The following is a 114,814-nucleotide window of genomic DNA, read 5'->3' on the forward strand; positions in this document are numbered from 1 at the left end:
AAGTATTGTTTTCTACTTGTGATAAATGAATGTTAATTGCAAATAAATGTATTGTTTATTGGTTAACACATTTTATATTTGAAAGCAGACTGAAAGTGTGTAATGCCTTATTTGTTGCAAATGTGTTATGGGTATATGTTTTCTGAAGTTAGAAAATTTTAAGTTTATTAAATGTTCAAACCAGATTAAAAATAGTTTTCTATATTCTTAAAGTGATTTTCTATTAGCTACCGAGGCATTTACATGGCTCCCACCATCAACATAGTATTCGAGCATCTCCTAATAGTTGTCACAGTTCCAGAGTAAACTACCTTTTGCCCCCTCTGTGGTTGCCCCTTTAGTTCTCTGGTCTTCATCCCTCATCTTTTTATGGATATATACCTCTCTCTTTAGACCAGGAATTTAGGCTTGAAGTCTCCCTGCAGTTCGCTGTGTTTATCTCATCCAGTGTTTGCTGCTCTGTCTCCCATGGGCTCTGACAGCATTACCAGTGACCAGCCAGCTTTTACAAAACACAGTACATTTATTTAGGACAAAAGCATTACACAGGCGTGCTAAACTTATTGGGTGCCATCCATCTTCCACACAGAGACCCTGGCAGATTTCCAGTCCTTCGAACTTTTCCAGCAAGGTTTCCCCTCTTGGTTACAGTCTCATGTCAATTCGAGGGTCCAGGAGACAGTTCAGCCTCCCCATTTTATAAAAAAGTCAATTCTTTATCTGCTGTGTCTCTTGACCCCAGTCTGAAACATTATACACAATTTCCCCAGGGGATAATACTTTTCCAGAGCTGTTTACTAATCCTGGGATTTGCAGTAATTACCCCCTACTTATTTTAGTTCCTGCAGGAAGGCCTGTAACTCATCCATGGAGGCGGAGTACAATCCGTGACTCATGAAGATACATATAACATACGTACCTAGAACGTCTCAGTATAATAGTCTTTTGGAGTTTCCATACTTCCAAGGACTCGCATCTGTCATAACAACAATCCCCCTCTCTGTCATCTTTAGCAGAAGTACCTTGACTCATGGTGCAGGCAGGGTGTTGTATGTCTGCGCATAGGAGAGAGGGAGTGTGTGTGTGTGAGAGAGAGAAAAGAATTTATTGGGGGAGAGCTAAATTGCAAATGAGTTTTGCATTTATTTCTGAATTTGATGAGTCCTCTGGTTATTCTCATCTCTTGTAGGAGTCCTTTCCATAGTCTGGGTTCAGTTCCTGTGAAAGGTCTTGTCTCCTGGACTCATGAGCTTCTCTAAATTGGTTGACCATTCGCTTTCTCTAGTGGAATGAACGTGACATGGGATATATAGTCAAGGAGGGAGAGGTGAACTTGGTTAGCTTGCGCCAATTGTGTGAAGGGCTTTGAACACTAAGATGTTGAACTGTACTCTGAGGACTGGGTGATGTGCTGACCGCAACCTTCGTTGCTAAGCAGACAGGCTGCTCCTTTTTATACCAGTCAGAGATTTTTCAGGGGGTGTGACTTCATTCCCACATACAAGTTGTAGAAATCAAGCCTAGAGCCCACGAATGAACAGATCACCATGGATTGTGTGTGATAGGATGGGGCACAATCTTCTGGCCAGTAGCATATGGAGAGGGCATCTGTGATATTCCTGTGTTACACTCGAGATCATAGATAAGCACCTAAAAGACTCAGGCTCTGAATGCCATTTTCAAAGGTGACTTAGGTGCGTACAGCCTAAATATCATTGGCAATCAGTGGCATTTCAGGCATTTCTACACTGCAGTGAAAATCCCGTGGCTCCTAGTCTGAGCCTGGGTCAATTGACTCAGGCTTGCGGGACTTGGACTGTGGAGCTAAAAATTGCAGAGTAGACCTTCCAGCCAGTTCTGGAGCCTGAGTTCTGAGCCCAGACCAGAACATCTACATCACAATTTTTAGCCTTGCAGCTCAAGCCCTACAAGCCTGAGTCAGCTGGCCCCGACTCTGAGACTCCGTGCCTGCAGTGTAGACTTATCCTAAGGCTCCTAAGTCAAATGCTTTTGACGATTTTACCCTGTATTGTCACTGACATGTAGAGTTCTATATTCTGTGTTCTGTAATCTAGTGTAAAACCAGTGCTATAAAACCTACATGTCCTGAAGATTGGTGCTTTTTTTCAAACATTATAGTCACAAATAAATACAGTACATGTTTCAGGATTGATTACCTTCAGAAAGGAGTGATGTGTCAATGCAGCCATGTTAGCCATTAGTTTATGTAATAAGGGTTATGTTAATTCTATCCCGACCATGCAACAGTGTCTGCACCATCAAAAATAAGTGTTCCCCAGCATCTATATTAGATTTTTGTGTCTATTTGTACTCACAATCTTCTTTAACCCATTAGTTATTCCCTAGTTACTTCCCATCACTCCCTAGTTAATGAAGTGAAGTTATAGTGCTGAGTTTATGACATAATATATAATTACATGGAATACACACAGAGTGAATTCAGAAAACAAATGGCCAGGACGTTTCTTTGTTGTAGAAATATTCTTTACATCATGAATATTTAATTGTGTCAAATTTTATTAAATATATCAGGTTATTAGAAAAATGTTCTCATTTAACTTTACTCTATCATGAAAGTTCCCATTCTAGATCAAAAACATGTTTAGAAGTCCAAATAAAACACAGGAAATATATATATCAGTTGAATCCACTGTGCATTTGATTAACTACCATCAAACGTGGCCTGTGTTCTGCAGTTGGTTATAATAATCCCTTACAGACTTTTTTTAAGTCTACATCTGCCGTAAGAGATGTTGAAATGGCACTTTAGGGTTATATTGGTACAGCTTTGAGTTAGAGGCAGGATGGTCCAGGGGGAACTAACCTAGGACTTGGGAGACCTGGCTTCAATTCGCTGCTCTGCCATAGACTTCCTGGGTGACCTTTGGCAAGTCCCTTAGCCTCACTGTGCCTCATTCCTCATCTGTAAAAACAGGAGTAACAGCTCTTCTCCTACCTCACATTGATCCACACAAAATCCCTGTATTTAATATTTTGAGGCACACTCAGGTATTGAAGTAATAGGGGTCACATAAGTACTTGGGTAGATAAATCAGTATATTTTTGCATTTCCACTATCAACTTACCCTAAAGACTGATACTGCAATAGTAGTGGTGGGGAAATGCCTTTTGGACATAATGCAGGGGCATGGGTGTCCCAGTTGCTTAGGCAGTATTCTAAGTGAAATTGAAGACTTAGAATGTGTGATAGTCTCCAGGTCAGATTAGAGGCATACTGTTAGGGACTCTTAAACTAGTGTTCTCATCTCTGCTGTATCTGTTTTGGAATATAGAGGGCTTTAGTCTCCAGGGCTCTCAATCCAATAATATTCACAAGCGTGTGTGCATGCTCGCTCTCTCTCTCTCTCTCTCTCCCCATATATTACAAAGTAAGACTAGGGTATTTCTTGTTTGTGAAATGTGTTTTAAGAGACCTCAGTTTGAAATCTAATCAGGTTTTTTTTAAGAGCTAAAATCTTAATTTAAAAATAGTACTTTCATTTTTAATGAGCGTTTTCTTCATCTGCAACAATTGGTGGAAATCACCACCTTCTACCCACAAAACAATTAACTCAGCTTCATGATTTGCACAGGGCTCTTTTTGGAGATAAGAGCTTTCCAACAAAGGAACTTTGAACTTCTCTCTCCAACTCCTGCAGTACTTCAGATGTTTGACCTTGTTGTATCTCACAAAAGAAACTGTGCCTAGCTGGCTGCAGATAAAAGATAGCTATTCCCCTGCCCTAGAGCAGTCAACTAGTTCTACCAAGAACTTCAATAATTAACCAGTTGAACTAGGCATTTGAATAATAGGTTTTGATTTCTGCCCATTAGTAACCTATATTTCAGGCGTTAGAACACTGTTCTTAAATCTACCATTAAACATGGTATTTTTGTGTCAAGACTGAGGAAACTATACCAGCTATCAGAAAATCGTAGGTCAACCATAAATTAAGCTGATGAAAAATGTCCAGACTGAAAACAGCCAAAATATGCATGAATATTAGGAATGCTATCGATCTGTGAACACAGGGGGCCCGATTCTGCCGCCCTTATTCACTACAGGCTTGATCTTGCACCATTAAAGACCATGAGTGTTATGCCAATGAGTATGGAATCAAGCCTTTAATTAGTTCCTTAGCCCACAAGTAGTCCAGCTGAACTCATTAAGACCGCTCTTGGAGTGAAGTAACAGCAGAAGTATAAGTGGCAGAACTGGGCCTGCAGTGTAGGTCTGAACCAGTGTGTGTGTGTCTCATCCTTTTCAAGTTGACAACGTACCTCTCAAAGTTAATGTTTTTACAATTTACTGTGTGTTTCAAGAAGTTGACAGAGAATACTTGACCTGAAAAAGTAAAGATATGTGGGGAGCAAGGAAGCAAGTTTTTCTTTTCTTTTGATTATAATAATTTTATCAAGACCTTGCCATCCCTCTGATTACCTCTTGTGACACACCCCCATCTCCAGAAGTCATGAGCAACAGTTTGAAAACAGAAAAGGAGGACTTGTGGCACTTTAGAGACTAACAAATTTATTTGAGCATAAGCTTTCATGAGCTACAGCTCACTTCATTGGATGCATGCAGTGGGAAAAAAAACAAAACAAAAAAAAACCTCCCTCATCTAGTGCTTAGGACAGCAGGAGACCTGCCTTTAATTCCTGGTATGATCTTGGGCAAGTCACCTAATCTACCATATGTTATCTGTAAAATGGGAATAATACTTTCCTACTTCCAAGGGATGTTGTGAGGATAAAATCCATTAGTGATTTGAGGTGCTCAGAGCACCTCAATAAATAGCTATTTTATAGCCGATAAATGGAAGGAATGAAAAGCATAACATATAAATGTTAAATTGAACAGTTTGTGACTGACAAAATACAATAATTTTAAGTTTTAGACTGCCTTATTCCTTCTTTCCTTCTGTACATGCCACATGTGAATAAATACATAGTTTGGCTTACCATAGGGCTATTTCAACGTTGGATGCTAACTGATTGCCTTACTCAAAAGGTACGCTTATCTGATGGAGGGTTCACATTGATTGCATTTCCATAAGGAGTATTGTCTCTAGTTATAAAGATTGTTGAGTGAATCTGAACGATTCTTGTATTGAAAATATTTTAGTCTATTGACACCAAAACAGAAGATCACTTTTTGTGCCATAATGTTCATTGAAACATTATGAAGGAATGGTATAATAAATGGAGTCTATGCCTATGAGTTGGCATGGTGATGGCTGGCGCTATTAATCTATACATGTTTTTAATCAATTTCATTCAAAAGTTAAATTTTTATTACGAATACGTTTAAAAATGCTCATGAATAAATTGGTCTTCAGTTAGCTGTAGAATGCAACTCTCTCTGTAAATCTGTCTCATGAATGCAAACTGTAAAAAGCAAGGAAATAAGCAGGTAAGTCATTGAACATCCCAATTACCTCCCTTAAAACTAAGTCTTATCTTAACTGTCAGTTAACAAAGCTTTTTGGGATGAATTTTCCAATTTTTGGGGTGGAGAGGAGACAGTAAATGGTGGCTGTGTGGATGGAGAGGTGAGAGATGTCAGGAGCATCCATGACCGAATGCACCCCAGCCATTCGCACCCTACACGCTACTGTAATAATCATTGTATAACGTGCCTTGTGAGGTATCATTTGAAAACTAATAACTCACTGGTCAATAATACCATGATGATATGCGTATAGCAACATTATATGTAAAGTTATAAGATGAAATTAGGTCTGAAATATGTTTACCAGACCAGTCTGGGTAAGCCAGTTTCTCAAAGAGAAAGGACAAGCTGACACCTCTACCCAGGTGTCATCAGAGTTGATGGGCAATCTCCTGTCAAGAGGTCATTCATGGGCAAGGAAGGGGGGCAGAAACGAACAGTTCTGCATCTTAGCAAACAACAGCATGGAACTTCTTTCACCACCAGACTCCTTGTCTCTCTCCTCACAGTGAGGAGGAACTTTATCTAGGGGTAACCTTCCAGAAAATGCATTTCAAGGGTTGGCTGAACTGTGAAAGTGAGGGGCAAAGGCACCCCAACTTATCTTTTCCTGTCCATCTCTCTCTCACTCAAGACAGTAGAAACAGCCTTTGGACTTTGGAAGAAAATCTTGGTTTGAGAATTTGGTCAGCAATGTTAATGGGAACATGTGGTAGGGGATTTCACCTTGAACCAAGTCTAGTTTAAGTTTTAGTACTAGGAAGCGTTTTATCTTTATTTCTCTTGTAATCATTTCTGCCTATAATGCCTTATACTTGTTCTCACTAAAAATATCTCCCGAAAGTTAAATAAGCTTGTTTTATTCTTTAATCAAAACTAATCCAGTGTTCTGTTTAAACTGAATTATGTGGGTAACTCCAATTAAAGTAGCAAACTCTTGGACATTGAGCCCCTTAAAGGACAAGAAACCTGAAATATCTGAATGTCCAGGAGAGGGCTGGACAGTGCAGAACACAAGTTTTGGGGGGAAATTTGGGACTGGGAGTGTGTTGGGTCACCTTGCAAGTGGTAACCAGACTGGTGGAAACAAATGTGAGACTAGAGTGTGCTGGCAGGCTGCAGCTATACACAGAAACTCAGGGTGTGGCCTGCATGCTGTTTGTGAGGGGCCCAGGTTGGGAGCTACATCAGCAAAGCATTGTTGCAGAGCAGGGGTGACTCAGTACCTCACTGGTCAGGACTGTACCCCAGAAGGTCATAGCATCAAAGACGGAGGTCTTGAGTTGGAGGAGATGGTAAATGAAGGTCCTGTGGAGGAAGAGGGGAAAGATGAACTGCAATGTGTGGAGCTCAGAGAAGTGGGAGGGAAGAGGGATGACAAGGGCTAGATGCTGCAGAAGGGAGATAAATAAGAATCATGCTGCTAGTAAACATATACTAAGGGAGTTATAACTGACCACTACTTTCCTCTCATTTTTGCGTCTTTGTTTTTTTCTCAGTTCTATGAGGTAAACATAGCATTTTTGTATTTATACCAACATTGTACAATCTGCTTTTAATGTGCCATGCTACTTCTGCAACCTCAAACGTAGGCTACTGGAAAGGACCAGTTTTATAGCAATCTTTCACCGTTCCCTCCACAAAATTCCACCTCTGTTTGGATGGAACATAGGTGTTCCAGTTCATTTCTCTCATGACTGAAATGCTGAGTGATACCATCTTTGTATATCCTGCAGGAGCAGGCCAGGGCACAAACCAAATAGGTATGTTTTTAGATTCTTCTTGTCACATTTTAAAAGTCAGTTTAAGCCTACAATGTTAGTTTTGTGAAACAGAGGTTTTGCATAATTAAATATCAATGGGAATTTCCCCATGATGTTTATAAAGTGTCCATGGCAACAGATTTTGGTTTGTAGTTAAACATTTCCAGCAGTGATTGCAAACAAACACTCCACCCTTGTGTTCCTGCATGAGAGTCAAAAGGAAAGGGATGATGGGCCTGATCCAAAGCCCAGTGAAGTTGATGGAAGTCTTTCTTTCATTGATTTAACTGTGCTTTCGATCAGGTCATATTAGAGCTGGTAAAATAATATAGAAAGTGATTTGTGAATAAATGTGGAGATTTCACTTTACGGTTACTTTTGAGAGGCTCGTGAGCATTCTGATGACAGGAGACATTTCTGAGGATATTTATGACTCTTGTACATGTCATGAAATTTTAGCCTGATGATTTTTCTGGAAATTTATTTGCTAATCGCCATTCATATGTTTAAACAGATTGGCAATCAGAGAACAGACGAAAATACCATATGACTCAGGTGACCCAGTACATACAAATACCAACAAGCAGAAGTGAAGGTCAAAGATGATAGTTTTCAAATAACCTACAAATTAACATTTATTGCCACAAACTATTCAGTGGATACTTTGGAAACCAGAATATGCTGATTATTAAAGTATCAGAAATCTGATTCAGTTCATGAATGATTCATAAACTAAAAAGGGCTGAAATTACAACTAATATTAGTTGCAACAGATAATCTGATTAGTTTTACTGCCTACAAGCAATTAAATGAAACCGGCTAATCTGTTTTCACTGTCAATAAATAACTGTACATTTTATAAGTTGTTTGTTTAACAATCTATATAAGAACAAATAGAAAGATTTTTTTAAGTATGATTTTAACCTAACTTTTTTCCTTGAGTTACAAAAACACACCACCATAAACAAACCACACGCTCACTGGCAAATTCCCTTAGCTTCAGAATTGCTGCCAGTCTTCTGGATGCTTAATCACTCTATTGTTAAGAAAAATTGAGAATGAGGGGGGAGAAGTCTGTCCGGAAAAATTATATTCATATGGTCTCACTGCATGAAGTAAAGACCTAAGTGTAGGAATCCTGTCAAAATGACATTTTTAGAGATGCAGAATTACAAGAGAGTAATGTTGTCTTCTAACGTTCCCTTTACTGCTCTCTTGGCTCACACCTTCTGAGGGTGGTTTTATGCCGCTTGTTGCTATGAAATTACAAATTGTTCCTGTAAATAATGTTTGTATACATCTGATACATACTGGCCTGGCATGAAAGCTCTGCGCAAGATTGTAGGCAGGGAGGCAAAGTTTTAAGATATTTGCTAGTCCAGTCCCTTGTGCAAGTTAGGCTTCTCCTGGCTGTCCACCACTCAAGGGCAGTTTGGGCCTTTTCCCGTGGGAATGCTCTGCGCTAGGCATTAGGAATATCGATGGCAAAGGTGCTACAGTGGCTTTGTGCCACCCAAAGTTTCCACAGAGAAGGGAGACTCCTCAGGGGTCTGAATCCACTGGCTATTTTGTTCCACTGGAAAGAAGCAACCATAGCAGTGTTGAGATGCTAGACACTCGTATTTTTGCATCATTTAGACGCTGTTAGAAGCAGGAGCCACAACTAATTAATTTGTTGGCTTTTAATATGACTCCCACTTTAACATTTATTTTTATTTTTGAGTGCTGTGAAAGTTTTGTTTGAGGCATCAGGAAGAATCTAGTCTGGACCTAGAAGTCTGTGAAATTTTTTGCTGCAACTTGATGCTTCTGCCTGTCACTCAAGTAGACCCAAGCAGAAACACTGGGTTAGATCCTCAGCTGGTGTAAATCAGCATAGCTCCCCTGGCTATGCTACAGCCACACTGCTTTATATCAGCTGAAAGTCTGGCCCCCCAGTAAAAATTCTGCATTTCTGCAACAAACATCGTTGGGGTTTATGTTGTTGGCTTGTTTGAAGGGGCAGGAGGTGAGGGATGCATCTGGAAACATTTGCCTTCCCCCATCCTTCCACAAGGGCTGCATGCAATTTCCTTTGGCCCCAGTCAGTGCCATTCCTGTAGTTGGCTAGAGTGGGACACTTGAAAGCAATAGGAAGCACTTCCTCAGTACACAAACACTGTTGAAAGCTTTGCTTTTGCAATCCTCCCTTCCCTTATCAGCGTTGGGAGCTCGTGGCCTGAATTTGTTTTCTCCACATGTTAACACTTTATGATTCCTCGTCCCCACCAGCACCAGCATGGTTGATCTACAGTACTTTCGTTATGTCCTGTGTTCAGATTAACCAGACAGAAGGCTACATGTACAGGATTCCTAGCCCCAGAGGCTTAACGTTCTTTCTTAGGGCCAGAATCCCTTATTTACAGGAGTAGTCTTTATGCTCCCATTGACAAAATTATCTCCTTTAAAATATGTAAATAGATAATAATTCTAAATTTTGGAGAAAAGTGATTTATTTGCCCTTTAAAGAAGCTAAGAATAAACAAAACAAAAATATGGTGAAATCAGTAGGGCTATGTGAATAGATTACTTGTGAAAGGTGACTGTTAAAGACAGCCTATGCACACTGCTTATTATGGATGCCATTGAACATATGATTACAACTGTGCTCAGACTTTCACAGATGATGCTCAAAGTGCTTTAAAATACTGCGTAAAACCCAGTTACCACTTTTTGTATTTCACTTATGTAATAGAGAGAGCTTGGAGCCTGGGGCCTGAACCACAGTCACCGAAGTCAGGGCCTGTCATAAATCAGACACTTGCTTACAAGGTCACTGTCCGGTACACGAACTTCGCAAAAAAACACAGCTAGTGTTGCAAAAACACAGGCACTCCTAAGAAGTACTAGGTATTCACATAAACACATTCCAGAAAGTTAGTGCAGGTACAGCCCAACACAGAGTTATGGCATAAACACAATTGTGGGAGATGGCACAGGAACACACTGGCCCCGAGCAAGACCAGGACAGGACAGGAGGGAGGACAGGACAGGTCAATTGATAGAGATGTTTTGTTTGAACCAACAGGTACAAGGGCTAGGGTTGGTAAATATGTCAGGAGTGTTATATTTAACTTGTTTGTAACAATGTATAAAAGAGAAATCAGAGGAGGGGCACCTTTGTCTGGCCGACGGGCCAGCAACTGGTACCATTGTCGTGGCCATACATATGTTCGTGTACCTGAAGACAAGGAGCCAGGGAGCTAGTACCATATTTTGACAACAATAAACCTGGCCGAGTGCCACCACCACTGAACCAAGTCTGTGGTCTTTCTGGGTAGTGCTATGGAGGTCTGCTGAGCCAGCTATCTGTGTAGAGCTGGGACAGCACACAGAACAAACACACCCATGCCAACTGACAACAACTTGATATCTTCATCATTCAAAAATTAAACTTTTACATATTCAGGAAAATTGTAGAGGTTGGACACACAGAATTAGTGTTGCTAACAGTTAAACACCTGTCGTGTGAATAGCATTGTGCTTATGTGTAAACCGCTTATTTCATGGATATTTTCCTTCCAATGAGAAAATAAGTTCATGGGTTTCCCCCATTACCAAAATAAAACCAAAAGTTACAGATATCCGTACATGGAAAATCCTCTTGGGAGTTAATTGTGTAAACAAATCTTAACTTTTTTATTATATTTCATATGGCAGTTTTTTGTAATCTAAAGTAAATGGTAGATATTAGAAAGAAATTACCTTTAGCTGTCTGTAATCTTTTTTCACCATACTTTGCTGGGATACTAAGCAGTTTTAGAACTCTAAGAAGCACTGGCAAAGCATGCTATCAGATGAAACATATGTAGTAGAAGTCAAGATGAGGTTAGTCAGTTAGTGTATGGCCTAAGCACTGCTGTAGTGGTTTGTTCTTTGCTTCTTGATAAACAGTGTGTGGGGATCAGAAGCACAGTTTGTGACTCGTTGGGGAGTTTAACCTCAGTGTTACCCACCAGCCTTGGGAGTATCTGCTCTCTCTTTTGCAGCCCACCCTGATCTTGGCATTTCCAGTGAGGGCTGTTCTAGGCACACAGGTTCACTGCATGTTCCTCAGTATTTTGAGCCTACTTGTTTAATGTCTAATTGTCTTGCTTCCCAAACGTCCACTGAACTGCTGTTAATGCACTATTCTTGCAATTTCTGTAAGGAATCCTATGTGCTACTTGAAAAATCTTGCTTGCTTCTCACTTCTTTTGAGGAAACCTTCCAGATCCTGGGTGCTATCAGAAAGTAAAGCATGGTGCACATTGGGTTTTGTATATCTTAAACATTTCTCTTTGGTGTGGCTCTTGATATTATCCTAGAATCCATGAAACATAACAATAATCTCTGATAGAATTTTTTTCTGAATGTTTTGGCACCTCCTATTCAGTAGACATCCCATAAATTTTGCATCTATAGCCTTGAAGAAACCTTGTCTTTGTCAGTGGGTAAAGACAGCTTCTGAACCACTGCTTAATCATTAAGGATAGCTATGTACACTTTGCATTCAGCAGCAGTACCTCCAGTTTGCACTTGGCTGTCGGAGTTCGGAGGAAAGACTAAAACTGTGAGGTATTTGTCTATTGGCTAAGTGACAATTCGGAGGGTATAATAGTTTACAAGTATTTGAAAGATGGAGGAGGAGGAGGAAGAATTATTTGGATATACAAGGGATGGAATTCAAAATGAAGAGATGGCATGAAAGAAAATTCAGGCTGAATATATGGAAAATCACCTACTAGAGAGATCCACTGAACTGTTGAATTCCCTTCGGAAGAAAGTGGAAGACTTGCTATTGTAATTATTTATACTACAGTAGTGCCTAAAGGCCCCAACAAGCTTTGAGACCCATTGTACTAGGCACTGTAAGTACACAAGGTGGGCCCTGTCTTGACAAACTTATAATCAGAGTAGACAAGACAGCAGTGAGAGAAAAGATTACCATCGTTTTACAGATGGGACACTGAGGCACAGACTGTGGTTTGCCCAAGGAGAGACAGATAATCTGTGGCAGAGCCAGGAATTAAACACTGACTCCTAACATTAAACTCCTAACTCCCAGGCAAGCGCTTTAACCACATGAGCACCCGTCCTCCTTAAGGGACACTGACCCATGTTAAAGACTGAACAAAGCACTAGTGCATTGGCTGGGGAATGGACTGGACGACCAAACAGGTGGTGTTGCTCTGGCTCCTTTGATGTTATCACCGATGCATCTTCTGAATTTTGAAATAACTGGGTTATTTCAGACTGAAATTTTACATTGTTGGCTGTTAAAGGGTCACACCAAAATTATTTCACCTTTGATAAAAACCATCATTAGAAGAAAGCCACTGCTTTCTCAATAGATTCATAGAAGGTTAGGGTTGGAAGGGACCTCAGGAGGTCATCTAGTCCAACCCCCTGCTTGAAGCAGGACCAATCCCCAATTTTTGCTCCAGATCCCTAAACTGCCCCCTCAAGGATTGAACTCTCAACCCTGGGTTTAGCAGGCCAATGCTCAAACCACTGAGCTATCCCTCCCCCCGCCCCCGAATATATCAGTGAGTGAAGATTCCTAGAATATCAGGGTTGGAAGGGACCTCAGGAGGTCACCTAGTCCAACCCCCTGCTCAAAGCAGGATCAATCCCCAGTTTTTGCCCCAGATCCCTAAATGGCCCCCTCAAGGATTGAACTCACAACCCTGGGTTTAGCAGGCCAATGCTCAAACCACTGAGCTGTTCCTCCCCCCGATGACTGGCCAATGACTGGCACAGTTTTGATGCCTGACTATGAAATCCTTTTCGCTCATTTATTGCCCCTCAGATTGCAAAAGACTTTCTTATAAAAGCTCAGTAGCCATTTCTTTGCTCCTATCTATTTCTGAAAATTTGCTCTAGTTACTGTTGCACTAACAGTGAAGTTGAGGAATTGAGAAGGTGAGTCACTCAGGTTGAATGTATTTATGTATAGCCACACCTGTTGTCTTCCGTCCAAACTAAATTCTCAGCTTGTATCTCTGACATCTCCTTGTGAATGTCTAGCTATCAGTTCAAACTCAACATGGCTAAAACAGAACTTTTAATCCCCACCCCCACCCTGAAAAAAAACCCAACCTATCCCTACTACCTCCTTTCTCGAGCACTCTGGACTAGGGCTGTTGATTAATTGCAGTTAACTCATGCAATTAACTCAAAAAATTAATCGTGATTAATCAGTTTTAATCGCACGGTTAAACAATAGAATACCAACCGAAATTTATTAAATATGTGGATGTTTTTCTACATTTTCATATGTATTGTATTCTGTGTTGTAACTGAAACCAAAGTGTATATTATTTTTTATTACAAATATTTTCACTCTAAAAATGATAAACAAAAGAAATAGTATTTTTCAATTCACCTCATACAAGTACTGTAGTGCAATCTCTTTGTTGTGAAAGTGCAAATTACAAATGTAGATTTTTTTGTTACAAAACAAAACAATGTAAAATCTTAGAGCCTACAAGTCTACTTAGTCCTATTTCTTATTCAGCCAATTGCTAAGACAAACAAGTTTGTCTACATTTACAGGAGATAATGCTGCCTTCTTATTTACAGTGTCACCAGAAAGTGAGAACAGGCATTTGCATGACACTTTTGTAGCTGGTATTGCAAGGTATTTACGTGCCAGATATGCTAAACATGCATATGCCCCTTCATGCTTTGGCCACCATTCCAGAGGACATGCTTCCATGCTGATGAGGCTTGTTTAAAAAAAAAAAAAAAGATGTATTAGTTAAACTTGTGACTGAACTCCTTGGGGGAGAATTGTATGTCCCCTGCTTTGTTTTACTTGAATTCTGCCGTATATTTCATGTTCATAGCAGTCTTGGATGATGACTCAGCACATTTTTCATTTTAAGAACACTTTCACTGCAGATTTGACAAAATGCAAAGAAGGTACCAATGTGAGATTTCTAAAGATAGCTACAGCACTCGACCCAAAGTTTAAGAATCTGAAGTGCCTTCCAAAATCTGAGAGGGATGAGGTGTGGAGCATGCTTTCAGAAGTTTTAAAAGAGGAATGCTCAAGTTGCAGTGGGGGAGGTTTAGATTGGATATTAGGAAAAACTTTTTCACTAAGAGGGTGGTGAAACACTGGAATGCGTTACCTAGGGAGGTGGTAGAATCTCCTTCCTTAGAGGTTTTTAAGGTCAGGCTTGACAAAGCCCTGGCTGGGATGATTTAACTGGGAATTGGTCCTGCTTCGAGCAGGGGGTTGGACTAGATGACCTTCTGGGGTCCCTTCCAACCCTGATATTCTATGATTCTATGAAAAAAGAAAATCAACCTTCTGCTGGTGGCATCTGACTCAGATAATGAAAATGAACATGCATCGGTCCCCACTGCTTTGGGTGGTTATCGAGCAGAACCTGTCATCAGCATGGATGCATGTCCCCTAGAATAGTGGTTGAAGCATGAAGGGACATGTGAATCTTTAGCGCATCTGGCACGTAAATATCTTGTGATGCCGGCTACAACAGTGCCATGAGAATGCCTGTTCTCACTTTCAGGTGACCTTATAAACAAGAAGCAGGCAGCACTATCTCCTGCAAATGTAAACAAACTTGTTTGTCTGAGTGATTGGCTGAACAAGAAGTAGGACTGAGTAGACTTGCAGACTCTAAAATCTTACATTGTTTTATTTTTGAATGCAGTTTTTTTGTACATAATTCTACATTTATAAGTTCAACTTTTATGATAAAGAGGTTGCACTACAGTACTTGTATTAGGTGAATTGAAAAAATACTGTTTCTTTTGGTTTATAACTACAAATACTTGAAATCAAAAATATAAAGTGAGCACTGTACACTTTGTATTCTGTGTTGTAATTGAAATTGTACTGTGCTTTCAGTAGAAAGATAGGTCACTAGTGTTGTTTACTCACTAGATTAGATCTCAGTAAGTAAAACATACCCATGGTTATAGCTGTATGTTGTGTACTGTGTAATATATGGGAAGCAAAGGGGGAAGAGTTGCTGCCAGGGTAGAGGGGAGTGCTGGAGCAGCTGCCTGCTGAATTTGAGAAGCCAGATTGCAGGATTGTTAGAAGATCCCTGCGTAGAGCTGTGTTTGAGGGAGGTTTTTTCACAGTCAGCCACCATAGTGTACTCTTGTGCTGTCTTGAGATACTGTCTGTCTTGTGTACTTTAAATTACGTATATTTTGCTTTGTGCCTGCTGCAGATTATAAATATTGCTGGGCCGGGGGCTTTGTCTGCTGCTATGAATGGTGTGGTGCTAGCTGTATAAATATAGCTGGGTGTTTTCCTGATGCTACAGATTCTGTGGTACCTTTTAAACCTACTCCATATAAGAGGGAGTAGAAAAATAAAACAATTAAGAAGACAAGAGCCAGTTTACTGAGCAACAGTATTGCATAATTAATAATTTAGCAGTACTTGTTTCTGAACTGTGTTTTTTCCCTATCTTCTCTCTTACATTCCTTTCTCTCTGTGGACTCTGTATAGTCTCTCTGCCTCCCTTGCTGTCTGAATGATTTTTATTTTTCTCTCCTTTCTATTTCCCACCAGCCCCTCCCCCCACGGTGCCTCCTTCTGCATGAACATTTTGATCAGTAGTACTATTATTTCCTTCACATAATTCTAAGCAAGATTCACTGATTAAGTAGATATTCTTTTTTCTGGTTTACAATATTTTTAAAGGCTGAGCCAGCATGCAACCCAGCTAGAACTAGAGGACAACCAAGAAAATAAATGGGGCAAGACCCATGGCTTGGGAACCACTTTTTAAATAACATCATAGGCTTCATTCCACTTTCAGACCACTAAAATCCCAGTATGAACCTTAACTGAGTCACTCCTGCTTTAAACCAGTGCACCATGTGTACAGAATTAGGATACCAGAGAGCTGGTTGTTGTAATTTACAGTATTATTTATTTAAGCAATTTACTTTTTTCTGTTTGCCAAAATTTTCCTGAATTGTCATGTTGTTTAAGAACCCTTAGACTCCAAGATATAATTTGACTTTCTAGGGCTGTTGTTATAGAAGTGAAATTAGTAAATCCAGGTCAAACTTTATTGTACTTTCCTAGAATCATAAGTATGTATTTAATTATAAAACCCAAGACCCAGATTTTTAAAGGTATTTAGGTGTTGCTCATTGACTTTCAATGAGACATAGAGTCCTCAGTGCCTAAATCACTTTTGAAAATGGGACTTGGATGATTAAGTCACTTGGGCCCAGATCCTCACTTCCTTTGAAATCACTGGGGTTAGATGCCTAAATACCTTTAAGGATCTGGATCTTAGGCTTTTCTGTTTGAGTGGACCAAAGCCTAAATACTGTTCAAAATCTGTGTCTAAGTCCCTAAATGATGGGTGGGCAAGGGAGAGATCTTGTGTTTGCTCTATCAAATTGGAACATACTCAGATATACCAGGGGGATTGTATCAGAACCTAGATAGATAATTAATAAATTAAAGGCCCAGCTTTTTCAGAGTAGTGAATTCCATTCTTCTTAGACAAGTTTAATCTAAACAAATGACACATTTAGAAAATACATTCTACTTAAATTCTCTCTCACATTACAAGACAAAATATTTGTAAATGCTTATAAATTCTTATGTCCCCAACCTCTGTAAGTTTTACCTTCAATTCCCCCCAAAATACCTTCTGAGATCCTGCCTTTTCCACATCCTTCTCTTCCAAAACAGGCCCTGAAAAATTTATCAGATTTCTATGAACCAGAAGCAAATACTAAAGACTTGGAAAGCCAAAGGCATATCATTAGTGAAAAGCCAAGCCCATGGCTATAGCTGAAGGGAAGTGTAAAGGGGATGGGATTTCTATCAGGGCACTGCACCACAATTTTGTCATATATGTTTCCAACCCCAGGTATGCCCACTTTTCTATTACTAACCAGTACTTATTTTAGTGTGGTCTTAAAGGTTGGCACACTTTACAGTGTATATTTTACAGTACCATTGAAAGGCCTCTTATGAGAGAATGTTGAGTGCTCCTGTTCATCAGTGCTCAAAAGCATGCAGGATCAAGCATATGTGTGTGTATACAGGAAATACACATTGTATGGTTTAAAGGTTTTAATTAGCATGAGTTTGGGATAGCCACATTACTCATGAGTGACAAAGCCACATGATGGATTTTTTTTAAAGTTTACTTTTTAAAAAGCAATGGAATCACATACATAAAAATTGTAAGAACATTCAGGTTACAAAAACAAGCACTCTAAACATAGGAAATGACATATTAAGGTTGCCTGTGCAATCTTAATTTGGCTCCCTTGCATGTATTATCATATAGTTTTTAATTACATGATCACAGACTATTTTTCCACAGCCCCCAGACTCATTCAGTGCAAAGAATAAATGGTGCTCACTCAGTGAGCAGCTATTCAATATTTTGTTTTCTCCCCATTGTTCAGTGAGTGGCTCTTTGCCATATTTACTGCATGGTATTCAAACCCTGCTCCGAAGACAGAATTATTAATTTCCTCACAGGCTTCTCTAGGGTGCTTATCACTATAGTATCTGAGTACTTCATAAATATTAATGAATTTATTTTCCACACCCTGATGAGATGAGGAGGTAGTATTATCCCCATTTTACAGATAGGGAACTAAGGCACAGAGAGATTAATCAAAAATATCCACTAATTTTGGATGCCCAAGAGTTGGTTTTCACATTATATAGCACTTTATATGTTCAAACCACAGCTCCCATTGACTTCAGTTACAGCTGTGAATGCTCAGCACTTCTACGAAGCTGATCCCATGGTCTAAAGTCAGGCACCAGAAAATGAGGAATACACAACGTGAAAATTTGGTGACTTGACTAGCATCACATCAGAATTCTGTAGCATAGGCAGGAATAGAATCCAATTCTCTAGGGCAGCACTGAACTACTTTAACCATAGACCATCCCTTCTCTTTCTGCAGTCCCCTACTTCATTCACTACACACTTAATTTCTGCAACAAATGGAGCAGTGGTCCCATAGACACTAGTCTCCTTAACTTACACACCCCTGATTCATCCCCAAAGCAGGTCCAGTCTGTGCACTGAAAGAGACAGGCAACCTTAATTTTGGCATTTCCTAGCTTTCAAGTGCTTGACTTTACAACCTTAATAATGTCTTTTAATGTATGTAGTATTGTGTCAAAAGAAAAGGAGTACTTGTGGCACCTTAGAGACTAACCAGTTTATTTGAGCATAAGCTTTCGTGAGCTAGAGCTCACTTCATCGGATGCATACTGTGGAAAATACAGAAGATGTTTGTTTTTATACACACAAATCATGAAAAAAATGGGTGTTTTGTGGGGTATTTTGTGTGTATAAAAACAAACATCTTCTGTATTTTCCACAGTATGCATCTGATGAAGTGAGCTCTAGCTCACGAAAGCTTATGCTCAAATAAACTGGTTAGTATCTAAGGTGCCACAAGTACTCCTTTTCTTTTTGCGAATACAGACTAACACGGCTGTTACTCTGAAATCCGTAGTATTGTGTGTGTGTGTGTGACATAATGAGAGAAATTGAGAAGCTTGCAGCATTCTGAATGCATACACAACCTTCAAACTTCAGCGTGGAATATAGTTTATATGTATTGCATAACCTTCCGTCCCCCTCTAAAAATACAAACCCAAAACACTGTTATGGAAAATTTTAGTCCACACAGTTAAAGTCTGGCTAAATTACAAGGAACAAAAGGATTTATAATGGGAAGTATCAAATAGCCTTCATGGTACATGGTGCTACCAGCCCCACCTGTAATTAAATTCAAAATGTTTTTAATTGTATCATATAAAAATCCTCCTAGGAAGGCAATGATTGTATACTTCATGCATATATATAAATGCCAAATGGGAAAGAGTTGTTCTGGGAAGTCCTATATATTTCAAGCCACAACTAGGAAAGCACTTCTCACAGTTTAGATGCCATCTTCAGGTCTTATTCTGGGGCAAACTTTAGCCAGAGTGAACTTTATATTTTGGCTTCCAGTGCTGGGATGAAGGCTTCCTTACCTTGTGCCCAATTGCCTTCTGGAATCTGGAAAGTTACGGTGTTCCACCCACACCCTCATTCTCCAGCCAGCCACTCCTACTCTTAGGGCTCTTTGGGATGGCGGTGACGAGGTGTTACGCCAGCTCCGTGTCACAGCAGTTCCATGGGGGCTGGATCAGCCACCTTTATGGCCCCTTTACTCTGGTGGAGCTGGTGTGAGGGGGCAGCAGCAAAACAATAAATAACTCAGTCTTTATGCCTAGAGGCTACTACACTTCATTCTGTAAGACAGTACTTGACATTGGATCCTTGATAAAGATCAGTAAGTGTAGTTATTGTTAAATGTTGTGTTCATCTCTCTAAACTAAAAGCCAAATCCTGTGAATCTGACCCTTGCAAGTAGTGCCACTGAATTTCAGAATTAACTGGAAACAAATTCTCCTATAACGTGCCTAACTGGCCTGTTGGGTACAGGCATCAACATCACCCCTATGCTCGCTTGGGAATCCTGAAAGGAAAAGATAGCTTTAGTCTCTGCTGAGGGCTTTAATTTCTACTTTCTCTGACCACCCTTGTTCACCTGGGGCAGAGTTGGCTTTCTGTGGGCTCTCAGAGCGGAGGTGATTGTGGTCACATTGCAGCACTGCAATCCCCTCAACACTGCTGGGCACCTCTTCTGGAGCAGATCCTGGGTGAACTGGCCTCCTACCTGTGATTTGCTCCGATAGTGAGTGTTGAGATAATTATAAAGTTGTGAGCTGAATGCCTCAGAGCAAGAAGCAAAAATGTAGTTAAATGACTTATTGTAAACTTACCCTCTGAACACTGTGTTTTTACCTCAAATCCTATGCATCACCTCTGTGACCCACCACCAGGTTATAAAATTTAGGCCTTGTTCCTGCAAGGAGCTCCACCTGGACAGAATGGTCCACAGTGATGGAGCTCCTTGCAGGATCAAGGGTTTAGTATCTGCTATTGTGAAATCCTGCTGGAACATGGAGCCAGTCTTCATCAATGACTTTTTAAAAGGTAAGTTTTGGGGAAAAAAATCTGTTTATACCCTAAATAAAGACCATTATCACTTCCACTGGAAAGAGTGATTTTTTTAAAAAGTCCCTTTTGAAAATCATGTGTGACAGGGTCGGGCCAGATGGCTACAGGAGAGTAATTTTTTTTTTTGAAGCAAAAAGGATGTTTTTATTTACATAACACACTTACAACGTAAAAACAGCATACGCAATGTATAACACAGCAGCCAATCACAATTGTTTTCTCATTAGCTTCAGGGGAGGGAACTGTTCAAGCTTGCCCAGGCCCAGAGCGGGGGGCTTCCTTGACTCTCATGGTCTTCCACCCTTCCAAGTTACCTGGTGGCCCAGAGCGAGGGGGCTTCATCGACTCTCAAGGTCTGCCACCCCCTCGAGTTACCTGGTGCCACACTCACTGTCACCAACAATTCCCTCCTCTGAAAGCACCCAACAAGAATGGCAGGCTGTGGGGTGGACAAGCCGGGGGGGGGGCGAGGGGGCACGTGCACCCACGTGTTAAAGGACCCCTCTAAGATGGTGGTGTCCATAGCAGCAAAGGCTGGGGCTGGGGTCCCTTACTCTCTCCCCCAATCAAAGGGTCAAACAAAGGGAAGCGGACGGGGACACCGAGCAGAGAACCTCGGACAGCACCCACCGCTCCTCAAAGGCATCAAGGGAGTCGGTGGACGCCGCCCAGAGCACCTCCGCCCGGATACGTGAACGGACCGAGAATCGGAAAACGGCCCCACAGTCACAGGAAACTCCATCGGCCAACCTCTTCTCTCTGGTTTTATAGATGGCCATTTTAGCCAGAGCCACGAGGAGGTTAACTGGGAGATCTCGCGACTTTGTGAGGCCACGGATGGGGAGTGCATAAAGAAAAAGGTGAGGGGAAAAATGCAACCAAAAATGTAATAGAAGATTTGTGAGGAGCTGAAACAGGGGCTGCAGCCTGGCGCACTCCAAATATACGTGCGCCAGGGTTTCCCTCACACCCCAAAAGGGACAAGTATTTGGGATGGGGGTGAACTGCGCCAAGTATGTGCCCATGCTCACAGCTCCGTGAAGGAGCCGCCAACTGATGTCCCCGACGGGCCTCGGAACCAAGGTGGAATATAGGCTGGCCCACCGGGGCTGCTCACCCTCCAAAAGGTGGCAGAAGGTCTCACCACTTTGTGTTGGGGTGGGACACTAGGGTGAGGGTGTGGAGGGAGCAGAGCACGAGCGTGTATAGATGTTTCCTTGGTGCGGTTTGGAGGCATACCAGCTGCAGTTCATGCAGCCGGCTCGCAGTAAAGGGGTGAAGGGGTCGATTGGGTCTACGGGGCAGGAGTCCGATTAAAAGGTCCGGCGAGCCTGGGGTAGAGGGTGGGCAGGGCGTGCCCTCGAGCAGGACCCGGTCAAGGTAAGCTCGAGCAGTGGGCAGCAAAGCGGCCTTCACCTCCTGAAGTATGCACCGGGGGTATGAGGTCTGGAGAGCCCCATGCGCCGAGCGAGCGTCAGGGGATCCAGCCAGTCTCCCCGCTTGTAGTCCAGGAGGTCTCCGATTCTCGTGACTTCTGCCAGGATCAAGCTCTGGCACACCGAGTGGGACTCTGCCACCTGCACACGGAGCTGGGGGTTGTGTAGCAGGGGCTCTGTGAGGAGATCTGCCCCCTCGGTGGCTGCCATGGACCTGGTCGTTAAAAACAGTTTCCAAGTCCAGAGGAGATCCTGATAGAAGACCGGCAGCCCAGAGAGGTCTTGTGGAAGATCTCCCGGACGGAGATAAAAGAGCTGCCGGTCATATCAGAGCCCTCGGACACAACGCAGGATGGTGTGCGCCAGTATGCTCCATGCCGAACTGCCTGCACCATAGAGGAGCTTCTGTAGGGCCTGGAGGCGGAAGACGGGGACCTGAGTGTGCAGACATTTCAGGCCCTGTCCTCCTTCCTTCAGGGGTAGATGAAGAACCCCTACGGGGGCCCAGTGCATTCCTGACCAAAAGAACCCCAGAATCGATGTCCAGAGGTTGGTCAGGAAACCCGGGGCCAGGACCAGGGTGTTGAGCCGGTACCGGAGCGTGGACAGGACTAGTTGATTAAGCACCAACGCTCTCCCTCCGAGGGAGAGACATCGGAGTAGTCCCGTCCATTTCCGGAGGCACTCTATCACTCCGCCCTCTAAATTTTCCCAGTTCTCCGGCGGAGAGGGATGCGTGGCAGAAAGGCAAACGCCGAGGTACAGCAGCGGACCCGCGCTCCACCGGATGGTCTGAAGCGTGGGTGGGAGGGAGCTCACCTGCCGCCAGTCTCCTACCGCCAAGCCAGAGCTCTTGACCCAGTTGACCCGGGCGGAGGAGGCTGCTGAATAGATGGCCTGGCAAGCCTCTACCAGCGCCAAGTCGTCCAGGACCTGGATCACGAGGAGCACATCATCGGCGTACGCCGACAGGACCACCTGCAGCTCCGGCTCCCGCAGCACCAACCCAGTCAACCTCCTGCGGAGGAGACAGAGGAAGGGCTCAATTGCCAGAGCGTACAGCTGGCCCAAGAGGGGGCACCCCTGCCGTACTCCTCACCCAAAGCTGACCTGTTCGGTCAGGGTCCAGTTGAGCTCGACCAGACACTCTGCGGAAGCGTACAGCACCCGGAGAAAACCCACAAACTGGGGTCCGAAGCCAAATGCCTGCAGAGTGCTCAGGAGGTACCCATGGTCCACCCTATTGAATGCCTTCTCCTGATCTAGGGACAGGAGGGCAAATGACAGACCGTCTCTATGCCCGAGTTCCAAAAGGTCCCGAACCAGAATTAGGTTATTAAAGATACTGCGGTCCGGGATGGTGTAGGTCTGGTCTGGGTGGATCACGTCTGCCAGCACAGACCCTAGCCTCAGCGAGATTGCTTTCGCTACGATTTTGTAGTCCGTGCTGAGGAGCGAGACGGGACGGCAATTTCGTAAATCGCGGAGGTCCTCCTTCTTCTGCAATAAGGCAAGCACAGCTCGCCTACATGAAAGAGGGAGGACCCCTCTCTGCAGAGACTCGGCCCAGATTGTGACTAGGTCTGGGCCCAAGGACGTCCCAAAACAAGCGGTAGAACTCCATGGTTAGCCTGTCCATGCCTGGAGACTTATTAGTGGGCATATGACGGAAGGCTTCCGAGAACTCGGCCAGGGTGAGAGGCAACTCTAGCCGGTCTCGGTCACTCGCGCTGACTGTAGGGAGCTCCTCCCAGAGCACTCCGCAAGCGCCAGGGTCGGTCGGATCCGGGCAGAAAAGACTTGCGTAGAAGGCTCGGGCCCTCCTGCACATCTCCACTGGTTCCGTGATGGGGGTGCCGTCCTCTGCCAGGAGGCAGGTAACATGTTTCTTGGCCCCCCTCGTTTTCTCCAGGGCATAGAAGAAGCGGGAGCTGCGATCCATCTCCTGAAGGAGGCGGATGTGGGATTGAACAAAGGCACCCTGGGCCCAATGGTCCTCGAGGGCCCGGAGCTCCTCTCGTTTCTCCCTGCACGCTCCACAGAGGAGCAGGTCCTCGAGGCTGGCGGCCAGATGGTTCTCCAGCTCTAAGACCTCCTGTTCCAGCTGCTCTATCGCCGCATTTCTCCGTCGGCTGGTGCCCCGGGTGTAGTCGCGGCAAAAAAGCCGGGCGCGCACCTTCCCCAGGTCCCACCTGGCTGCCCTCGCCAGGCCAGCCAGAAATCCCGGAAGGACGTCACGAAGCCCTCGTCCTCCAACAGGCTGTTGTTAAAATGCCAATAGGCCGGCCCCAGCCTCTTTGCACAGAGGGAGGCTGTCACAGTGGCTAGGAGATGGTCAGAAAATGGGGCCAGCCGAATGCTGGAGGAGTGGGCTGGTGAGAGATGGAAGCGTGATAAATAAATGCGGTCCAACCGGGAGTGGCTCGACCGATGGGCTTCCACCCGGACAAAGGTGAACGTGGAAGTGTCATCCGGGTGGTGGTCATGCCAGATGTCCACTAGGGAGTGATGTTTGACTATCTCCCGGAGGGTGTCCGTGGCGGCTGGGCTCTGCTCGGCCCCGAGTGGTCCCGCTCCTCGAGGGTGGTATTAAATCCCCTCCCAGGACCAGGCACTCGTGAGAATCTAAGGTGCCGAGGAAGGTGGACGCCTGCTGATAGAATTGCAGCTGCTCCGGGCCCAATGTCAGGGTATAGACATTAACAAGGTTAACCATGAGCCCCTCCATACGGACCTGGAGATGCAGCAGGTGACCCGGCACGGCCTCAGCGACCCCTAGCACCTCAGGCTGTAGGTCGGGGGAGAACAGGTTGCTACTCCAGCCTGTCGAACTTTGGAATGGCTAAAGTAGACCCTGTCCCCCCACTCCAGCCACCAACTGTCTTCGGCGGTCAGATCCATATGGGTCTCCTGCAGGAAAACCACAGAGTACCCGCCCTCCCGAACGAAGGAGAGCACCTGGGACCTGTGGAGAGCCATCCTACAACCCCGGGTGTTCAACGTTGCGATGGTGAGAGGTGTCATGGGGAGGACCTGGGGGTCCTCACTGGCAGGAACGCTCGCATCCCCTAGTGGACCGCGCAACAGTCCTTGACCCGTCCCGTAGGTGAGTAATTGGTCATGGAAGACGCGGACCCGCCAGTAGGCCATGGCTTCCTGCTTCCCTGTCCCTCTACCTTCCCCCATCAGGGCCCTTGTGGCCCAGAGGATTTGAAAAAAGTCCCCCCATTGCTGGAGAGCAAGCTGTACCTTGTTGCGGGAGCCACGGACATCCTCTAAAAACTTCCGCAGTTCTCCTTGCAGCTCATGGGGGGTGGGGTTATGGTTTCCGGGTTGTTCCCTGGCGGGGCCCTTGGTGTAGCCCTCTGGTCCACTAAAATGGACAAGCAGGCTGCAGACCCCCGACGGGGTGCCTGATGGGCTGGAGCTTCTAGGCCCGCCTCAAGTTCTGGGGCAATAGGGGGCGGTGGAGGGAAAATAGCAGCTCCTAATGGGTCGGGACAGGAGAACACAAAGGCTGGTCCCGGGGGTCACCAGTTGGGAAAGGGAAGGAGACAGCCCTGGGGGCGGCAATGACATTGCAGGAGGTAAATTGGATAGGGGTAGGGGCAGGGGCAGAGGCGAGGTTCTGGGATTCGGGAGGCAAGCAGCTGGATGGTGGCACCTCCGGATCAGGCTCAAGGGTTAAGGGGGTGGGGGGGGGAGCTCTCAGTGACACTGGGCACGTGCTCTGTAGTGGATTTAGCAGCCACACCATCAGGAGGTGGATTATCTTCTGTAGGGCCCCCGCCCGGGAAGGAAGTCGATTGCTCCGCACCAACGGGGGTTGCCCCTGGCGACTCGTGTCCCGGCCGCGTGGCGCTGGCTGTCACCTGAGCAGGCTCGGTGGTAGTCAGCGGGGTGCCATCAGCGGCCGCGTCGGTGGAGGAGTCCTTGGGCTCCTCGGAGGTGGGAGCGGAAGCAGCAATTAAGGGGAGGGAGCATGGGGAAAAGAGGGGTGGAGTGAGGTCGCCCAGATTGAGATTTGCTGGCAAAAGGTCATCCTCCCCCTGGGCGACCGGGGTCAGATCTAAGGCCTCGATCTCCTCGAACATGGAGGAGGGACACTTTCCGCCGCCCCGGGGTTCTCCCCTCCGGCACCCACCACGACGGTTGCCTCTGGGTTCACGGGGGCTTCAGGTAGCGTTAGGACAGAAGGGGCTTCCTCGAGGGTCTCGAAGGGGAGGGTCTCCCGTGGAGGGGAGACACTACCCTCCAGTGCTGCCACGTCTTTCCCGGCTGACACCGGTGGATGGGACGCACACGTGGGCAAAGTGGAAGGTTCGGCATTGGTGCCCCTCTTCCTGGTCTTCCGGGGGGCCTCCGCCTTGGGTAGATGAGGTCTGGAGCTCGAGCCTTCCGCTTGCCTCGCTTCCCCTGGACTAGGGCCCAGCCCTTCGTGGCATCATCTGGGGGCTGGTTAGCAGGGGTCATGTCAGGGGGTAAAGGGGCCTGGGGGTGGGGGGGAATGGTGGGGCAGCATAAGCGAGGGAGGATTCTCCCTGGGGCAGGCTCTCTCCCATGTCTGGTGGTATCTCTGCTACACCCTCCTCCATAGGCCCCACTAGATTGTCAGCAGTGAGGGCGGGGCTCTCTCGCTCATCTGGGCATTGTAGGGGAGGTGCCCCATGGGCCTGAGCGGGAGTAGCGGTGGTCCGAAGAGGAGGTGGGGCGAGTTCGGGTACCGGGCGGCCAGGGGCGTTGGCAATGACGGGGCCGATGTCCTGCCGGGTCTCGGGAATCCCAGGTGCCCCTCCTTGCCGGGCTAAGGGGCAGTCCTTCCGGACATGCCCCAACGCCCGGCAGAGGTAGCACCGGGCTTCTCCCATGGAAAAGTACACGTGGTAACGGGCCCCCTGGTGGGGGACTAGGAAGGACCCTTCGAGCACCACTCCATCACGCGCCGCCGATGGCAGTAAAAGTTGCACTTGTCGGCGGAAAGAAAAAATGTGACGGAGGGTGGGGTCCTTGCAGCACAACGGGAGAGGACTGATAACAGAAACAGGTTTTCCCAGGGTGAAAAGGGCGGGTAGCAGGGCAGCACTGGGGAGAAAAGGAGGGACAGAGGTCAGGACCAGGCGGATGCCCAGGTCCTCTAGCAGCTCTAGGGGGACAACAACCCCCCCACCGCCAGGCCCCTATCCACCACTTCCTGGGCTGCAGCCTCCGATGCTAAGAAGAAGAAGACCTTTCCATACATTTTGGAGGCTGCCACAATGGCCGAGGGCCCCACTACCCTCGCCAACGTCCGCACGTAGGTCTCCACGTGGGGCGAGGCGGGCACCAGGAGGCATCAGACACCGTGCTTCCTTGTCATGGTGGGAAAGGTGCCTCGGCCGCTATTGATGGTGGTGGAGGCGGTGGGCGGGAGAGATGACGAGGTGGCAGGCAGGGGGGTTGCCGCCGCCCGGGCATACATCCTGGGGGCTGAGGGAGGGATATCTGTAGAGCTGGTGGAGGGGGCAGCGGGGGAGGATGCTGTGGTCGGTGGCGGGTGGCCCCTGCCATGGAGGGCCCGGTGGCTTTAGCGGGGCCCTTCCTCTTCTTCTTGCCCTGGCCTTTCCCGCTGGCTGGGGGGGCTTCCCTAGAGTCTGGGGAGGCGATGGGCATGGCAGCGGCGGAGGTCACCCCGGTGCCCTCCATTGCCGATGCCCCAGCGGGGGCGGTGGGAGGTGGTTAACAGGAGTTGGGGTCAGGTAGAAAGGGACAAGCTTTGAGGTGGACAATTCGGGGGTGGGGGCACATGAACCACCGTATGCTTGTCCAGAGAGTCCTGTTTGATTGGCTGGTGCTTCTTGCCCACGCGGTGGAATCAGGGCGAGCAGCTGAGTCCAGAGACAGATGTTAGACAGCCAGCAAAGATGGTGGAGTGGGGTGGGTGAAGATCGTAGTGTGGGGGTTGGGAGGACACATATGGATCGGAGGGCAGCTCCATGCCACACCCCCTGTGTCCCTACAAACACAGTTAAGACACAGTCAAGGCCTCCCCCCACACGAGAGTACAGTTAGAAAGTTACTCAGTCTTAGGCCCCCTCCATGGCGATTTGTAGATTCCCCGGGCGGTGTTCCTCCAGTGGACGGCTTTTTCTCTGTCTGTTCCGGGCTTTCTTTTTTGCAGTAGCAGGGTTCCAGAAATGCCGGAGCAAGTGATAAGAGTCCTCTCGACCGGAGACGGGTCCGCAAACAAAGAGCAAGCGGCTGGCTCTGGGGGCTGGGTCCTTCCACTCCCCCCCTCTGGGGAACGGGTCAGCAGGCCCCCCTCTCTCGGGGGGGGGGGTGTTCAGCTGAAGCGGCAGCAGCGTCCAAGGGCAGGCGGGGTGGGGGCTAACAGCCGGCCGGCAGCCGGCCAGCACTCTAGCAACAGCAGAGAAAAGAAAAAAAAACAACAAAAAGAAGAGAAAGGGGGAGGAAGCCGAAAGCAGGGGCAAAAAGCAAGGCAAGCCTAGGCCAGAGGGCAGTAGCAGGAGAGCAGGCTAAGTAAGTCCCTTTTCCCTGGGTAAGGTAACAGGGAAAGTTTCAAAACGATCAGGAACCTTCTGGAGACCATTCAGACAGACAGGCTGATTAGAACACCTGCAGCCAATCAAGAAGCTGCTAGAATCAATTAAGGCAGGCTAATCAGGGCACCTGGGTTTAAAAAGGAGCTCATTTCAGTTTGTGGTGTGTGTAAGGAGCTGGGAACAAGAGGCACTAGGAGCTGAGAGTGAGAACGTGTACTGTTGGAGGACTGAGAAGTACAAGCATTATCAGACACCAGGAGCAAGGCTCTATGGTGAGGATAAAGAAGGTGTTGGGAGGAGGCCCTGGGGAAGTAGCCCAGGGAGTTGTAGCTGTTGCACAGCTGTTCCAGGAGGCACTCTAGACAGCTGCATTCCACAGGGCTCTGGGCTGGAACCTGGAGTAGAGGGTGGGCCTGGGTTCTTTCCGCCCCCCCCCCCCCCAAACCTCCCAATTCCTGGCCAGACACAGGAGGAGTTGACCTAGACTGTGGGCTCATGAAAATGGCTAAACTGAGGGCTGCTGTGAAGCTCCAAGCTGAGCAAATCCGCCAATAAGTGCAAGACCTGCCAAGGTAGAGGAGGAACTTTGTCACACATGCCATATCTTATTATAAAAACCCAATGCATGCTGTATGGATGTGTCCTTATTTCTAGGGTGCCCTTTTGTACCTGGATGCAGCATTTCAGGGAACTTTGCCTCTCACACTCCTCTGATGCCCACTGTCCTGGCCCCACAATGACCAGTCCCAGCTAGCATCTTCTTCTGACTTCTTTTCTGGGTCTTAAGAACATAAGAGTGGCCATATTGGGTGAGACCAATGGTCCATGTAGCCCAGTATCCTTCCGAGAGTGGCCAGTACCCAATGCTTCAGAGGAAATTAATAGCCCAGGGCAATTATTGGGTGATCCATTCCCTGTTGTCCAGTCCCAGTTTCTGGCAATCAGATTTTAGGGATGCCCAGAGCATGGGGTTGTGTCCCTGACCATCTTGGCTAACGGCCATTGATGGACCTATCCTCCATGAACTTATCTCATTCTTGTTTGAACCCAGTTCTAGTTCTGCCCTTCACAACATCCCCTGGCAACAAGTTCTAGAGTTTGACTGTGCATTGTGTGAAGAAGTATGTCCTTTTGTTTGTTTAAAATCTGCTGCCTATTAACTTCATTGGGTGGGCCCTGCTTCTTGTGTTATAAGAAGGAGTAAATAACCCTTCTTTATTCATTTTCTTCACACCATTTATGATTTTATACACCTCTATTATATCCACCCTTAATTGTCTCTTTTTCTACGATTAATGGTCCATCTTTTTAATCTCTCCTTGTGTGAAAGCTATTCTATACCCCAGTTGTTTTTGTTGCCCTTCTCTGTATTTTTTCCAATTCTATTTTCTTTTTTGAGGTGGGGCAACCAGAACTGCAAGCAGTATTCAATGTGTGGGTCTAACGTGGATTTATATGGTGGTATTATGATATGTTCTGTTTTCTTATCTCTCCCTTTCCTAACGATTCATAAGATTGTTAGCTTTTTTTGACGACTGTTGCACATTGAGCAGATGTTTTCAGAGAACTATCCACAATGACTCCAAGATCATAGAATATTAGTGTTGGAAGGGACCTCAGGAGTTTTGCCCCAGATCCCTAAATGGCCCCCTCAAGGATTGAACTCACAACCCTGGGTTTAGCAGGCCAGTGCTCAAACCACTGAGATATCCTTCCCCCTTTATTGAGCGTTAACAGCTAATTTAGACCTCATCATTTTGTATGTATAGTTGGGATTATGTTTTCCAGTGTGCTTAATTTTGAATTTATCAACAATGTTGCCCAGTCACCCAGTTTTGTGACATCCCTTTGTAATTCTTTGTAGTCGCTTTGGCCTTCACTGTCTTGAGTAATTTTGTATCGCTTACAAACTTTATCAACCTCACTGTTTACCTAATTTTCCACATTATTTATGAACATTGATCCCACTACAGATTCTATTTACCACTTTCCATTGTGGAAAACTGACCATTTATTCCTACCCTTTGTTTCCTGTCTTTTAACCAGTTACTGATCTGAGAGGACCTTCCCTCTTATTCCATAACTGCTTAATTTGCTTAAAAGCCCTTGGTGTGGGACCTTGTCAAAGGATTTCTGAAAGTCCAAATACACCCTTGTCCACATGCTTGCTGACCCCCTCAAATAAATAATTGTAATGGATTTTTGAGGTATGATTTCCTTTTACAAAAGCTCTGTTGACACTTTCCTGACACATTGTGCTCATCTATGTGTCTTTACTATAGTTTCAACCAATTTGCTTAGTACTTGAAATTTGGCATAGCAGTGTACAATTGCCAGGATTGCCTTTTGGGTTTTTTTTTTTTTTTTTAAATTGGCATCACATTGGCTAATCTATCGGTCATCTGATACAGAGTCTGATTTAAGTGATAGGTTATATACCACACTTAGTAGTTCTGCAATTTCATATTTGAGTTCCTTCAGAACTTGGGTGAATACCATCTAGTCCTGGTGACATATTACTGTTTAATTTACCAATTTGTTCCAAAACTTCCTCTACTGACACCTCAAACTGGAACAATTCCTCAAATTTGTCACCCAGAAAGAATGGTTCAGGTGTGGGGAATCTCCCTCACATCCTCTGCAATGAAGATTTATACAAAGATTTCATTTAGCTTTTCTGGAATGACCTTATCTTCCTTGTGGCACCTTAGAGACTAACCAATTTATTTGAGCATAAGCTTTCGTGAGCTACAGCTCACTTCATCAGATGCATACTTTGGAAACATTTGCACAGTATGCATCCGATGAAGTGAGCTGTAGCTCACGAAAGCTTATGCTCAAATAAATTGGTTAGTCTCTAAGGTGCCACAAGTACTCCTTTTCTTTTTGCAAATACAGACTAACACGGCTGTTATTCTGAAACTTATCTTCCTTGAGTGCTCCTTTAGCACCTTGATTGTCCAGTGGCCACACTCACTGTTTGGCAGGCTTCCTGCTTCTGATTTATTTATTTTGCTGTTTAGTTGTGTCTTCTGCTAGTTGCTCTTCAAATTCTTTTTTAGCCTGCCTAATTATACTTTTACACTTACCTTGCCAGAGTTTATTCTCCTTTCTGTTTTCTCAGTAAGATTTGACTTCCAGTTTTAAAAGGATGCCTTTTTGCTGACAACCACCTCTTTTACACTATTGTTAAGCCATGGTGGCTTTTAAAAAACCATAAGAGGTTCAAACTAAATGTATACCCCAAATAAATAATCTTTTTTTTTAAATAGTTTCCAAGCAACTTAAAGGCACTTCCCCTTTGTGCTGTTCTTCTTAATTTCTGTTTAACTAGCTTCCTCGTTTTTGTGTAGTTCCCCTTTTGGAAGTTAAATTCTACTGTGGTGGGTTTCTTTGGTATTTTCCCCCCTAGAAGAATGTTAAATTTAGTTTCTTTATGGTCACTAGTATCAAGCAGGTCAGCTATATTTACTTCTTGGGCCAGGTCCTGTGTTCCACTTAAGGCTAAATCAGGAATTGCCTCTCCCCTTGTGGGTTGCAGGACAAACTGCTCCAAGCAGTCGTTAATGGTGTCTAGAACTTTTCTCTGCATCCCATTCTGAGGTGATGTGAACCCAATCAATATGGAGATCAACTTTCTGTTTTTGTAGCCTCTCCAATCTCCCTGAGCATTTCACAATCACCATCACCATCCTGAGCAGGTGGTCAGTAGTATATTCCTACTGCTATATTTTTATTGTTCAAGCATGGAATTTCTATACAGAGATTCCACGGTACTTTTTGATTCATTTCAGATTTTTACTATATTTGATTCTGTGCTTTCTGTCACTCCTGCACCAGCACAACCTACTTTGTCATTCCTATATATTTTATACTCTAATATTACTGTGTCCCATTGATTATCATAATTCCACCAAGTTTCTGTGATGCCTATTATGTCAATATCCTCATTTAATACTAGGCATTCAAGTTCATAAATCTTAGCATTTAGACTTCTATTATTTGTATATATGCACTTACAAAATTTGTCAACATTTAGTTGTCTGCTTTCATGAAATATAATTGAATGGGACTCTTTTTATTTGTTTCCTTCCAGTTCCTATCTGAATGTATCCACTCCTATCTTCTCCTTTTTTACTAGGTTAGAGTATCCCTTCTAATAAATCCTCACCTAAAGCAGTGGTCTCCAAAGCGGGGTGCGCCAGATGACCGATTGGGGGGCACAGCAGGAGGAGCGCCGCCGGAGGCGTGGAGGGGGCGGCCCTGAGTCCTCCGGCCCGTGGAGGAGCAGGGGCAGCCGCGGAGCCAGCTGCCGGAGAGAAGCGGCGCTTTCCCCTTCAAAGCGGGCCGGAGAGAAGCGGCGCTTTGAACGGGAAAGCGCCGCTTCTCTCCAGCCGCTGGCTGCCCCTGCTCCTCCTGAGTCCCCCGGCCCGTGCTCGCAGGGCCGCGTGCCGAGCGGGGCTTTAGAGCTGCAGGCCGGGCCCCCTTAGCCCAGGGCCCTAAAGGCCCTGCGGTCCGGGTGCCCTGCCTGCCGGGGGGGCAGCTCCCAGAATCGTGGCCATGGGGGTGGGGCTGCGCTATGCAGAGCCACCCGCAAACCCCTGCAGCAAACAGGAGCTGCCCCAGGTAAGTGCTCTGCACCTCCTGCCTGCCCCAGCCCTGAGCCTCCTTCCGCACCCCCACCCTGAGCGCACTCCCAGACCCCGCATCCCACCCTGAGCGCCCTCCCACACCCTGCCTCCCTCCCAGACCCCGCACCCCACCCTGAGCGCCCTCCCACACCCTGCCTCCCTCCCAGACCCCGCACCCCACCCTGAGCGCCCGCTGCATCGCAAAGTGTTAAACCCAGATTTTCAAAAATAATAAAGCCTATTCAATCGCATTGCTCTCACTAAAATGATTGGTTTCAGAGTAGTGGCCATGTTAGTCTGTATTTGCAAAAAGAAAAGGAGTACTTGTGGCACCTTAGAGAATAACAAATTTATTTGAGCATAAGCTTTCGTGAGCTCACTAAGGTGCCACAAGTACTCCTTTTCTTTTTACTAAAATTATTTTTTTAAGTGAGAGCAAAAGTTTTTTGTACCATTAATAAAATTATTTTAAAAATATTCATCTTTAGCTCATCGTTTTTTCTATTTTTTGTGTATGTTTTATAACTTACATAATAGTACATGTATATAACTTATACATATATTGGGGGTGCGTGCTCAAATTTTTTACTGATGGGGGTGCACGATCAAAAATTTGGAGACCACTGACCTAAAGGATGTCTGTGTCTGAACTGTGTGCTCCTCTGCACCTATCAGCTTTCCCCAGCCACTAGTTTAAGCACTCCTCTACAACCTTTTTAATTTTACATGCCAGCAATCTGGTTCCATTTTGGTTTAGGTGGAGCCCATCTCCTCTACATAGGCTCCTTCTTTCCCAAAAGGTCCCCTAGTTCCTAGTAAGCCTTAATCTCTCCTTCTAACATCATTATCCCATCCAGTGAGACCCTGCAGAGCCAGTTAGACAGGCAGAACCGCATATGGAATTGAAAGCATTTGAGAATGCTATCATGGAGGTCCTGGACTTTAATCTCTTACCTAGTAACCTACATTTGACCTCCAGGACCTCTCTTCTACCTTTCCCTACATCACTGGTACCTACATGAACTACAACCACCACTCTTCTGTGGCTCAGCCCTCCGGCCCAGTCACGCAATAATTCACTCTCCTTCTAGGGTAACTAAAGGTCCAATTTAAGTTCAAAATGTCCAAACTTCTGCTCATCTCAAACTCTCATGAAATCTTTTGCTTCTTGGCCCCTCTAGAGACATTCTTGAACAGGGTTACCCCCGTTTCCCTTTGCTAGGGACTCTTACCAGTTTACCTCTGAGGAGCTTCCTGGTACTTTTAGGCCCTAGCTCATTGTTCTTCCCCCTCTCCCCTGAGCCAAGCCTATTCTATCCCCTATGGGTGATTCAGCTTGACTGCCTCAGACTCTTTCTGGAGGGGAACTCCCCTTGTTTCTCTCTCTAGGGTCCTCCTTTCTTCTGAGTTCCCAGCTCTATTTGAGTAGTACTCACCCTGCTTCACCATCACTGCTGGGGTCAGGCTTTCTAATTAAGCCCCATTATACCCAGTGGGGTCACTAATGAACTAATGCCAGCTCATCGGTAAAGCTAGGGATAGCTGCTAAACGATGGGCAGAGATTGCCTCAAGGGGCTAGCTAGTCCATCATGCATGTCTTCGTGGCCTCTATGGTCTGGTTGCATGTTCCAGTGAAGTTTTTGGTAACCCTGATGCCACAAAATGATACATTTCTGGATGTCACACCAGCCACAGCTGCTTAAACTAAAATTTGTACTACCACCCATTGTTTACATGTTGCCTCTTTCATTTGCTGTTTGTGGCATGCAGCATCTCATCTTGCAATTTTCATTTTATTCAGAGATTTTAAGTTTCCTTACAGCAGCCTTTCTTAAGTGTTCTGAAGGAGAGTGACAGCAGCCTCCCTGCTAGGCAATGAAGTTAATGTTGGAAGATCACAGGGCACTCTGAGGTACTTCTGTGAAACAAGTCCATGGGAGAACTCTGGGGGTGTATTTTTGTTTTGGCAGCAGGGGCGGCATCTGTCTGCTCCAAACACAACTGAAGGTTTGGGAAGGGCCCAACTCTAGAATCCATCAAGTTCCAAAGCGAGGCTCAGGGCGGCAAAGGAGACGCACAAAACTATTAGAAGCATTTGTTTTGCAGTGCAGTTGTAGGTAGGCGCCCCAGTCATGGGCTGAGCCCTGAACAAGCGCAACAAAAAGATGGTTATAGGTTCTTACGGTGTCCCTGAACCTCTGACTGCCTGGTGCTGGGCTTGGGCGACAGGGGATGGATCATGTGAGGGTTGCCTGTTCTGTTCATTCCCCCGGGGCACTGGCCAAAGACTGGATAGGGGGCTAGATGGACCTTTGCTCGGACCCAGTATGGCCGTTCTTCCTTCCCTGCTGGGCTTACAACCCAAGGAACCAACGTATTGCGCTCACTCTTCCCCTCTCCCGCTGCTGGCACAGTGTGGGCTCTCCAGGGGCCTGGAAGAGGGAGAAGGGATACTGGCTGGGCGGGCAGGCCCCAGGGTTGGTTTGCTGTGTAATTACTGCCCCCGTGCCTCCCTGACCCGCGGGCGGCAGGGAAGGGGGAAGGCGGGACCCCCCCCCCCCACAGGTTCGGCCTCTGCAGCCCGCCTGCCGCACAGCCTAGCCCCCGCAGGCCGCCGCGGTTGCGGTCCCCGCAGCCTGGGCTGGGCGGCGCTGGCGGGTCCCGCCCCCTGCGCTCCCACAGCCCGGCGCACAGGCGGCAGCGCCGCAGCCCCGCGCAGGCAGGCAGACAGACAGACAGACAGGCAGACACGCGCGCACACACCCCCAGAGGCAGGCTCTGGCAGTGGCACTCGCAGCGCAGCAGCGGCCGCCGCCACCAGGCATGGCACAGGGCTCTGCCTCGCCATGGCAGCAGCAGCAGCGCGACACAGCACCCTGGACTTCCTGCTCAGCGCCCCAGGTCAGCGCCCCCCGTCCCCCCGCGTCCCCCTTGCACCGCCCCGCCTCTGCCCAGTCAGACAGCGGGCGAGGGGGAGCCGGCCCCGGCCCGCTCCTTGCCGCAGGCCCTCCTGCGGCTCCAGCCGGCGCCACGCTCTGCCCAGCCGCCAGCGGCCGCATGCGAGCGCTTCCCTCCCCAAATCCTCGCGCTCCTTCCTCCCAGAGCTCCCCCACCCTGCACCCCCTTCTCCTTCCAGGCACGCAGCTGATTTCCCCCCCGCTCCCCGCAGGCATCCGGCTGCTCTCCCGGCGTGTAGGTTGCTCCCTGACCCCCCCCCTCCGCCTGCAAGTCTCCTGTGGGCCCCCTCCCCCATGTTTTAGGGCCCCAGGCATGCAGCTCTCCTCGTCCTTTATGTGTGCAACTGCCCTCTCCCTTCAGGCACGCAGGTTCCCCCTGCCTCCCCGTACGTGCGGAGCTTCCCCGCCTCTCCCCGGGCATGCAGAGGCGTCCGCCACTCCGGGCGCGCAGTCCCCTCGTGAGGCGCCATGCAACCCCTTTCCTGTCGCGCTCTGCACAATTCATCTCCGCGATCCCGAGGGAAAAAAATACAAAGTCCGCTCGGCATCGGCGGCCAGCCTAGCAACGCACCTCGTGCAGCTCTTCTTCGGCAGCCTAGAGTGTTAATGCAAATTAGTGGATTGTCACTGGGAAGTGTGTGTGTGTCTGGGGGAAGGATGTCGCTGCTATTAAGCATTTCTTTGCCGCGTGCGTGACCTTTTTCTGTCCCTTGGTTGGGTGACTTTCTCTTGGCGAGGTTATTTTTATTTTTCTGCCATTATCCTGGTGGGAAATGGGATCCGGCCAAGGTAATGCTTGGCCTAGTGTGGAAATAAAGCGAGGCAAAATGAGGTATTTTTGTTTGGGAGGGCTGGAGGGAAGTACAACAATATGATATGGAGAAACGAAACAAGGAAGTGCCCAGATTCGGAGGCCTGGTTTGGAAATGTGCATTGTGGGCCTCTTGCAAATGACAGGGGTAGCAAAGCTAGAAAAGACTCAGGTTTTGTTTTTAGTTGTTTATCCCTTTGTTATGGTGCTATGGGAAGGGAGTTGGTGGGGGTGTGCATTCGTGGCTTACATGCTGTGCTTTAGCATGATGACTTCAGTCTTTGGGGTTGATTTATGCATGTACTTGTCCGTTGAACCATATGAACTAGAACCATAAACTCACTGAACATTAAATCTCACCAAATGAGGGTCAATCCATTCTCATCATCGTATCGACTCATTATACTCCACACCTGAACATAGCCATTATGTGAACAACATACTCTCATAGCGCAGTGCCTGTACTTTGACCCGTTAATCTTTTACCCCTAATTGGGATATTGCAGATTATGTATTCCTTACGCCATCCGATCTTAAACCGAATTTTGCACCCCTTGATAATCTGTACTTTATTCCCTGATAACCAGAAACTTCTACACTTAAACTCTGTACCGTTCACGTTTTTAAAACATCATCTTAATTTTTTAAATCTGTTCTTACTAAAAACTAGATTTTTTCTTAAAAAACTTCCTAGCCATATTAGGCTTTCTGAGGTTGCTTTGGGGAGGAGACATTACTGTAAAATGGGAGGTCCTGAAAATCTGACCTGTGGCATTTCATTATGTAGTCTATTATGACTTGTCAGTGAAATGCTAAAAGTAGCATTTTTCTCTTATTTAAAATGGGGTAACAGGCAATAACCTGCTGATTTTTTTTCTGGGTCAACACAAAGTAGAGGGACACATATCCAACATGATTATTATGATTTTATAAGCTATTCCTGAATTTCTTGTCAGATGGTGGTGTGCAGAATTCCTTGCAGTAATTAGTGATAAAAGTGGGCTGGGGATCAGATTTTAACTACTGACTTCAGTCATGGACTGGTCAGTTGAGGGATGGGGAGGCGGGTTTGAGCCAAAATTCAATAAAAGTATTCACTTTATTTGGTAAGTTAGGTGGGTGATACGTTTCACTTTTGGAGAGTGCTGTAGTGAACTTTGAGTGCCAGTCAAAGTCTGTAGATAGCTTTGTAAAGAGGCAAGTAAACACTGGATTATCTTGCTATTTATTAATTACTCTGACAATATTTATTTAAAATAAATTTTTTTTTAGTTGTTTTTGAATGCGTCCTTTTTTACTCCTGGGGGAATTCTGCGCCACTGTGCAGGCGCATAATTTATATCCCCTGCAGTTTTCTTTGCTTCCGTGCAGAAAAATGACTTTCTGACAGGGAAGCAAAGGGAAGCCACAAGAGCGGTCATGCGACCCTCCCCAGAAGTATGTTTTGGGCAGCTGTCAGAGAAGTAGGGGTGGGGTGGGGGACTGGGGAATACCTGGCTGGTTGCTCCTATGTTGCGCTGGGTTCAGTTGATAATCCCGGCTGGGCTGGGGAGGACTGGACTTCGTCTTCCCCTGCACGGCATCCAGGGCTGGGTAAGACCCACCCCCAGATTTCTCCCCCAGCTGCAGGAAGCTCTGCACACTTACCCCTGCTCCCCGCTTTCTGCATCCATCGCACCTCCTGGCTCAGGGATTTGTGTACAGGGAGCTGCTCCCTCATCCACCCAACCCCCGTGCATCCAGATCCCCTCATACCCAGATCCTCCTGCTGAGCCTCACCCCTGACTTGGAAGCCACTCACACCCAGATTCCCACTTCACCAAGCCCCAGCTAGTTGCACCTGGATCCCCACTGCAATGAGCCCCACTCCCCCCACATCCCGATCCCCCTGCTGAGCTCTATACCCCCCCCACACAGACCCCCAACAACATTCAGCTGGACCCCCCTGCAGAGTCCCCTTATGGTTGCCCCCAGAACCCTCCCCCTCCCCCCCAACAAGCCCCTGTGCATTCAGGTCCCCCCCACACCCGGATCCCTGAGCCATCAGCACCCAGATTGCCCTCAACGCACACCTGGATCCCCCCACACTTAGCCTCTCCACGCTTAGATCCTGCCTTCCCACACCTGGAGCACCTGGCATGGAGGGGCAGGGCCCTGGGGTGTTTCTGGGGCAGGCCTGGTCCTTGAGCTGTGTGTGGATTGGGTGCAAGCCTCACTGCAGAGTCTGTGCTCTATGGGGGGGGGGGGAAAGAAGCTGCACAGTGATCTCCCACCTCTGTGCAGCCAGTGTCCTGTGCTCCCCAATGCCATGCTGGAGCCTCTACATTTATATGACAAATACGATTTGCAGAATTTTAAAATATTGTGCATGGAGTTCTTATTTTTTTGGCTGCAGAATGTCCCCAGCAGTACTTTTTCCAGGCTGTTTTGGTTGGGGACAGGCATTCCCCCCCACTGTTAAACAAATCCTTTTTGGGAATTCTGTTTCAGTGAAGATACCATAGATTCTAGAAGCTTTATTGCAATCCATAGCATTTTTGACAGTGCAGAATGATACATTTTTTGTAGTGAACCAGCAAAAACCAAAAAGATATCACAGAAGGGAAAATAATTGTAAAAGTTTTTGTACTTTCCTATTTCTCCCTCCCTCCTTTAGTTAATGGAGGCAGTGTTTTCAGGTGTTACATCTGCCTTACTGTGTCTTTAAAATCATACTTTCCTATTGTTTTTACAACACTTTCCTCTTTCCAGTTAGTGTGTGTGAAGTACTCACGTTAACAGCAAAAGGGGAAGTTGGCTAAACAGGGAAGTGTTGTCCAATAAATAAGTGAATGATGAAATGTACTTTTACTTATGGGCAATACAATTTTTGAACAGAAAAATAACAGCTGCACCTAGCAGTGTTACAGTGTGATGGTAAAGTGCTCTGGGATGTCCTGAAACTACTAACAAACTGTTGATGTATCTTTGAACTGTTTTTGTTTTAGAGTAATGTACGTTATCTTTATGCCTTAGATTTCTCTGCCATCGGACAGCAACTAGAGAGTCTTGTTTTTAGTATATAACTTTTCAAGTGTCTCCTACTCCCAAATATATAATTTTAGGCTATTGAATGACGTGGTTTAGGAAATGTTAATGTGTGGTAATATAGTCAGTCTTTAAAATCATGCCTCTCTGTGAATGGACAGTTTATATAAAGTAAGAAGACTTCAGTAACCCTGTGATACCTAATTATATCTAGTACTTGCAATAGCTGAAATCTACTAGACAATATAAAGCAGATGATTAAAAAGTATACTTAGGCTCCTTTCCTCTAGATAAAGCTAGACTGGGCTTTTTTATAGCAGCCTAAGGGGGATTTAGGCATTGCAGCACCTACTGGAATTCTTAATCCTGAGTTAGGCACCCAGGCTCACTATGCAATGTATGGGGAGAGAGGATCTAAGAAAGGGATTAACAAAAGCCAACATGCTCAGTGGGGAGCACCTAAACTCAACATTTCCTATTGGCTGGGAGACGGGTATTATTGTGTAAGCTCCTCCCCTCAAAGTGAGTTAGGCAATTAACTCCAGGCCAGAGGGAGATGTCTCCCTGCCTTCAGGGTTCACAGTTGTGAATCCTCTTGTAGAGTTAGGTGCTTGAACAGGGTCAGCCCTCTCTGCTTGGTGATCTCAGGACTTGGGCGGCTGTGCATGTGCCTAGCTGCTGAAACGCAAGTGCTTCTGGGACTCTTAACTGGAAATTTGGTGCCTAAAGTGCCTGGGTGCCTACAGAATTAAGCAATAGCTAAAAGGATTTTTATGAATGCGAATGGTATCTAAATGTTGGTATGTAAAAGGTGGCATTTACAAAATATCAGCTACTGCTTAATCCTGTAGGCACCTAAATTCCCCCCCTCATGAATCCCACCCTTAATAATTGGGAACCTAACTCCCTAAGGCATCTATGAAAATGTGATCATGTAAGCATATGCATAACTTTATGCACTGTGATTAAGCACATGTATAGATCATCATAGGATTGGGGTCACAGAGATTTAAACAATATAAAGTACTAGCTACCTGTTGGACCAGCAGTTCACAAACTCTCTGTTGAATGAACACTTGCATTTATTTGGCAGACCAGTGCTTCCTCTGTCTAACTTCTCCTGTACCTTACGGCATTGCAGGACAAACCTGATCTCCATCTTTCCCAGCCTTAATTTGAAATGGGGGGGGGTGGGGGAGATATGATTTTGTGTTTAAAACTCTTGAGTGGGAGGGGAGGGATGGATCGTTCAGTTGAAATACTTGTCAAACCCTGTCAACAAGAACATGCAAAGTCTCCATCCTTCTCCCAGCAGGTTGTGGGATCATGACATAACAATTAACTAGTCCTCCAGAGCCTCATCCAGGAGAAACAAGGAATTCAAGACTTTGTGGTTATCTAGGCTGACTTCCTGTATAATGACAGGTTTCAGAGTAACAGCCGTGTTAGTCTGTATTCGCAAAAAGAAAAGGAGGACTTGTGGCACCTTAGAGACTGACCAATTTATTTGAGCATAAAGCTTTCGTGAGCTACAGTTCACTTCATCTGATACATACTCAATTAACTTAGGCTTGAATAGAGACTGGGAGTGGCTAAGTCATTATGCAAGGTAACCTATTTCCCCTTGTTTTTTCCTACCCCCCGCTCCTCAGATGTTCTTGTTAAACCCTGGATTTGTGCTGGAAATGGCCCAACTTGATTATCATACACATTGTAAAGAGAGTGATCACTCTAGATAAGCTATTACCACCAGCAGGAGAGTGGGGTGGGAGGAGGTATTTTTTCATGCTTTGTGTGTATATAAAAAGATCTTCTACACTTTCCACAGTAACGGTCCGATGAAGTGAGCTGTAGCTCACGAAAGCTTATGCTCAAATAAATTGGTTAGTCTCTAAGGTGCCACAAGTACTCCTTTTCTTCCTGTATAATATAAGTCTAGTAAGTCCTGGATCAGAAAAATATCCAGGCTCCCAAGTGACAGAAAACATACCACATCCCTTGGTAAAGGAATGGCAAGAGCCATAGCGTGCTTTAGAGTTTGGTAGAGAACCTGGTTGTAGACCCGGTTAACTAATACAAGACTTGTGAAGTTAAATATGGTGTTCTTTGAAGCTTGTTAGGTTGAGGGCCAGGTGAAGTATTTTCATTTTCTTCTTGTCTCTCTATTCTGCGGATCTTGGATTCTTTTGTGTACACAAATCTGTGTTTCTTGGATGTTCTTTATGGACTTGTTCTCTGCCACACTGCATTAGTTATTTTAAATTAAAATTTTTTTGGGGGGAGGGGAAGAGGTACTGTATTAGCCTCTTCATTCCCTTTGAGGTTTTATAATTTCCTCTTCCTGTTCTTTTAAGGGTTTTTTATTTTCCTTCTTGCTGGGTGAAAGACCCACAGAAACAGGAGTAAGTGTCTGTGCGGGAGGAAGAGTGAAACTAACCCAACATAGTCAAATTGTCACAGTAAACAAAAGGAACTTTGCCCTCTACTCTTTTGGTTATTGTAATAATGGTAGTGTTTTTTAATTAGATGTGTTGTGTGGATTTTTAAGTTGATATCCCTTTAATGATTCCTCCTGTTAGATAATTGTATTTGATATTCTAGAAATATGAGATTTCTTGCCTCTAAAGCAGGGGTTCCCAAACTTAGTTTGCGGCTTGTTCAGGGTAAGCCCCTGGTGGGCCGCAAGACGCTTTGTTTATCTGAGCGTCCGCAGGTACGGCTGCTCCCAGCTCCCAGTGGCCGCAGTTTGCCATTTTAAACACGTTCTTGAGGAAAACCTGCATGAAACATTCATTCTTTTTTATCAGCTCTAGTTACAAGTGGCAGTCAAGAAGAAGCAAATATCTTCTATTAAATTTGTTAAACTTGTGGAGTGGGGTGGAGCGTCATTCAAGCACACTACCAGGAAAATGTTTCTTGGGGCAACCATGTGCAGTTTACCATGCACACAATTATTTTATAAATTTATACTAATTAATTTACAAGCATACTGAGAGAATATATATAATTTTTTTTTTTTTTTGGTCTTTGGTCAGTCAGTGAATTTCAGGCACTTAAAGGAAGTAAGATGTATTCTCTTCCTCATGCATTGGAATTTGTAAGTAACGTCCCAGGCATGTGTACATCAATATGCAAATGTTGGTACTGGAGAACTTGAAATGCTAAGTGGACTTGAAATGTTCAGTTTGTAGGCTTTCCTTACCATCTGCTGTTTGGTCTCTTGCAGTAGGAGTTCATTAAATATCTCACTTCTTCCCACAGCAAGATGTCAATTGGACCAAACACAAACACCATCCATATTGTCCTAAATGGGGAAATGCCCATTATAAGGCTAGATGTGTGAAGGATGATGTCACTCACTGGGTTAACCAAAAATGTGCCCTGTCTTTTCCTTAACTGTTTGCAAAGTCTATAGAAAGTTCTCTCTGTAGTTAAAAAGGCAGCCAAGTAAGAACTGGGAACCCTATAATAATGTGTGTGTATGTGCACATGACTTTTGGGGTGGGGGAGAAATGTTAAAAACATTCATACTTCAGTTTTAAAGTGTTGTTTAGCATTAATAAGCCCACTAAGCAGAAAAGGAGAAATTTATTTTAAAATACGCGCGGTTATGATTGGAACCCCATAAGCAATACTTGCTATTCTGTTGGTTCTGCAACATCAGTTAGCCACTGTTCCCAGAGCATTGCTGGCATTATGAAGCTGTTGTACAAACAATAATGGTTAGCTGTAATGGGATGCTATGTAAGTTGAAGTCCCTTTTTTAAATGGTATACTTCAGCTTCACTCAAATTGTAGGAAAATTTTTTTTTTTCTTTTACAAACCACGCTCTGTGGGATACTTTTTTAGAAGAGACACTATTAGTCTAAAACTAATTTAAATAAAAACCAAATTTGCCCAATAGTTCTGTCTACTGTCAAAATATTTGACAATAATAATCTCTTGTGTTTGTATGTAAAGAGCCTATTTTAGCTAGTATGGTAACAATATATTAGTTTCAGAGTAACAGCCGTGTTAGTCTGTATTCGCAAAAAGAAAAGGAGTTCTTGTGGCACCTTAGAGACTAACCAATTTATTAGAGCATGAGCTTTCGTGAGCTACAGCAAGTCAAGCTAATGATTCGAATGTATCTGGTGGCAGACAAGCAGAACTTCTTTGAGGAAGAAACTTGATCTGAAAGGTTCTGAGACTGGTTATTTCCTTAAAGTACTATCACTAATTAGAACAGTAATTGAAAGAAATTAAAATATAATCTCCAGTCTTAAAACTCAGGATGATTTGTGTTTATTCCCCCCACCAGGGTTTGTTAGTCTCTCCTCTTCCCCACCCCAAGACTACATCTGCAGAGCACCACTTGTGGAACTGCGAGTGTAGACAGCTGGTCACTGGCATTTTAACCACCACGTTGCGTATTCCTGCTCTGAGGCATTTTGGATGAGACACAGTGGGCCAAGGTCTAAGTATGCTGCTGCTAGGAGTGGCAGAGCTGAATCACTGGAAGATCGTTGCCAAAACAGCCTAGCGTAGATACAGCTGAAGTGTCTTTGGAACTGCAGATATTTTTCCATGGCATCTGCAGTCTGTCTTAGGACTGTGGAGAAGATGTTGAGCAAAAATTGGGGATTGGTCCTGCTTCAAGCAGGGGGTTGGACTAGATGACCTCCTGAGGTCCCTTCCAACCCTAACCTTCTATGAATCTATGAATCTATGTTACAATGTACAGTCACTTGCATGGAGTGCTGCCTGCCTATTGATGCATAAGTACTGCTTGCTTACAAAAAGTCAGCTGGTGGGTGGGGGATGGGAAGGGTGCACTGTTGCAGCTTGCCTAGGTTCAGTCATCCCAGTGTAAACTACAGTAGTGCAATTCTCTGGTGTAGATGCAGCTAGAGAGAAACTGAGTTTTATTCATGGTTTCAGAGTAACAGCCGTGTTAGTCTGTATTCGCAAAAAGAAAAGGAGGACTTGTGGCACCTTAGAGACTAACCAATTTATTTGAGCATAAGCTTTCGTGAGCTACAGCTCACTTCATCGGATGCATACTGTGGAAACTGTATAAAGTCTGCTGCAGTTTCCACGGTATGCATCCGATGAAGTGAGCTGTAGCTCACGAAAGCTTATGCTCAAATAAATTGGTTAGTCTCTAAGGTGCCACAAGTACTCCTTTTCTTTTTGAGTTTTATTCAGTTTCACTCATTGCAGGGATAACTTCCTGTGGTGTAGTAGAGCTGGAGTGAATTCTCCTAGAGCCTTGGGAGCCAGTGTTTTAGTCTGCTGTTTCCATACTCTCCTCCAGGATTGCCCTTCCAAGGAGTTGCTGAAAGTATGTGTGAAACTTGATTTCAGATTACAGGCACTCTGTTTTTGTCTTGACTTGTTTTTGTTTTCTAACTAGGAGTATGTTTATACTGCAAGTCCTCTCTCGCCCTCAAGCAGCCTGCCTCGGAGATTGGATCAACTGCTTTCGGCTTGCACTATGGAGCTAAAAGTAGCAGTGTAGACATTCTTGTCCTATAACGCTATTCCAAATCAGTTGACTGGGGCTCTGAGACTTGCTGCTGTGATTTTTTTTTTTTTTTTGCAGTGTAGAAGTACCCTACGAGCTCTGCAAACTCATCCTGAGTTCTTAGAGTGAAGCTCTGATGCTTTCTTGGTGTACCCAGGACTGGGGTCACCTTGTTATTTCCCTGCTACGGTGAGAGAGACTTGCTGGTGCTAAACTGGGTGTCAGCTCCCTGTCACACCAGTTTGTTAGCCACTCAAACAACCTCCTCTACTCCTTCGCTTTGCCAGGTTAACTTTAGGTGCATGCCAGCTTCCAAGCCCACTGTGAAGAGTGGTCCCCTGTCACTGTACACTCACAGAAATTGCCAAGTTTGCAGTCTCCAAAGAGACATTGTACACACCAGCCTGTTTTGGTTCAGTTGAGGCCTCACGTTTTATTTAATATTACTGAGATGAGTTTATAATAAAACCAAGAATAAGCTTATTAACGAGAGCACAGCTTCGAGTGATACTGAGTAAGGATAGTGGAAACGGAATTGGTTACAAATAAAACAAAAGTATAATATGCTCCTAAGAGAGTAAACAACTTTAGCAGGCTATAATCATTTGTCTCAAACAGTTTCTCACCCTCAGAATCGTTCTGAAAAGCTTGCTGACTTTTTTCAATTAAATCAGGATCCAGACTTTTTTTTTTTTTTTTTTTGAGTCACCTCCCTCCAGGAAGGGTGTTCAGCAGTGAAATGGATAATGAGATGTCTTTCTCCTTATATTTCCCAAGTTTATTGTCTTAGTTTCCAGAATCAGGATGACGCCCTGGGGTTCAGATTCCCTCCTGTTGGTTTTCACATCCCTCTGTCGTCCTGTTTTTTCTGTTGACTTCATATGCAAATGGAACTTCCTTTAGTGGTGTTCCACAATGCTTAATTTGCATTAGAGGCAACTATCCTCCTTCCAGTCTGGAATAAAACCTCTCTCTCTTTTAAGCATAATATCAGTAAGTATCCATAATTCCCCATAGAGTGATTTCACAATGATATTAATGACCAATATGTCACTGGCTTTCATTTAATCTCACACAACATCTTGGTCACCCTGAACAGCAAAGGGTTCTGTCACCCCTGAAGGCATGAAACCAGACCCTTTACCACCCAGAGTCTTCCCCGCTCCCAGTAGAGTTCTGCCTTCCAGCTGTTTCCTAGTTGTACTCGTGACTTACTGCTCCTAGCAGATCTTGGGCTACAGCACTTTCTCTCTGTGCTTCAGTGTCCCTGCTCTCAGTGGAGCTCTGGCCTACAGCATCTCCTAGTTATATCAGAGTCTTGCCTCTCCCAGCAGTCTTCCTGCTCTCAGCAGAATACTGGCCAATAGCATTTCCTGGCTTTATCCGTGTCCCACCGCTCCCAGCAGATTCTGTGCCAACAACACCTCTTAACTGTGCCACAGACACAATCAGCACTGACTTGATTTCCCCCCTTGACACTGAGTCTGATTATGGCAAGCAAATACCTGAGCCTTTACATTATTACAGAAAATGACACATCAAGGAAACCAGTTTCCCACATTCCCACAGTCAAAATCACAGACCATTTTTGGTGTCCATAATGATTCAGGCTACAGGCATCACACCCCTATCTGTTTGCCTGCTAGCCTGTAATTGGGCACACAGCCTTATGTTCTTCCTTTTGCGTCCCATGGGCAGTACTTGATTCTCTTCTCAGGTTCATGCTGCTTGCGTTTGTCCCGATCAGCAAGCTTGGTGCTCCAGCTCTGCCTCCTCACCGACACCTGGCCTCCAACTCCATGTGTTTCTACTTAACGAGCATCCTTTCCCACTCCAGACTTCATACCTTTGGGCCTCTCACTATCACCGCTGCTGCTAGATCATATGGGCAATGGTCTGCTTGGTCTCTTGCATGTGCTGTAGGAGAAAAAGGGACTTCTTTTGGCTGCTAGTTTGGAGTAGGTGCCCCATCCTGCCTCATAGCACATGAGTGCAGCATGGCCACCAGCTCCAATTTCTTCTGGTCAGCAGCTGACAGACCTTGCTGTGCACACAGCTTTTCTGATGGCTTCTTGGTGAGTTTTTATCACAGATTTCTTTGCTCAGCCTGACTCTTCTGCTGCTTTTATTCTTCTGTATACTTTCTTTTGTTTTTATTTCCTTTACCCTAAATAAACAGGAACAAATACGGACTCTAACCTTGTACTTTGCTCCCTCACTTTTGAATCTGTTATGGTCTGCTTAGCAAGTGTTTGGCGTGTGAACCTCAGGTAACTGATATAGGCGTGCAACTCCTGAAGCGACTACGCTGTGATGTTTTCTCGAGACATCTAAAGCTGTAGGTTGCAGCGTAACCCCTCTGCCTCAGTGTGAAAGAGATGCTGGTGCTAAAACCAGCAGCCATGCTATGCTGCTTATTTACACCTGTGTAACCCCCTTGTGTACAATAGGGTTGTACCAATGTAGCTGGGTGGCAAATGGAATGAACATTCATTCTGTTCAAAGTTCAAAAAGAATTAGAATCCAGTTCCCCTTTTTTGCTGTGTTGGCATTGCAGTATAAAGAATACTAGAAATCAGTACAAACTTATTTTATTTTAAATCAAGTGTAACCCTGAATAGACACGTGGTAGATGTGCTGAATGAGGTGCCTTTTTACATGGTACATTCTGAAAAGTGACTACTGCTTTAAGCAGAGTGGATACAAATCAGTTAACAGATTTTGTATTTAAATACATTTTTCTTTTTTAAAAATAAACCTGTCAAATTAAACTTGAAATTATGACAACTTACATTAATGCCTACATTTAGTATAATCTTTTAATCAATTAAATATGCATTTGATGTTAAGGAGGGGAAAAGTACTTTCAATTTCTGTTGGGCAGAAAATCTTTTGCCTTACTTTTGGTTTAAGATTAGCTAGCAGGTGCAGAGAATATTTTCTTAATTTTGGGCTAGTTCATTCAAAGTTGAGAAGTTGATAGAAAAAAATAAGCTTTCCTGCTTCTTCCAACTCCTAATCAGTCTATTAATAAAAAACAGGTGGTGGAGGAGGAGAGCAAGTAATTGGAAAAATGTGAGGGAAACGGGGGGGCTAACTTTTCAAAGATATTTAGGTGCCTAAAGCTGCACATAGGCACTTTTGATAATCCTAGTAGGTACCTATTTATATATTTTAGAATATCTTTGAAAATCTAAGATATGGTGACCAGAAACAATCAGTTCAATTCTCTAACTACCGAAATAGTTCGTTTCATAAAATCCGTTCTAAATGCAAAACACATTTGATACTTTTCTTAACGTATCCAGCACACTTAAGGTAGTTTTATTTAACTTTGTGTATTTAATTAAATTCCAAATTTCCATTCAAATGCAACTTGACACAATTATCAAGTAAAAAAAAAAATATCATGTAGTAAATAAAAGATGTTGTATGATGCGTTGTGACATTTCCCAAGATTGTGAGGCACCTCACTGCTACCCGTCCTTGGTGTGAAAGGGTCTTGTGTGTGCCTGCTGTGGATCAGCAGCCTCTGGCAGCACAAGAACCACCTTCCCAGCTTCTGCAGTCCTCGTTCTCTCTGTACAGGTAGTGATAGGCACACACCAACGCCTAAGTTCTTGGAGTGATCTGTGCAGTGTCCAGTCCCATATCCACTAGACACTCTACACAGTTACCAGATCTGCTATTCACAATGGAATGGTACATGCCACATTGTTAGTTTCAGCTCAGGATCGGCATTTTGCTTAACATCACAGTTAGATATATACATATAGTGAAAACAAGAATAAATTTATTATCAAAGATTCAAGTAATAGTGAGTAAGAATAGTGGAAAGAAATGCCTTAATCTTAAACAAAATCATTAAATGCTTTCTAGAAAGTAAACTCAACTAAAAGGTTAACCTCCTGTCAAAAGAAGCTTCTCTCACACAGTCTTCTGCAGCATTTTTAACCAAGATTGGCTGAGACCCCTACTTTCATGAATGCAAACATGCTGACTGTTTGTTTCATAAGTGCAGGATACCAGGTTATCCCCCCCCTCCCTTCATTGTCTTTACTCCGAGAGGGGATAATGCTCCATGGCTTTTTTTTCCTGCATGCTGCTTTCCTTTTGATTTCACATCTCTTTGTTAACATTTGACTGTGTGTGTAAATTGGCAACCATTGTGTTAGCTAACAAAGCTTAATTTATATCCTGACAGAGAGATGCACATTTCTTACCTCCTGTCTGGAAGAACTGGTCTGAGGCATGTCACCTTTTGATGATCTACTTTTTACCTTACATGCTTAAGAACATAATTTTCTGGTATAGATACATAATTCCTCGTGTAGTACACATACATACATTTCACAATGACATTAATGACCAGTGTGATACTGGGTTTCGTTTGAAACCTCACGTGACATGCTTTGGTGAACTAGGACGTGCACACCAGATTTGAGATTTGTGTAACCCCTCTCTACACCCATTTCAGCTGGCTTTAAGAGGTTCTTGGGTCACCTGCATATTCCAACAGTAATAAAAAAAAAATCTGAATAAATGTATACTTAAACTATATAACTACTAAAATAAATGTGTATAGATAGTGCATCCTCTTAACAAAAAAAAAGTACCAAATTTTCGTACTTTGTTGCATATCAATGTGTTCTAATTATTATATCAGCCAATGAGAATGAACCAGTACTTATTTCCCTAAACAAAACACGGTTGCAGAATGAGGTTTAAAATTGAAGTGCCTTAAATTGTTATTAAAATCAGCAAGCAGGAAACCTTGCTTTCATCACTGCTGTTAATTACTTAAAGCCAGGATGAATTATGTAATAGTACAGTAAAGTCCTTGGTCTTGCCCTCAGGTACACTGTATCTTGGAAAAGGAATTAAGTAGTTAATATCTTGCAGTATTTTATTTTCCAGGACACAGAGATTGACAGCACAGTGGCATGACTTGAATACTCAACTGCCAGTGCTTGAAAATGTTATTGGATGCCTACTAGCAGAAGGCCTGAATCTGATAGCCAAAGGTAGATATGAAAGATGAGGGAAGCCCAACAGGCGTATATGTGGGATCAGTAACATGGGAACAAGGCCAGAACCCCTGCTACCTTGGATTCTGGGTAGGAGGAGGTGCTTTAGGCTGCATCTCTCAGCCTCTGGATAATAGGTGTTTGAAACTCAATCCTTCCCTAGCTGGTGGAGGAAAGCAGCTTTCTGTCTCTACATTTTGCATTTCCTCATAGCTGCTGAAAGAATGGATGGAGGTTTTCTGTTTATTGAATCCTTCCCTCAGAACTGTTAGTTAGATCGTGGGTCTCTGCTAGTATATTCTTTTCTCCCCCTTCCCTTGCTAAAATACCTGTAGAAACCCTTCTTGTTACTCTTAACATCCCTTGCTAACTGTAACTCCAAGTGTGATTTGGCCTTCCTGATTTCATTCCTGCATGCCTGGGCAATATTTTTATACTCTTCACTGGTCATTTGTCCAATCTTCCACTTCTTGTAAGCTTCTTTTTTCTGTTTAAGGTCAGCAAGGATTTCACTGTTAAGCCAAGCTGGTCACCTGCCATATTTACTATTCTTTCTACACATCTGTTCTTTCCTCCCCTGCCTCTCTTTTACTGGGACATATCCACTGTCTGCCTATGATGCTGCTGGGTTGCTTTCCCAAGGATCAGTAGCTTGAAACTGTGTGATTCTTGATAGTGTCAAAGGTGTCAGTAGGGTTCTGAGTAGCAGCAGTTAAACTGGTCAGTCTCATTTAATTTCACTCCGCTGCTGCTTGGCAAACTTAAGGATGGCAAAAGGGACTGGAGCCATCTGTGAGCCCAGAAAACACATTGCCTTGCCTTACATTTGGTTAAAAAGAACAGGAGTACTTGTGGCACCTTAGAGGCAAACCAATTTATTAGAGCATAAGCTTTCGTGGGCTACAGCCCACTTCATCGGATGCATAGAATGGAATATATAGTAAGAAGATATATACATATATATACAGAGAAGGTGGAAGTTGCCATACAAACTGTAAGAGGTTAATTAATTAAGATGAGCTGTTATCAGCAGGAGAAAAAAACTTTTTTAGTGATAATCAAGATGGCCCATTTAGACAGTTGACATGAAGGTGTGAGGATACTTAACATAGGGAAATAGATTCAATATGTGTAATGACCCAGCCACTCTAGTTTCTATTCAAACCCAAGCTTATGCTCTAATAAATTTGTTGGTCTCTAAGGTGCCACAAGTACTCCTGTTCTTTTTGTGGATACAGACTAACACGGCTGCTACTCTAAACCTTACGTTTGGATAGTTTATCATTTTAGCCAGAAGGACTAGTAAACTTTCTTTTAATGAAATATTAGATTCTGTAGAAATTGCTGGCTTAAGGCACTTGCTGGGAAAAGCTTTCCATTTACCATTGCTGAGTAGTTTTTGCATAGTGCTGTGGTGTGTCCAACCCAGGCCTTACTTTAAGAACGAATGCGAACAGATGCTGAAAAAAACAATCAGTTGTTATAATTACAGTTGGTTGGGTGGCAAAACAGCCCTTTCTTTATTTCTGTCAATATCAAACTTTTGGAAAATCTCTATTTTTATTTGCACCCTTTTGTTTTGGTGCAAGTCTATGTGAGCGCTGTCTATGAAAGAAGTGATATGTCACTGTGTCAGTGTTCTTTCTCTCTCTAGAGGCTGTCTTGCAAGAAGTATGCCTTTTATGGAATCAGCATGCCAAATTCTGAGAGGCATGATTAGTGGTTTTAAGCCTCTTTTACCTCCTGGGGAAGGTTATTTTGGGACTCATCCTAGCTTAATAGAAAAACATTCTTTGATTAGTTGGAAGTGGTTCCTAAAATGGTCCCAGTTCCTCAGCAGTGCTGAAGGGATCTAAAAGTTGCTTGGCTGAACCAAGCAAAACCATAAAATACTTAACACAATAAGAGACAACTTGTGTGTGTTTTAATTGCATTAGGGCAACTGTTAAGTAGGAGGAGTCAAAAATAGAAAAGGGATGGAGCAGGGTTATTGAATTCCAATGAGCAAGAAATATTATTTGTGCTGTACGCAAGCCAGGAAAAGTACTTTTAATACTGAGGAAATGTAGTTAGTCTTCGTGAGTCAACAGCTTTGGAGATCGATTTATCATCTCTGACAAGTGAAGCTAATGCATGTTAATGCAACTAAAAATCAAAGCAGATACTGAAGTGTGACCTTGGTTTTTTTTCAAACTTTGAAACAAATGGCCTTCCCTTCCCAAATAGCTTAAATCTCAACCACCCGGAAAGTATTTTAAATCTGGCTTTGCTAGATCCTTAACTGGCTGTAGGATAGGCAGACTTTTATATTGGGATGAAGATTTTTATAGTGATGGCCAGTTACAAAAACCATCCTGTGGGCTGGTGACTCTTGGGTCTGATTTGATTTGTCTGTCTATGCTGGCCCTGATCCATCAAGGAGCTCTGAGAGGGTGAACTGTAATGCCCACTCAGAGCATCCTTGCGGGATCATGGTTTTAGATGGTTAAACTTCTCAAGGCAGGGAGCATGTCTTCTTTGTATCCTCCTGAGCTCCCAGTCGGCGCTTAGCAAATAAAAATATGGGTGGGACTTCAGATGAGCAGGAGTCCAGAGGCCAATAAATATACCCATACAAAAGGAAACGTTTTTTTAGTACTTAATGCCAACATTGAGACATTTTGTAAGAGGTTAATTAGACCAAATAGACCAACTCTGAGCAAGATTTAGACAGATTATCAGCAGGAGAGTGGGGTGGGGCGGAGGTATTTTTTTCATGCTTTGTGCGTATAAAAAGATCTTCTACACTTTCCACAGTATGCATCCGATGAAGTGAGCGGTAGCTCAATTTATTTGAGCATAAGCTTTTGTGGTTAGTCTCTCTAAGGTGCCACAAGTACTCCTTTTCTTTTTGCGAATACAGACTAACATGGCTGTTACTCTGAAACATGTTTTAAATAATACCAGTAATACGCTAGATGCTTTGACGTGGTATTCCGTCTCCCTAGCGCTGTCTACATAGGGCTTAGGTCAGCATCGCTACACCGCTCACGGGCACGCATTTTTCACACCCCTGAGCAACCTAGTTGTGCCGACCTAACTTTCTAGTGTGGATCAGGCCTAAGTCTCCTCACCTTCATTTGCAACCCTGGCCTTCTCTGTCGTACGTTATCTGGTTTAGCCTTCTAAACTTGTTGGGGAAGTGACCATCTCTCTTAGCTGTAAAGAGCCATGCAAAACTGTGGTGCTACGTAACCAATGCTTAATACAGCTATGCAGTCATTAAGAATGGGAAGTAAAAAATGGTCTATCCAATTGAAACTTCAAGGGGGATTTAGATAGGCAGAATGGAATTTCCTCAGGATACTGGGATTATGGTTTCTAACAGACTTCACATTCTGCTTGTGCTGTGTTTAATTATAGGCTATGGGGTGGGAGGCTGGCTACCAGTTTCTTAGTACGCAGTCATGACTCATATAGGTTTGAAACATTTTAATCCATGTCCTCTGTTCTTCTTGTTTAAAATGAAGTTTTTGTCTTTGAAGCCAGACAGAAATGTGTCCTTTAGTGTCCTTTTTAAAGACTGAGTAAATACATGTCACTTTATCAATTCTCTCAGAGCCGAAGTCATTGGGTGCAGTTGGCACAGAACTTCGAGCAATTAGGTGTCTCACAAAACCTATGCTACTGTGAACATGCACATTTTTAGTTATTATCAAGACTTGCACTCATGTTTTAGAGCAATGTCCTCTATATCTATTGTGTCTAGCACACTGGGACTCTGATACTAATTGGGACTTCTGGATGCTACTCTAATACTAGTAATTATTAACAGTTTTTTAATTCTGTAATCTGAGAATTGGGACTCCAATTTATACATCCCATTGGATTTTTTAACTGACCTCTTACAGTTTACTTCATACATCTGACAACCCCTTAAGGTATTTGCAATGTGAGCACAGGCAGAGTACAGCAACTAGAAAATCGTGCTTTGTTTTGTTTTACATGTACTGATGTCTAAATTTTCACAACTGTCCACTCATTTGTATATCTTGGAGGGAAGGGGAGGGAGAGACTTTTTTTTTTTTTTAAATGTTATTTCAGTTGACAAAAATTATCAAGGGAATTCAGGCACATTGTTGCTCCAGATCTCCTGACAGTTTGTCTGGCTTGCAGTCACGTTTTTAAAGAGAGACAGGGTTTCTCTTATACTCCCATTCCTGTGTGAATACAAAGAGAAAAGTGAACATCTTCCTTACTAGGATTAAAGGAAAAAAAAGACTATTACTTGAATATTTGTAGTATAATGGAATGCAAATAGACGAGATCTGTAACTATGGTGAATCTTGTCCATGTGCATTGGATTGAATTGATGGCAATGGTCCCAGTCCTGTAGCTCCTACTCATTTGTATCATATTGGCCTTGTAGCTGGAACTCATCAAACCATTTTTGTTTCAATACACATGAAAGAATAGAATCATACTTGTCTTATAATAATCAGTTTGCACTGCTTGTGAGAATTAAACATAGCAAAAACTTTAGTCACTAAGGCCTTGTCTACACTGCCACTTTATGGTGCTGCAACTTTCTCGCTCAGGGATGTGAAAAAACACCCCCATGAGCGCTGCAAGTTTCAGTGCTCTAAAGTGGCAGTGTAGACAGTGCACCAACGCTGGGAGCTACTCCCCTCTTGGGGTGGTTTCTTTTTACTGCACTAGGAGAGCTCTCTCCCAGTGCTGGTGCTGCGACTACACAGCCACGTTAAAGCTCTAACGTTGATAGCGAAGACATGCCCTTAGCCCTGGTCTACACTGCAAGTTTAGGTCGAATTTAGCAGCATTAGATTGATTTAACCCTGCACTCATCCACACAAGAAAGCCATTTTTGTCGACTTAATGGGCTCTTAAAATCGATTTCTGTACTCCTTCCCGACGAGGGGATTAGCGCTGAAATCGACATCGCCAGGTCGAATTTGGGTTAGTGTGGGTGCAATTCGACGGTATTGGCCTCTGGGAGCTATCCCACAGTGCTCCATTGTGACCGCTTTGGACAACACTCTCAACTCGGATGCACTGGCCAGGTAGACAGGAAAAGCCCTGCGAACTTTAGAATTTCATTTCCTGTTTGGCCAGTGTGGCAAGCTGATCAGCACAGGTGACCGTGCCGATCTCATCAGCAGAGATGACGATGGAGTCCCAGAATCGCAAAAGAGCTCCAGCTTGGACCGAACGGGAGGTACTGAATCTAATCGCTGTATGGGGAGATGAATCCATGCTATCAGAACTCCGTGCCAAAAGACGAAATGCCAAAATATTTGAAAAAAATCTCCAAGGGTTTGAAGGACAGAGGCTATCACAGGGACCCGCAGCAGTGTCGCGTGACACCTGAGGAGCTTAGGCAAGCCTACCAAAAAACCCAAGAGGCAAACGCCTGCTCGGGGTCAGAGCCCCAGACATACCGCTTCTGGATGAGCTGCATGCAATTCTAAGGAGTGCCCCTACCACTGCCCCACCTTGTATGTGGACTCCTGCAAGGGGGGAGTCTCACACAACAGGGATGAGAATTTTGGGGACGAGGAAGATAATGCACATCAGGCAAGCGGAGAAACGGTTCTCCCCGACAGCCAGGAACTGTTTATCACTCTGGATCCAATATCACTCCAAGGGCTCCTGGACCATGAAGGTGGAGAAGGCACCTCTGGTGAGTGTACTTTTGTAAATATAATACACTGTTTAAAAGCAAGTGTGTTTGATTACTTTGCCCATAAGACTTGGGATACATTCACGGCCAGTACAGCTACTGGAAAAGCCAGTTAACATGTCTGGGTATGGGGCGGAAATCCTCCAGGGACATCTCAATGAAGCTGTCCTGGATGTACTCCCAAAGCCTTTGTAAAGGTTTGTGGGGAGGGCAGCCTTATTGCGTCCTCCATGGTAGGACACTTTACCACGGCAGGCCAGTAGCACGTAGTCTAGAATCATTGGATAAGAAAGCATGGCAACATGTGGTCCCGTTGTTTGCTGGCATTCAAGCAACATCCGTTCTTTATCTCTCTGTGTTATCCTCAGGAGAATGATATGATTCATGGTCACCTGGTTGAAATAGGGGAATTTTATTCAGGGGACATTCAGAGGTGGCCGTTCCTGCTGGGCTGTTTGCCTGTGGCTGAAAAGAAATCCATCCCACTGTTCGCCACATGGTGTGGGGAGGGGTGAAGCGATCATCCCAGAGAATTAGGTGTGTGTGGGGGGGGTTAGTTGAGTTTGTGCTGCACGTTAACCCGAAAATATCAGCCTCTCCTTTTAAATGGCCAATGTGTCTTTTTTTCAATTTTAATCTCCCCTTTTTTCCTCCAGCATCTGCAAATGTTTCAACGCTGCAACTAACATCTCCGTCCCAGAGGCTAGGGCAGATAAGAAGGCGAAAAAAATGCACTTCCGATGAAATGTTCTCTGAGCTCATGCAGTCCACCCAAATTGAAAGAGCCCAGCAGAATGTGTGGAGGCAGACAATGGCAGAGTCCAAGAAAGCACAAAATGAACGCGAGGACAGATGGCTGGGGCAACAGGAGAGGTGGAGGCAGGATGCAATGCTGAGGCTACTGGAGGATCAAATTGATATGCTTCGGCATATGATTGAGGTGCAGGAAAGGCGCAGAACGCCCTTGCAGCCCCTATGTAATCAACCGCCCTCCTCCACAAGTTCCATAGCCTCCTCACCCAGATGCCCAAGAATGCGGGGGTTGGGGGGGACCTCCAGGCACCCAACCACTCCTCCCCAGAGGATTGCCCAGGCAACAGAAGGCTGGCATTCAGTAAGTTTTGAAGTGCAGAGTGGCCGTCTTCCCTCCTCCCCCACCTGTCCTGGGCTACTTTGGCAGTTATCCCCCTATTTGTATGACGAATTAATAAAGAATGCATGAATTTGAAACAACAATGACTTTATTGCCTCTGCAAGCGGTGATCGAAGGGGGGAGGGCGATTGGCTTACAGGGAAGTAGAGTGAACCAAGGGGGCGGGTTTCATCAAGGAGAAACAAACAGAACTGTCACACTGTAGCCTGGTCAGCCATGAAACTAGTTTTCAAAGCTTCTCCGATGCACAGCACGCCCTGCTGTGCTCTTCTATCCGCCCTGGTGTCTGGCTGTGCGTAATCAGCGGCCAGGCGATTTGCCTCAACTTCCCTCCCACCCCGCCATAAACGTCTCCCCCTTACTGTCACAGAGATTGTGGAGCACACAGCAAGCAGTAATAACAATGGGAATATTGGTTTCGCTGAGGTCTAACTGAGTCAGTAAATTGCTCCAGCGTGCTTTTAAACGTCCAAATGCACATTCTACCACCATTCTGCACTTGCTCAGCCTATAGTTGGACAGCTCCTGACTACTGTCCAGGCTGCCTGTGTACGGCTTCACGAGCCAGGGCATTAAGGGGTAGGCTGGGTCCCCAAGGATAACTATAGGCATTTCAACATCCCCAACGGTTATTTTCTGGTCGGGGAAAATAAGTCCCTTGTTGCAGCTGTTCATACAGACCAGCGTTCCTGAAGATGCGAGCGTCATGTACCTTTCCCGGCCATCCCACGTTGATGTTGGTGAAACATCCCTTGTGATCCACCAGTGCTTGCAGCAGCATTGAAAAGTACCCCTTGCAGTTTATGTACTGGCTGCTTCGGTGGTCTGGTCCCAAGATAGGGATATGCGTTCCATCTATTGCCCCACCACAGTTAGGGAATCCCATTGCAGCAAAGCCATCCACTGTGAACTGCACATTTCCCAGAGTCACTTCCCTTGATAGCAGCAGCTCAGTGATGGCGTTGGCTACTTGCACACAGCAACCCCCACAGTAGATTTGCCCACTCCAAATTGATTCCCGACTGACCGGTAGCTGTCTGGCGTTGCAAGCTTCCCCAGGGCTATTGCCACTCGCTTGTGAACTGTGAGGGCTGCTCTCATCTTGGTATTCTTGTGCTTCAGGGCAGGGGAAAGCAAGTCACAAAGTTCCATGAAAGTGCCCTTGCGCATGCAAAAGTTTCGGAGCCACTGGCAATCGTCCCAGACCCGCAACACTCTGAGGTCCCACTAGTCTGCTTGTTTCCTGGGCCCAGAATCGGCGTTCGATGGCATGAGCCTGCCCCATTGCTACCAAGATGGCCAAATTGCCAGGGCCCGTGCTTTGAGAGAAGTCTATGTCCATGTCCTCATCACTCTCGTCACCATGCTGCCATCGCCTCCTCGCCTGCTTTTGCAGGTTCTGGTTCTGCATATACTGCATGATAATGCGCGAGCTGTTTACAATGCTCATAACTGCTGCGGTGATCTGAGCGGGCTCCATGCTTGCCATGGTACGGCATCTGCAGGAGAGTAGAGTGGCAGCAGAAGTGGTCGTTCAGTGACGATGGTTTGCAGACCTAGCGCACCATCTGCTGCCAGGACACAACAGCTGAGCAGGCTACATGCTTGCCATGGTATGGCGAGACAAGAGCAGCTGGGCAGAGTTGCAGCGGAAGTGGTGGCTGACAACCTGCAAGGTGGATTCATGAGAACAGAATTGCAGGGGAAGCGGGAGCCCATGAGAGACAACATGGAGAAATTCGCTATCGAGACAAGAGCAGGAGAGCAGAGTGACAGCGGAAGCGGTGGTTTGATGACAACGGTTAGCAGTCCTACTGCACCGTCTGCTGAAAGCAGTATGGCGCCCACATGGAAAAAAGGCGCGAAATGATTGTCTGCTTTCATGGAAGGAGGGGCGACTTACGACATGTACCCAAAACCACCTGCGACAATGTTTTTGCCCCATCAGGCATTGGGAGCTTAACCCAGAATTCCAATGGGTGGTGGAGACTGCGGGAACTGTGGGATAGCTAACCACAGTGCAACGCTCCGAAAGTCGACGCTAGCCTCGGTACTGTGGATGCACTCCACCAACTTAATGTGCTTAGTGGGGACACACACAATCGACTGTATAAAATCGCTTTCTAAAAATCGACTTCTATAAATTCGACCTAATTTCGTAGCTTAGACACACGCTTAGGAAAGCTGATGTTGCTCTGAATTCTCACAGGTAGCAAAAATTTCAGCACTAAGGTGCAACTTTTACGCAGGCCTGGTCTGCACTAAAAAGTTACGTTGACCCAGCTACATCACTCGTACGGGGAAAAAATATACATGTCCCTGAACTGTTTAGTTAAGCCAACCTAACCCCCGGTGTAGGCAGCGCTAGGTTGATGGAAGAATTATTTCATTGACCCAGCTATTGTGCCTCAGGCAGTTGGATTACCTACACTCACAGGAGAATCCCTCCTGTTGGCGTAGGTAGTGTCTACACTGAAGCACTATAGCAGTGCAGTGGTGTCGCTGTAGCATTTCAAGTGCACACAAGACTTTAGTCACTTTTCAAAGTAGAATAGCAGTTCAAAGTTAACCTGCAAAAAATAAAAGTTCTCTCTTCTTGATTTATGATATGTAAATAAGATCTGATCCAAATTATAATCCTCCCCATCCCCCAATGTAATTAATACCTTTTTGGGTGACTTGGTTGGAGATATGGATAGGTAGGACTGGAGTAGAAGATTTCTCAATCAGTTTGAAAGGTAATCTGCTGAAAGCAGTTTTCCCAACTGCAATGGCTTTATCAGGTTTTTTTAAACTCCATTTCAAACAGCCTAGATAAAAATTCCTTCCTGTCTTGGTTGCTCTTGTTTTCACTGTCTTATCACATCACTCACTAGTGGGGTATGGTGTTTTTTTTTTTTTTTTTTACTTTTTTCCCCCTTCCCAGTCCACCAAGGAGTACTTCAGCAAAAACAGTGAAGTCAAGACATGCAAACGTAAAAAGCAAAGAAGAAATCCTTTTAGGTCTTCTCTGTGCAAATTTTCCCTTTTCTTAGCGATCACCTTACTTTTATTACGCTATCTCATAGAAGCTCCAAGTGGGCTAAGCATTATGAGTATTAAAGAAATTCACTTTTGAACTTGGTTTGTGTTCATTGTGTAGTTTCTACATTCCTATTTTGGTAGCGTAATTTTAGAACTTCACTACTACTGTGATAATCTATTAAGGAAAAGTAGCCCTCTGAACCCATCTTCCATATTATACACATGAGGAACCTAATAAAACAGAGCAGGTGCACAGGAAAATCCAATGTTGATCCACTTTCCCATGTACAACTAAACAACAGGTGGGTCATTTCAACTTGAAATATTAGTGGCTGCTCACATGTGAACATTATTAAAAATTCAGTTCCCAAGTGCCTTGAAAGTCTTGGTACAGAGCTCTGCTTCCTGCATTCTGTGTCTGGCTGGACCTAGTGTGCATAAAACAAAGGATTTTCCTATGGTGTTTTTCTTACAGAGAGCAGAATGCTTCTAAACTTAGTACTGCGGGAGATGTTTGTTGCAAAGGCCAATTGTTTTTAGAGGACATATTTTCACCAACTTGAGGCCAAAAGTAGCTCAGTTGTTTGAAAGGTCATGTTAGAATGGGGTTTCTTATGCTCTTCAGTTTCTTCTTAAAAACATCCCTTCAACAAAAGCTACAATTAAAAGCTATTAATACAAGAAAGAACAGCCTTCCTAAACTTTAGAAAACCTGGAAGTCTAAAACTCTACTCAAAATAAGTAAATGTGAGAAACATAGTTAATTAATGAATTATATTGCTGCCCTGAGAAACATCACATTTAGAGATGGAGTATCTTCGGAGGTATATAAATTCTTAGTTTTATAAGCTCGGCTCCTGTAATCTGCTCAATTGGGTGAATTCGCCCTTCCTCCCCCCTGCCATAGCACCAAATTACGTTTGGGATGGGGGCCAGAAATATTGCATGCTATCAGTTAAATGAAAATGTACCTCTTAATTTATATGATTAATGCACTTTATTTCTGCCATTTCTACAGCCGTCCATAATCCACAGATTTATTTGCTACTTCCTAAATCAAAAAGCGCGCAGTGCGGGGCCTCTGCCCTTCCCCCTCAACCCCAATTCCTGAATGTACATGTGCTGACAAATGCACATGTTGGTAATACACATAGCTAGTGTATCTATAGGCATAGATTTCATAGGGCCATACTGCTATATCATGGGATATATCTACAAGGTAAGAGCAAATGACAGTGCGATCGTAAAGGATCAGACTTGCTGCTGTTGGAGCCATGTAGCTATGGACTACAGAGCACTGGTTTTATAGATTTGCAAGTTCAAACTCCTGCATCCAATACCTTGAACTGTCACAAGTTGTCAGGCATTCAGATTGCTCTTTTCCCAGGCCACTTGTATATTTGCATGTTGTGTGGAGGGTGAACACATACTAACACCCAGTGGCATAAATATGTGTGCTTATACAGTAGTATTTGCACAGGTATGATGTTTCAGACCATGCATATTCGGTGTCATATCTTACATTAGGTTTATGAATTTTTGCTTTGTAACTTAGTCCATGGGTTTATTTAGGAAAAAGTAGTCTTCAAAACTGGAGAAGTATTCAACAGTGGGGTCTTTGTGACACACTATACCTCAGGGATGGGGAAGGCACCTTGTAAACCCCATATTCATAATTTTTATATAATTGTCATATTTCATATAAAGCATGCCAGGTAGGGACTCATGGGAAGGACTATGATCTGCTGAAAGCCATTGTTCTATCTAAATATGTATATAATTAGTGCATATGAAGTTATTAGATTGTGTTGTATGGTTGTCACTAAAATATGCTGTGAATTGGGGAATTGCCGAGGTATTAGATCCCCAGAAACAACAACAAGGGAGCTAACCAATGCCTGGGTGCATGTCCAACAACCATCAGCAGCCGTTGTCCAGCAAGGGAGTTACAATTCAGTGATTCATTTGCACAAGTCCACACCAAGGGAATTTCTCAATCTTGCCTGGTGACTCTGCCCATCAGACATACCTGGACTTGTGTTCTCCAAGCACATGGAATGAGGATATAAAATGGAGGACAGAGGCTGCATGGTTTGTCCTATATCTTCCCCCAACTATGCTGAAGGCAACAAGATCGGTAGCGCTGAGGAGACTAGTCCCCAGGCTAACAGGAAGAGCCTGCATATGAAAGATTGTAACCAACCTGTAGTATTCAGTGGGGTGAGAAAAACTTCTTAGTCCAGATTGCCTAGTCTAATAAGGTTGAGAATTTAGACTGTGTGTTTATCTTTTATTTTCCTTTGGTAACTACTCTGACTTTTGCCTATCACTTAAAATCCATCTTTTGTAATCAATAAGTTTATTCTAATGTTTATCCTTATCAGTGAGTTTGACTGAAGTGCTTGGTAAATCTGCTCAGGTTACAAAGGCTTGTATATGTCCACTTTCCATTGATGAAGTAGTGAACCAATTAATAAACTTGCATTGCTCAAGAAAGGGTTTTGAGCAGTTCAAGATGGCATATTCCTCAGGTACTAGGTTTGGAGAGGGGGGGATTTGGCTGGTGCCTTTCTCTGTGTGATTCATGAGTGGCTCTGGGAGCATTCATGCAATCTAGCTGGGTGTGGGGCTCCACATGCAGTTGTACTGAGTGTTAACATCATGTGGAGGGGTTTGCTGCTTGTCTCCAGTAAGGCATTGTGAGAGACAACCCAGATTAGTGAGTTAATGAGGCACAGCGGTCCCACAGTCCCTAGTTGAACCCCATCACAGTCTTATTTAATTTGTTTTATCTGACTAGCAAGAACTAAACAGATAGAAATTGATGTTGTATTCTTGGAACCATCACATTAATTGTGTTCATACCATGCAATGAGTTTTAAGGAGCTTAGTCTGTTTATCTTACAGAGAAGTTTAAAAAGCAACTTTAATTGTGGTGTAGGAGTACTTACAAGGAGAGAACAAACCAGAAATTTAGAAGGCTTTTTTAATCCACAGGATAAAGACATAACAAGATCAAATGGCTCAAAATTAAAACTGGAGCAACTCAAACTGGAAAAAGGATGTGTAATAAACAAGAGGGTAATAAACTATTGGAACAGATTACCAAGGGATATTGTTGGAAACTCTCTCTTACATGGAGACTTTAAATCAAGGTTGGATGTCTTTCTAAAAAAGATGGTCTGGTTCAGCTACAAATTATGGGGCTGAATGCTGAAATTACAGAGTGAAATTCTGTGGCTTGTATTGTGCAAGAAGTCAGACTAGCAGATCGTAATGTTTTTTCTCCTTAAGACAGTATTTAAATTAATTGATTTTTAACAGCGAGCAGCCTTTTGGCAACTGTAACTTCAGAGGAATGTCTGTAGCTATTCCAAATTGCCTCTTCTAGAAGCATATTGTTATGCACAGACTGGATGCTTAAAACTTATGCAGATGTGATGTCATTATAAGTAATAGTAATTCTTGTTTTGTATTCTTTGATATCTAATCCCTTGCAGTTCCATTCCTTTCAATACATAAATGCCAGATACTTGGATAATTATTAATTCTGTCACATTTTAAAAAAATGCAGTTTGTTAAATTTCCATGTGAACTATAGAGAAATTTCCCTGGCCTGAACTTGCGTCAAAATTTGAGCTGAATGGAAAGGCTTTCTTTCACTTGAGTTGCTGTTATGGTCAGAGGATACACTTTGCCTTGCTAGGGGTTGCTCAGTGTATTGATTCTCCTGCTCTGAACTTGGGTAGGGGGGCAAGTTCATTTATTTTTAAAACTGGGGAGTGGGGGGGACGAGGTGGTGGGTGTCAATATTCCAAATACTTCCTGGCTACCCAGTGGTGGTGATGATGCAGCTGCAGCATTCAAGTGAAGGTCTGGAATTCATTTAGGCATGTCTACACTTAGGGCTTGGCTACACTTGCGAGTTACAGTGCATTAAAGCAGCCCTGGGCGCCCTAGCTCACTACCTGTCCACACTGGCAAGGCACGTAGAGCGCTCCTGGTACTCTACTTAGGCGAGAAGATTAATGCTTGTTGCGCCTTGGCTGAAACGCCCAGGCATCAGGGTGAAGGAGGTGTTGCATTACTGCGCTCTGATCAGCTTTGAGAAACGTCCCATAATCCCCTTAAGTCAAGTAACCACTCTTCTCATTGTTTTGAACTTGCTGTAGGAATGCGGATATGCCTGTTGAAAGCGCTGTTTCTGACAGCCAGCTGCTTATCTGCTCCAAGACTAAGCAACCATTACTGTGGAATGCTGTGTGTGAGAGAGAGAGAGGCGGGGGAGGAAGGGCAGGGGTTTGCTGCTGTCTGAATTTACAAGACAGCATGCTGACATGCTCTCAGCCCCTCCAAAAACCCACTCTCTCTCCCCGCACATACACACTCCCTGTCACACTCCACTCCCTCCCCCCCATTTGAAGAGCACGTTGCAGCCACTTACATGCTGGGATAGCTATCACAATGCACTGCTCTCTGTGGCCGTTGCAAGAGCTGCTAATGAGGCCACGTCAGTATGCTTGTAGCTGTCAGTGTGGACATATTGAAGCGCTTTCCCTACTGTGCTCTACGAAGGCTGGTTTAACTCAAAGTGCTCTACATTTGCAAGTGTAGCCAAGCCCTTAGCTTCAGTATAAACACTGCCTACTCTGACAGGAGAAGTTGCTCAGTTGGCATAGGTAATCCACTTCCCTGAGGGGGATAAATAGGTCAGCAGAAGAATTCTCCCCATCAATTTTGCACTCTGTACACAGACCTTAGGTTGGCTTAACTATGCTGGTCAGGGGTGTGGATTTTTCACACCCCTGAGTGATGTAGTTATGCTGACCTAATTTTCAAGTGTAGACCAGGCCTTTTTGGTTTTCACTCTAATCTGCTGGCCTGGAAAGTGCTGTGTGTATAATTAAACTAACGAGGCACCCATCAGTTTCATTTTCATGTTCCTGTAGCACTCTTATGATCTTGTAGGAGGAAAGGAAAGAAAGTGGGAGGGAGATGACGACGGACGGGTGTAGTAGTGGGGAGGATGTGTGGGTGATGGGATGGACAACACAAGAGACCGCACCAAGTGCAGAGTCTAAATTAAAAAATGTGGAACCAGTTTTCTTGCCAGGGAGTGGTTGTACCAGTACTAGCAGGGCAGACAACAGGAGCAGGGCAGGGTGTTCAACACTGAGTCATGAAAACCTTCTTTCAAGCCACTGCTGTAAACACCTGAGTCTAGTCTGTGCTAGTGCTTACACCAATGGTGTATCTTTACTGCTGCTGCTGCACAGGAGGTATAAAAATTGCTAGTGGATATGAAGCCAGGGAGAGGCTCTAAAACTTCCTAGAAAACGTAGAATATGAAAGAAGGCAAAAAAAAGTTGTGGTTTTTTGAGGAGGGAGGGTAGAGATTGCATTTGATTATGTTTCAGCTATCATAATGGGAATAGTTAATTGAGCTAATTTGCCAAAGAAATTTGGAAATAAAATCTCCCCAGTAAAGTTTGAATTTATACCACCGCTTAACACTGCATGTATATTGTGGAGGTTTGGAGGGAGAGTCCACTTATAGTTGTGCATGTGTGAACACTACACACGAGTCAAATTAGTAGACATGTCAGCATCCAAATTCTTCAGTACTTTTTAGTACAGTTTGTTTTTTCTTAATTCTAGTTAAGCATAAATTGCAACCCAGGGAATGTAATGAATGAAACCTAGAAGATAAAAGGAAAATGTGAACTCTTGCTTTGTTAGCTCTAACATTATTTGATCTTTATCTAAAAGGCATTGCCTTCCCAGCTTACTACATTTGGCAAGAGAGATGAATCACATCATTCTTGTTGACAGGGAAAAATAAGGGAAATATTTTTTTGTTCCTCTCTAGTATTTCAATTTCTTTGGTAAAATTATATGGATGATAGCCCACATGTCTGAGTACAGCTTTTACATAATAGCAATCAATAATCAGGTTGGCAGTTTAGTCTAGTGGTCTTTGTACTCGGTGGAAGATAGGGGTTCCTAAGTTTTAGGGCTTGTCTACCTGGAGAAACTGACCAGCTAAAGCAGAGTTAATGGTTGAATAAAGTCACTTTAACTCTGGAATAGTGTCTGCATATAGCTATATTGGCTTAGCTATAGTTATAATTATTCCACTGTAGCTAAACAATATATTTCTCCGTGTAGACTAGCTACTTGTTTTGCTATGCCTGTCTTGCTGAATGGTCTTATGGCAACAGAGGTTTAATTGGGGCTTGATATCTCTCTCCTTTTTTTTTTTTAATTGAAACTTGTGGGTTATGCTTTGAGGATTAATGCTATGTACATCAGAACCTGCGTTGTATGACACTTTTCTGCCAGTTTTACACTGAGTCTCATATAATTTTACCAGAATCACTAATTTAGCATGGATAACTAATTCCAAGGTCAACTAACTTCTCACAATTTAGTTTAGCATTTCACTCTTGATACAGCTTCTAAAATACCATAACGAGGAAGCAAAAGATGCAGTCTCTTTATTTTATGCACACTAGACTTTTGTGCTGTAACTTGTTTGATTTAGCTATAAAAGGATGATTACTGATTTACAAAAGTAGATTTATCTTTTTTTTTTTTTTTTTGGAGATAACAGAGCAAACGAGTCTCAGATGTTACTTGCATTAAACTCAATGGGATCACACTAGGGATGACTTTGGACAAATGTTTATGTATATTGGATATGAACTCTAGCAGAATAACTGGATTATAGTTGGCAGGTTATAATGGCTTCCTCTTAAATAAGGGAATGACCATTCTGCTCCTCCTGTTTTCGGGATTGTCTAATTAATGTAAGTAAATAACTGAGGGAACCGGCTCTAAGTAATTCCATTTTAGTTTAGATTTGGCCTGTGAAAGTCTACTAAACTCTGTAACATCTCTAGTTTGATGACTAAGGCCCTGAGCCTTTATTGAGTTCTGTGCAAACAGACCTCTCTGTACCACAGACAGGGATCAGCGCATAAATCAGTAGAATGATAGAAAAGTGATGACCAACAGAGAATACCTGCAGATTGAAGTCTCTGTTGGAGGGCTTCTTGACAGTCAATTTAAAAATCTAACTCACTGTTGGTATTGGTGGTGGTGGTGAGAAACGTGCATTAGCACTTATTATTGCTTTGTATCCCTTAGCTACAAATTTTCACCTTAGAGTTTCCCTCTTCACCTGAGGAAAATCGTCTTTTTGTTCCTAAAAGGAACCAGGAAAAGCTTGGCTTGTGTCTGGAGTGGAATTGGTTGGATCATCTTGCCCAGTCAGTCATTGTTATTAGAGAGAATGTTAAAAGTCCTAACCTGGGAAGAATACTAAATTGCGAGATCATCCAGTACAGTAGCTTCTCTATTATTAGGTCTTATCATAATTAAAACAGTACAAGTCTGGAGTCTTGCTATCATGGTGGTAGAGATGGTTGAGTAATAATATTAATCCTATTAAACTAGACACTTTGCCCTATGATCACCCAACTCTTTATAAAAAAAAAAAAAAAAGTCTTATGGAACTTCCTTGACCAGAAAGATGTCATAAAGGAGGGGACAAGGCACCCTCATAGCATAAGATTGCAGACTCAAAAGCCACTGCCTTAGTGGGGGAACAAAGGCGGTCCAGAGTATAGCTACCAGACTGCTGCCAAGAACTACAGAACCTTTTTAAAATATACATAAAGCAGCAGGTGTGTGTAGTAAACTTAACGTTTGTCTGAGAATGTCTTAACTGACTGTATTTTCCCTTCCTTCCCTTCATCTTGCAGCTGATTGCAATGCCGTTCTTAAAGGTCTACAGCCTGTTTTTCAAGAGCAGGGAATGACAGAAACAATTCATAACTGGGAGGATCATGGTTACTTAGCAACTTACATCAACAAAAATGGCAGGTGAGTTGGATATTGGACCCTGGGTTCATATTCTGACCAGATGAGTGAAGTCATCTATGAGCATAGTTATAACTATGTAAGAAAAGCAGCGTTAACACCATCTGAGCTTCTGAAAGCAATCTATAAAAGGAACCGTATATCTGAAAACCTCTGCCCACCCCTTCATCCCCAAACAAAATAAAACCCCTAAAGGAACAAAACAGTTGGGTACTGCCTGAGACTTAGTTTAAATACCGTACTTAACTAAAACTTTTTTGAACATTTTAAATTTAGAAGGTGTTTTACTGTGTCCTTGTTGTTTTCATTTTACCTTCTTCCCTACCTTTATTTATTTCTTTCCTTATTCTAGATCAGGGATCGGCAACCTTTGGCACACAGGCCGAGATGGTTTGTTTACCTGCTGCGTCCACAGGTTCGGCCAGTCGAGGCTCCCACTGACCGCGGTTCGCCGTTCCAGGCCAGTGGGGGTTGTGGGAAGAGGTGCAGGCCACGTGCCAAAGGTTGCCAATCCCTGTTCTAGATCATGGTGTGTCTCTTCCTGTTTTTCAGCCGCCTTATTTTTCTCCCCTGTCCACACCGTACTTGCTTTACTTCCTTCCCTATATATTTTTTTCTCTTATTTTATTTCTCCCTTGTGGGTCCCGAAAGGATCATGGAGTCTCCTAGGCTGAGCTGATCCGCCTGCTCCTTTTTATTTCTCTGTGTGTGTGTATGTGTGTGAGAGAGAGGAGGAGAGGGGTCCTCCTGTTGTAGTGGAATTAAATTAACCCAAAATTCGTCCAGTTTCATTGCTGCACAAAACTCTGAACAGTAGCAGTGAAAACTGACCACCCTAATCAGTTTTACCCTCGGTTGCAGCATAGGAAACATCTCAGAAACAGACAGCCAGGAACTGTTTCTCGTCAGACTTAGGACAACCTACATTAAATCACTTAACATTCCCACTGTGAACTGAATGCCATCTTTGCAGTCAAAATGGCTAGGGTTTTTTTTGGGAGGGGGGCGGGGGGGAATAATGAGATCATAAATTCTGCAGAAATCCAAAGTTACACTCCTTCCAGCTCCCTTTGAGAGAACTTCCTACTTGCCATGGATTACTGTATTTGAAGCCCTGCCATAGTTTATCACTGCTGCTTTAAACTCAGGATTATCAATTTTCCAACGATAAGATCGTTATATGTTTAACCACGTTTTAGCTTTAGAAAATTGCAGCATGTGAATGATAGATGTACTAACTGAAGTGCATTTTCTGGAGAGAAGAAAAATGAAGTCCCCAGGGCTTCTGTTTTTCCCAGATCTGAAGAAGAGTTCTGTGTAGTTCAAAAGCTTGTCTCTCTCACCAACACAAGTTGGTCCAATAAAGTCACCCCTCTTGTCCCTAGATATGCTAACTCGGTATTTTTGCCCCTTTATTGCCATTGCTTTTGGCTATTTTACAAACCCATTGGTGATTTCCCAAAAAATATGACTGGGACACGCTTTCATATAAGCAGAGCTAATTGAGACAAACTAATAAATAAAACCAGGCTCAGTTTATTCCCCTTAGCTGCTTTACCATGCAGAAATATATATATATATTTTTGAAGGACTGCATATTTAATATAATTGGCCTATTTGATGCTTCACATCACGAATTAGATTAGCTTTACTGCGTTCATGCCTAACCATTTTGTAACTTTGGCTCATCGTTGAGGGCAGAAACCAAAAGCTGTGCAGTTTGACGTGGTTTTTATGCTTTGTGGTTTTTGTTTGTTTGCGCTGGCTTAGCTATGCTAATCTAAATGCAGTGGTGCAAGCTCAGAGTATAGAGATGTTGCAGTTTATCCTAGTTTGCAAAGTGAGAAGTGTCACCATGGCTGTACGGGGTTTTCTTGTGGGACTTATTTTCTTTCTTACACAATTTTGAGCTGTACCGGTGCAAAATCGCAGTTTACACTATGGCAGGGGGTTTGTGATAGGAGCTTACATACACTGTTATATCAGTTTCGCTACACAGGTACAAAAATACTCAGTGCAGAAAAGGCCTTATATCTTCCACTAAAAAAGATGCTTCTTGAATCTTCTGTTAGCTAGGCTAGACTGCAGCGCGCTCTCATTCTATTTTTTTTTTTTTTAAACTGAACCCTCTTTACTAAAAAGGTTAAAAGGAAACTCCAAATTTTGTAACTTTTGTTACAGCCCATTAAAACATTTGTGGACATAGTTATACATTTAGTCAAATGTTAGCTGGACTTAAGGAAACTCTGAGGCCTTGTATATACTAGAATGTACTGCTTGAATTATACATATAGAATTTGTATGTTAATAAAACAATGCCTTTAGATTTACAGGTTTCAGAGTAACAGCTGTGTTAGTCTGTATTCGCAAAAAGAAAAGGAGTACTTGTGGCACCTTAGAGACTAACCAATTTATTTGAGCGTAAGCTTTCGTGAGCTACAGCTCACTTCATCGGATGCATTCAGCAATAAGAAAGCTTATGCTCAAATAAATTGGTTAGTCTCTAAGGTGCCACTAGTACTCCTTTTCTTTTTAGATTTACAGTTAGCAAGTTTGTACATTGTTCTGTCATGCAGCTGTAGTTTGACCTTTGTCAAAAGACTTTCATATTATTCCATTGGCAGTGGCTGGAGTTAGTTACCTTACAAAACTATTTTGGCTTTGGTAGGAAACCTTGTAACTCTGATAATAAGGCCTAAGTGGAGGGTGCTGTACTCAGATCCATCTTGCTGAACAATGTCTCCTCTTTGTGAGCCTGAATGAGGAGCTTTCATACTGGATTGCTGGGTCTTGTCAGGCACAAACACTGCACGCTGAGTGGGAGGTGACGCCCAGGAGGGAGAATAGCCAGCCTTAATATCAAAGTAATTGCTTTGGGTAGTTTCAGTACTTACCTATGCCCTGAACCAGGCAACGAAAGCTGGGCCAATGCAGGGCCACATGCAAAAGTGCTAAAACTAGAAAAACGAAAATGTTTTGAACAACTCAGATATATTGGTAAACATTGTGTATGCAATACAAACTCTGTAAAATGAGCATGCTACTCTTTAGTTGTAATATATTAGAGATTCAGACTATTACCGTTGCTGTCGACAAAAATTTATCTGACAAAGAAATTATCTGAACTGCCCTTTGGAAAGCTGCAGCTGTTAAATGAATCAGAGTTGATTTGCGGATTACGCCACACTTTCCTGTTGTCATTGCCAAAATAACAGAGCTGCGTCCTTCTTTGTCTGAAGTTAAGCTAGCAAAAGTCACATTTGGCAACTCTACCTGGTCCATTTAATTCATGATTTACTCTGACAAAGAACCTAATTGAAGAAGGCTCACTTGAAAAATATTCACTAATCATTTTGTCCACACAAATGTAGGGGAAATAACCATTCACACCCCACACAGAAGCAAGACACTGCCCACTTTAACCAATCAAATCATTGCCAGTAGTGGTGTGAATGAATATTTTCTTTGCTGTACCAGCCTCATTGACCAAACACTGAGCTGGCAAATACACCAAAGTGCATTGTGGGACTTCAGCAATTTTTGTTTCTGACCAATACTTTTAAAGTCACTTATGTAAATTGCATTAACTTTTAAAAGGGTGAACAGCACATTTCTACCTGAAATGTTACTGATTCTCATTACAGGTTGTGCATGACATTGTAGGGAAAATTATTACTGCACTTTCAGTGTATTTTTACTTTTTGCGTATGTGCTGGCACCTTCTATACAGCAACTGGACAAGAAACTAATGATTAAAAGAAAATGTAAAACTTCGAAAATTGGCAGAGGAATTCAGGGTGAGGGGAGCACTAAAGGTAGTACCTGTAACTGCTCGAGGTTTATTTTTTTTTAATTGATGGTGCCATATAAATGAATACTGTATCTTACTGTGTTGTAGTGGCAGCTTTGATAGCGTGTGTGGGTAAACTTGAGATTTGCATGTGGTGTCTGGGCAGGCAGTGTATGTGGGGAAAGGGGGAGGAGTTGCTTCAAATCCACACTCATGGTCTGCCTGCACAACTGTTTAAAAGCAAAATCCCTCTTTCTCATTTAAAAAAAAAAATAAAAAAAAAATGAGCTACTTCTCTGAGTAGCTGTGACCTTCACCTTTTTTTAAACCTCTGTTCAGCCTTGGAACACAATAGAGCACAGGGATTTTATTGGCATTTGTGTTCTGTAGATTATGATTCTGTTTTGGCCTACAGCAGGAGGGTGAAGGATTTTTTTTATCTCATGTTAACACCTCTTTAAAAAAGGCTAGTCTGGACACTCTCCAAGCATTTGTTTCAGGGCTTGTCTTCACATACAGCGCTATAGCAGCGTAGCTGCAGCACTTAAGTGGAGACGCTCCTACACTGACGGGGGAGCTTCTCCTCTCCATGTAGTTAATCCACCTCTGCAAGAGGTGGTAGCTATGTTGTGGGAAGAAGCTCTCCAATTGACATAGCACTGTCTACGCTGGGGGTTAGGTGGGTGTAACTTTGTCACTCAGGGGGTGGATTTTTAATAAACCCCTGAACAACTTAGTTATACCGTGGTAGGTCTGAAGTGTAGACCTGGCCTCAGGCTATAAATTGTGTGGTTTACCCTCGGAATCATCCTAGAGTCAGAAGGCATAATCAGATGTGGAGTCACTTTCTAGCCCTGTCACTGTCTCTTATAACATTGGGTATATCTTAAATTCCTTCATTTTCCCATCTGTATAATTAAAATACCTACTATGCAGGAATGGTGTAGTGATGGCTTTCATTCATGTTTGGTAAACGCTCTGAAATCCATTGGGAAATACTAATAGATGTGCAAAGTTTGAGACATTTCAATGGTATTATTTTAATAAATCAATCAGGATTGGCTTCTGTCCCATCCCCTATTATGAGGAATACCTAAGTGACAGAAGACAACATTTTAAAAGTGACCTGTCTAGGAAAATATTTAGGCTGCTGTATGATATGCAAAAAAGGCCTAAAATGGGGGTGTGTTGTGTTGTCTCCTACTCTCCCCCCCCGTAGTCCTCTTTCAAGCCTTAATTGAAAGGGTCAGGGTGCTGAATCCTTAGCAAAGTGGACTCCTCTTTCAGTTTTTTTAAATTTAACAGGAGTCAACTCAAATCTCCATCCCACAGCTTCAAGTGGTATAAAAAAGTCACTTCCTAGTTCATAAGTATAAAGGAAATGAAACCTGATGAACTGATGACCTCTAATGTCCAACCACCCCAGCAGACGGTTGGACAAGACAACCAACGTAGGCGAGACCTGACTGTTAAATGTTAGAACAAATAAAACAAGTAAACCCTGCTCCGATGAGGTATGCATGCTCTCACCCCCCCCAAAGGGGCGAGGGGGAAAAGCTCTTATGTGATTCCTTCAACCTGTGTAGAGAGAAGGGTGGCTGGCAGGATCCAGGCCCACAGCTTCAGCAGCACCAAGGCCCCATGGCTGAGCCAGGCTTCTGCTCAGAGTCTACCTCCACTACCCCTTAAAGGGGAGAAAGACTTGCTTGACTTGGGCTGCTTCTCATCTCTTTTCACTATTCCTCTACACTGCTGCCCCACACCACTGAAGATGAATTTTAATTACAGAAGTAAGGTGTAGGAAAGGAGAGTAAAGCATCTGATATTACTGGAAAACAAAATCTTTGTATATATGTTCCTGTGGGCAGGGAGCGTCACTTCAGGAGCCTCAACCTGATAGACCCCTAAGTGCTACCATAATAATTAATGTTTGACTATTTCTATCTTACAGACTACATTGGCTGTTTTCAACTAGTCTCGTTATTAATGTAAAAATTAGTCTTGTTTTAGAATTTACAACATTTAAACTCCAGTATTAATCTACTTTTCAATCTTAAAAATTGCTGATCTTAGAAGTGACACCTTGAAAACTTCTCTAATAATGTAGGTTTCAGAGTAGCAGCCGTCTTAGTAAGTATCTACAGGTCTGATGCAATACCATTTCAAGTTGCTGAAATGTCTCCCTTTGATTTCAGTGAGCTTTAGATCTGGCTCCAAACAAGAGGACTGAGTTGGTGGGATGTGGTGGTAAGATACTGGGTTAGATTCTGCTCTCATTTGCTTCCTGATAATTTTGTGACTTAAACTAGTAAGTGTGGCTGATTAAAACGCCCGCCACCCCCAACCTTTAAGTGAGAGGACTCTAGCCCATTGAGTCAATTGTCCCCTTCTCGTTGCCTAGCCAACTCAAAGTTAGGTCTAACTTAATAGTGGCAAAAATTTGTTTCCTTCTCTATAGTCAGTATTTGTTCACGAAAACTGAACAGCTTTTGATGGCAGCCACCCAATGGTTACTTACAGTGTGATATCTCACTGCTCTATCAAAAATGTCATTGCATTTTTGGATTCCCTGTGTAAGCTGTATGAAGCATTCTCATTGGATGTTGGGTGGTGAAGCTAGCCTGTGCTCATTGGCAACTCGGGGAAACTGGTCTTAGCAGTATAGATAACACCGGTAATAAGAAAACACTTGCCTTAGGAGAGAGGATGAACTTTGAACAGAAATGCATAGTAACTGTTTTTGATTTTGCTGAGTCTTATTTACAGCGGAAGCTAATGAGTCTCCTGGCCGCACCCTTGGACTGCTCTGCTGTTAATGGGTGTTTTTCTAAACATATGATTGCAGTGGTTTGACTACATCTGTTTTCAAGCCTGCCTAGTTTGTGGACACACTTAAATCAGTTTTAGCTTAATTTGGTAAACAAGTAAATCAGTAACCAGCAGGGGTTTCCATCCAGCTAAGCAGATTTAAAAACTAATTTTAGTTAAACTGGTGCAACTTGCCTTTAGAAAAAGGCTAAGACTGTCTTCTGTTTAGAGGCAGGAAGTATGGGCTAGGTTTACAAGTTGAATTATGGACCCTTTGAACCACTCAGATGCCAGTTTGCGGAAGAAAGGAGGTATGACAGCAATCTTCCACTCATGTGAAGCCTAAAGGATCCTGTGGTAACAGTTAAAATAACAAATAGATAAAATCCACATAGGTCTAGAAAAGCCTCTGCTTTATATTCTAATACCTGCTGTAAAATAGCCTTGCCTTTATATTGTGTCTCTATTTTATAAAAATTACAAAGTATGTATGTATGTATTGAGGAAGCAGCCCTGGAATGAGCCACATTGGAAGTGAAACATGGCAGTTGTTAAACAGTAATAGCAATGCCTCACTTCAGGACAGGAAATTGAAATTACAGGAGGGAATTTGTGTGGAGGAGATGACTACCCAAATTAATAATGGCCAATGGGTGGTGAATTACCTCCAGTTGTTACAGTATGGGGATAAATTTCTGAAATGGCACATTTGATAGTGCAGCATTCTCTGGCACCATGTTGAAGCATGGGTTTAGTACAGAATAGTAAGAGTGCCACCTAGCTACATGCTCTAGCACTATGGGTGGTGGTTAGGGGTTGGTTTGAATCAATTGACTTAAAAAGTCAACAGGAGTACTTCTATTTAAGTATTTGATAAAAACCATGTAGTCTCCTGGACTGAAGGCATTGTACATACCTATAGGGCTAGTCTATAGCATGCTTGAGCAAGCATGCTTTATTAAAATCCCTTTCTGTAGTGGAGGGTGTCCAGCTATTGGAAGAAGTTGTCATGCAGGCTTCTGCATCCATGCTTGACTGTTTCTTTCCAGCAGGATTGTTGCCAGCCAGGGTTTCTTTTGTAATGTGCCCAGAGTGCCTTAAGAAACAGACCAAGAGAAAGGGCTAAAAATGCTTTTAGGGATACACATGCATAAAGGCTAGAGAACAGTAATGGCAGCTCTTTATAGTGCTGTTTTTTTGGGAAAAAGAGGAAAAGATCACAAATATTTTCAGTCTTTTATGTTTCTCCCCTGATATGTGGCCTGAAATCTTGAATGTCAAAAATTTTGACCATCTCTAGGTTCTTAACTTAATAACCTCTCAGTCATATATAAAAGTTATCATTTTCTGGTAGTGCAAAACTTGCTTATACTATAGCAAATCCTGCTTTGCTGGAGCCAATCTCCTGCTAACTTTTACCAGATCCTAGCCATCCCACTCACGAAACAAAAACCACTCCAGAGTTTCCTGGCTTTGATGTTGCTTTTATAGCATTTGTGTATAGGCAATGCTACAGTGTGCAGAATCTTGCAAAAACACCAGCTCTTACACCCAAGCATTGATGCTGGTGGAGTGTTCAGGGCTGTCAAAGTAAAATGTCTGATGGGCTGACTCTGCCATATAAGAGTGGCTGGGGGGGATGGTGAATCTGAAGAACAGATGGGGACTGCAGTGGCAATGGTTGCTTTAAAAATAAATGGCGTAACTTGGTTGGTTTTTACTGTTGTACATATTTCTGGAAAGCTGGAGAAAGTCTCACTGTGTGTGCATTGCTATTGCTCATGTCCATCAGTGCACTGAATGTGCTTATAACTAAGTTGCTGTATTGAGGATTTTCACTAACATTTTACCATAGTGTTGAGATGGAAGAAAAAACCAAACCGTTATTAGAACAAAGTACCTGTGAGTGCCTTCTCCTAAGAGAGTTGTAATGTCACAGTGTTTCTAAAATGATGGAACAACATCCTAGTGACTAAGCTGATGGTTTAACGACTGCCATGTTTCACCTCCATTGTGGCTTATAATTACAAGACAAAGATGAATCTATCACTGGAATGGCCAAACTTACTGACCCTCCGAGCCGCATACAATAATCTTGAGAAGTTTGAGAGCTGCAAGATCTGCCGAGGTGCTGGGCTTCTGGCTCCACCGCCCCTTCATGGGGCTAAAGCCTTTTCATTCCCCTCCCTGCAGGGCAGAAACCCCTAATTCTACCACCTTGCTGCAGGGCAGATACTCCGAGTTTCTTCCCCCTTCTCATCTGGTAGGCAGAGAATGCGGGGTGCGTGGGGGGGTCCACGAGCTGCACTTTAACTGTAAAAGAGCCACATGTGGCTCACGAGCCACAGGTTATCAACGCCTGATCTGTCACATCACTGTTCATCTACTTTCCTCCATCAAACAGAACTAGCAGGTTGCTTATTATGCAAAAGTTATTTACTAGATAGTAGGAGGAAAAAGACTGGTCCATTGACTTTGATGAACCATGGTTTTAATGGTGTTAGTTTACAGATGTCTCATAGATAGTCTTAAATATTAGTGGGAAAGGCCTTGAGTGGACTGTTTCTGATACCATCTGGTTCAGATGAAAACTATAAATCTGCATATTTTAAAAAGTACTTTACAGATGTTACTGTAGATTTAAAAATAAAATTACTCCAAAGGGGATATGCTGCATATCCTTCTCCTAAGTCAGGTCCTGTAATAGAGACTTTGGTGAACTGAGACATCTCTTAAAGGGACTGGAGTTCCATCTTAAAGGCCTTCTCTTCTTTGCTTAAAAAAACCCAACAAACCTAACGAAATCCCGCTGATATCCAAAGCAAATGGCTGATGGATGGCCTCTAGAATAGAGCAAATGGTTTTGTTGTTGGTTCAGTGCATGTCATCCATGGCCTCTTCCTTTTTAGTTTTTAGGGTAATCACTTTAAGGCCAAAATTACTGGAAACTTTTAATCACTTTAAAAGTTTCCAGTAACTAAACTAGCAGAAACTAGTTACCCATTCTTACTTAGTACTTGTTTTGTCACTTAATTGTGTTTGTTGCCCCCCCCGCCCTCCCATAAAATACACTTTGTATTTCTTATGAATAGTCATTAATCTGTTAACATGAAAGCTGTCTGCATGAGGTGGCTCTAATACTTTAAGTTCTCTTGAAGTGAAAGGCAAGGGAATAGCTAATTGTTTTCTGAAACTTGTTTTGTTTTTAAGTATCTAATTATAACTCTAAACAAATTCTCATATTCAAAGAATAGAGACTGATGTGCAGTGTATTTTCCCTCTTGTTATGTCTGTGTTGGTTTTTATGCACTGCTGTGGTTTTGTTTGTTTGTTTTAAGATTAGTTGTATGATCTTTAGGGGGTGGCTGTCATGCTCCTGCCAACTCTGTATGTTGTTCAATTACTTTTTGAAAGAAACAGAGAGAGAAAATCATTATTTGACAGTGGAGCTGGAAAAATTACTAGACTTCTGAATTCATAGAATATCAGGGTTGGAAGGGACCTCAGGAGGTCATCTACTCCAACCCCCTGCTCAAAGCAGGACCAGTCCCCAACTAAATCATCTCAGCCAGGGCTTTGTCAAGTCCGACCTTAAAAACTTCTAAGGAAGGAGATTCCACCACCTCCCTAGGTAACGCATTCCAGTGTTTTACCACCCTCCTAGTGAAAAAGTTTTTCCTAATATCCAACCTAAACCTCCCCCACTGCAACTTGAGACCATTACTCCTCGTTCTGTCATCTGCTACCATGGAGAACAGTCTAGATCCATCCTTTTTGGAATCCCCTTTCAGGTAGTTGAAAGCAGCTATCAGATCCCCCCTCATTCTTCTCTTCCACAGACTAAACAATCCCAGATCCCTCAGCCTGTCCTCGTAAGTCATGTGTTCCAGTCCCCTAATCATTTTTGATGCCTTCCGCTGGACATTTTCCAATTTTTCCCCATCCTTCTTGTATTGTGGGGCCCAAAACTGGACACAGTACTCCAGATGAGGCCTAACTAATGTAGAATAAGGCAACGATCACGTCCTTCGATCTGCTGGCAATGCCCCTACTTATATATCCCAAAATGCCATTGGCCTTCTTGGCAACAAGGGCACACTGTTGACTCATATCCAGCTTTTCGTCCACTGTAACCCCTAGGTCCTTTTCTGCAGAACTGCTGCTTAGCCATTCGGTCCCTAGTCTGTAGCGGTGCATGGGATTCTTCCATCCTAAGTGCAGGACTCTGCACTTGTCCTTGTTGAACCTCATCAGATTTCTTTTGGCTCAATCCTCTAATTTGTCTAGGTCCCTCTGTATCCTATACCTACCCTCCAGCATTGCATTGTATTAAGAAATAGTTTTTCCTCTTGGTAAACTACAGTGTTGTTAATAAATGAAATCCTAATCACTATAATTTTGCTTTTTAGTTTTTCCAATCTGAGAATTTACCCTCATGGATTAGTATTGGTGGATCTGCAGAGCCACAGTGATGATATTAAAGGAAGAGATGAAATTGATCATGTAAGTATACCATTAGCCATCTCAAAGCATGTAGAAGAAATCCTAGCAGTTTCTTTGAATATGTCAGTGTGGATCCCACTATAGGTGAATGTGTCCACAAGATCTGAGTCTTTTGAATAGCAGTGTCTGTTGCAGCTGGCCATGCATCCTGTACCTCCTTGTGCTCTCAAGCAGGAGTAAAAGTGGCTGCCACCCTCCCCTCGCCTCTTACCACCTGTGGCAACAAAATAAAACCGTGGTGTCCAGCCCACTATCTCTTAGTGTTGGCTAAATCTTCTGCCTGACTCTATCTATCTGATTTAGACTCAAGAACTAACACTCTGTGTGTGTGTGTATACATACTTGCTCTAGTATACTGATAGAACTAAATCTTTCAGGATGTCTTTTTGTGGCCATATGAGGCTACTTAGGACATTTTACCTAGCTAGATCACCAGATGGCTGGTGTACCTCTCCCTCCAAATGTGAAGGCCCACTCCACCGGAGCACAAACAATGTCTTCTGCCAGTTTCAGGAATATCTACAAGGCAGCAGTGTGGAGTAACCCACTGACTTTTGTCAAACTTCATGCCCTTAACTTAGCAGCCAGGTCAGATGCCAAGTTTGGGAGAGCTGTACTGCAACTGCTGTTCAACTGAAGCGCTTTATTCCCACCACCCGGAGGTGACACTGCTTAGTGGTAGTGCAAACTTCCATATGCTGCTGTGTCTTAATGCCAAGTTGGAGAATCAGCTACCTTTTTACTTAGAATGAGAGCCTCTGTATGCCCATTTGATCCTTGGCCTCCAGGCTGATACTGTCAATAAATGTGCCAATTGTGGTTATAGCTGCTGTCATGTGGATACTATTCACTAGGAATTGGGCTAAGACTGCTAACTTCACATGGTCATAAAGTTGACCAGATCTGTATTGGTAACTTACAAGTGAAAGGCTGTGTGTCATTACTTTTCTCTTGAGATACCCAGTGTGACAGGGTGTGTAAACACCGCATTGAAAGGGCCAGGGCCAGCGTGGGCTCTGTGTGCTAAGGTAGCTATGCCAGTCATGCATGGTAAAGAGGAAACTACTATCAGCAAGGGGGAAGTCCTGAGAAGGAAGTGGCTGCTGAAGCAATAGGAGGAACCTCCCAATGCCAGAGATCCTATACCTCCCTTGTGTCATTGCCCTCCCACTCCCCTCCCCGCCCGGCTCTGCAAGGAGTCAGGTGAACCTCAGAGAAGCCCAGGAGGGAGAGACTGGCATGGCTACCTGGCCAAGAGTCCATAAAGCTGCTACCCAGGCACCCCCAAAGTAAGGTGGTGCTACTGACCTCTTTCAAACTCAGCCTCAAGCCTAACGCCTTCCTTCCATCTAAACGCAAATTGTGTTAACTCAGGGCTTGGACCCAGGCTCTCAGTACTCCACGAGCCCGAGTCAAGCCAGGATCCAGGGTTTGAGACCTGTTGCTTTACAGGGTAGACACAGCCCAACTGGACTTGTGCTTTGGGAGTCCACCAAAGGCATTCCATGCTCCCAGATGCTGACTTTCTTTGTCCTCTTGACAGTCAAGTGTGGTGGTTAGTCAAGGTTTCCCACACTGCATCATGAACCAAGGGTTAGAGCGGCCCTGTGTTGGGAGGGTACTAGGAAGGTTGGGTGACTGGACTCAGGCCCACATAATGCAGTGTAGATGCTGGTTGGGACCCAGGGTTTGACAATTCCTAACCTGGGGTTACAAATGAGTTTAGACACTCAAGCTGTAAGTTAACAAACCCATGGACTGCTAACTGGAATTCTGCTGACTCTGGGCTCTTACCCTTTGGGCTCTTACCCATACACAGCAATTAAACATCTGTGGCTGGCTGGGTCAGCTGACTTGGACTTGTGGGGCTATAAAATTTCTGTGCTGACGTTCAGGCCCAAGTCTGAACATCTGTACTGCAAGTTTTCAGCCCTGCAAGGCTGACTCAGGCCAGCTGACTCGGGCTTGTGGGGCTCGGGTTGTGGGGCTGATAAATTGTGGTGTAGGTTTTTCTAGCTCAGGTTGCAGCTTGAGTCCTGGGACCCTCCCACCTCACAGGGTCCTAGAGCCCCAAACCCAGCCTGAGCCGGAAGTCTACACTGCCGCTGAACAGTCCCACAGCCTGAACCTGGCGAGCCCGAGTCAGCTGGCATGGGCCAGCCACGGGTGTCTAATGGCAGTGTAGACATGCCCTAAGGTGCTGGGGCCTGGACTGGGCTGGGCTGACCTGTGGGTGATAATTGGGCGTGACCAGGGGCCTCAACCCAGCTGTATAAGCACCACAGGGAGACTCTTTTTACACATTATTTAACACTATTTCAAATTACTGTATCGTGGGTGGGGAAGTGTATTTCTGAACTTCGTAAATTCAACATCTTTCATGTTTCTTACAGCTACTAAATAAGATAGAAGAAAGAATGAAAGAGTTGTTTCACAGCAGTATCAAAAGGGTAAAGCGGTATGTTATTTTTAATGTATCATCACCATTTAACTTGATTTACGTTAACATTGAAAGTGAGTCAAATCCTGCTTTGTTACACAGGTGTAAGTAGGGTCTAATTCTTCTGAAGCCAGGGAATCACTCTGGATTGACACAGAATTTGGTTCAACGTTTTGATCCTGTAGTGTAGTGGACAGGTCTGTGGACATACCTTTTGATTTACTGCTAATTTTTCTTTCTAATCCTCAGATTTGTTCAAACAAATGCATGTATATAAATATATTTTTGTATAATTTTTTGAAAAATTCATATGGCAGTTAACTTCTATAATAAATACCTGTTCAAAGAAACACTGTCAAGATTGGTAGGCGCAAAACTGAGTTCTTGGTATATAACAAATTCCACATTACTTTTTTTTTAATAGGAGATTTTTGTTTCCCAGACACATTCTATAGTGCTGTCTAGTACTGGTAAGCAATCCTGTTGTAACGTACCAATAGCAACTATCTCTGCTGTGGTGGAGTTTTGTAAGGAAACTCAGTTTCAGGTTTCTAAGAGGCTATTAAAATCACCAATAATAAATTACTGCCTTTATCTATATCTATATATAATTTTTAGAGAGAGACACACACAGTCTGTTATTGGTTTGTTTTGTGTTTTTTTTTTAAGTCTGAGCATGTCTGCTTTCTCAATACCTATAAATGTGGTGGTTTTATTTCAGAATTGATAAATATTGCCACTCGGCTTGTTGTTAAAATTGTACATAGACTAAGCCATTGTGTAATACTAATCCTTTGCATACTATGTAATAATTATGGTACATGAAGAGAGAAAGGGAATCCAAAATAAAGAAAAAGTAGTTTGAAATATTTTCATAACAATTGAGTTGAATAAATAAAAAATCAGAGAAAATAGCATTTTAATTTCAGTTTGATATTTTGATGTGGTCAAATGGAGAGGCTATCTTGTCCATGTGTGTTTATTTTATAAGGACTGCAAAGGTCTTTCACTCTCAAAGCAGAACAGCCAGAAATTGCAGGTCCTGATTTTTTTTGCCTTCCCATATTTGTGCTTGTCGATGTATATTTTTGTACTTTCTCCCACTGTGTACTGCCATCTAGTGTCTCTCAGAAGGTATAATTTTGACTTTTGTCCTTTAGAATCACTGGACATTCAAAAGATCAATTTATATTTTCAAAAAGCTTAATTTTCCTAAATATGAAACAAATTAAATCAGTGTTTAGACGGTCTTGCACAGAAGAATAACAAAAGCATTTTGATCTGTTGGTGTCACCTTAACCATGAACGCTGAATGTGAATTTGTCTTTTTAAAGCTAACTAATTTTTTAAAACTGAACTTATACTCGATTAAGAAATTGTAAAATGACTTACTAGATTCATCCAACTTTGAGGCTGCATATCTGAGCCAGACTTTCAGAAATTAATGCAAATTCTGGTGGAAACATCCAAATGTGTTTCACATCTACGTTAAGAATAAAGGCAGGCAGTGCTTAAACTTGTTTGGTGTCTTTTTGCCCATGTTCTGCATTTGTGTCATTAATTTCAGTTTCTAGTTTCAAATTAAGTGTCTAGTGTTCCACAAATCCTCTTCCCCAGGATAAAAGACTGATTCACACACAGGTTGCTAGAGTAGTGCTAAATTAAAGTATCAACACGCAGATTCTCCTGTAGACACTAGCAATCCTTGTATATTTGACTGCTAGCTAAAATATTTCAAATAACCTTCATGAGCATTACACACAAATTGGAATAACTTCGTATACAGTGCAATTTTACTGAATACAAGAAAAATGTAAAAATCACATTGAAAATTTTTATTTTTTGTATGAATGCTATTTGGATTGTATTTTCTTGCAAAATCGTAGATTAAACGTGTATTTGAGTTGGTGTCCACAACATTCAGTTATGTAGTACTGCATTCCTAATGATGATAAGAAAATGTTAAGTACTGTGGGGAGGGAGAGCATCTCTCATGTATTGCATTCATGCTAAATTAAAGGAGAATGAGGAATGTTCGTTAACTTTCAGAGTGAATCGTGAATAGTTTTTGTTTTCCCCTTCCTTAGATTGCCAGCAACTGTGAGAGGAGGAGCCATTGATAGATACTGGCCCACGGCTGATGGGCGTTTGGTAGAGTATGACATAGATGAGGTTGTTTATGATGAAGAGTCGCCTTATCAGAATATTAAAATTCTACATTCGAAACAGTTTGGGAATATTCTTATCCTCAGTGGGGATGTTAGTAAGTATAGTTTTTTTACAATGTGCTGTTGCTCTAAAGCTGTAGGTCATTTGGAGTCTATCTTGTCAGAACACCCCTTTGTTAGTTTCCCTGCAAGTAAGAGGTTGTGTGGATTTTTTTGGGGTGTGTGTGTGTGTGCGTGTTTTAAAGGCACCTTTTTCAAAGTATCAAACAGAAAGTTTCAGAAAATTGTAAGTGAAGAAAACTCTCTTATATTTAACCCTTTCCCACTCCCCAGGCTATGCAACCTCTGAGAGTTACTTTAATGGACTGGAAAGCAAACTCAGTGATCTATCTTCTAAACAACTGCCCATTATTTTAAAGGACAAATGAAATGATTTTCCCTAGTCTGCCTTAAGGTTTCATAACCTTGTTAGATGGCTTATTTCCCCCTGTAAAATATTTGGGCCTTTGGCGACTTGCTTTCTACTTGTTAACTAATTTTCTTTGGTTGAGGCCAGCTAGGGGTAGCCAAATCTCAGCCTTTTAGCAGTCTCAATCTCTCCATCAATACTACTTCTTCGAGTACTTGTACATGTCCATTCTGATTTGGGTGTGTGCATGCCCTGAGCACAGCTGTCGGGAATGTTTCCTCTAGTGGTATCCGATGGCTTAGCTCTGGCACCCCCTGGAGCTGTGTGATCATAGAACTGATATAAGGGGCCCGCTGAGCCTGCGCTCTTCAGTTCCTTCTTACTGTCCGTGAGGGCTGTTGGAACTGCCTCTTTGCGTTTGCAAAGTGCCTTTAGTGGTTCTCTCTATAGTTTTCCTGTACATAGTTTCTTAGTCTAGTTTTTAGTTGTTTTAGTGTAGTAGGGGTTGGGCTCCTCTCCATGCCCGGAGAGGCTGTCCATCCCTCCCCCAGTACCGGGGCATGCCTCGGTCACTGGGGTTTAAACAGTGTGCTTCCTGTGGCAAGCCTATGCCTACCAGTGACCCTCACTTAAATTGTCTCAAGTGTCTGGAGGAGGGCCACAGGAAAGAACGTTGCCAGATCTGCCGTGATTTCAAACCCCTCTGGTGCGCTTTGCAGGCATTGTGTAGACAAATAAATAAATATATATAATAAAATGATAGCCCAGGGAACTGCTCAATTAACTGAGGTGTAAGAAAAAGCCAATGAATTAGCAGAGGGTATGCAGTAATGCCCCCACCTGCAACTGGCTGCTTGTGGTTATATCTGCACAGAGTTCACTGACCCTAGTAGGGGTCATCATGCAGATCTACCCATGCAGAGTAAATGATGGGATGGGAACCGAAGTAACCATAAAAATTCCATGCAGGGAAAGCCCTTAGTTCTGGCATGTCCTCACTTTGGAGAGCTGGACTTTGTAACGTTAACACTTGTAAGTGTTGGTGTTTTTGTTCTGGAAGAATATAAAATCCATGCTGGTTTTCACACTGACAATACACAGCATTGCTTTTAAGATGCATCTGGTCTACTGTAGTTAGTAATTAACAGACTTACAAATGCAAAGCTTCTGACCAACTTTCTCTTTGTTACTTCCAGATCTGGCAGAGAGCGACCTGGCATATACGCAAGCCATAATGGGCAGTGGGAAAGAAGACTTCACTGGGAAAGAAGTGCTGATCCTAGGAGGTGGTGATGGGGGTATACTGTATGAAATAGTCAAACTGAAACCAAAGATGGTCACCATGGTGGAGATATCCTTTCAACAAATGACCATTCATGTTAATAATCTAGCATACTCTTCCTTATGTATCTTGGGACCTCAAGTTAAATGTCTCTTGTATGAACTTGTGTTGGGAGACTGGTTCTGTCTAAGCCAAAAAATAGGAATGGTTTTAGACCCAATCACTACAACATGCAGGCATTGACTGTGAGATCTGATCCTGGCCAAGTTCCTAATCCAAATCGTAGCTCTCGAACAGCATTTTCTGCACTTTGAGTTGAACCCTGATTTCCTTATTTAGGTAACTTAAAGCCATTGATGTCAATGGGAATGTCACCTGATTAAAGACTTCAGGATTTGGTTCTTAATGATGATGGCATATGTCAACCGTATCCTCTTTCTCAGATACCAGTTAAAGAAAATGATCCAAAGGTGGCTTCATAAATAAGATTTCAAAGTTCCATTTTCCAGATATGATTTGCTATTAGTCACTGTACATAGCAAATTTCATTAGTCTATAAACCAAAATAATTATCATCATCATTGTATTAAAACAGTACACTTTTAAAATGTATGGTAAATTATGGTGCCAACAATGCTGGTTGGAAAGAATTTTTTTTTAATATAAATAATATCTTAAACCTCTAATTGAGGTTGGGAATGAATTCCTAATCCTAGATGTTGCAGTAAATATGTATTACTATTACTATTCCTCCATAAGATTGACTATATCTCTTTGATAAAAGGATAAAACCCCCAAAACTTTGGTTAATGAAAGGTGAACAGAATTTAATGTTCCTTAACTAACATCAAACATTGACCAAATGGTGATCGACGGGTGTAGAAAATACATGCGTAAAACATGTGGAGATGTCTTAGACAATCTTAAAGGAGAATGCTATCAGGTAATCTATCTGTTGCCTTCATTGCAAGTAACTTTTACAAATGAAAATATGATTTAGATCTAGATTTAGATCTGGCAATTTATTGTTTTGGGAAGTTTTTTGTATGCCATCTGACTTCTTAACATTTTCTTTCCTACTATTTTAGGCTTAATCCATATCTGCATTTCTGAATCATGGTATAGTTTGCACTAGGGTTTGGATTCAAAACACTGATTCATTAATTTTGGATTATTTAACTCTGCCTCTCCAAACCCACTCTGTTTTCTTAATATTTACAACCCACACTTGGAATAATAAAGAAACTTGAATCGTAATAATGCATATTGGCATCACCAAACCTTGTTAGTAGCTGAGTGAAAATAGGTAATATTAATATAAAATTAGAGTATGGTATCTAATAACTCCCAGTATAAACTGGCTGAGAAGTAATGCAAATCATAAGCTTAATTCAATTGCTAGTACATCATTCAGAATCTCAGATATAGTTCACATGATTGGGGGGTTAATTTGGTTTTATCTGTGCTATTATTTGCTTGAAATCTGTTGGCAAATTCTATTCATACGAGTAAATATTCTACCCTCTTTCCCCCATTGGAAGAAAGAAGAAACTGGGTTACTGAGAAGGTTATGTAACATATCATGTCTGTCAGAGCAGGTAAACTAGCCCACAGCTACTGGATCATAATTCGGTATCTTAACTGCAAGGTTATTCTTCCTAAGGACATATCTTTGAATACTAGCTAGTTTTCTTGGAGAAAAACTAGCAAAAGTTGCATGATATTTTGCATGTGTTAAGTGCCTTTCATCCAAGGATCTCAAAACTTGCCACTATCTTGTGAGGCTAGTAACTACTTCCCCATCTAAAAAATGGGGAATAACAGAGGCACAAGTGATCTAAGTGGTCATCCAGCAGTCGGTGACAGAGCTGGGAATGGAAATTCTGGTTCGCTGCTGCATCACTCCCGCGCTCAATCCCCCACGCATTGCCTTCTATATTGAGATATAAAAAGCTAAGATTAGAACCTTATGTTAAAGTCAGACTTAATTCTGACCTCTTTCCCTATTTCAATGCTTATAGATCATATTAGTGCAGTCAGTTTAAGAAGATTTTGATCACTTATTAAAACATAGTAATTTTTTAGGTTCTAATAGAAGACTGTGTTCCAGTACTGAAGAGGTATGCCAAAGAAGGAAGGATGTTTGATTATGTAATTAATGATCTGACAGCTGTTCCAATCTCCACATCTCCTGAAGAAGGTTAATTCTTTGTTTATACTAATTGTTTTTAACACTTCGCTTTCTTGACAGTTTGCAGCAAAATATTATTTTGGGGGTTAAAATGAGGGGGATCTTTTTACCTTATGTGATGCTTGCTGCTTGGGGGTACCCTGCGTTGTGAGGAACCTTGCTGCCCCTTCTGCATCCTGCCCCATCCCTCCTGGCTTCACCTTGAGGAAACCTTGTCTGTACCTGCCATGGGTCAGCTCCCCAACTCCATGGGCAACACAAGCATGCTCTTCTAGGCCTACTCAGCCCTGCTGACTCTGCAGGTTAGTGAAAGGCACACTCCAACTCCGGAGCATCTGCCTGGATTGTCTAGTCCCATGGGGCTCCTGGGTCACAGCCAGTTGTACCAAAAGCTAAATAGCAGAGTACAGTGATGGGGTACACCTACACTGCAAAAAAAACCAACCCCAAAACAAAACCTGTGGCAGGGAATCTCAGCCTGGGTCATTTCATGCGGGGCTAAAAACAGTAGTGTCAGTGTTCCCAGTTGGGCCGGAGCACAGGCTCTGAGACCACCCCGTCTTGCTGTGGGAACATCTGCACTGCTATTTTTACCCCTGTAGTGTGAGCCTGAGTCAGTTGATGTGGGCTCTAAGACTCTGCCATGGCTTTTTCCCCTGCAGAAGTATAGACATATATCCACAAGTACATCGTTCCTCCCAAAACCCCCCTCCCCCCCTTCTTTTCTGGATATTGGTGGTGATGGGGACCTAGTCACTGCACAGCAATGAACCCAACTGTACACTTACTAAGAGTTTATTTCAGCCATGTCAGAGTCTCATTCAGCAGCGTGTGGGGTGGTATTCGCAGCAGTTTCTGTAAGTAATAGGCTCTTTTGAGACCAGAGATGTTGTCATAATTAGGAGCACTAGGAAGAAAAGCAAGGGGGGGGGAGGAAAGGGAGTGCACATGCATGCAGGTGGAGAGAAGAATTGTGACTATCAGGACTTCTAAATTTTAGCATTCAGTTCCTGAATTGGGAAAAAGGGGAAGTGAGGAGCACTTTCCTTGCAAATTTTGAAGTAAATGTCACAGAAGAATCTTTATTTTCCCCCATCTCCACTTCCCGAGTTGAATTTAAACAGTACAGCTAGTTTATAAACTATGGAAGACTTTGGAAACACAAATCTGTTTTTTACAGCTTGCCATAGATTTGTGACCTACAGAACATGAATGTACGTTTTCTTTAATTGGGTCTTACGAAATTGGGGGACACATTATTTTATGTTCTCAGGCAGGGAGATGTGTTTTTTAAAATAAATGTAATAGTGTATCCCTATATTTGAGTTGCTGCTCTAGCATGTACATTTTTGGAGCACTTTTTGCCCAGATTTCTTTTCTGTTTGGAGCATTTCTTCCCTCTCCTCCCATTTACGCTGAAAGTTGAGGTCCTTTTTCAAAACAGTTGAGGACTTCAGAATTATTATGTACTATATCACCATTCTGTTAAAATATGGATATGGAACACTTTAGGGAACATAAGATACCTTCCCTATGGAGAATAGAATTTTCCTTGCAGAAGACACAGTGGGGCTGGAATGACTAGAGAAAGTTGAAGTCTTATTGTGCTATATGTTGAAGGACAGTAAGATCTCAATATTTCATTAGGTGGCGCTATTTTAGGTCTCTTTCCTGTAATGCCTTCTAGATAACAAATAACTGTTAGCTTGAGTTGCCGATTGCAGTTATGCTTGAGAAATAAGTTAAATCTTCCTGAGGGTTAGTGTAATGCATTCATCCAATGACGTAAAGAATCACATTACATTTTTTCTTCTGCAGATTTTTCTTATTTTCAGGGCTCTGGAGCTGTTCATCTTGAACTGCTCCCAATATGCACCTTGCAGTGTGGAAAAATTAGAGCTGAAGGGGGAATGTCACGCATCTAACCTCCATAGTTTAGGATTGCAGGCTTGCTTCTTCTATGCCCTTGGCTGGGTGGAAACTGCATTACCTTATTGGTAATGAAATACTTTTCTATTGATATTCTGTGCTTAAAAAGTCCAATTACTGTCATCGAAGACTTGATTTTTTTTCCTGAAATTTTCTTTGTTTACCCTTTAGTTTGACTTTAAGCACAGTCAGCTGAATAGTGGGAACTCATGAAAATACGTGTGGGAATTCACACTACAGGTTATGGAAAGTCTCTCAGAAATGCTTAAAAAACCTGACAAAAATCCAAACAGCCCAAGTGCTGGTAATCAACACTTTATTTAAACTAATGATGGAGAAAAATAATCATCCTGCTGAAATATTCCGTAGCAGTGCTTAAATATTAGTTATGTAATGCTTAGCAAGCCACTAGTACTTGAAAATTCTAATTCATTCTTTATATCCAGATTCTACATGGGAGTTTCTACGATTGATTCTTGACCTTTCAATGAAAGTCCTGAAACATGATGGAAAATATTTCACGCAGGTATGACACTGTGATTAAAAGAAATAATTCTGCATTCTCTCTCTATATAGTGACTTACATTTTCGGATCTTGAAAAAATACTTTCTGACTTTTTCTTTAATATATTGCTAGGGATATTTGTTTGAAACATGGTCTTTGTTGCTGCTGACTCATTTGTTTCTGGTGGTGCATGTTTTCAGCTGAGGTCATAGTGTATTAGTTTTGACATTTATAATCACTTCTTCAGAAACTAGTTGGCTTGTCACAGAGGATTATGTCTTCAAGTGGTGTTTAAAAAAGCAAGAACTGGTGAATTGTTAAACAATGAACCAGTTTTCAGGCCAATGGCTCTAGTAATATATAAACAAAAGATGAAAACTTATGTGTCCATAAGGCATGAGTGAGTTGAAAACTGACCTACTGGGTGCTGAACCAGCAATAAATGGAGAGTTAATAATAAAGAACACATCCCCATAGTATGTTTAGATTGCTAGCTCCAACTTCAAGGACCAGATTTGCAAATATAAATTTTTGCCTGCATTTTTCCAGCCACAAAATTAGAGGCAACTTTTGAAAACCTGGTCTAATTTTGGCACTTGTAAAAACACTTCAGGTGAAGATAGTGGCAAAACTCTGATTTCCAAGTGCCCATTAATGTTGAAACCTCTGGCCTAATATTCATTAACTTAAATGATTGAAAAAATATAAAAGCCTTTTAATATAGTAACTGATGTAAAACCACTTCAGGTGTAATTCTAATCAAACTTTCACTGGAAGACACTTTTAAAATATTGTGATGCTTTCTCTGGGTGCCCAAAACCGTAAGCCACTGTTACCCCTCTGCCTCAGCAAGAGAGAGCTTTGCTGGAGCTTAAACTGTGTGTCGGGTCCCTGCCACACCATTATGTCCACCTCACCAGCAAACTCCTCAAGATTCTGTCAGTCTTAACCAAGCCTTGAAGGTAACATTCAGTGAACCCGAGTTCCTGACGGCCCTGGGAGAGCGTTCCTCTGCAGTATTCAGCTCCTATCACTAGACATTCTCAGAAAGTATCAAGTTTACTGCATCTAAAGAGGCAGTGTATGCACCAGCCTGTTAATTTAGCTGACAATCCACACTTTAATGCACAACACTGCATTATGATAAAAACCAAAAGTAAGTCTATTAATAAGAATAGCGATGTAAGTGAGAAAAAGCAAGAATAATAGAAACAGAAAATGGTGACAAAACAAAAATAAAACATATTTTCCAGTGTCTAAAATTTAACAGATTACAATCTTGGTCTCAGGCAATTTCACTGTTCCAGTCAGATCAGTGTCCTCAACCCACATGGCTGAGTGATCCACTTTTCATAGATTTCAGGAGTACTGGCCTCTGTGTCCATTAAGTAATGGCTTCTTGCTTATCTTTATACTTCTCCAAACTCATTGTTTTGTCTCCAGAAGCAGGATGACCCCCCGCTGTTCATCTCCTCCTGTTGACTTCCCATCCCCCTCTTGACTCATATGTAGATGGAGCTTCCATTGTTTTGGTTCCATATTGCCTAATTTATATTAGGGAGAGGGAGAGAGCTACCTTCCCTCTCTCTGAGAGAAATCGTGTTTCTCCCTTTGGCTTTGGCTACACTTGCACGTTATACCACAATAAAGCCTACCAGGGCGCTCTACCTTACTCCCCGTCCACACTGGCAAGGCACGTAGAGCTCTCTGACTCCCTGGCTGGAGCGCTCCTGGTACTCCACCTCCCCGAGAGGATTAACAGCTGTTGCGCATTGGCTGAGATGCTCCAGCTCCAGTGTAAACGGAGCTGGATTGACCTCCCGAGACTCCCCATAATCCTTTTAATTGAAGCGTCCTGTCTTGTTTTGTTGTGAACTCCGGACGCGGAAGTGCCGTTTCCGGGGGGCTGCTTATCGAAAAAACAAAACACAGCTACTGTTTGCTTTGAGTGAGTGAGGGGCAGGCGGAGGGCTCTGTTTGGAGCGACAGCTAATTGTTTGCTTGAAGAGAGAGGCAGCAGGGGGAAGGGAGGGGAGGGGAGGGGCGGGGCGGGGGATTGGGGTCCCTTTCCGAAAGCGGCTGCTTATCTCATCTATGAGAAAAAAAAGAAACAGCTGCTGTTTGCTTTCAGTGAGTGAGAGAGAGGCAGGGGGAGGGAGGAAGGTCTGTTACTTACAAGGTACTGACACACTCTCAGCACCCCAAAAAAACACTTTCTCCCCCCCACGCTCCCTGTCACACTCCACCCACCCCTCCCCCATTTGAAAAGCACATTGCAGCCACTTGAATGCTGGGACAGCTGCCCATAATGCACCACTCCCAATGCAGCTGCAAGTGCTGCAAATGTGGCCACGACAGTGTGCTGTCAGTGTGGACAGACTGCAGCTCTTTCCCTACTCAGCTGTACGAAGGCGGGTTTAACTCACAGCGCTGTATGTCTGTAAGTATAGCCAAGGCTTTAGTCTGATTAGACTTGAGTGCATAATATCAATGAGTATCCATGCTTCCTCAGAGTACATACATTAATTAATCATTAATTAATACATACATTTCACAATGATATTCATGACCAGTGTGTTGCTGGCTTTCATAAAAGACCTTACTTAATACACTTTTATAGTATAATAGTATTGTATACAGTATTCAGTTGCTTATTTTGGAGCTTTCAAGCCCCTTTTCTTCCTCTGGGATGTCTGGACTCTGCTTATCACAAATATGTAGTCATAACTGCACATACAGTTTTCGATCATTGTTTTAAACACAAAATGTTTGCTGCTATTTTCTGTTCTCCAGCACATATCTGAACTGTAACTCTTAAGGTATTTTTTTTTCCTCCCTATGCACTCAGCATAACTTGTCTTTCAATATATCTAGCATGCAGCTGTAGTATGTTGAATTTTTTTTTTCCACTTAGTACTCTGCAATAATTCTTGAATGGCGAACAAGTCATTTGTTGGTATGTCTGTGAACTTAATGTCTGTCTAAGCTAGGCGTTTGTAAAGGAAATGGCTTTTATGCTAGATTGCAGTGCGTAAGTTCCCCCAAAAATAAGGTTGGCCTACAAAAGCCCCCCCAGCCACCACCACCACTTATTTTGTGTTGGTTTCCATTATTGCCCACCTTAATGTGTTTCATTATTGTAGACCCTCTTGGTTGTACAGGCGAGTTATTCTCTTAATCTGGTCACTGTAATGTGTAATACAATCTTTTAAAATCACTGTTGCATTCTTATTGTGCTGTCTAAAGCTTAAACAGTTCTCTCTAATGACTTTTAATGTAACAATACGAAATCTCATTTCAAAGCTCAGAGTCTGTTTAATATCTACATCTTTTATTGGATGCAGGACATATTTTGATGACTGATACCATATCTGCAGCAGACACAAAATTAATTCTCATATACAAAGAGAATATATACATAATTTGTTCTGGGTTTTTTTTCCCCTTATAACTGTAGGTTTTGCAATAATGCTTATCACCCAGGTGCCTGCTCTAAATTAGTTCTGTATGTAGATACAGGAGTGGACAGACAGGTATGAATGTTGTGCTCTGGTTAGACATAGGAAGTATTTAGCAAATGGGTAGGTCTTGAGTTGTATTCTAAAACTGGTCAGACTTTCTCAGGCTAATCTCCCCTACTAGCTTGTTGAACAGACACCCCCTCCCCTTTAAAGAATACTTTATCTCTGGTCCTCAGATTCTGGGGGCCTGGTGTGTGTGTGTGTGTCAGGGGGTTGGGAGGGTGGTAAGCTTCTTTTGTTTTTAAAGCAGCATTATCCCAAAGGAACCCAGTGATGGAGAGTTGTCGGGATGGAGAGGCTATTTCATGTAGTTAGATCCTGACCATTTACAGATCTGAAGATCAGTGGAAACACTTTAAATTGGCACTGTAGTCTAACTGGTAACCAATGGAGGGTCCTGAGCACGGGAGTCATGTGCTCTTACACAGCTTGACCTGCTGAGGAGTTGAAATTTACTTATTTTCAGAAAGTATAAAGGCACCATAGAAAAAGTTTGGCTTTTTTCAAACTGATCTTAATCTACACACTGTGTGTATTAAAAAAACAAACAAACAAACAAACACTTTCACTGGTTGTGTGTGTGTGTGGGGGAGGTAGTAATGGTTTTTTTGGTTTGTTTTTTTTGATAGCCAGTCATCAGAGTTTAACTCATTTCACTTGTAAAATATAGTAAAATCAGCCTTCTGTAACTGTAAAATATGTAAAATTGTAACCATGGTTTTACGTATTCATGAGGAATCTGCCAATTTTAATTATTTTAGTAAAAGTCAACATTACCAACAGTAACCTTTATGGTATTGGAGCCTAGTTTAAGCAAATGTTGAAAACTGCAGCCTGTTGAATACTATGATGTCTTGATAAATGCTGACTTGTATTGGTCTCTGTATTGCAGTTTGCCAGTCTGTGTGGTTTGGTAGTGGAGGGTTGTTTAGTTTATAGATTCTGTTACATAGTGTTACTCCAATTTGCTGTGTCTTAGACTGCTGTCTGGGTCTGCATGGTGTCGTTTGTATTTGCTTAGCAAAGTAACTTCATTTTCTCAAAGAAGGCATTTGTAAAAACTGACATTGCCTTCCCCAGGGAGCTGAAAACTCTGAAGCTGGAAAATAATGTATTAAGTGATACCAGAAAAAGTAATGGTTTATTTGCCCATCTATTCATTCTGGCTTGTCGCTTCTCCCTATGTTACATCTTGGCTTTTCCCATAATGAGCAGACACTTGTCGGCAGAAATCAAGGTGTCTAATAATGGAGTAGACCTCCTACTTTATTACTGGCCAGCTGCCTCAACAAGGCTCCAGCTGGAGTCTGCTGTGCTTTGTGCTGGTGTTTGAACACTGGCTGTAGGGGTTGCCAAGCATGCAGTACAGTCAACCTTTCAACTGGGAAAGCTGTCAGATGAAGGGCTGTCTGGTTAGAATATTGTTTCTTCCCAGTGTCTGGGCAAACTTTCTCCCACAACATAGCTTCATTTACACACCCAAACCTTCCACCTACTTTGGAGTGTGACTTTCTCAATGACTAGCTTGTGTTACAGAGTCAGATTACGTGTTATCAATGATTTGTACATATTTCACTAGGCTAAAGTTTACCTTTTTAGTATCTTGATACTTTTTAAAGCAAATATACTTGGGGGTGGATTGATTTTTTTTTTAAATGAGCAAGCTGAAAACCGTTTGTTTTGTATAAGTACCTTTTTAGTTATCCTAAAGAAAGATTGGTTTCAGAGTAACAGCCGTGTTAGTCTGTATTTGCAAAAAGAAAAGGTGCCACAAGTACTCCTTTTCTTTTTTTAAAGAAAGATTGATTCTCATAGGATAGTAATCATTAAAACATGTTGATTTGCAACCAAATATAGTCTTTACACTAAATTAGGAACTTTATGCAAACCAAGTGGGTACGCTATAGCTGTACACGTTAATTCAAGCAATTATATAGCTTAACATGTGTTTAGTAAGATTCTGAACTCTTATATTTTTTGTTAGAAAATGGTGAATGTTATATTACTTATTAACTCGATTCATTTTTTACTTGTGATTTGCATTTAAGCTGAATTTGGATGGAAATTTGCATTCAATTAAAAAGGCACAAAAACAGCATTTAAAATTTTTGGTTTTATGAGTTAAGTAAAAACTACCTTACATGTGCTGGATATAGAAGAAAAAAGTTTATACACACTGATTATACTGTACCACAACTGTATCACTATAAGCTAACAGTACAATTACATGTATTGCACGACTTTAGGCTCAGCAGACTGCATTTGCAGATACAGTTTTATGTAGTGCAAAAGCACAGGATGTAGAGCCCAAGAGTATCAAATAGATAGCTCCTTGACAGTAGCTAGGGAAGTTCAAGAAATACCAACAGTTACTAGCAGGTAAATAAATACAGAAGTGTTGGGGGAAGGAGGGTGGTAATAGTTGTAGGCTGCAGAGCCAGGATGAAAGTCTGAAAGAATAGTAATTGAATGTACCTTGCTGTTGCTTAATTATTTTTATCCTCCACATCTAGCTGTGTAATATCCTTTTTTTTTTTCCTTCTCCAATACTCTAGTTACTGTTCCTAGGCTAATTCAGTCTTATGAATTTATGTGCTGTACATATGCAGTGCTTTGGTTTGTTCTGAAATCAGAACTTGCTGTTTTTTCCCTTATTTCTTAGGGTTTTTTTGATCTTTTGAGAGTGTATAACATGCATGAATGGGGAAAAAAGTCACCAATCCTTCAAACTGGTCACATGGTACTATTTCTAATTAAATAACTTAAGTTCCAAATTCATGAAAGCTTCACTGGCACACCAAAATCCTTGTTTCTGCATGACTGTGTTGAGCAGATAATACATCTGTATACTCCTCATGAACAAAAGGGCACGAAATAAATGAAACTGTAGGTGTAACTGGCCGGGGGTTTGTCCATCAGTGTTCTTCAGGAAAGCTGTGAAATATGTGCAGAGGCAGTCTATTGCTTATCTCTCAAGTCTTCACTGCCAACCAGAGTTGAAAGACTCCAAACGGAGCTACATCTGGGGCCTGATCCAAAGCCCACTGAAATCAGTGGGGGGCTTTCTGTTGATTTCAGTGGGCTTTGGATCAGGTTCACACAGAGAAGAATTATCCAGACAAGATGTATGTCTTTTGGAGGGTGAGCACAATGAAGGTAGTAAAATGGAGTGAGGCTTCATTTGTTTGTCTTTTTTTTTTCTTCTGCGAAATTTGCACGTTATTCTCAACCGAAATTGCCTAATAGTGAGGGCTCGCGGGAACATTTAGCCAGGTTCTGTGATGTAAAATTTGTTCATTATGCTTTTAAACAAGGCAGGTTTGGTATTTTTCTAGGCTTGGCAGGAGTCTCTATTGTACCAGGAATATATCATGAAAAAGGGTAGAAATGAGCTTGTATCTTTACATTCTTTTTATAGCTGTGATTTACATAGTTACACTGCCCTCCCAACCTTCTCAAAATATACTTGTTCTTTCCAAATTTTTCTTCACGTGCTTTCCATTCCACAGCTTGATCATTTCTTAGACATTCGGAGACTGATTACAGCAGTAGCTCTCAACCTTTTCAGACCCCTTTCAGGAGTCTTTGTCTTGCAAACCCCAAGTTTCACCTCACTTAAAAATTACTTGCTTACAAAATCAGACCTAAAAATACAAGTATCACAGCACACTGTCACTGAAAAATTGCTTACGTTCTCATTTTTACCATACAATTATAAAATAAATTAATTGGAATGTAAATATTGTACTTACATTTCAGTGTATAGTGTACAGAGCAGTATGAAATGTTAGTTTGCACTGACTTCACTAGTGTTTTTTATGTAGCCTGTTGTAAAATGAGGCAAATATCTAGATGAGATTATGTGACCCCTGGAAGACCTCTGAGTACCCTCAGAGTACCCTACATGTACCCCTGGTTGAGAACCACTGAATTAGATAATATGAGTATTGTGCAGTATGATCTTGTACCACTAGGTGGAGAAAAAAGACTAATATTGGCTAGCAACTTCTCAGCACACCAGAGTCTACGGAAAAGTTTTGTGAGAGAGAATTTTGAGGATTTATTTGCATTAACAAAAGTGCTAGGACAGACTTGGCTAGTTGTAGGATTTGTTTTTATATTGTAGATATGGAAGACAGGTTTCAGAGTAGCAGCTGTGTTAGTCTGTATCTGCAAAAAGAACAGGAGTACTTGTGGCTCCTTAGAGACGAACAAATGTATTAGAGCACAAGCTTTCGTGGGCTACAGCCCACTTCATCGGATGCATAGAATGGAACATATAGTAAGAAGATATATATATAAGTTGGAAGTTGCGTTTGAAACGAGAAGATTAGATTTTTAACGTGGCTAATAGTTGTGATAGGATAGTGTGACTTTTTATCTCTGAATATGCTTGACACACATATACAGCACATGAAAACTATTCAGTTTCCTCTCAGTTGTTCAGCTTGGACTCTTGGCTCTTATAACCTCACTCTTTCAGTAGTTCCTCAGGCATCATAGTTCTGCAGCATACACAGGATCTGAATCTCCAGTGCAAAAAAGCAAGCCAACAACTTCCCCCAGCATGTTGTGAGGTGGGGAGAGACCCTTTCAGTCCTTTATATATCATAAAGAAGCAAAAAGGGCCCGAAGACATACTACTGAACATAGTCCCATTGATTTGAATAGGAATGCATGAGGTGCTAAGGGTTTAAAGGGTTGGCCCATGGTGTAATTACTGTTTCTTTCATCATTCCCTCTTCTGTGAAGCAGAGAAGTTAACTGATTTGCCAAAGGTTACATGGTGAGGGCTTGGTCCTATGCGGTGCTGAGTACCCTTCTCAGGATCTTGAAGGATAGAGCCCTGAGTTGTTGACCAATCTTAGAACTTGGGACCTCCTGACTGAGTCCCATATTGTCATTCTTTCCAGATCTCACTACTTACAATGCTGTTTGGGCCATGTTTCTGTTCCATGCAGGGTAAAATATCCTTTTCTTAAAGGAATAGGGTGGGATTTTCAAAATTGCCTAAGTCAGTTGGTTTCAACCTGTGATCTGTGGAACCCTGGGGGTCTGCAGACTATGTGTAAGATTTCCAGAGGGGTCTGCACCTCTATTTGAAAATTTTTAGGGGTCTGCAAATGAAAAAAGGTTGAAAACCATCCCACTCCTAAATCACTTATGTGCTTTTGAAAATCCCACTCAGAGTTGTCCTGACTGCCTCAAAACTACCTTTTTGCATGCTGTCCAAACCTGCTGGAAGGGTCTCTAACAGCTGCTGTATGAGGCTGTTTAATAATCAGTCATTGGCTGTTTTGTATAACCCAGCCATTTTAACTGATAGCCACTATTCTTGATGCCAGATACTTGCCCTGCTGATCTAACCTTCTCAGCCAATAGCTGTCATCTTGAGCCTGTTTATGAAATGAATACTTCAAAAATATTTTTGTACGGGAACTGCACTTCCTTGTCTGGGTCATCTTTCCCATCCAGATAAAAATGTTCTCAGAATGTTTATGGTGGGTTTTTGTGCATTCCACTAACTACTGTCGTGAGGATCAGATTTCTTCCCCCACGCCGCCATCTGTCATGTTGCTCCTTCCCAGCCACTCTCCAATATATTAGAAGTCTGCTCTTGTAGATTCTTCAGACCCGTTGGGCCATTGCCTCATAGCTGCTTGTGTGTGTGTGTAATTTCTTGTCAGTTTGTTCTTTCAAAATTCTTCTGACCAACACTACTATTTTTGAGGCATGGTTCCTATGTATGTTTGTGTGTGTTCCACACATGGGTACACATGTGCACCATGCACACCCACATATGGAGTATGGATAGAGACCACGCATCTCGAACCTCCGGTTATAGGTATTTCTTTCAGAGTAGCAGCCATGTTAGTCTGTATTCACAAAAAGAAAAGGAGTACTTGTGGCACCTTAGAGACTAACCAATTTATTTGAGCATAAGCTTTCGTGAGCTACAGCTCACTTCATCAGATGCATAAAGTGGAAAATACAGTGAGGAGATTTATATACACACAGACCATGAAAAAATGGGTGTTCATTATACACATTGTAAGGAGAGCGATCACTTAAGATGAGCTATTACCAGCTGGAGAGTGGGGTGGTGGGAGAGAGAACCTTTTAAAGTGATAATCAAGGTGGGCCATTTCCAGCACATGTCCAGGAATTAACAAGAACATCTGAGGAACGGGGAGGGGGGGGGAATAAACAAGGGGAAATAGTTTTACTTTATATAATGACTCAACTACTCCCAGTCTCTATTCAAGCCTAAGTTAATTGTATCCAATTTGCAAAATGAACTGTATTTTCATAAAACACTGCAGAGTCCTCCTTTGAACCGATTCAGCTCACTTATCTCTTGATAACTGCCCCCATCTCCCACCACACACATACACTTAGCCAAAATGATTTTCTGTCTTGCTGTAGAATAGATATCTTCTGGCCCTTAGTCACGCTGAAATAAAAGGGAAAGGGAATATTGGCCAAATTCAACTCTTTCCTTTGTCCTAATCCCATTAAGAAAAGAGCTATTGATGTTACCCTTCCTGTTTCCTTTTAGTAGGAAAGCTGGCTGCTACCACACAAAGCGTGGTGGAAGGGTATGTGCTTATGTGGCAGACGAAAGAAAAAATGTTGCAAGGGATAGGCTTATCTTAAAATATGACTTGGGGAAGTATTGACACTAATATTGTGTATGTAGTGGGGATTTAACAGGAGCTGGTTGAATGTTTTTGAGTAACTTGCTGGGGGTGGGGTGGGGTATGGTGCATAAGAAAGGGACAACCTTTTCATGAAAAGTTTTGACACTTTCTGGATTCACTATTCATATTGCAATAGTGCTTCGAGGTCAGCCTGGCTAGTTCTTCACTGTGCATATTATACATGATAGCCTGTATCCCAAAGAGCTTACAGTCTCTAAGAGTTGAGATAGTTTACATTTGGAGAAAGGCATGTACAGTGAAAGGTGTAAGTATTCTAATCCATGTAAGAATGCAAGGGACGTTTAAATCTTACTGTATAGAAATATGTAGTCTTTTTACAATGCAAGTAAGCTTATTTAAAATTCCCCATGTCTAATATGCTTGAGAGTTACAAATCACGTTAGGTACTCTCCTGTTCAGAAAGCTGCAGAGCTATCTCATCATAGCACCTATAAAGAAAAAGCCAAAACCAAAATAAATTGGGAAAACTTCCTTCAAGACGGTTAAAGTACAAAATAGAAAAGACTTCTCCAACTCTATGGTGTGCTGAATGCTTTTGCTGAACAAAAAGGGGAAAAATTAAGGGCCTAACTCTTATCTCACATATTACCATATAAAAGAGGAGTAATTCCATTACTCAACCTGTTTAAACTCAGTATAAGTGAGATGGAATGAAGCCTCTGGCTTTGTCTAATATCGTCCGTTACTGAATACAAAATGGCTAGATGGAAGAAAAAGTGTATTGCTACACCCTTGAATTGTGTTCCTTCAACCTACACTAATTTTTTAGCTATTTCCCCTATCTGACTGAAGATGGTCATTTGTGTGTTAGTCTTGATCCCTGTCTGAATAATTTCGGTGGTGCAGGAACTCTCCTAAATTTGCTCTAACTTGGCATCATAACTGCAACCTGGAAGTAATCTAAGTGAAGCCTTTTGCTACAATTGATTAAACTATTCTAGTTGCCTGTCAACTGTTAGTGAGGAGGGGATGTTTTTAGATAATTTGTTTGATTATTGTAATGGCCATATCTAAATTTTCTAGGCAGTGTTTTTTGTATTGTTTTTGGCTTGTTAAATAAAAGTAGACAACTTCTTTGAAACAAAACCAATATAAAATGTACATTTCTATATACCTCAATTCAAAGAGGGTGTTAAAAATACTGTAAAATGGAATGTGTCTGACCACTCTTAGGGCAAGTCTTGATTTGAGGGGTGGGAGTTTGTGGGTTTGACAAAATGTAGAAATTACATACTGAAGTGTTTTGTTCTTTCCTGTAATTTGTTTGCCACATTGGCTATAGTGATTCCTCTGTCATATATGAAGACAGGAGAAGGGCTAGGATATGAAGATGACAGTCTGGGAAACTAGTCTATTTTATATATATATATTTGTCATTGTGTGCCTTATTGGTCTCGCCATTAAACTTCCTCCATAATGGTGGTATGTTCCATAAATTACCAAGCACTATTTTCTATTTGTGAATCTTAAATTACACACACAAGCTGTTTTGGTACTCTCATTCAATCTGATGTCAAAACAAAATTATATGGTTGGTAAAGGACAGCTGAACCAAATAACCATTGCAGTCCTCTGGATAATAATAGGTTACTAAACGAGTACTACAATAGTCTCTTCAGTGTATTGCTTTATACAGTTGTGCTAAGTTAAAGTACCCAACTCTTACCTTTTTATAAATCTCTTCCTTTCCATTTCCTGATACCTATAGTAGTCGTAAACCTATTCGGAAATAAGTATGAAACATTGCAATGTGACATGTGCAATCTTGGGCTGTGTAATCAAGAGTGCATTTGTAAATGAAATATCATTTCAGTTTTAATGATCACTGTTTTACCCAACTCTCTTTGGCATTCCAGCAAACTGAAAGTGAGCATCTTAAGGGTAAAAGATGTTTAAAAAAATACTTTGTAAGACAGAAAGCTTTCTTTATTCCATCCATGGAACTTACAGTAAATGCAAAAAATCAAGGTACAATAAAATAAAAGTGGGATGACATCTCTCCCTATCTCCCTTCCAAACTCCTCTGAACTCTTTCAGGTTTGTTTCAAATACTCCATAGTAGAGAGGATCCTTGTAATAGTAGGAAGCAAAGAAATTGTTTCATACCTTTTCATTCCCAAAGTCAAAACAGACAGGTTGGGCTTACTTTCTAGTTATTATCTGGGCCTGCCACATGGAAGAAACAGTCTTGAAAGAAACTGCTCAACTATACTAGATTAAATATAAGATCTGCTTGGTTCAGTCTCTTCTAATTACATGTGTCTGTTGTTTGGACTGATTTTTTTATGTCTGTGTCCAAAAATAAGCTTATATTAAATTAGAGCTATTTTTTAACAAATTAGAAATTGTCTTCCAAGAAGAAACACAATAGTAAAATTCTGATTGGTGTCTTAAATAAAGTCTGTTCTCAAAAAACAAAACTCTATAATACTTTAGCAAAACATATGAATATTGTATGTGAAAGATCATTTGAAAGTGCTGCGTTAATTAACTCTGTTTCAAATTGATTTAAATTACTAGTCAGGAAGACTCGATTTAATCATGGATTTCTACATAAAAGTGCATTATTGTTGGTTGTTATGACCTTAATACATATTCTTCACAATGCAGAGATAGATGTAGGTTTCATTTTTGGAAGTAAATATATTTTTTAAAGTGATGTATTTTTGAAAACTTTTCAGATTAGTTTTACAGCTATATCAGAAAATGAATGATTGTTTGGTTATTTCATTTACCAAAGGTAATTGAAGCAGATATTTATGAAGTCACAGGGAGGTGAATTATCTCCAATTCAACAAGTTAATATTTGGAGGATTTTCTTGCCATGTTGTATTAGGAGGAGAACATCACCAAGCCTTGCATTTCTTTGTTGTGCTCTTTGCACGCATTCCTGTCTTATTCACACGTAGAAGAACTTCATTAAAATATTCCCAAACTGGGTCTCTTTTATGGCCTGCTGCCATTAGAGGTTTTCCCTTCTAGTGAGAGAATGGTATGATAGATCTCAAATCAATGAAGGCTATACTCAGAAATGGAATATGCCGCTGGAATATGCCGCTCAAACAGTTTCACTTTTGTTTGTACTGCCTGTCCCTCCCTTCTCCCATTTATCTCCAGACTTCTTCTGCTTGTCCAGATCTATTCCGCCTCCAACAATCTTCTATTCATTGAACTTTTTGAAACTTTGCACTTTTAGAGAGAGGTAAGGGATTGACTTTGTGTGCACAAATGTGCAGAGGGACAATAGGCTATCTATCTATCTATCTACATTTTTGCTGTTAACAAGCATGTTATCTCTGGAGACACAAATCCACAGTTTGAGAACTGCAAAACTAAGCATCTTTGATGGTATCTTCTAGACTGAGCACTGAGTCCCATTGGGTAGATAGAAAGATTAGCCTAAATCATCTATGCAGAAGCCCCTGAAACCCCATCAGATTGGGTCCCTAATCCACAAACTATTGGAACTCATTTACAAAACTTTTCTTAAACATTACATGAATATGTTGTCTCATACTATCAGTTAGAATTTATAATCCCTATTCCATGATGATATCTTTGAGCTATTATGTATCTTAATTAAAACTATCTTGAGATAGGTTTTTCATCAAAAAGCATTTTATCAAAAAAATCCGATTTAAATAAAACCCAATTTTTATTTACTTTTTTTAAAAAAAAAACATTGATTTTTATCCACCTTGGTTTTTGTCATCAAAGTCATTAAAAGAGCTTGATCCTCACCTTCAGATAAGAGGACTTTTAGAAAAAAGGGTGAAATTTAAGTCTTTAGAATGAGAACCATATATATATATATAGCAGTGGTAGTATTTTACGTCTTTCCAGTCAGGTACAAATCATGCAAGTAGTCTGGAAGGAAAAAAAGAAGATACCTTGCTTAATTTTTTTTTTTAAATCTCTGTATTCAGACTACTCCAAAAGTTTCTCAAAACTGGTGAAAAAAATTGCTTTTGCTTAGGCAGTGTTTTGTTACTTTAGGCTTTTTTGCCTTTGTCTCTTTTCCATGCAAATTTAAGATGTAAAGGTCAAAAGCAATACATCTTCTAGGGTTATGATGGGTAGATTTTTGGGCATGTAATGAGAAGGTCATTCTAGAAACTGTGAAGCTGGTGCTGGTTGTTGAATTATCCAATTCTTTAAAATTCTTGAAAGATTAGAATGCAGCCAAGAGTTTGTTTAATGATGACTCTCTTATGTTATTAAGATTAATGGTCTATTATTATGAGTGCTACTCTCAATAAATAGTGACAATGTTGAGGCTTAGTTCTTCTCATGAACATGTTTTTAGGGACTTTTGCTCAGACGTTATTACGTCAGTAAGATTTGATTATACCATTACATATAAGTTCCTCTGTTTTTTGTCTGCTATGATAAATGTGACACATCCATTGGAAATTAAAAAATGGTAAAAAAGCTATTGTTGCTACTGAAAGTGGAGTTGAAGATCTGTTAGTTCATGCTTCTGCTTCTAGTGACTGGAGGTCTGCAAAATATAAGCTCTCTTCCTGCCACATGAAGGTAAGCAGCATTGCCTTTGGTTTAAGTGACAGAGGTAAGTAGCTTTTATCTCTTTAGATGGAAGGTTGGCTGTTCCAGTCCTCATCTAGATAGCTGATAACCATATCTACTTACCTGTGTGGTCCTGGGTTCCCTGTGCCTCAATGCAGAGTCGGCAGAATCCAGACAAGGAGCAAATAAGGGAGCTGAGTCTGCAACTCTGTTGATCACCTGCCATTGTGATTAGGGGGAAAGGAGTGGCTTGGCTGAGGATGCAGTAGTGATTCCGGTGCAGGTCTGCAAATCTGGAGAAAGGATTCATCCCCTTCTTGGAAATCTCTTGGAAATGTCCAGTACAGGCCCTCTGTGTGTGTGTGTGTATATACATATATATATAAAAATAAATGCCAGCTCAGGTTTTATTGTTCATTGTTTTCTCACTTGGACCATCTGGATTTTTTGCGTTTCATACAAGTCTAAGTCCTATGTAGCTATGTTTGTTCCTTGAAGAAGGAACACCTTTTGAGGTGCCCCCTATGATTCTCTCTCTCTCTCACACACCACACACCCTGATATCTCTTTTACAGGTCTAGTCTATTGCAGCATGGGTAAAATGTTACTAGGCTGACCCCAAAGATTAGAGATCTCAAATCTACCTTTAGCAAGAATGTGCCAATAAAGATTTCTTGTATTAATCTATTGAGGAGAAAACTGAGAAAAAGAAAAACCTTGCATTTATCCTCTATGTAACTCATAATAAAAGGGAATTTTGTTAACCAAGGGCTGTAATGCTCAGAGACCTCAGCAGACCAGCCAAAGCTAACCTCTTTTGATTTTAGCATTCTTAGCGTGTCAACAGATGACATCTAAAGCAGTGTTTAGTGTCTTCCAATTGAGTATTTTTGAAGTATAAGGTGCACTCAGATACTCTGCTGAATGCTAACATAAGAGTCCAGACGTAAGATTGATTTGAGGAATAAAGGCAGTGTTTTCTAGTGTGGAATAACGAAATATTCTACTTGGGCATAAGACTGTAAAGAACCAATAGACTTTTTGTTATAGACCATGGTCATAAATATAAAGGGAAGGGTAAACACCTTTTAAATCTGTGCTTCTGGTTCAAATTGATCTCAAAATGATTTCAAGTTAATCCCACCGTTCTGCCACCATGTCACGGTTCCTTCCCCACTCTGAACTCTAGGGTAGAGATGTGGGGACCTGCATGAAAACCCCCCTAAGCTTATTTGTACCAGCTTAGGTTAAAACTTCTCCAAGGTACAAACTATTTTACCTTTTGTCCCTGGACCTTATTGCTGCCACCACCAAGCATCTAACAAAAATAACAGGGAAAGAGCCCACTTGAAACGTCTTTCCCCCAAAAATCCCTACACCCCCTTTCCTGGGGAAGGCTTGATAAAAATCCTCACCAGTTTGCATAGGTGAACACAGACCCAAACCCTTGGATCTTAAGAACAATGAAAAAGCAATCAGGTTCTTAAAAGAAGAATTTTAATTGAAGAAAAAGTAAAAGAATCACCTCTGTAAAATCAGGATAGTAAATACCTTTCAGGGTAATCAGATTCAAAACATTAGAGAATCCCTCTCGGCAAAACCTTAAGTTACAAAAAGACACAAAAACAGGAATATATATTCCATTCAGCACAACTTATTTTCTCAGTCATTTAAACAAAACAGAATCTAATGCATATCTAACTAGATTGCTTATTAACTCTTTACAGGAGTTCTGACCTGCATTCCTGCTCTGGTCCCAGCAAAAAAAAGCACACAGACAGAGAGAACCCTTTGTTTCTCCCCCGCTCAGCCCCCCCCAGCTTTGAAAGTATCTTGTCTCCTCGTTGGTCATTTTGGTCAGGTGCCAGCGAAGTTGTCTTAGCTTCTTAACCCTTTACAGGTGAAAGGATTTTTCCTCAGGCCAGGAGGGATTTAAAGGTGTTTACCCTTCCCTTTATATTTATGACAACCATTTTCTTAGATGTTTCTTTAAAATAGAATATATGCATGTTGTGGAGGAAACTGTTGATTGTTTGTGACAGCAGAGATCCTGAATTAGTTCCCCAGTTGACTTTTCTCTAACAGGGATGTGCTGAATGGGACTCCTGGAAACCATCTGGAAAGCTATTTGGTAAATCTCCAGGACAACCAAATTGAAATGAAGATTTTCTTGTTTCTGATGGAGTCTTTGGGGGCTGCTAAACTATCCCTGTCAGATGACTTATCTCTGGGAGTCATAAAAATACTTCTGAAGAACCCTTTAAAAATATACCAAAGGAAAAAAACCTAGAACTTTAGAATGAGCAGATTGCACCAAATGTAAGGTGTGTTTGTATCTGTCTCTCGAAGGAGGAAATGCCTCTGCTGAATCTTAATCCGATGTCCCTTCAGTGAGTACAAGCCTGGGCTGGACTGTCAGTATGCTCAGTATATCTTTCAGGAACAAAATATAACATTTCCAGCAAATGTCACTGAATAAAGTTGTTTATCTAGCAACATTACATCTTTTCCTGGTTAAAGTGATGAGAGAGCATGTTTTTGTTCAGTTGGGAAAACAAATGAACTGCAAGTATGTACATGTACTTAAATGGGGAATTGTTGTTGGAGCACTTTGTTAAAATGGCAGAGCACCTCCTCTTCAAAATTGGTTGTCTTGCCTTCAATTCTACAATTGGTACCAAAATCCACAAGTGGGATGGCTACCATGGAACAAATGACATACATTTTTGATATGGACCTCTTTCTTAGACTTGCAGAACCACCTAAAATAATAGCCTACGCTATGGACTTACCTTCTTTTCCTGAGATGTTCAGAAGGGATTGACTTATCCCTAATTTTTTTTCAAACCAGGTACAGAGAAGTGTCTGCATGACTTCTACTTACCACCCTCTTTACATGGCGACCTCATATCTCACTTTCTCAATTGCCTGTTGAAGAGTATGATTCTTAAACCATGGCTTTTCAGTTTTTCAAGTTAGTCTCATAAAAGGTTGTATACCCCAAGAACTGCCTGGCTTGTTGGGGTGGGTGGTTGTTGTGGAGTTCGTTACTTGGAATGGAAGAATATGGTTTTTAGTTTGTCCTCCTGTGGAGGTGGTGGTGTCTTGGTGATAGTGTTACGAGGGGAAATAATAGCAGGTCATTTAGATTTTACTTTCTTTTGCTCAGCAAATAATTGCTAATATTTTTGGAGGGGAGAAAACTGCTGTTGGTTGCTTAGATACAAAAAAAGTATTCTTGGGAAGCACCTGCATTTCAGTAATGTGACACAAAGGAACTAAAGGTAAGGGAGAAATCCCACTGCTGAATCTCTGTTGTTTCAACATATTGTTTTATGGATGAGTAGATTAAATTGTTAAATGTAGATTAACTCATACAACATAGTCTGATTAAGATTTTAATTAAGAAAAACCTGACTTATAATGCTGTTTACTAATGTATGGAAACAATCATAAAGTAAATGATTATGGAGTAGATGCTGTTCATATAAATACCATTAATGTCTGCTGTAATTGGAAGCACTGATGCAGTGAATGCTCCTGCTAATGAGAAGGGAGTCAGACAATCCTCTAGTACTTACAAATTCATTACAAATTGTGATTGGGTAGGTTTCTTTACATGAAAGGGTAAGTGAGATGGAAAAACAAGTTATTCAGACTTCATCTTGCATTTGACATTAGAAGCACTGTGTATTAAGAAGAGCTCAAACATATCTCAGTAGTGCAGAGCAGCCTAGAATTAATGTATAATGTGTTTGTGCCTATGCACCTGTAATTTTTCTTTACTTCATTGTAACTTGGACTTGATGTATTTTGTTTGTTTTTGTCCTCCTCTCAGGGAAACTGTATCAATCTGACTGAAGCCTTGACCCTCTATGAAGAACAGCTTGGTAGGCTTTATTGCCCTGTGGAGTTCTCAAAGGAAACTGTATGTGTACCCTCATACATGGAATTGTATCCTTGACAAATATAAAAGGTTGAGCCTGTATGATTAATAAATCAAACAACCCCAGTTTGTTGGGTTGGAGTGAACTGAATAGTTTTTTTCTTTAAACGAACAAGACAACAGTTTTAAATGCCCTAATCTAAACATGTTTTGTAATTACTAAACAGGAAGTGAACTACTGTAGTAGGGGGCGGGGGAGAGGATGGCTTAAAAGTGCCATGAAACTACAGCTCCCATTTGATGTCCCTGTGAGAGGGGCCCGGCACCTTTCAAAATTGGGCCACTTGTTCCTTAACTCTCCTATAAAGTAGTCAGTGGTGGAGTATACCTCCATAGGATAAACTCATAAACCTGGGGAATGAAAAATCAAGGAGTCAGGGATTTGGCCAGGATTTTCAGGGCCCAGGACAAGCTGCTCCTCCCTCCCTCCCCTCATCCCTTCAACTTGTCTTTGTCTCTGTCCCTTCACCTTGATGATTATTTTCCCTCCTTGGTCTAAATAGCCACCTCCTGTGGAAAAACAGAGGAATGAAAGTCAGGAAATCTTTCCTCTGAGCTTGTATTTTTTTTTCCTCTCCCCGCATCAAGGGAAGAGGTTTGAGGCATGAAAAGGCTACCCAAGTCTTCACCTCCATAGAGGCATCTTCATGGGTGGCCTGCCCTGAAAGGATTGCGCTTGCCTTGATTATTGCAGCTCCTCCTCTGTGATCTCCTAGAGTTTCTCTCTCCAGACTCTTGCTTGGTGTTGCCCACTTTTTCCTGCGTACTTAGGTCTGCTCTGCTTGGTTTTTAAAGTGTTGTGTGGTTTTGCCACACTCTGCCTCTGTCTCTGTGTGTTTTCTCCCTGTACAGCTTCCTTTCTGTTCCTGTGTACTATCTTGGTACAGTTGTTTCCAGAGCCTTCTGTTCTGAAGCCCTGCCCTCTGGAACGATCTTCCTGTTTCTCTTGACCTTGCCAACTATCCATCAATATTCAGATGGCATCTTAAAGCATCTTTAAGACGAATAGAAAAGGCGTAAATGCCATCTCTTTTGGCTTTACCCTTATGACTAACAGCTTTAATGTATTTAGTAAACCATATTTTTCACTGTCTATTATATAGGCCATGCTTTGCTTAATTTAACTCTGTAGATGGTTTGGGTGTATTTTGTATGAAAGACTTTAAGTGTTGTTTGTGCAGTAGTATTGCAAAATGCTTCTACATGAACTATGGCAAGAAGAATACTCATTCCTTTGGAAAGTATATTTAAATGTTTCCAGTAAGGTAATTGACATGAAATGCCACTAAAGCTAATTCTATTAATTCTGGCTACTAAATAGGCATAATCAGGCTTCCAAGTGAACAGCTCTTATAAAGGGCAAGTTTTCATTCATTCCGTCTAACTGTCGACATGACAAGATAACCCACCATATATACAGAAATGCTAATAAGGGCAGCAGGAGTCATGCTGCCTTCAGACGAGCCTCCGGCATGTCTGCAGGACATAACTTTTGTTCGTTTAACTTAGACTTCTGGTATGCATTAATGTGAACAGCATACATTTTATTCTAAAAAAAAAAAAAAAAAAAAAGGAAAACTAGATATTAAAACTAATAAGTATTCCAGAAAAGTTGACATAAGAATGGGAAGGAAATTCCATCTGTACTCTGTTTAGATCACTGTCATCTGTTAGTGCTGCAGAGCAATGCATACTACTCTCATCCTAAACTTTGCCCTAGTCTTCGCCTTACCTCCCTCCTTCCCATACCACAGGGGGCAAGTAGATTTACACAGAAGTGGATCTAATTTTCATCATACCCCATGAATAACAGAAAACAGGGAGTTCAAGCAGATCACTTCTCCTTGCTGCTGCCTCTTCACATCTTCTGCACAGTGGAAGTGTGTTGGTTTTGCTGTATCTGGATCCCTCTGCACTCATGAAGAAGGGGCCAGAATCTGCTGCCAGCAGAACAAAATGTTGTGCTAACTGCTTCCAGCCCAATGTACGACAAGAAGAGGGAAACATTACGAGGAATACCCAAGATCAAAACCAAGAAAGTGTGATGGCAGGCAAAGTAAGAAAGGGACAGAAATGACAGAAACTATAAGTAGAAGTCATGGCAGTTGTGGAACAAATCTTTCCATATAACTGCAGGAAAAATACATGATACTAAATAAAAAAACATGAGTGTGAGGCAAAGAGGTACTTCACAAAAATGGCATCTACCCCTACATGTCAAAGGGGTGCTACTTCCTGGGATCCAGAAGGAATGTTGGGGATATTACCCACCCTATCTTTCTGAGTTATAATAAACAGGGGTTATTTGGAGATTTATTTCACTTTAGTTCTAAAAGTGTTTCTTTGACAATATACTACACAGTTTGCTTTGTTCCTTGACTTTTTTTTTCTTCAGGTGGGTGTTTTACACCATTTGGAAGACGAGAACTGAAGTGTGAAGATCAAGATATTCTAATTGTGTGCTGCATGGAGCATATAGGCTTGCCGCGTGCTGCATATTGGCATCTTGAACCTTTAAATTATATGCTGTAGATGATCCTGAAACTTAGTCATGCTATTGATTGTGAATTCTTTAAATGTTTTTTATTATTATTTTAATTTAAAAGCAAATGGAAAATGTATATTTTGATGAGGTAGGGTGTTATTTTTGAAAGTCAACTTAAAGATGAATTAGCAGCAAAACTATAGCTGCTGAATGCACTGAACCTTTAGAATGTGATCCTTTTTATTTTTTTGTAGATCTTCACAAACTGATTAAAAAAAAACATCTTTAACATTTCATTCCTGAGGGTGGTCCCTGTATTTTTTTTTCTCCAGATATTAACTCACTTATAGATTATGGTGCTTTTAAAGGACTGCGGGTTTCTCTTAAGTGAATACCACTGTGCTTCCATTACAGAAAATGTGAAGGGCATAACTTTTTAAAAGAATACTCTATGTCCTTAGTTATAAAGGGGAGGAGCTAATATGAGGTTTCATTTGTTTACGCCTTAGTTTCATTCATCATGCTGCTGCAGTCTCTTCAGCAGACAAAGCTCTCACCTGTCACCACTTAGAATTACTTAGCTCCTGTCACATTTAATAGTTTGATTTTAATATGGATTAAGAGTAGGTTATAGAGGTATTTTCAGCACCATAACTTTGAAAATTAAAACCTATTTTCATTCCCACCTGAATGTGGGATGTTGAAATGTGTAATGAGGCTTCTTGTAGTCAGACACCCATTAGCTTTATGGCAGAACATTATGTCCATAGAGAATGAAAGTCGTGTAAAAGGGAAGACGAGAGAAAGTGATTTAGGTCCTGTTCATTCATAGTTTGTGTTTTGAAACAAATGTATTCACTTCACTAGGTTAAACTTTGATCATAGGGAGTCAGGTGTCCACAGTGACACTAATTCAGGATTAGGCCCAGACATGGTATTCACTGGTAAGTCAAAATTCCAATGGAAGGAAGGGTGCATTATTTTTTGTGGGATTTTTTAAGGAAAAAATTTCTTCCCTTCAATATTTCTGCACATCATCTGAAATTATATTTTTGTAAAAGCTTGCTATTTACTGATTGCCAACTTTATTTGTAAGCAGAACATTAAAAAGATTCCACCTCAGAGGAGGTAAGAAGTCTTAAGCCTTTGGTATGTCTGAAAGAGAGAATAAAAAAAATTCACTGTCCCTCCCTGAGGATCTGAGATTGTGGACCAAAATGAGACTATCTTTAAACACCAGGTTTCCCATGTACTGTAGTTTGAGGTGAAGTGGTTCCTTCCCCTCCCCCCCCCCCGCATTAACAGTGAATTCAGATTGTCAAAAAACTAATTTCCAATTATTACACTCTGAAGAAACAGTACAACTGATGTGTTTTATCGTGTCAAAACTACTAGCGAACTGTAAATAGCCTGTGAAGAAATCCAAAATGATATTAATTAGAACCCTTGCAAAAAAAAAATCCCCGTTGCTCTTCACTTGGTGTATATTTTTGTATGTATGATTATGCTATTAGAGGGACCACTTTAACTTGGGAAGCTAAGTGAAGTTCTTTGTATTCCCTGTTTTAAGTTACTGCTTTAAGCGATTGCAAGCAGCATTACTGATTTCATACGCCTGGGGCCAAATCACTCCTTGATTTAGAGCCTGTGCAGTCCCACCAAATCTTACAGAATAGTCTCCTTGTAGGAAAGTGGAAAGAGCCCTCTCCTGGTCCTTGGCATTCGTGGCAGTGTCACATCCAGAGCACAGAACATTGTAGTGACCATACTGCTAGACCCTGAACAGTTGTAATTGTGCATCTGTGGCTGAAGGTTGAAGTCAGTGGGATTATATATGGCCCTGATGCTGCAAAAACACGTGCTTAACTTCACATGTATGAGTAGTACCATTGACTTGGTTGTGATGACTCATGTAAGTAAGGTTAAGTGTGCGTGCATGGATGCTTGCAGGAGTGAGGTTTAAGATAGCCCATGTCCTGGTGTTTGGAGTGGTTCTAGACACGTACACCCCCCATCCTCCACAGGCTTGTGGATTAGAACATGATCTAATACACTTGATAGGTTTGTAGCACAAAGACTTGCTTTGTTTTGCATAGATACATGGAATTAGAGCTGTTTGAAAGTGGAAAGATGCTGTGAAATCAGTCCCTGGAATGTTCAATGAGGGAGAGGAGTCTTAAATTGATGGGTGATGGGGAGGTGGGAGGAAGCATTGTTTTGAAAGCTGATCAATACATATGACAATTTTTCCTCGTATATTGACATTGTGAAAAGAGGATGGGGAGTGTAACTCTTTTGATTCGGAATGTTTTTATGTAGACTTTCTTAAAGAGATAGATGTAGTAGAAAACAAACTGGCAAACACTGAACACAGCTGTTTTTCTCTTTACATTACTGCCTTGTTTAAAACACTGTCATTCATTATTTATTTGTTATTGCTGTAGTGTAAACTTAAACAAAATCAGCTTCATGTGAACTTCAGATGAAACTTGCTATAGTTGAACAACATCTTACATTTAAAGCCAGTTGGGACATAGTTGGACGAGTGCCTCACTACACATGGAAACAGAGACTGAAAAAATGGTTTTTATTCTTTGCACTAAATGCTGCTTCCACCAAGAAATGTGATTAAATATTTAAAAACTTGATTGGTAGTCATTTGACTGTGCTGAAAGAAGACTGCTGGCATTGTATCTACTGCACGAGTGCAGTGCACATGTTAAAATAAAGGTACACTCTCTTATTAGCTGTATGACTGAATTGTTAAATTCACTTGTGGCTTCCCATATTCAGTATTAAAGACCATGCAATGGTCTGATGTGGTGACCATCAACATGTCTCCATTCTTTTCCAATCCCCACCCAATATAGATGCACAATATTGTTGAGTTTTATGTCCTTTTATTGAGATATTAAAGGAGTTTTTCCTGCCTCTCATGATCCGTAATTTCAGGTTTTGGGTTTTTTTTACCATCATGCAGGAATGTGTTAGGAACTTTATCGTGACCTATAAAAGAAGAGGTCCCTGCCAGGAACAGCTTACAGTAAAATTTCCAGCCTGCCCTGTGGATGGGGAAACAAAACAACAGGACTGGTCAGGACTGTGGGAGGACATGGGTTCCAACAACATAATCATAGGGTTACTTGGTATTGACAATGGCAAGTGCACAACTGCATTTATTTTTACATATGTAATGTTAAATCGTAGGAGAAATTGCAGAAGTGATTATTCAGGAGGGATTTAAATGGAAGTTGATGGTTTGTATGTATGCTGGCAAAATGGGTTGGCAAAATGGCTTTAGAAGGACATTCCATACCTGGAGAGGTATAGAGAGAGATGCTGAGGAGGGGGCATCAGAAGGAAAAGAGGAGTCAAGAATAGCATCGTTTGTGACACAGCGTAGGAGATAAGGGTAGAGTTAGTGTGGAGGGCTTCTGAAAGAACAAGTTTGACCCTGCTAACAGGACAATGAGCTAACAACAGGTTTCAAAGAGAGGATTCCTCTGGTCAGAGTGCTGGAAGATGACTTTAGAGGCATAATGCTGGATGGATTTTGGTGGGTGGGATCAAGATAACTGGGGAAAAGGAAGTTGTAG

The 114,814-nt window shown here is 42.5% G+C and overlaps 1 protein-coding gene across 1 annotated transcript; it reads left to right on the forward strand.

The window, feature by feature from the left end:
• The first annotated feature begins 35,615 nt into the window (after nucleotides 1-35,615).
• On the forward strand, nucleotides 35,616-114,149 carry SMS (spermine synthase). Its single transcript, XM_084642585.1, has 11 exons — nucleotides 35,616-35,823; nucleotides 67,875-67,995; nucleotides 79,000-79,093; nucleotides 81,487-81,551; nucleotides 83,621-83,796; nucleotides 85,307-85,461; nucleotides 86,246-86,335; nucleotides 87,478-87,592; nucleotides 89,959-90,038; nucleotides 108,626-108,741; nucleotides 111,129-114,149. The coding sequence occupies exons 1-11, from the start codon at nucleotides 35,769-35,771 to the stop codon at nucleotides 111,169-111,171; spliced, it is 1,110 nt and encodes a 369-aa protein (XP_084498711.1). The 5' UTR covers nucleotides 35,616-35,768; the 3' UTR covers nucleotides 111,172-114,149.
• The last annotated feature ends 665 nt before the right edge of the window (nucleotides 114,150-114,814 follow it).

This window comes from Lepidochelys olivacea (genome assembly GCF_965140295.1).
Source record: "Lepidochelys olivacea isolate rLepOli2 genome assembly, chromosome: 1".
In the NCBI taxonomy this organism is placed as follows: domain Eukaryota; kingdom Metazoa; phylum Chordata; order Testudines; family Cheloniidae; genus Lepidochelys; species Lepidochelys olivacea.

Excerpts from the sequence above, each read along its gene's own strand:
- SMS (XM_084642585.1), top strand. The coding sequence starts at position 35,769 with ATGGCAGCAGCAGCAGCGCGACACAGCACCCTGGACTTCCTGCTCAGC. Across the intron at positions 79,094-81,486 it reads GAAGAGATGAAATTGATCAT|CTACTAAATAAGATAGAAGA; the intron begins GTAAGTATACCA and ends TGTTTCTTACAG. Across the intron at positions 87,593-89,958 it reads CTCCACATCTCCTGAAGAAG|ATTCTACATGGGAGTTTCTA; the intron begins GTTAATTCTTTG and ends CTTTATATCCAG.